We start from the raw sequence: 141306 nt of genomic DNA on the forward strand, positions 1-141306 counted from the left end.
TTTGACTCATTATATATCGCCGCCAATTTTACAATTTACTAGGGAGAGGTTTCCACACCCTTATAAAAAAAAAAAAAAAAAGTTTCGTTACTCCTTCAAAATGACGTGGAATCTCATAGTTATATTTAAAAAAAACCATATTATATTTGTAAAAATTATTTGTGTTAAAAATAATCTATAGATTATCATCTATTACCCACTTGTCTGGAAGGGTTCTATCAAATATTATTTTCCAACCATACAAACCACAATAATTTATTTTAAAAAGTATTTGATATTTTATTATCGAACATTACTTCGTCTAGTTTGTAGGCCATTTGACATTTTTATAATACTTTAAAAAAGACAAACTAATTAAAAACCCATCTCTCATATCAATTCCTTAAAACTTAATAAAGTAACTGAAAGAGTTAGGTGTTTCATATCCAGCAATTTAGAAGGAATTTTTGTTTTAAAATACAACAAATTCCCAAACCCCATTTATAAAAACCCTAACCCTTCTCATAATTCTTCACAAGCCATCGCACAAACCTACAAACCCTTCAATATCTCTCCACCAATGGCTTCCAAGCTCTCTTCGCCCATTGCCCTCCTCCTCCTCCTCAACCTCCTCTTCTTCACTATGGTCAGCTCCACCTATGTCCCTTGCCCACCGCCGCCACCCAAGCCCCAAGCCCACCCCGTCAAGGCAGCAACCATCACTTCCCAAGTGCCCCAGGGACACCCTCAAGCTTGGCGTCTGCGCCGACTTGCTGGACGATCTAGTGCACTTAGTGATCGGCTCACCACCAAAATCCCCATGCTGCACCCTAATCCAAGGCCTTGTTGACCTAGAAGCTACTGTGTGCCTTTGCACTGCGGTGAAGGCCAGAGCCTTGGGTCTCAAGATAGACCTCTCAGTTTCCCTCAGCTTGCTTTTGAACTACTGTGGAAAGAAGGTTCCATCCGGCTTCCAATGCCCTACTTGAAACCAAATCCTTTCATTTCCGTTTCTGGTTTCTTCTTCAATTTTCCATTTCAATGTCGTGTTTAAATAATCAGTTTGGTCGTACGTCGTGTTATGATGGGTTTGGAAATCTTCTCAGAATTCCAACATCTTTTTATAGTTTCATTACAATGCAATGTAACATAATGGTACGTAGTTTTTTTTTCAAATGAACAACGTTGTTCGTCTATTCTTGTGTCTTATTACAAATTTGACGATGCATATGTTTGAAACCTCAAATCTTGTTTCACGTGTGTCACTTGCATGAAATCATAATAAACCCTTAACTTCAAAATTTTCATGACGAAAAATTAAAGAGAGTAATATTAACACTCAAGTTTTAAATGACAATGTTGATGAAAAATGTAGAGACCTCAATTTAATGAAAATATGGATGTCAGTGTAACAGCCCAAGTACGCCGCTAGTAGATATTATCCGTTTGGAATCGTTATGTATCGCTGTCAGCCTTACGATTTTAAAACATGTTTCCAGGATCGAGATGCTTGCTTCAACCCATAAATGGATCTTTTAAGCTTGCAAACCCTTTGCTCGTGATCCTGTTCAATGAACCCCTCTGGTTGAGCCATATAGATACTCTCTTCAAGATTGCCGTTTAGAAAGGTTGTCTTAACATCCATTTGCCAAATTTCATAATCATAAAATGTGGCAATAGACAAGAGTATTCTAATCGATTTAAGCATAGCAACAGGAGAGAAGGTTTCTTCATAGTCCACCCCCTCTCTTTGGGTATAACCCTTTGCTACTAGTCGAGCTTTAAAGATCTGTACCTTACCGGTTTGGTCTCGTTTCTTCTTATAGATCCATTTGCAACCAATAGGTTTTACCCCATCTGGTTGATCTACAAGTTCCCAGACTGAATTGAAGTACATTGACTCCATTTCAAGATTCATGGCTTTAATCCACTGATCTCTATCTTCATCATTCATTGCCTGTTTATAGGTCAATGGATCCTCAACGCCATCATCAGGTATGATGACTTGAGTTTCTGCCAAACCTAAGTAACGATCGGGTTGAGTTATAACCCTCCCACTACGTCGAGGCATTCTCAACTCTTGAGAAGGATGTGATTGACCAGAAGTGTTAGCTCCATCAACAACTCTTGTTGAAGAACCAGCTTGATCAACAACTCTTGTTGTTTTATCAGTAGCTTCTTTAGAAATCTCACTTAATACTAGTTTGCTACGAGGTTGATGATTTCTTACGTGGTTTTCCTCTAAGAATGTAACGTTTGTTGATACAAACACTCTATTTTCTTGAGGGTCATAAAACAAACCACCTTTCGTCTCTTTGGGGTATCCTACGAATAGACATAATTTTGAACGACGTTCTAATTTCTTGGGGTTTTGCAACAACACATGTGCTGGACATCCCCAAATTCTAAAGTGACGTAAACTACCTTTACGCCCTTTCCATAACTCATAAGGTGTTTCTGAAACACTCTTAGTAGGAACCATGTTCAAAATGTATGTAGCAGTCTCCACTACATATCCCCAAAACGGATCGGGTAATTGAGCGAAACTCATCATAGACCGAACCATGTCTAATAGAGTTCTATTTCTTCTTTTTGATACACCATTTTGTTGAGGCATACCAGGGACTGAGAGTTGAGACCTTATTCCATGTTCTATCATATAGTCCTGAAATCTTAAGTCCATGTACTCTCCTCCTCGATCTGATCGAAGTGTTTTAATAGTTTTACCTAATAGATTCTCAACCTCAGTCTTATACTCTCTGAATTTTTCAAGAGCTTCGAACTTGTGATGCATTAGGTAAAGATAGCCATACCTTGAATAATCGTCAATAAAACTGATGAAATATTCATACCCTCCTCGTGCTTTGACATTCATTGGACCACAGAGATCTGTATGCACGAGTTCTAAGGTTTCTTTGGCTCTATAACCTTTTTCGGAAAAAGATCGTTTAGTCATTTTACCCTCAAGACAAGACTCACATGGAGGTAAAGAGTTGTCTTCTAACTCATTTAGAAGTTCTCTTTTGACCAATCTCTCAATCCTATTGAGATTAATGTGGCCTAGTCTTAAGTGCCAAAGATAGGTATTAGGAGAAATCTTTTGTCGTTTATTTTGAGTTTCAGCTGTTTTAAACATCTCGGTATTTAAAATAGCTTTTGTTTCGCTCGGTTTTAACATATATAAGTTGTTTTCTAGTTTTGCAGAACAAATATGAATACCTCTTTTGAAAATGAACACTTCATTGATTTCAAAAGATACTTTATACAATTGTTCTAATAAACAAGAGATAGATATTAGATTCCTTTTCATTTCAGGAACAAAAAGTACATTATCTAATATAATGAATCTATCTCCAAAAAACAACTTTAAATTTCCTACTGATCTTGCTGAGACAACCTCTCCTGTTCCAACCCTGAGTGTTATCTCGCCGTCCGCAAGCATTCTCAGGAGCTAGTTTCCTGGTAAAAAGAACAAATATGATTAGTCGTCCCTGAATCTAGTATCCAAGTTGAGTTGTCATACTCTACTAAACATATTTCTACAACGAGTAAATCATATTTACCTTGTTGTGTCTTTTCGGCTTTCTTCTCTGCAAGGTATTTTGGGCAGTTTCTCTTCCAGTGCCCGTTTTCGTTGCAATGGAAACAGTTTCCTTTATCTGCTTTTTGAACCTTGTGTTTGCGGTTAGTAGGAATCTTATTTTTCCCTTAACCCTTCTTCTTCATCAAAACACTTTTAGAAGTTGAAGGTCCAGACTTATTTTTGGAGGACGATCCTCGTAGTAATTTCTTGGAGATAGCAACATTTGCCTCTCCTGTTTGTCCCTTGTTCATTAAGAGGGACTGATAAGTCTGTAGCTCATTGAGAAGAGCAGTCAAGTTATATTCTATTTTGTTCATAACCACATTGGTGCGGAACTGGAAGAAGCTCTTCGGAAGAGACAACATGATAAAACTGACTTGACTCTTCTCATCAATGACAGCTTCATTTTCTTCTGCCACATTGAAATGGACCATCATGTCCAGGACATGTTCTCTAACTGAGGTCCCTTCTTTCATACGACAGTTGTAAATGTATTTTATGGCTTCATGTCTAAGGGAGAAGGACGACTGTCCAAACATCCCTTTTAGTGATTCCATAATCTCTTTAGCAGTACCCATAACATCGTGTTTCTTAGCCAAAACATCAGATATGCTGGCTAGAATGTACACTCGGGCTTTATCATTTGCCTTTATCCATCTGTCATACGCATCCCGAATTGTTCGGTTTGCATTTGAGCTGGGGTTTGGAGGACACTCCTCAGTTAAAACAAACTTTAAATCATCAATGACCAGTATTGTGTTTAGGTTTGATTTCCAAGTTGTGCAGTTGTCGCCGTTTAATTTCTCAGAAGCGAGTAATTGTACTATTGAGTTTGTCATGCTGTGATATAAAGAAAATTCTATTAGTGATTTGACTTAATCCTGTTTAATCCAATCAGTTTTAGCAAATGTAATAATGTACCCAAATCATTATTAATTTGCAACGATACTTTAGTGAGTTAGAGCAACTGCTACCGAGGGGCAGTCAATCACTCATTCACTAAACCAAGACATTCTTGACTTAAACACTATTCCCAGAATAACTCTTGTTCCTATAGTGTTCTTAGTTATCGCTGTTTTGGTCAAGAATATACCAACTCTTAGTATTTCTTCGTAAGTGTGACCCGCCATTTTCAGACCTCATAGATCGGTCCCAACAAATGCTATCGAATGAAAAAGCCAAAGTTTGGAACGGACCTAAGAAATCCTATCCCATTTCTGGAGTTTGCGTTGTTTCGACTCCCATGTTACGACCCTCCGAATGGGTAGTTGCTCTAGGGCAACATGCAGGTGGAACATGGGAACCTCACGGTGCAACCTAGTGGTGGAGACCATAGGACGTATTTGACATACTTCCTTCTCCCACTTACTATAAATACTTTCTCTATTCACCTTGTTATTGACTCATGCAAATTCCTTCCGAATGGAGGACGCTCCCAAGGCGACACGAGGCCGAGCATGAATCTCACTGTGTGAATTTTACAGAGAGCGTGAAAAGAAAACGATGTATCTTATACACCTTTTTCCTCCCACTAAGTATTTTAGATGGTTGGGTATACTCATTACTTAAGTATATTCCAGCTAATTAAATATAACATAAGTCTAGGTGATTTTTCTAAATCTTACATCACTTAAGCATGCTCATAAAACTGGGCTAACTAAGCTCAAGTACTGGTTCGATCTCCAGGTAGTAGCTGTTCCGTAAACTGTCAACTTAGTACCTCTAGCCTTAGACAAGATCGTGCTAGGTGAGCTTTCTCGTAACCGCAATTTCGTAAGACATCGACCAATTTTAACTATTAAAATTGATCGTGCTAGGGTCTTAACCCTAAGTGAGCAAGCACTTATTTTTATTATAGATTTTAACGTCTATCTCGTTTTATGACGTTGAAAATAACCTATAACATGCATCTAACATGCTTTATATAACAATTATATAATCAACCATTCCATGCAATAATATAACAATTTATATCTATCACTCATGGAACCCTAAACATGCATACTATACATTATAACACTTATAACATACTTGGAATGCATGAAACATGCTTAGCCTATGGTGGGATTTTAAATCTATATGACATACTTTATGCATATACATTTTCTATTTAATTAAAACATACATTCATAATGCATAATTAATTAAACACACTAAAGTGGGTTGGTTTTGGCATTTTAAAGCAAGCATTTAACTAAATTATTACACTAATAATTAAAAATAACTTGAGACGCTCCCGAGGATCACGAACTGGGCGATCAACCCTTAATAACGTTGAATCGGACCCCAACGGCAGAAAAAACACCCGAACCGCCTCTTCCATCTTCTTCGGTTCAGCTTGCTATCTCTTCCATTTTCGATCAATTACAACCTAAAATGAACTCTAATGACTCCATAAAAATTACAGACCTTTCTTCATTCATTAAAGCCCATACACATTAGGCTTATTACAATAATTGTATCAAATGGAAGCATAAAAAAAATGCCAAAACAAAAACCATCCACTTTAGCAACCACAAATTTCATTCATGAAATGGTACCCACCATGATCAAATTAATGTAAATAAAGTGCCTAAAACTTGCTCTGATACCAATTGATGGTGTTAATATAACACATGCGGAAGAAATTTAGATCTTAGGCACTTTTAGAACATCAATTATAGTAAATAACGAGCATGTTCATAAGTATTAAAACTTAATGAGTTTGAATACTAACCTTTTGTAGTTCAAACTTCTTTTTGCTCACGAACCGGTTTCGAACCACCACTAGTGTCTTCTCCACTATCCTCCAGCCTTAGAACGGGATTGTGGAATCCAGTGAGTGACTAAACTTGGGAGGGATTTTGTATATATGAAGAGAGTGTTTGTGAGAGGTTTTTCTCAAGGTTTTTCACCAAGAAGAAGAAGACCTTCCATGTACCATGATCACTCTATTAAAGAGTCATGTTTGCATGTTCATGCAAATTTGAGATCACCAAATTTTGACACTTAAAATTCCACTCAAATGTTTGGGATTATGTGGCAAGCATGCATGTTTGAGTTAACCAAATTTTGACACTCAAAATTCCACTCAAACTTGTGGGGTTTATTTGGCAAACATGCAAGTTTGGTTAAACCAAATTTTGACACCTCAAAATTCCACTAACATGGATTTTTCCATGAGATGAAGTCAACATTTTGACTTTCGTCATTTTAATTCAACAATTAATTTGAATAATGAATTTCAAATTAAAGTAACATTAAATGATTAATTAAACTATTTAATTAATATTTAATATTAATTCAAAAGCCAATCCCAATCAATTCCGACACATAATTGATTAAGCTATTTAAATTTTATTTAAATATCTCAGATTCTCTCCTTTTGTTTAATTCGTAAATAAAACAAAAATGCGGTTAAATATATCGTATATATGTAGCGCATATTCCCTAATTTGAATTCGAACACTTCGAACTCACTCGTCACACTGTTCTATGGTTTAGTCCGATATGAGCTAGCAGAGGGACCTAATGGACCTATAGATCATTGGCTCCAACGATCCAAGATTAACCGGCTAAACTCATTAACCTTGTTAACCAACATTCGTTAACTACTAGCCACTATAGCCTAGTAGTTGCACTCCCCTCACTATAGATATATTTCTGTCCATTTGATATATCCATGATTAGTAAGTCGATCCTTCACAGGTTGTTCGTAACTAGAGCTGGGTAAATTTACCGTTTTACTCCTAAAGTTACTTCTTGTTCCTTATGTCTCACTGATCCTCTAATGAACAATTGGTTTGTGGTCCAACCAGTAAACCGAATCCCTCTCAGGCCAATGAGAGGGTGGGGCCCCTTGTTCAAGACCTGGAGTCAGTGCTTAAGAGAACTACCTCTCTTCTATCCCTAAAAGTGGGTAGGAGTGAATTCCATCTTGCACCCCACGTCCCCAGCCATTCACCCAGTCTTACCCCTGAAATGGGAGGCCTATTGAGTCGGCGAACTAGAGTCACTCTCACCCATGCAAATCTAAGGATAATTTCAAATAAACAGGAGTTCATGGTTAGCTCAGGATTAAAACCAAGTTACCTAGGTTATCGAATGAAAAGAAAATCAGTCTCAACAGTAAACGACATTATAAAGTGAGAGTATTTTTCTTCATGGTCCGATCTTATGCAATACTCATTGCATACGATGCCCCCACTCACATGTCTCCACATGTACAATTTAGTGATCACATTGTTTATATCATATACAAAAGTGGGCCGCATCCATAGTGTCCCCAGAATAAAGTACTCAGCCTTATCCTTATACTATAGATCATTTTGACTATATACTTGAACTTGATCAACTCTTATGTCTCTACATATAGTTCAAGTAATCATACTATAGCCAGAGTGTTCTTAGTTTATTGGATTCAGATTAATGATCGTAAATTTCACTTTATTCAATAACAATCTTTACTGAATAAACAACAATAATAACTTTATTGAAAATAGAATATGTTTTTGTTTACAAACTATGAGTTTTAGGACATAAAACTCAACAAGGCTATGCTCATTCGCCTCATGAATTCTTGGTGAATTCCTATTGTTTTATACATGTGGCCATGCTCAAGTAATACTCTTCTCATAATGTCGTGTGATTACACCACCATTAGGACTGAGAAACACATTTGTGCATCATCCTAGAACATGAACGATGCACAAGATACTTTATGGTCATCTAAACTCTTCAATAGATGAAATATCATCTCCATTATGAATCTATTCCTCCTTTCACTGACGTCATTCTTTTGAGGAGTGTATAGTACTGTCAATTGATTTTCAATTCCAGCCTCTTCACAAAACCTGTTAAAAGTTTCTGAAGTGTACTCCTTGCCATTATCTGATCTTATAGTCTGAATCAAGCATGCACTTTCATTCTCAACTCTGGCTTTGAATTTCAAAATACACCCGCTTCTTCTGGCTTTTGCTTCAGCAAGAAGATCCAACACATTCTCGTTGGATCATAAATAAAAACAATGTAATAAAGATTACCATTTAATGATGTTGTTCGTTGACGACCACAAAGATCAGTATGAACCAGCTGCAGTTTTTTCGAGGCTCTCCATGAATGTTTAGGAAAGGGTTGGCTATGTTGCTCCCCAAAATTACAAGCACGGCAAAGAGGAATGTACTAATTAATGTCAGCGAGTCTTTTTACCAGCTTCTTTGACTGCATCTAAAGCAAACCTCAATGATGAAAGTGCCCAAGTCTTTTGTGCCAAATCTCAGTGGCACTAGCTCTTGATATAAAGGTCATCTGCTCTCTCTCCATCGGATTTAGAGCAAAGCTTTTTTCTTTCATTTTGACATTGAACAAGTCTTTGCCACTACATCTCTAATCAATCACTGCTTATTCGCAAACAACACTTTATAGCCCATATCGAAGTTTAACGGTCCAATTTATGTTTTAAAATTCATTTTTGGGATCCTAAATAAAAGTCTATTTTTTGTTTTTTTTTTTAGAGATCTTTTATCTTATAACCATTTTCATCCTAAGTAAACTTTAAAAGATTTTCAAAGCATGCATGTAATAACAATCTTAGTCTTGTCATGTTTTAGAAGTTGTACGGTTATGTCATACTAACATCAATATATATCAAAACTCATTGTTAACATATATCTATCCGCTTTGACTCATTATTTATCGCCGCCAATTTTACAATTTACTAGGGAGAGGTTTCCACACCCTTATAAAAAAAACAAAAAAATGTTTAGTTACTCCTTCAAAATGACGTGGAATCTCATAGTTATATTAAAAAAAAAGCCATATTATATTTGTAAAAATTTTTTGTGCTAAAAATAATCTCTAGATTATCATCTATTACCCACTTGTCTGGAAGGGTTCTATCAAATATTATTTTCCAACTATACAAACCACAATAATTTATTTTAAAAAGTATTTGATATCTTATTATGGAACATCACTACGTCTCGTTTGTAGGCCATTTGACATTTTTATAATACTTTTAAAAAAGACAAACTAATTAAAAACCCATCTCTCAAATCAATTCCTCAAAACTTAATAAATTAACTCAAAGAGTTAGGTGTTTGATATCGAGCAATTTATAAGGAATTTTTGTTTTAAAATACAACAAATTCCCAAACCCCATTTATAAAAACCCTAACCCTTCTCATAATTCTTCACAAGCCATCGCACAAACCTACAAACCCTTCAATATCTCAACACCAATGGCTTCCAAGCTCTCTTCACCCATTGCCTTCCTCCTCCTCCTCAACCTCCTCTTCTTCATTATGGTCAGCTCCACCTATGTCCCTGGCCCACCGCCGCCACCCAAGCCCCACAAGCCCACCCCGTCAAGGCAGCAACCATCACTCCCCAAGTGCCCCAGGGACACCCTCAAGCTTGGCGTCTGCGCCGACTTGCTGGATGATCTAGTGCACTTAGTGATCGGCTCACCACCAAAATTCCCATGCTGCACCCTAATCCAAGGCCTTGTTGACCTGGAAGCTGCTGTGTGCCTTTGCACTGCGGTGAAGGCCAGAGCCTTGGGTCTCAAGATTGACCTCTCAGTTTCCCTCAGCTTGCTTTTGAACTACTGTGGAAAGAAGGTTCCGTCCGGCTTCCAATGCCCTGCTTGAAACCAAATCCTTTCATTTCCGTTTCTTGTTTCTTCTTCAATTTTCCACTTCAATGTCGTGTTTAAATAATCGGTTTGGTCGTACGTCGTGTTATGATGGGTTTGGAAATCTTTTCAGAATTCCACCATCTTTTTATAGTTTCATTACAATGCAATGTAACATAATGGTACGTAGTTTTTTTTTTCAAATGAACAACGTTGTTCGTCTATTCTTGTGTCTTATTACAAATTCGACAATGTATATGTTTGAAACCTCAAATCTTGTTTCACCTGTGTCACTTGCATGAAATCGTAATAAACCCTTAACTTCAAAATTTTCATGACGAAAAATTAAAGAGAGTAATATTAACACTCAAGTTTTAAATGACAATGTTGATGAAAAATGTAGAGACCTCAATTTAATGAAAATATGGATGTCAGTGTAATAGCCCAAGTACGCCGCTAGTAGATATTATCCGTTTGGAATCGTTATGTATCGCCGTCAGCCTTACGGTTTTAAAACATGTTTGTTAGGGAGAGGTTTTCACATTCCTATAAAGAACGCTTCGTTCTCCTCTCCAACTGACGTGGGATCTCACAATCCACCCCCTTGGGGGCCAGCTTCTTTGTTGGCTCACCGCTCGGTGTCTGGCTCTGATGCCATTTGTAATAGCCTAAGCTCACCGTTAGCAGGGATTATCTACTTTGGCCCGTTACGTATCGCCGTTAGTCTCATGGTTTTAAAATGTGTATGTGAGAGATGTTTCCACATTACTTTAAGAAATGTTTCGTTCTCTTTTTCAACCGACGTGAGATCTCATAGTCCTTGGGAACTTTTGAAAATTTTTTGAGAATATTTAAACCGTCGTATAAGAATTTACTATTCTAAACGAGGAAGAGGGTTATTATTAATATTATGTGTTGATATTTTTATTAAATATAAGGTCAATTTTATACAATATGATTAAAAAGTGGATTTGGTGGACAATATTAGATATCGACATATTAATGAAAAAAGAATACAATGGTCCGTGTCAATACTCTCGGTCACGGTCAATGAAATGCAAATTGTAGATTTAATTGCTACATTTTTTCTTTTTCTTTTCTTTATTTATTTATTTAATTATTTATAGAAACAACTTTAATTTTAATTTTGAAGAAGACGATGAATAATTAGTGGTTCACTAACCTGGGCAATTAATTTTTTTCTTCAAATAATTATTTATTACAACCTTTTCATAATTTTTGAATTGTTATCCATTATACTTCATATTAATTACATCATCATATGCCTCTTTTATCTCGAGTCAATGATAAGTATTTTAATATATTTAAAATTGTAAAATAGTTTTTTTTTTATTATTTTATTAATTTAATTTATTCGTATTTTTGTTGTATATATTTTTTTTTTTTTTCAAAATTATCAATTGATATTGACATTTCCATAAAATCGAGACTTCCATATTTTAAACATTAATGTTAAGTAACTAATTTTGATATCTAACCTAAGGGTTATAATTTGAATAGAAAATGCAACTATCATACCTTCATTCTCATAGCCTATATAGTGACCCTACATGGTTGTCTTACCTTCATCTAAAAAAAATAGCACTTGGTTTGATAATTTAAAAAAATACTCAGTAAATAATCACACTGTTGCGGTCGGAAAATGCAAATACATGCAACGATCTCTACTTTTCAGTCTGGATAGAGTTGAATGTGAAATATTTCCCTACACATGCACACATAGATCCACCTAGCTGACTCGTATACGTATCCTCTAAGTCTACTTGTTGGGCTAGCCTAAACTCACGTTGGCAGAAGCTATGGACGGAAAGGAGCGTGCATAATACCACGACGTACATGATATCGTAGTTTATGTAGTGTAATATATGAAGGTTCATGCATCATACAACCAAGCCAACATTAAAGCCATTTCGTAGGCGAAGTTATTAACGTATGGAAAATTAGAGTATCTTTGTTTAAGACCTACCTTGATTGGCACAAATGTGAGGATTGTTGAGCTATTCTTAGATATATTTATATTTTAAGTCTCTCCTTCCTCCGGTAGGGTTGAAGTGTCACAGCCCAAAATTTGAATCTCGAAATCAAGGGCTGGACCAACAGACTATGCAATGAAATCGTGTAATAACAAATAGAGAAGATGAGATTAAAAAAAAAATACTTTTGCAATTACGTAAAAGGTTTAAAATCCAAAACAAGGTGTTCAAGTAAGAAAAGTATGGAAATGGTTTACAAGCAATTCATGACAAATCTAACAAAATTATGCACATACTCCTAGATGCCCAAGGACACTCCTCTGTCGCATTAAGATTCAACATGCATTCCCGCCTCGATCCATGGCATCACTCACCTGAAAAAAATGAGTAGAAAGGAATGAGTATAAAAATACTCAGTAAGCAGGCTACTTGTAGGCTCTTTTCGCATCCTTATCTTGGTGGGTAACCACGGTCTTTCTCGAGTTTCTAAGGAGAGTGATCTAAGCTGCAACTCTCTTTTCTGTATCTTAGGAGGCTTGCCCATCTTAAGCAGTGAAATGGTTAGTGTTCTGAGGTGAGGTGCGACCTCATAAGTAAATCTGAGGGGATTGTATGGCTGGATCTAAAAATGTGACTCTCTCTGAGCATCATCCATGGAGGTTAACTGACGACCCTCACACGGGACCATACATCCACTAAACGGGGTGCGACCCCCTGTGTGCCGATCAGCTACTGAGTCATCCTATTTGGCTCCACGTCCCCCGCTCAGGGACGGATTTCTACGGCCCAGGAGTCCTGTTCAGAAGACCCCTTAGCTATCACCACTAGGTCTGGGCACCTGTCACACTTCCGTATCCGGATCTGCTAAGCTCAACGATCACCGTACCGGTGCTTTGTCTCGACGGTACGATATCGAAGGAGAGAGGGAAGTGAGGTTCTGATGACACTACCTACACTGCTCAACTCTAGCGGGCTACCTATAGTTACCGTGGTGACCTATTATTCTTTCTAGGGTGGAACCTGGTGGCTTAGACATGGATTCGTGTATCTCTAGGATTCTCGTGCCTGGTCTCACAAACCTATCAGATTTGGAATTCTGGACTCTGGATCTGCAGGTAATCATTTTGTGGGTCTAATTGCACGGTATTCTAGAGTTCCCCCAATCAAGGGTCTCGTCTAGCCTACTTAGTCACAAGCACCCTAATCTAAGCTCATAATTTCTTCCTATTCATCAAGAAAGATACACCAGCAATCATCATGCATAAGAGTTAACACGCAGCAGTTCATGCAATATTAACAAACATGCTCAACGGGAAGATAACGTCCATCTTTACCCAGAGCGCAGATTTCACAAGTTTCCCAACCTCCTCATGCATACATACATTATCAGAGTCTCAATCAAAACAGATTTAACACACATTTCGTATCTAGCTTTCCATAATCATCTCATATTCGCAGTTTCTATACAATATTATGCTAAGTCCGGCTAGCTAATTTCATAGGTGGTAGCATGCATGCTTGTTCCTAGCGGTTCCTACAAGTACTGCTCGTGGGAATCCAAATGGCTACTTACTTGGTTGACGCGTGCCTTCCCGAGTTTGAGTTTTCTTGACGGAATGGATTCCAACAAATCTGAAATTTCCTTCACAAGTCCTAATTCACATAATAATAGTGTCAGCATCAAAATCGGATCGGAAAACAAGCAAATAGAGACCGAATAGGAAGAAAATCGGTGCCTCACGCGCCCCCACGCGCGACACGCGTGCCGTGGAGGGTCACTATGCGCGCGTGCCCCACGCGCTGCTCCCCGCGTAGGCGCAGGTCAGAGGCACTAGGTCGGGCGCTTCACGTGCGGCGCAGGTCGGGCCAGCCAAGTCTGCGCGCCTGACGCGTGTCCTGCCGGGTGATGTCGTGCCTCACCAGCCGGTGATCGACACGTGTCGATCACCGGTTTCGCCGCTCTCCTCCATTGCCGACCGATGCGTGGCGGCCTCCACCCTCTCTCCTGCGTTTTTTTTTCATTTTCCAGGTCTCTTCACGTTTCGATCTATTTTCTTTCGACTTTTTTATCTTCCAATTTGTAATCCAATTCGACAAATTTTCTTCACGAACCTTGTAGATCTCATATTCTACTCCTTCGAAACAATTTTCTTAAAATTTTCTGATAATCACAGATCTTATTATTTGAGTTCAAATTTGGAGAAAAAAATACGAGTTCTTACCAAAAATCACGTTTTCTTGAAACTCCGATTCGAACGTCAATCTTGGCCGCCTTCACTCCAGAATTAACCAGATAGCGCTGTTGAGGGTAAGAGTCCAAGGATCAACACAAAACGTCACTAACACACGAAAATCTTAATGATTTCTCGATCTAGACACTCATGGACTAACCTGAAGTTCTTGGACGTTTTGACGAAATAGGAAGGTGCGATTCGTTAGAGCACCTTGCCTCAGACTATTGACGGTTTAGATTGGGGACTCGAATCTCGGCGTCCATTCAGATCCGAATTCCTCCTCCTTCCTCAAAATCTTAATCTTCTTCCCTCTTCTTTCTTCTTCCTCTCCCCTCTTTTTTCTCTTTTCCAAATTATGCCTCAGCCAAAAGAGACCCTCAAGTAATAAGAGCAAAATGACTAGTTTGCCTCTATTGTGACCTAATTTATTTTTTCTTTTTTTCCCTTTTTTTCAAAATTATCTATTGATATTAACATTTCCATAAAATCGAGACTTCGATATTTTTTTTGTCAATATTAACATTTGAAACATTAATGTTAAGTAACTAATTTTGATATCTAACCTAAGGGCTATAACTTGAATAGAAAATGCAACTATCATACTTTCATTCTCATAGCCTATATAGTGACCCTACATGGTTGTCTTGCCTTCATCTAAAAAAAATAGCACTTGGTTTGATAATTTAAAAAAATACTCAGTAAATAATCACACTGTTGCGGTCGGAAAATGGAAATACATGCAACGATCTCTACTTTTCAGTCTGGATAGAGCTGAATGTGTAATATTTCTCTACACATGCACACATAGATCCACCTAGCAGACTCGTATACGTATCCTCTAAGTCTACTTGTTGGGCTAGCTTACACTCACGTTGGCAGAAGCTATGGAGGGAAAGGAGCGTGCATAATATCACGACGTACATGATATCGTAGTTTATGTAGTGTAATATATGGAGGTTCATGCATCATACAACATTAACATCACAACATAGTTCCATAACATGACATAATCATATTATAGTACATCTTGTATCATTGCATAAACATAACATACCACAAAACGCATCAAACAATCATGAAAAATTCGTCATTCGTACATCATATAAGTCATTCAACCAAGCCAACATTAAAGCCATTTCGTAGGCGAAGTTATTAACGTATGGAAAATTAGAGTATCTTTGTTTAAGACCTACCTTGATCGGCACAAATGTGAGGATTGTTGAGCTATTGATAACTCTCTAATAGTAGAGTCATATTAAGTCCTTTTGTAGTTAATATTGCACTCTTATTCACAATTTACTCATTTATTACCCCATTTATTCTACTTAGTGAACATGAAATCGTTTATTGCGGTCCAACATGAAAAAAAAATATAATTTTGCATAAATCGATTTTAATTGTATGCTAAACCACGTGGGAGTAGCAAATTTGGAAACAAATTGGGGATGACATGGAAATTTTAAATCTACGTCAGTAGTCCAAGTGGGTCATTGATTACCCAATGAGGAACATCCTATGTGGACAACTTATTCATTTTCAGCCCTAAAGGGGAACCCATGCTCAATATAAAAGGAAAAGGAAGATTAAGAGGAGGAGAGCCACACTTTGGGGAGAAAAATCGAATTACACAGCAGCAGCCTCTGCTGCAGTGAACTGCTATGAAACTAGAGAAGAAGAAGAAAACCCTAATCCAGCAGCTGTTGACAGCAGAAGAAAAAGGAGACCAACAAGGATTGATTAGGGCAAAGAGGTGGACGTGAGAGCTCAAGAGAAGGGAACTTCCATTGACGAACGACAACAAATCGGGATAACTCTCTATTTCCTTATTCTCTTTTCTTATTCCATCAATTTTACTTGATCAAGATGCAGATTCCTCTATTTAATTCAGTTTGTATGGAGAGCTAAACTTAATAGGGGAGGCGAGAGAGTTTTATATAGTTTAAGTATGTTGACGGTATGATTTTAGTTTATTAAAGAGTTGTTGTTAATGATTTACATGTATGTTTAATTAGCTACTTTACATACATAGTTGTTCTCTTGTTCGGGAGAAGAGAGCAAGAAATGAAATTCTCTTTAATACTCTAGTTTGATTGCAAGGAGACTTGAAGGGTAATAGAAGGGTTAGGAATAATTCTTCTCCTATAGCCTTGTTAATAGAAATTACAATGATTATGGAAATAATCACCATTCATGACCCTCGGAAGTGGGCTTGAGAATCTATTAAAAGGAACTAAAATCAACCACAAAACTCAACAACTTATCTATTTAATCTCTCTTAGCCGAACCTTCTTCATTATAGTTGATTGTCTCATAATTTTCTGTTTTTCGACAGCAGTAGCACTCTGTTTTAGTTTTGTTTAAATAGTTAAAATCTCCAACACCCATTTGAATGTTACCCAAAAACTCAATTTCAAGCGATAAAATTAATAAAAAAGATAGGTTCCCTATGGAATCGATAATTTACTTATTACTTGGTACTTGTGATAGTGTATACTTGCATTTATTCTTGTGAATTTTACATCATTTTATTCTATACATCCACAAGCGATCAACTATTCTTAGATATATTTATATTTTAAGTCTCTCCTTTCTCCGGTAGAGTTGAAGCCTCAAGAAAAACAGCCCAATAAATAGTTCATACTCGTAATTGTGCTCCATACATTAAACCTATGATAATTAGCCAAACTATCAAGTTTGAATAGTTCATGACACTATGGGGTTCCGCTGACTTCCAGACGTCGTTACAGATTAGCTTGATTAAAGGGTCCAGGCGAGCGCCGGGACGATTCATGTAACGACCCGAAAAAAAATAAAAGAAAAAAAAAGAAAAAAAAGATATAATAATAAGAATAAGTTTGACACTTGATATGTTATATACATATTTTGTTGAGTGACACTTGATATGTTTGACGCACGTTGTGACATTATGATGAGCATGATGATTGCATGATTTTTACCTTAATATGATGATTTTTTCCATATTGAGCATGCTAGATGATGATGAGTGTCATATTGCATCATGTCGTTAGATCGACGTTGGACACAACCCTAAGAGCATGAAAATGATATTAATATAAATATCCACGAGTATGCGTTACCTAGAGTAACAAAGAGATGAGACTAGAGGGTTGTGTCAGAAGAGACATTACGATGGATTTAGAGGGACCTCATGCATTTTGTATGTTCAAAAGCATAGGGCTACTTCCCCTAGAGATGATGAGTGCGGACGCGCACCTTATGATGAGCGCGAATGCGCACAGGTGCGAAAGCACACAGATGAGGGTGTTCATGAGGCGCATGACACTATGGAGTTCCGCTAACCTCCGGACGTCGCTACAGATTAGCTTGACCAGAGGGTCCAGGGGGTGTACGAGCGCCCTGGGGACTCACACTCGCACGTGTGAGTCGTGTGTAGGGAAGTACTACACATCCAATTTGTCCGAGACTAGAGGCCAACCCTAAGATGATTAGAGATAGGTCCCTAAATCATGATTGCATGTGTTTGCATTTGCATGGCCCCTATAGTGGGGCCACTTACTGAGTATTCTTTGAAATACTCAGGCCGTGTGCCACATCATTTTTCAGGTAAAGGCAACGCTCACTTGTATGAAGGACGGCGGCATCGCGAGCAGAGACTGTGGCACGTGCATTAGGGTAGATGTATATTTAAATTTCTAGTCTTAAGTTAGAATAGGTTGTTTTTCATTTCATTGTTTTAAATTATTTTGTATTTGTTTTTGTTTTCTCTAAATTTCAGTATTTCATATTTAAACACATAAGACCATGGCTGTGTTTTCCAGAGAAGAAGTTGTTTTAAACGTTTTTTTGAAGTTTACGTTATCAACTATGTTCATGTAAGAGTTATATTTCCGCATTATAGATGAGCATGAGACGTTAGTAGCAACTCTGAGTATGTGGAAATTTAGGGTCGTTACAGTTAGACGTACCAAAAATAGCGTTTAGGACAAGGTACGATCACTACGAGTTTGTAGTGATGTCATTTGGCCTCACCAATGCCCCAACTGTATTTATGGAGTTAATGAACCAGGTATTCAAAGAATGCCTAGACATGTTCGTGATTGTGTTCATTGACGACATCCTCATATACTCGAGAACCGACCTAGAGCACGAGGAACACCTCCGAAAAGTCCTAACCACCCTAAGAGAGCACAAGTTGTATGCCAAGTTCTCCAAATGCGAATTTTGGTTACGACAAGTCTCTTTCCTAGGACACGTGGTGTCAAAGGACAGAATATCTGTAGATCCCACCAAGGTCGAAGCGATCACAAAGTGGGAACGCCCAACTACGGTAACGGAAGTAAGGAGTTTCCTAGGATTGGCGGGATATTATCGAAGGTTCGTGCAGGACTTCGCTAAAATATCCTCGCCTTTAACAAAGTTAACAAAAAAAGGGTGCCATTTAGATGGGATGATGCTTGTGAGGCAAGCTTCCAGAACCTAAAAGAGAGATTGGTAACCGCCCCGGTACTCATAGTACCCGAGAGCTCAGAAGGATATGTGATCTATAGTGATGCCTCCATGAAAGGACTGGGATGTGTGTTAATGCAACACGGCAAGGTTGTCGCATACGCATCTCGTCAACTTAAAGAATATGAAAAGAACTACCCTACCCATGACCTAGAATTGGCCGCTGTAGTGTTCGCGCTGAAAATCTGGCGACATTACCTGTATGGCGAGAAAACCCAAATTTTTACCGACCACAAAAGTTTGAAATACTTCTTCACCCAGAAAGAGTTAAACATGAGGCAGAGAAGGTGGTTAGAATTGGTGAAGGATTATGACGTAGATATCCAGTACCACCCCGGGAAAGCAAATGTGGTTGCAGATGCCTTGAGTAGGAAGACGGTCCACTCGTCGGCCCTCATTACGAGGGAAGTAAGGGTACAAAGAGAGTTCGAGTGAGCCAACATAGCTGTAGCGACCGAGGGAGTCATAGCACAGCTGGCCCAACTCACGGTACAACCTACGCTTAGGCAGAGAATTATTACCTCCCAACGAGAGGATCCTAACCTACAGAAAGTCCTAGGACAGCTAGACGAAAGTCCAGTAGATGGATTCTCGAAGTCATCAGATGAAGGACTATTGTATTAGGGACGCTTATGTGTTCCGACAATAGAAGATTTAAGGAAGGAAATACTGATGGAAGCTCACAACTCACCATTTGCCATGCATCCAGGAGGTACTAAGATGTACCAAGATTTAAAACAACACTTTTGGTGGAAGAGCATGAAGAGGAATGTGGCCGAGTTTGTGAGCAAGTGCTTAGTTTGTCAACAAGTGAAAGCTCCAAGACAAAAGGCGGCGGGGTTGTTGCAGCCCCTTAGCATACCAGAGTGGAAGTGGGAAAACATAGCGATGGACTTCATAGTAGGTTTACCCAAAACGCCCAAAGGCTATACAGTGATCTGGGTAGTTGTCGATAGGTTGACCAAGTCGGCACACTTTCTACCTAGGAAGGTTACATATACAGTTGACAATTGGGCACAACTGTACGTGAAAGAAATAGTAAGACTACATGGAGTCCCAGTGTCTATAGTGTCGGATCGGGATCCATGCTTTACGTCAGCGTTTTGGCGCGAACTTCAAAAAGCACTGGATACCCACCTCGACTTTAGTACCGACTTTCAGCCCCAAACAGATGGACAAATGGAGCGTTTAAACCAAATTCTAGAGGACATGCTACGCGCTTGCGTACTAGATTTTAAGGAAAGTTGGGATTCCAAACTCCACCTAATGGAATTCTCGTATAACAACAGTTTCTAAGCAACTATTGGAATGGCACCGTTTGAGGCCCTGTACGGGAAATGGTGTAGGTCCCCACGATGTTGGGACGAGGTAGGAGAGAGAGAATTAGTAGGACCCGAGTTGGTTCGACTCACCAATGAGACTGTCCAGAAAATTCGAGCGAGGATGCGTACCGCTCAAAGTTGACAGAAAAGCTACACCGATGTAAGGCGTAAAAGCCTGGAGTTTGAGGTGGGGGACCCAGTATTCCTGAAGGTGGCACCTATGAAAGGTGTGTTAAGATTCGGACATAAGGGCAAGTTAAGTTCTAAATTCATTGGACCATTCGAGATCCTAGAGCGAGTTGGTCCGGTAGCGTATAAGTTAGCCTTACCTCCAGCCCTCTCAGGAGTACATGATGTATTTCATGTGTCGATGCTGAGGAAGTACATTACGGATCCTATCCACGTAATAGCTACGAACCACTCCAACTCAATGAAGATCTGAGCTACGAGGAAAAACCAGTAAGAATCTTAGCTAGAGAGGTAAAAACCTTACGCAACAGGATTGTTGCGTTCGTTAAGGTACTGTGGCGAAATCACCACAGTGAGGAAGCCACGTGGGAGCGTGAGGACGAGATAAGAGAGAAATACCCCGAGTTGGTACAAGAGTTTGAGACTTTCGAGGACGAAAGTTCTTTTTAGGGGTAGATAATGTAAGACCGACAATGTGTTCTAGTAGTTTGAAGTGTTCTGAATGTGTTTTAAATTTTTCATTATTTATGATGAGTATCTAAGAGTTATATTCCGCATTTAAGAGATAAGCATGAGACTTGGTAGCGACTCTAAGTATGTAAAAATTTAGGATCGTTACATAAAACATTAACTTGAGACTAAAGAAGAAGCTAAACCTAAATGGGAATGAGTGAATAAAAAATAAAATACGAGGAATGCCAAACCGAATCAAATAAGTTAAATCAAAATTTGTTACCCATGCAGTATTAGAAAGCCATGACAAAGGGATGATCTTAGAGTCAAGGTCGAGGCCTAAACCATCGAGGCTAGAAATAAGTCACTTAGGTTGAGGCCACCTTGGTCGAGTTGAGAAAATCTTGATGAATAACTTTACTGAGTAAGCCTAGGTCGAGGCAAACACCTTCATCCAAGTCTATGATGAATCTCTCTACCTTCTTTGTCTTCATGTAGACCAATTTCGAGGCTAGGATAAGCTCATTCGCCTCATGAATTCTTGGTATATTCCTATTGTTTTATACATGTGACCATGCTCAAGTAATACTCTTCTCATAATGTCGTGTGATTAAACCACCATTAGTACTGAGAAACATATTTGTGCATCATCCTACAACATGAACGATGTACAAGATACTTTATGGTCATCTAAACTCTTCAATAGATGAAATATCATCTCCATTATGAACCTATTCCTCCTTTCACTGACGTCATTCTGTTGAGGAGTGTATACTGCTGTCAATTTATGTTCAATTCAAGCCTCTTCACAAAAACGGTTAAATGTACTCCTTGCAATTATCTGATCTTATAGTCTGAATCAAGCATGCACTTTCATTCTCAACTCTGGCTTTGAATTTCAAAATACATCCGCAACTTCTGGCTTTTGCTTGAGCAAGAAGATCCAACATATTCTCATTAGATCATCAATAAAAACAATGTAATAAAGATTACCATTTAATGATGGTGTTTGTTGACGACCACAAAGATCAGTATGAACCAGCTGCAGTTTTTTCGAGGCTCTCCATGAATGTTTAGGAAAGGGTTGCCTATGTTGTTCCCCAAAATTACAAGCACGGCAAAGAGTTATGTAATCATTAATGTCGGCGAGTCTTTCTACCAGCTTCTTTAACTGCATCTAAAGCAAACCTCGATGATGAAAGAGCCCAAGTCTTTTGTGCCAAATCTTAGTGGCACTAGCTATGGATATAAAGGTCGTCTACTCTTTCTCCATCGGATTTAGAGCAAAGCTTTTTCCTTTCATTTTGACATTGAACAAGTCTTTGCACTACATCTCTAATCAATCACTCCTTATTCTCAAACAAGTAACTGTCCATGTTTTTCGAAACTTTTTTAGGGAATGACGAGGCATGATGATTTAGAATAGAATTTCGAAGAAACGGAGTGTATAAAGCAGTAAAAAAGAGCTTAAAATCGAAACCCTAATTCGGAAACCCCAAACCGAGATGTTTGAAACTCGTGCTAAAAAAACCGAGCAACCGTACATGTTTTTCAAAACTTTTGTGGGGAATTATTAGGCATGATGGTTTAGAATAGAATGTTGATGAAATGGAGTGTATAAAGCAGCAAAAAAGTGCTTCAAATCGAAACCCTAATTCGAAAAACCCAAATCGGGACGTTGAAACACGTGCTAAAGAAACCGAGTAACTTTCCATGTTTTAAGAAACTTTTTTGGGGAAGGATTAGGCATGATGATTTAGAATAGAATGTTGAATAAAAAGAGTGTATAAAGCAGTAAAAAAGTGCTTAAAATCGAACCCTATTTCGGAAACTGCAAACTGGGACGTTTCAAACACGTTCTAAAAAACCGATAAACTGTCAATATTTTTCGAAACTTTTGTGGAGAATGATTAGCCATGATGATGAAGAATAGAATGTCGAAGAAATGGAGTGTATAAAGCAATAAAAAAGTGCTTAAAATTGAAACCCTAATTCAGAAACCCCAAACCGGGACGTTTGAAACACGTGCTAAAAAACCAAGTAACTGTTCATGTTTTTCGAAACTTTTGTAGGGAATGATGAGGCATGATGATTTAGAATAGAATTTTGAAGAAACGGAGTGTATAAAGCAATAAAAAAGTGTTTAAAATCGAAACCCTAATTCGGAAACCTCAAACCAAAACGTTTGAAACACGTGCTAAAGAAACTGAATAACTTTTCATATTTTAAGAAACTTTTGTGAGGAATGATTAGGCATGATGATTTAGAATAGATTGTCGAAGAAACAGAGTGTATAAAGCAGTAAAAAAAGTGCTTAAAATCGAACCCCTAATTCGAAAACCCCAAACCGGGACGTTTGAAACACGTGCTAAAATAACCGAGTAACTGTCCATGTTTTTTGAAACTTTTGTGGGGAATGTATAGGCATGATGATCAAGAATAGAATGTCGAAGAAACAGAGTGTATAAAGCAGTAAAAAAGTGCTTAAAACCCAAACCCTAAACCGGGTCGTTTGAAACACGTGCTAAAAAAATCCGAGTAACTATCCATGTTTTAAGAAACTTTTTTGGGGAATGATTAGGCATGATGATTAAGAATAGAATGTCAAAGAAACGGAGTGTATAAAGCAGTAAAAAAGTGCTTAACATCGAAAAAAATGTTTCGTTTCTCCTTCCAACTAACGTCTCTAGTTGATCAATACAGATATATGTGGACCAATTAACCCCGAGTCCTTCAGCGAAAATAGGAATTTCATTTTCTTTATCGATGATCACTCACGGAATACTTAGGCTTACTATCTGAAATAAAAATCCAAGGCATTCGAGGTGTTAAAAAATTCCATAAGTAACGGTGGAGAAGGAAACTGGTAGACACATCAAACCTGTACGATCCGATAGATGTGGCTAGTATACTTCGACGGCTTTCATGGAGTACTGCGAGAAGCAAGGCATAAGGTGATTTTTAGCCGCACCGTACACCCCTCAATAAAATGGTGTGGCCGAGAGAAAGAACCGGGCCATTCTCGACATGGATATCTCAATGCTTAAGAGAAAAATGATGTCGAAGGAATTTTGGGCAGAAGCCGTGCAATGCACCATCTACGTACAAAATCGATGTCCACATGCAAAGTTAGATGATCAAACACCACAAGAGGCTTGGAACGGACAAAAGCCTACAATATCTCCCCCTTAAAGTGTTCGGTAGTGTGGCTTATGCTCACGTACCGGACCAACGAAGAATGAAGCTCGAAGACAAAAGCAAAAGGTATATCTTTATTTGATATGATGGGAAGACAAAAGAATACAAGCTACTTGACCCGATTAGTAAGATGATGATAGTGAGTCACAATGTGCGAGTAATGAAGCAAGCGAATGGGATTGGAACAATTCGACGGATGTCAACATCGAAGTAGGAGAATCATCAGTTGCTACACCAACAGACTCAGAAATTTTCAATGATGAAGATGAACCACGACAACCCAAAATGCGGAGTTTGCGAGTTTTGTATGACTCAACTAATGAGGTACACCTTGTATGTCTTATGGCAGATGCTGAAAATATCAGCTTTGAAAAGGCGGTGCGAGACACGAAGTGGCAAACCGATTCATCGCAACAACACATGGGAAGTGACAAAATTACCGGTAGGAAGTCAGCCCATAGGTGGGAAGTGGGTATTCAAGAAAAAGATGAATGCTCAAGGCGAGATTGAATGGTACAAGGCGCGACTTGTTGCGAAGGGATACAAGCAAAAGGCGGGAATCGACTATGATGAAGTGTTTGTTCCCGTCGCTAGAATGGAGACAATCTGATTGATCATTTCCCAAAAAGCCTAATTCAAATGGCCAATTTTTCAAATGGATGTCAAGTCAGCATTCTTGAATGGTGTCCTTAAAGAAGAAGTATACCTCGAACAACCTCCCGGGTATGTGAAAATTGGAGAAGAGAAGAAGGTACTAAAATTGAAGAAGGCGCTTTACGGGTTGAAACAAGCACCATGAGGATGGAATACTCGTATCGACACATACTTCAAGGAGAACGGGTACAAGCAATGTTCCCACGAACATTCACACTATACAAAGAAGAGTGGAGGCGATGTGATACTTGTCGCTCTCTATGTCGATGACCTCATCTTCTCAGGCAACAATAATGAAATGATAGAAGAGTTCAAAAGCACAATGATGTGAGAATTTGAGATGACAGACTTGAGCTTGTTAAAGTTTTTCCTCGATTTGGAGGTTAAACAAGGAGAAATATGTATTTTTATATCACAGGAGAAATATGCAAAGGAAATTTTGAAGAAGTACAAGATGAAAAATTGCAACCCGGTATCTACACCAATGGAACCAGGTGCAAAGCTCTCAAAGTACGATGAAGGAGAACGAGTAGATGCAAATAGGTACAGAAGCCTGGTGGGAAGCCTTCGCAATCTTACATGCACAAGGCTAGATCTTTTATTAAGTGTTGGCATAATAAGCCGGTTCATGGAGGAGCCAAATTATTCTGACAGTGATCTTTTATTAAGCGTTGAAGCGAGTTCTCGATACGTCCAAGGAACATTGTCACTTGGGTTATTCTACTGAAAAACAGAATATTACAAGTTAGTCGATTACTCTGACAGTGATTGGTGCGGAGACATAGACGATCGAAAAAGTACATCGGGTTATGTATTCTTCATGGGCAACACAACATTTACTTGGCTTTCAAAGAAGCAACCGATCGTGACACTCTCGACGTGTCAAGTTGAGAATGTAGCAGCATCTTGATGTGTGTGTCACGCAATATGGCTTAGAAACCTTTTGAGTAAGATGGAGCAAAAGCATCGAGGTGCAACCCTAATACAAGTTGACAACAAATCAGCAATTGAGTTGGCCAAGAACCTAGTAAACTGTGAAAGAAGCAAACACATTGACGTTCGATTAAATTTAATCTGAGATCATGTGAAGGAAGGAAACGTGAAATTGCTGCATGTGGCAAGTCAGGATCAAGTTGCGGACATCTTTACAAAACCGCTACCGAAAGTACTTTTTGACAAATACAAGAAGACGATTGGCATGACAGACAACAAGAGCATTGAAGTTTATGTGGGGGAGTTTTGTTGGGAATAAACTTAAATGAAAAAAAGAAGAGAAGGGTAGTTTTTTATTTTGTTAAAGTTAAGTAAGACTTTCTAAATTTGAGTGAAAATGCCAAATAAAATATAAAGGGCCAAGAATCATTGAAGGAGAAAATGGATGATGAGATAGCTAATTTTATATCTTAGAAATCCTATAAATTGATTCGTTTTTATTGTAAAATGCAAGAGGCAGAGAGCAAGAACAAGAGATAGAAAGCAAAGTGTACAGTGTAATAGAAAATAGCTTTTTCATAATTTCTTTTGTCCCCTTGTCTCTCCCCTCTTGACACCTCCTTCACAGGTTCGTGAGAGTTATTTAAACAAGTTGATTTCAGAGCGAGCGTCTATTTTCTACAAGTTGGTATCAGAGCCATTGTTATTTTCAACAAACTCAAAATCCCTAATCAAATTCAGGACTTTTATTCCACGAATCCTCTCATCTCCTTCATATTCCGCCTTGAGGTAATCCCAAATTTCCTTTGCTGTTTTGAGAGACATTATTCGCATGAAGATCATTTGAGATACGGCTGCAAATAGGCAAGCTTTTGTCTTTGATTTTCTTGTCTTCTTTTCCTTATGTGCTTTGATTTTTGCTACAATAGGATTTGCTGGAAGTGGAGGGACCTCGTAATCCTCTTCTATTGCTTCCCAAATATCCAAAGCCTCCAAATAAGTCTCCATACGAACTTTTCACATTTGATAATTGTCTCCATCGAAGACTGGTGGTGCAACAACTAAAAAACTGGATTCTCCTTCCATTTTGATCTCACAGATCCTTAAGAAGACGGCTTTGATACCAATTTGTTAGTGAAAGAATGAGTGATTGAATGGTTGAGGAGAAAATTGTATTATGAAGACCAAGAAAGGTCTAAATATATAGAGAGAATATAAAAAGATATTAAAAAATCTACCTAGAAATCTGCAGTAAACAAATTAAAACTAAATCAACTCCTAACTACAACGAGATTTAATTAGATATTAGCTGATAGCAATCTAAACAAACACGTGATCTTTAACAGTCCAATTGATGATACAAAGGCCGTTTCTCTTACAATTTCATAATTATTTCATCTCTTGCATCATCTTAGGGTTGTTGGTTGCCTACGCTCGTTATTTGGTTGTCATAGTCTATATTTATTAAACGAAAGGTCTCCCACATTAGGGTAGTCGTAGTGGGGACCGACACTACTACAGACATCGATGGTGCCACTGGTGGTACTGTAGGTAGTGACAAGGCTAGGCCTATACAACCCTAATTTTCCTAATCAAATATAGATACTACTACATGCATGACATGGCTAATACGTGTGGAAAAGTCTATGAAAATATTTCATAAACGATGTCGTGGACTTAAACATTCATAATAAATTCATTAAAACAATATTGCTATGAACAATATAGCAAAAAATAGCTAATGTGAATTTAAATGAGATAAAAAAAAAAAAAATAAGGCGATGGTGTGATATAACCTAAGGACTACTAAAACAAACATGAACCCAATACCCTAGCTTTGATCTCATGGCCTTCACCGCGACGCCGTCACATCCATACGAGAGTACCTTACCTGTACCTAAGAAAGAAGAGTAACATGCGACTTAGTATTTTATGAAATAATTCATAAGTAACCCCACTGTTGAAGTAAGAAAAATGCAATCAAATGCAATATGGTGGGACCTATCATTTCATAAAACCATCATGACATGACTTTAAACTCAGTCCGGGCAGGGTTGAATGTGTAGTACTTTTATACACACGGCCCACGCACGTGCACATAGTCTCACCAGATAGACTCATGTATATATTCCCTAGGCCTCATTCATCGGTTTAATGCACACTCATGCTACCAGAAACCACATGGAGAAAGGACCCACGTAATATCACGACAAAAATAGATATCGTAATGTACGCATTCGTATTAATCACAATGGGAAAGTATCCTGGTGCAAATGACGCACATAAATGCATGAGGTCCCCATAGCTTAAAACCATGAAATAAGTTTATGATTCAAGTCATACCTTCATTCATTCATGACATACAAAGTTTGTGAGTTATGCATCCGTAATAATTGTCATATCTTCCCTAATTAACATAATTTACATAGCTTGGTGTATGAAGTTTTATGCATCATATCATCAATATCATAAATATAATTCCACAAGATGGTAACATGGTATAGTTGTATTACAACATAGCTTATAACAATACATAATACGACATAGCGTAATTTATAACATAGCATAGCATCACATAATACATGCAAACAGTCATAATAATGACATGTGCAGGGTTCACTAAATTTCTTGAGTTGATGTTCGTTTTATCCTACTCGTCGAGGAATAGTTCCAAAACTAACTCCAAATCGACTTCCTCCATTTTCTTTTTTCTTCATCATGTTCTCCAAATTGGCGTTGGCTAGAAATAAAAGAAATGATAGTATGAATATTGAGAAATAACACACACATCTTAAGCTTGGAATAACTCTAGGAACTTCTCCATCATCATTTTCATGTGATAAATGTTATCTCTCTAATGTGCAATTTCATCATTTATCGAGCTAAAATCTATATAGATATTTTTTTTCTTTACTCAAGCTTTTGTCTAACTGCAAAGGCTCATAATATATCACTAGAGTTTTGTCGATCATGTACTTACCGAGCATAAACACGTGGAACACATGAAGTAGGGTAAACATTCTTGTATTGAGAAGTAAATTTGTATCTGTTTCAAGATCCTTATGTGTAGTAATGACTTAATTTAAAATAATTATAAATTCCACCTCTTAATTTTTAAAATCTACTTTAATTAAAAGAATTAAATTTATTTCGCATGAAATTAAAATTATAAATATGAAACCTATCTTTTTAATAAAATGTAGAATATTAACCAAAATGAACATATATCATTGGATTGGATTATATCATTGACTATAATGTTGGATTTGAATTTAAAAATAAATAAATAAATATATGGATATTAATTTCTTGTAGGTCAATTTCATTCCGTTTTTTTTTTTTTTTTTTTTTTTTACTTTAATTTAAAAATAAACTACAATATTTGAATAGTTAAAGAGAAATTATTGGTAGAGTTGATATGATTTTTTTGGGATTGATTAAGAATGAACAACAAAGGAAATATAATGTTTTTTAATGGATCAAATCTTGAAGGTTTGACTTTTTATGGTTTGCAAGTGGAGAATAAAGTTTAAATTAAGAGTAAAAAAAAAAAGGAAGAAATAAAAGTCATTAAATTGACTAATTAATGTTTTTATATTTGATTATGCAATGTATTGATTGGTGGAGTTCTGGGATGTGTCACACACCTCTCTTTGCTTGTCCATTACTTTGACTTTCTTTTAAGTAAATTGTCTTGGAGTGATGCCTTCCAATTTTTCAAGTTCATCTTTTTTCTTTTTTTGATATATTTTAATTATAAACTTTCTATTTTCGATCTACTAAAATATTATGTCGGCGAGACAATAAATAGTTTTTGAACAATCAAATATTATGTCGGCGTCACTCTCAATTAATCATTTTAATTTTTATGAATTATCCTAACTTCTATTAGGATAAACAAATAAATTTTGATTAGTTGACAATAGTCTCTATTTTTAAATTACGATAATGCCTTACATTCACTAACCTGGATGAGACGTGTCACTACACGTACGATTCTTCAACGAAATACTCATTAGAATCTTTCTTATGAAGCTATGAATTTACACATTCAATTTAAAAATAAGAAATAACAAGTACCATCAACGTTAGAAAAGAAACATTAACATGATTCCAGTACGAAGATGAGAACCCTGAACTACCCATGAAGAAAAACAATGCATACTACTCTCATAACTTAGCTTCTATGACCATTCTAGAATCACGGTCGTATGTGTAGGGGTGCTTTACCTTTACCTAAAATATAAGGGTAGTATGTGGCTAGTATTTTAAGAAATACTCAATAAGTAACCCTACGGTTGGGGTCAGATAATGCAAACAAACATATACATGATAGGGCCTATACTTTAAAACAATATAACATGACATTGAGCTCTTTCTAGTCTGGGTAAGGTTGGATGTGTGTTACTTTTTGAGACAAGCTAATGTAATAGCCCAACAATAAAGAAAGAAAGAAACAAATAAAATAATTATAAAAAAATAATAATAATAAAAATAAATAAATAAATAAACAAAAAAAAAAACAACCTTTCCCCCTCTCCACTAACCTTTCATCCCTCCCCACAATTATCTCTCCTCAACTCATCCTCATGCCACAGAGCAACAGTTCCTTGCAAAAAAAAATAAACAGAAAAACAACTTCAGATTTACTTGAGAAAAAAAAAATGAGAATGACCTTTTTACTCAGCTGTGATTCATGTGAGATTTATGTGAAGATAGATCTGATCAATAAGATATATATTAAATCTTCATTTTCTTTTATCCTATTGTTTTTTAGAAATCACAGTCAATTATATTTAGATCTTCGTTGAATTATTACAATGGTTTAGCTTTGAGTTAGAAACTAAATGTCCATCATTCATATGAATTCTAGCAAATCATTAGTAATATTAGATTAAATTTATATTAGTAGCCAAATGAATAGATTAAAAATAGAATGACCATGAAAATTTGTGAACAGTAAACATTGAGGTAAGGAAAGATTTGGAAACAGAGATCCACTGTAAATTTAGAATACATGAGAACAGAATGAAAAGGGCATAGGGAACAAAAAAAAAAAAAAAAAAAAATTAGGGAATTAAAAACCACAAACTAAATATAGAGGGAAAGGTAAATGCAGATGGTAAATACAGAGAGTAGTAAAGCTCACAATAACTTAAATAGTTGTATATACTTTTCTTTCTACCATAGTAACCATGGAAAATAAGATTTTTAATAAAAATATAATTATTGATTATATTTCAAGACTTTTAACAATGGACCCATGTAAATGAGAGAAATAATTTTATAGATTTCAAACTTGAAACTGATTTTCTGGGCTCACATAGGTTGACTCGGATTTCAAAGGACGGAATCGAACATTCATTAAAGATATATTCGTGGCAACGATTTAAGCTAGCCAAGTAAGTGAACTTACTATCGGCATGGTTATATTTGCTGTTGACACGTGCCCCGTGATTCTGCACGTGTCATATATGTTATAATATGTGAATTGTTTAATAATAATTACGGTACGATGTGTTCATGAAACGTTAACGTTAGGTTACATACCAGAGTGATATGGATAAGAGAGATTGATGGAAGAATACAGTTAGGCTACGGGTAGAAAGGGATATTGTTGTGATAGATTGATAGAACGATAGCGTTAGGTTAAGTTCTTGTGATGAGATGACTAAGGTACGTTAACGTAATGATATGTCTGTGATAAGTAAAGAACGTTAAGGCTATGATAAGTTAGAGAACGATATGACTATGAAGTGTTTATGTTATGACTCGTTTATGATATGAGACATTGTGATGCAATATGTTATGGTATGATGTGTATATGATGAAATGTTATGTTAAAAGCATAGAACGTTATGTTAGGTCTCCTAAATTGTGTGTATACAGCACGATATGAATGACATGAAATTACGATAAATGACATGAAGTATAACCCCGTTAGAATTATGTATGATTTGAGAATTGAAGGATGAGAAACGATATGACATGAATGATGAACGATATCTGAAACGATATGAAAAATGATATGATACGTACATAATGCTAGCGGGGTTGTATTAAAGGATAATGAAAATGGAAAAGTTTTGGGACCTCATGCATTATGTGTGCTCATGCATTTGGGAGGGATACCCCTATCCCATCACGAGGGTACGGACGCGTACATCCAATGGCAGGACAACGATCGTTATGCTCTGCATAGCGCTGCCGTGATGGTTACTAGTTCTACCGAGTGTCTGGCCTAAGGGGCTCCTAGAGTATGCCCACCGGATAAGGAAGGTGGCCCAGCAGTGTGTGAATTAGCTGGTGAGTCCATACTCGCACGTATGGGCTGTGTGTAGAGTATATGGTACACGTCCAAAATTATCCGTTACGACAGCATTGTAGGGAAAACGAAACGAAAGATAGGTCTCATCATTTCATTGCATGTGATTGTTGCATTTAACCCCAATAGTGGTGTCACTTGCTGAGTATTTCTTTAAATACTAAGCCATATGCTACTACATTTTTCAGGTTAAGGTAAGGCATTCCGGTACGGTTGACGACGATATCGCAACTCGAGACCAAGGCGCATGCAGAGGGTAATGGTATTTATTTTGTTAGACATGGACTAGAATAGGATGTTTTTAACTTAAACTATTCATTTTATTTAGTCTTTTGTTGTGTCGTTTTAAAGATGTTTTCAAAACACGTAAGTCCATGACTTTGTTTTAAAATAAAGGTTATGTTTTATGGAATTCAAATAAAGTCTTCCGCATTCAATGTTTATGGTACGTATACAGTAGCGACCTTAAATTAAGTAGAAAATTTTGGGTCATTACAGCTCACATGCGCACATGGACCGTTAAGGATGGACTCGTTTACATACCCCTAAGGCTTGACTCGTTGGGTTAAATGTGCTGACGCGCTGAACACCACAGAGGGAAAGATCCACATGATATCACGACGAACATAAATATCGAAAGTACACATATGTACTAACATAACGGAGATGTATCATGATGCACAACATACATAAATGCGTGAGGTCCCAATGAAGACAAACTAATTAAAAACCCATCTCTCAAGTCAATTCCTCAAAAGTTAATAAAGTAACTGAAAAAGTTGGGTGTTTCATATCCAGCAATTTATAAGGAATTTTTGTTTTAAAATACAACAAATTCTCAAACCCCAACCCTTCAAATAATTCTTCACAAGCCATCGCATAAACCTACAAACCCTTCAATATCTCTCCACCAATGGCTTCCAAGCTCTCTTCACCCATTGCGCTCCTCCTCCTCAACCTCCTCTTCTTCACTATGGTCAGCTCCACCTATGTCCCTTGCCCACCGCCGCCACCCAAGCCCCACAAGCCCACCCCGTCAAGGCAGCAACCATCACTCCCCAAGTGCCCCAGGGATACCCTCAAGCTTGGCGTCTGCGCCGACTTGCTGGACGATCTAGTGCACTTAGTGATCGGCTCACCACCAAAATCCCCATGCTGCACCCTAATCCAAGGCCTTGTTGACCTGGAAGCTGCTGTGTGCCTTTGCACTGCAGTGAAGGCCAGAGCCTTGGGTCTCAAGATTGACCTCTCAGCTTCCCTCAGCTTGCTTTTGAACTACTGTGGAAAGAAGGTTCCGTCCGGCTTCCAATGCCCTGCTTGAAACCAAATCCTTTCATTTACGTTTCTTGTTTCTTCTTCAATTTTCCATTTCAATGTCGTGTTTAAATAATCAGTTTGGTCGTACGTCGTGTTATGATGGGTTTGGAAATCTTCTCAGAATTCCACCATCTTTTTATAGTTTCATTACAATGCAATATAACATAATGGTACGTAGTTTTTTTTTCAAATGAACAACGTTGTTCGTCTATTCTTGTGTCTTATTACAAATTTGACAATGCATATGTTTGAAACCTCAAATCTTGTTTCACCTGTGTCACTTGCATGAAATCATAATAAACCCTTAACTTCAAAATTTTCATGACGAAAAATTAAAGAGAGTAATATTAACACTCAAGTTTTAAATGACAATGTTGATGAAAAATGTAGAGACCTCAATTTAATGAAAATATGGATGTCAGTGTAACAGCCCAAGTACGCCGCTAGTAGATATTACCCGTTTGGAATCGTTATGTATCGCCGTCAGCCTTACGGTTTTAAAACATGTTTGTTAGGGAGGGGTTTTCACATTCCTATAAAGAACGCTTCGTTCTCCTCTCCAACTGACGTGGGATCTCACAATCCACCCCCTTGGGGGCTAGCGTCTTTGTTGGCACACCGCTCGGTGTCTGGCTCTGATGCCATTTGTAATAGTTTAAGCTCACCGTTAGCAGGGATTATCTACTTTGGCCCGTTACGTATCGCCGTTAGTCTCACGGTTTTAAAATGTGTCTGTGAGAGATGTTTCCACATTATTTTAAGAAATGTTTCGTTCTCTTTTTCAACCGACGTGAGATCTCATAGTCCATGGGAACTTTTGAAAAATTTATGAGAATATCTAAACCATCGTATAAGAATTTGCTATTCTAAACGAGGAAGAGGGTTATTATTAATATTATGTGTTGATATTTTTATTAAATATAAGGTCAATTTTATACAATCTGATTAAAAAGTGGATTTGGTGGACAATATTAGATATCGACATATTAATGAAAAAAGAATACAATGGTCCGTGTCAATACTCTCGGTCACGGTCAATGAAAAGCAAATTGTAGAGATAATTGTTACATTTTTCTTTTTCTTTTCTTTATTTATTTATTTAATTATTTATAGAAACAATTTTAATTTTAATTTTGAAAAAGACGATGAATAATTCGTGGTTCACTAAGCTGGGAAATTAATTTTTTTTTCTAATAATTATTTATTACAATCTTTTCATAATTTTTGAATTGTTATCCATTATACTTCATATTAATTACATCATCCTATGCCTCTTTTATCTCGAGTCAATGATAAGTATTTTAATATATTTAAAATTATAAAATAGGTTTTTTTTTTTATTAATTTAATTTATTAGTATTTTTGTTGTATATATATTTTTTTTCAAAATTATCTATTGATATTGACATTTCCATAAAATCGAGACTTCCATATTTTAAACATTAATGTTAAGTAACTAATTTTGATATTTAACCTAAGGGCTATAACTTGAATAGAAAATGCAACTATCATACCTTCATTCTCATAGCCTATATAGTGACCCTACATGGTTGTCTTACCTTCATCTAAAAGAAAATAACACTTGGTTTGATAATTTAAAAAAAATACTCAATAAATAATCACACTGTTGCGGTTGAAAAATGCAAATACATGCAACGATCTCTACTTTTCAGTCTGGATAGAGTTGAATGTGTAATATTTCTCTACACATGCACACATAGATCCACCTAGCAGACTCGTATACGTATCCTCTAAGTCTACTTGTTGGGCTAGCTTACACTCACGTTGCTAGAAGCTATGGAGGGAAAAGAGTGTGCATAATATCACGACGTACATGATATCGTAGTTTATGTAGTGTAATATATGGAGATTCATGCATCATACAACATTAACATCACAACATAGTTCCATAACATGACATAATCATATTATAGTACATCTTGTATCATTGCATAAACATAACATACCACAAAACGCATCAAACAATCACGAAAAATTCGTCATTCGTACATCATACAAGTCATTCAACCAAGCCAACATTAAAGCCATTTCGTAGGCAAAGTTATTAACGTATGGAAAATTAGAGTATCTTTGTTTAAGACCTACCTTGATCGGCACAAATGTGAGGATTGTTGAGCTATTGATAACTCTCTAATAGTAGAGTCATATTAAGTCCTTTTGTAGTTAATATTGCACTCTTATTCACAATTTACTCATTTATTATCCCATTTATTCTACTTAGTGAGCATGAAATCGTTTATTGCGGTCTAACATGAAAAAAAATATGATTTTGCATAAATCGATCTTAATTGTATGTTCAATTGAGTTACGTGGTAAAATTTGAGACATTTATGCTAAACCACGTGGGAGTAGCAAATTTGGAAACAAATGGGGGATGACATGGAAATTTTAAATCCACGTCAGCAGTCCAAGTGGGTCATTGATTACCCAATGAGAAACATCCTATGTGGACTACTTATTCATTTTCAGCCCTAAAGGGGAACCCATGCTCAATATAAAAGGAAAAGGAAGATTAAGAGGAGGAGAACCACACTTTGGGGAGAAAAATCGAATTACACAGCAGCAGCCTCTGCTGCAGTGAACTGCTATGAAACTAGAGAAGAAGAAGAAAACCCTAATCTAGCAGCTGTTGACAGCAGAAGGAAAAGAAACCAACAAGGATTGATTAGGGCAAAGAGGTGGACGTGAGAGCTCAAGAGAAGGGAACTTCCATTGACGAACGACAACAAATCGGGATAACTCTCTATTTCCTTATTCTCTTTTCTTATTCCATCAATTTTACTTAATCAAGATGCAGATTCCTCTGTTTAATTCAGTTTGTATGGAGAGCTAAACTTAATAGGGGAGGCGAGAGAGTTTTATATAGTTTAAGTATGTTGATGGTATGATTTTAGTTTATTAAAGAGTTGTTGTTAATGATTTACATGTATGTTTAATTAGCTACTTTACATACATAGTTGTTCTCTTGTTCGGGAGAAGAGAGGGAGCAATGAAATCCTCTTTAATACTCTAGTTTGATAGCAAGGAGACTTGAAGGGTAATAGAAGGGTTAGGAATAATTCTTCTCCTATAGCCTTGTTAATAGAAATTACAACGATTATGGAAATAATCACCATTCATGGCCCTCGGAAGTGGGCTTGAGAATCTATTAAAAGGAACTAAAATCAACCACAAAACTCAACAACTTTTGTATTTAATCTCTCTTAGCCGAACCTTCCTCATTATAGTTGATTGTCTCATAATTTTCTGTTTTTCGACAGCAGTAGCACTCTGTTTTAGTTTTGTTTAAATAGTTAAAATCTCCAACACCCATTTGAATGTTACCCAAAAACTCAATTTCCAGCGATAAAATTAATAAAAAAGATAGGTTCCCTGTGGAATCGATAATTTACTTATTACTTGGTACTTGTGATAGTGTATACTTGCACTTATTCTTGTGAATTTTACATCATTTTATTCTATACATCCACAAGCGATAAAATATTCTTAGATATATTTATATTTTAAGTCTCTCCTTTCTTCGGTAGAGTTGAAGCCTCAAGAAAAACAGCCCAATAAATAGTTCATACTCGTAATTGTGCTCCATACATTAAACCTATGATAATTAGCCAAACTATCAAGTTTGAATAGTTCATGACACTATGGGGTTCCGCTGACTTCCAGACGTCGTTACAGATTAGCTTGATTAAAGGGTCCAGGCGAGCGCCCGGACGATTCACGCTCGCATGTGTTGGTCATGTGTAAAGGAAGTACTACACATCCAATTTGTTCGAGATTGGAGGTCACTCGAAGATGAGTTAGAGCTCGATCTCAAGAGCACGTTGCATGTGTTTGCATCAGCATGACCCCTACAGTGGGTCACTTACTGAGTATTCTTTGAAATACTCAAGCCGTATGCCACATATCATTTTTCAGGTAAAGAAAAAACGCCCATGTACGGACGACGACGACATTGGAAATAGATACTGTGGTACGTGCATAAGGTAGTTGCATGTTTAAATTCTTAGTCATAGGAGTATAGGACGCTTTTATTTCATTATTTAGATTATTCCATTTGTAATTGTTTTGTGTTAATTTTAAATTCCAACGTTATATTTTGAAACACGTAAGACTGACAATGTGTTCTAGTAGTTTGAAGTGTTCTGAATGTGTTTTAAATTTTTCGTTATTTATGATGAGTATCTAAGAGTTATATTCCGCATTTAAGAGATAAGCATGAGACTTGGTAGCGACTCTGAGTATGTAAAAATTTAGGATCGTTATATAAAATATTAACTTGAGACTAAAGAAGAAGCTAAACCTAAATGGGAATGAGTGAATAAAAAATAAAATACGAGGAATGCCAAACCGAATCAAATAAGTTAACAAATCAAAATTTGTTACCCATGCAGTATTAGAAAGCCATGACAAAGGGATGATCTTAGAGTCAAGGTCGAGGCCTAAGCCATCGAGGCTAGAAATAAGTCACTTAGGTTGAGGCCACCTTGGTCAGGTTGAGAAAATCTTGATGAATAGCTTTACTGAGTAAGCCTATGTCAAGGCAAACACCTTCATCCAAGTCTATGATGAATCTCTCTACCTTCTTTGTCTTCATGTAGACCAATTTCGACGCTAGGCTAAGCTCATTCGCCTCATGAATTCTTGGTATATTCCTATTGTTTTATACATGCGACCATGCTTAAGTAATACTCTTCTCATAATGTCGTGTGATTAAACCACCATTAGGACTGAGAAACATATTTGTGCATCATCCTACAACATGAACGACGCACAAGATACTTTATGGTCATCTAAACTCTTCAATAGATGAAATATCATCTCCATTATGAATCTATTCCTCCTTTCACTGACGTCATTCTGTTGAGGAGTGTATAGTACTGTCAATTGATGTTCAATTCCAGCCTCTTCACAAAACCTGTTAAAAGTTTCTAAAGTGTACTCCTTACCATTATCTGATCTTATAGTCTGAATCAAGCATGCACTTTCATTCTCAACTCTGGCTTTGAATTTCAAAATACGCCCGCTACTTCTGGCTTTTGCTTCAGCAAGAAGATCCAACACATTCTCGTTAGATCATAAATAAAAACAATGTAATAAAGATTACCATTTAACGATGTAGTTCGTTGACGACCACAAAGATCAGTATGAACCAGCTGTAGTTTTTTCGAGGCTCTCCATGAATGTTTAGGAAAGGGTTGCCTATGTTGCTCCCCAAAATTACAAGCACGGCAAAGAGGAATGTAATCATTAATGTCAGCGAGTCTTTTTACCAGCTTCTTTGACTGCATCTAAAGCAAACCTCAATGATGAAAGTGACCAAGTCTTTTGTGCCAAATCTCAGTGGCACTAGGTCTTGATATAAAGGTAAGGTGCTCTCTTTCCATCGGATTTAGAGCAAAGCTTTTTCCTTTCATTTTGACATTGAACAAGTCTTTGCCACTACATCTCTAATCAATCTCTGCTTATTCGCAAACAACTCTTTATATAGCCTATATCGAAGTTTAACGGTCCAATTTATGTTTTAAAATTGATTTTTGGGATCCTAAATAAAAGTCTTTTTTTTCTTTTTTTAGAGATCTTTTATCTTATAACCATTTTCATCCTAAGTAAACTTTAAAAGATTTTCAAAGCATGCATGTAATAACAATCTTAGTCTTGTCATGTTTTAGAAGTTGTACTGTTATGTCATACTAACATCAATATATATCAAAACTCATTGTTAACATATATTTATCCGCTTTGACTCACTATATATCGCCGCCAATTTATAATTTACTAGGGAGAGATTTCCACACCCTTATAAAAAAAAAAAAAGATGTTTCGTTACTCCTTCAAAATGACGTGGAATCTCGTAGTTATATTTAAAAAAAAAAAACCATATTATATTTGTAAAAATTATTTGTGCTAAAAATAATCTCTACATTATCATCTATTACCCACTTGTCCGGAAGGGTTCTATCAAATATTATTTTCCAACGATACAAACCACAATAATTTATTTTAAAAAGTATTTGATATCTTATTATCGAACATCACTTCGTCTAGTTTGTAGGCCATTTGACATTTTTATAATACTTTAAAAAAAGACAAACTAATTAAAAACCCATCTCTCAAATCAATTCCTCAAAACTTAATAAAGTAACTGAAAGAGTTACGTGTTTCATATCCAGCAATTTATAAGGAATTTTTGTTTTAAAATACAACAAATTCCCAAACCCCATTTATAAAAACCCTAACCCTTTTCATAATTCTTCACAAGCCATCGCACGAACCTACAAACCCTTCAATATCTCTCCACCAATGGCTTCCAAGCTCTCTTCGCCCATTGCCCTCCTCCTCATCAACCTCCTCTTCTTCACTATGGTCAGCTCCACCTATATCCCTTGCCCACCGCCGTCACCCAAGCCCCACAAGCCCACCGCGTCAAGGCAGCAACCATCACTCCCCAAGTGCCCCAGGGACACCCTCAAGCTTGGCGTCTGCACCGACTTGCTGGACGATCTAGTGCACTTAATGATCGGCTCACCAAAATCCCCATGCTGCACCCTAATCCAAGGCCTTGTTGACCTGGAAGCTGCTGTGTGCCTTTGCACTGTGGTGAAGGCCAGAGCCTTGGGTCTCAAGATTGACCTCTCAGCTTCCCTCAGCTTGCTTTTGAACTACTGTGGAAAGAAGGTTCCGTCCGGCTTCCAATGCCCTGCTTGAAACCAAATCCTTTCATTTCCGTTTCTGGTTTCTTCTTCAATTTTCTATTTCAATGTCGTGTTTAAATAATCAGTTTGGTCGTACGTCGTGTTATGATGGGTTTGAAAATATTCTCAGAATTCCACCATCTTTTTATAGTTTCATTGCAATGCAATGTAACATAATGGTTCGTAGTTTTTTTTTCAAATGAACAACGTTGTTCGTCTATTCTTGTGTCTTATTACAAATTTGACGATGCATATGTTTGAAACCTCAAATCTTGTATCACCTGTGTCACTTGCATGAAATCATAATAAACCCTTAACTTCAAAGTTTTCATGACGAAAAATTAAAGAGAGTAATATTAACACTCAAGTTTTAAATGACAATGTTGATGAAAAATGTAGAGACTTCAGTTTAATGAAAATTTGGATGTCAGTGTAATAGCCCAAGTACGCCGCTAGTAGATATTATCCGTTTGGAATCGTTATGTATCGCCGTCAGCCTTACGGTTTTAAAACATGTTTGTTAGGGAGAGGTTTTCACATTCCTATAAAGAACGCTTCGTTCTCCTCTTCAACTGACGTGGGATCTCACAATCCACCCCCTTGGGGGCCGGCGTCTTTGTTGGCAGACCGCACGGTATCTGGCTCTGATGCCATTTGTAATAGCCTAGGCTCACCTTTAGCAGGGATTATCTACTTTGGCCCGTTACGTATCACCGTTAGTCTCACGGTTTTAAAATGTGTCTGTGAGAGATGTTTCCACATTACTTTAAGAAATGTTTCGTTCTCTTTTAAAACCGACGTTTGATCTCATAGTCCATGGGAACTTTTGAAAAATTTATGAGAATATTTAAACTGTCGTATAAGAATTTACTATTCTAAACGAGGAAGAGGGTTATTATTAATATTATGCGTTCATATTTTTATTAAATATAAGGTCAATTTTATACAATATGATTAAAAAGTGGATTTGGTGGACAATATTAGATATCGACATATTAATGAAAAAAGAATACAATGGTCCGTGTCAATACTCTCATTCACGGTCAATGAAAAGCAAATTGTAGAGATAATTGCTACATTTTTCTTTTTCTTTTATTTATTTATTTATTTAATTATTTATAGAAACAACTTTAATTTTAATTTTGAAGAAGACGATGAATAATTAGTGGTTCACTAAGCTCGGCACTTAATTTTTTTTTTCAAATAATTATTTATTACAACCTTTTCATAATTTTTGAATTGTTATCCATTATACTTCATATTAATTACATAATCATATGCCTCTTTTATCTCGAGTCAATCACAAGTATTTTAATATATTTATAATTGGAAAATAGGTTTTTTTTAATTTTATTATTAATTTAATTTATTAGTATTTTTGTTGTATATATATTTTTTTTTCAAAATTATCTATTGATATTGACATTTCCATAAAATCGAGACTTCCATATTTTAAACATTAATGTTAAGTAACTAATTTTGATATCTAACCTAAGGGCTATAACTTGAATAGAAAATGCAACTATCATACCTTCATTCTCATAGCCTACATAGTGACCCTACATGGTTGTCTTGCCTTCATCTAAAAAAAATAGCATTGGTTTGATAATTTAAAAAAATACTCAGTAAATAATCACACTGTTGCGGTCGGAAAATGCAAATACATGCAACGATCTCTACTTTTCAGTCTGGATAGAGTTGAATGTGTAATATTTCTCTACACATGCACACATAGATCCACCTAGCAGACTCGTATACGTATCCTCTAAGTCTACTTGTTGGGCTAGCTTAAACTCACGTTGGCAGAAGCTATGGAGGGAAAGGAGCGTGCATAATACCACGACGTACATGATATCGTAGTTTATGTAGTGTAATATATGGAGGTTCATGCATCTTACAACATTAATATCACAACATAGTTCCATAACATGACATAATCATATTATAGTACATCTTGTATCATTGCATAAACATAACATAACACAAAACGCATCAAACAATCATGAAAAATTCGTCATTCGTACATCATACAAGGCATTCACTGCAACAAATACCATCTTTTATAGCTTTTTTGTATAATATTTTCTAAAAGATGCTATAAATCAGAAAGAAAATAAAGGTTTTTTTATTTATTTTTTTTATTTTTTTTAATGTTATCCCTAAAAACCTAATCACGCGTATCAAAGCCTTCCTTTCTTTTTCTGTCCTTTTCCCTCTAGACACCCATATTCCCTCAGACCCTAGGGCAAAACCAAATCTCGCCTTCTTTCTCTCACGCAACAATCCATCCTTCTTTCTTTCGTGCTTCAAAATTTTTCCCTCAAGATCCATCCTTCTTTCTTTTGTGCGTCAAAATTTTTCTCTGATTTGCATCAGATCTCAAGATGGTGGCATTGAGAGGAGGCATACAGTTTATTGTTGATGCTTTGTCTATGAAAAACCCTATTCTCCTACCTCACTGCAAATTGAACAATCCAAGATGGAGGTTAGTTGTTTTTTTTTTTTCCCTATTATCTTCTTTGTTGGCTCACTTTGTAAAGAATTTCATTGATGAATTATTCTAAGTGATTTGTCTTTGTATCTTCCTTTTTAATTTCTTTTTGAAGGATCGAACTACTACTAAATAATTAAGTTTTTCATTTACATTTAGTACACACTAATAAACTTTTGTGAGTTCAGTCCTTTGGTCCTTCATTAAGTAATGTACTTTACTTTTAAGTGTGTATTTTCCTAGCTGTAGAATTTTTCTTTGAATGTAGATTGGTGAGTTCTGTGAGGTAGATGTAGTTGTTGTCTTGTGTTAAAAGGTTGAATGTAGTTTTGTGAGTTAGATCAACGGAATAAAAACATAATACAAGAAACTATCTTTATTTTTCATTGTGTTGGTTCAATCAATACATGCCCAAATTGAGGAACCACATGAAGATTACAAACAAAAAAATAAGCCTAAGAGTACAAAGTAATTAAGTTTAGAGGAATTTGTTAATTCATAGGTTATTTCAAGCCCATTCTACCGGTAGGAATGATTTATGTTAACGGGTTACATATTCTGCAAGTATCAAGTAGTAGGAAGAAGTTTATACACGTATTATGGACTGCATATAAATTCCTTGAGCAAAATACCAATTGTATTATGTATGACTAAATTTTTGTGGCCTTTTCTCCTTGATTTTTTTTTTCCTTTGATATATTAGGTCTCCTTTTCTCCTTCCTTGTGTATAACTTATTAAATACATGATTGGCAAGATCACTCACTTTCACACAACAACAACAAGAACTTGTGTGGCCCTATTGTTACTGTTACTGTTATTTTGCATTTAGGGCTTTCAACAACACATTCTTCTTCTTATTTGATTTTGAGGATTTCTTCAACTGAGATCTTAGATAAATTAGAAGATCAGTTAGAAGAAGTTGTTCCTAATTAGAAGACCAGTTAGACTGATTTCGGTCTTTGACTTTTGTTTGCTAACTTGGAGTGACTAGGAGAAAGAATATTTGTAGATCCTTTAAAGACTACTTTTCTTTTTTCTCAAGAGAATTCATTAGTTTGTATGGTCATTTTCTTTGGTTAATAAGCTTTTTTTGGTTGGCCTTACTCGTCGTGATATCAATTTTTTTTTAATGGTTCTGTTTGGTTTATCATATGAGGACAACACTTCATCAAAAAGGGCTATTTGAAAGGATTGGGTTTTATTACAAAGTTATGGTTTTCATCCAAGGGAATCAAAAAGCGTAATTCTCTTTCTTTCCTCGTAAACTTTGAGTGGACAATGCCCTCCCCTTTCAATTCTAATTGAAAGCTGTAATGCAAGTATTTGAACTAATGTTTCTATGCTCTGTTTTTAAGAAATGAAACGTGCTTACATATATAAGATGAACAATAATGTTCTATTCTCTTTTTTACTTTTATATGATATTTAGATTTTGTTGCTATTTTGCACTTCTCTTCGAATCACCTTATGTCAAACCTTTTGGTACTATTTTGCATTTCTCTTCGAATCACTGATATATATGCTTTGATAATGTTGCAGGATTTCTTGAAAGCACTAATTGGCAAGAAACAACGACCAATTTATCAATTGACATTGCCTAGAGTCAGCCACAAAGATGCAACTTAGGCTCTGATACCAAATTGATAAGGCAACCCTAATCCTCAACCCAACGATCAAGTTTTTGTTGGAGCAAGGAAGCACTAATTGGCAAGCAACAACGAACAATTATCAATTGACATTGCTAAAAGGGTGGAACAGAGAAGACATTGATGTCGGTTCGAATACCTTTAGGATTGGTGTACTTGATTTGATCAAAATCAAAGATGTCACATACTGTGGATAGTGAGTTTTTGTTCTATTTATTGTGTATTGGGTGGGGAAGAACTGATTTGAAAATTGTGCTAGTGTAACGAGTCTGATATTCTTATATAGATCGAGTTGAATACTTTATTTTGTAATGTGTTAGTAGATTATTAAATTTCAATTATATTTTTGTTATAGCATAAGATTAAATGTATAAATATAGCTTATTAAAAATGAATAATAGCATAAAATATAGTATAAATATAGCTTATTAAAAATGAATGATAGCATAATATTTTAGTTATGTTTACATATTTATAACTTTAACAAAAATGCTATAAAATGTTTTCATAGCATTGCATATAAGCTATATTTAGGTACTATATAATAATATTTATTATAGCTATACAAAAACGCTATAAAAAGTTCAAGACTTTTAATAACATGGGCTGTCACGACGTACGAAAAATGCTATAAAAGGTCTATGATAGCATTTTTCGGAAGCTATCTAATCCAATATTTGTTGTAGTGATTCAACCAAGCCAACATTAAAGCCATTTCGTAGGCGAAGTTATTAACGTATGGAAAATTAGAGTATCTTTGTTTAAGACCTACCTTGATCGGCACAAATGTGAGGATTGTTAAGCTATTCTTAGATATATTTATATTTTAAGTCTCTCCTTTCTACGGTAGAGTTGAAGCCTCAAGAAAAACAGCCCAATAAATAGTTCATACTCGCAATTGTGCTCCATACATTAAACCTATGATAATTACCCATACTATCAAGTTTGAATAGTTCATGACACTATGGGGTTCTGCTAACTTCCAGACGTCGTTACAGATAAGCTTGATTAGATGGTCCAGGCGAGCGCTCGGAGGATTCACGCTCGCACGTGTGGGTCATGTGTAAAGAAGTACTACACATCCAATTTGTTCGAGATTGGAGGTCACTCCTAGATGAGTTAGAGCTCGATCCCAAGAGTATGTTGCACGTGTTTGCATCAGCATGACCCCTACAGTAGATACTGTGGTACGTGCATAAGGTAGTTGCATGTTTAAATTCTTAGTCATAGGAGTATAGGACGCTTTTATTTCATTATTTAGATTATTCCATTTGTAATTGTCTTGTTTTAATGTTAAATTCAAACGTTATATTTTGAAACACGTAAGACCGACAATGTGTTCTAGTAGTTTGAAGTGTTCTGAATGTGTTTTCAATTTTCCATTATTTATGATGAGTATCTAAGTGCTATATTCCGCATTGAAGAGATAAGCATGATTCTTGGTAGCGACTCTGAGTATGTAAAAATTTAGGATCGTTACATAAAACATTAACTTGAGACTAAAGGAGAAGCTAAACCTTAATGGGAATGAGTGAATAAAAACGCCAAACCGAATCAAATAAGTTAACAAATAAAATTTATTACCCATGCAGTATTAGAAAGCCATGACAAAGGGATGACCTTAGAGTCAAGGTCAAGGCCTAAGCCATCGAGGCTAGAAATAAGTCACTTAGGTTGAGGCCACCTTGGTCGAGTTGAGAAAATCTTAATGAATAGCTTTACTGAGTAAGCCTAGGTCGAGGCAAACACCTTCATCCAAGTCTACGATGAATCTCTCTACCTTCTTTGTCTTAATGTAGACCAATTTCGAGGCTAGGCTAAGCTCATTCGTCTCATGAATTCTTGGTGAATTCCTATTGTTTTATACATGTGGCCATGCTCAAGTAATACTCTTCTCATAATGTCGTGTGATTACACCACCATTAGGATTGAGAAACACATTTGTGCATCATCCTAGAACATGAACGATGCACAAGATACTTTATGGTCATCTAAACTCTTCAATAGATGAAATATCATCTCCATTATGAATCTATTTCTCCTTTCACTGACGTCATTCTGTTGAGGAGTGTACAGTGCTGTCAATTGATGTTCAATTCCAGCCTCTTCACAAAACCTGTTAAAAGTTTCTGAACTGTACTCCTTGCCATTATCTGATCTTATAGTCTAAATCAAGCATGCACTTTCATTCTCAACTCTGGCTTTGAATTTCAAAATACGCCCGCTACTTCTTGTTGTTGCTTCAGCAAGAAGATCCAACACATTCTCGTTAGATCATAAATAAAAACAATGTAATAAAGATTACCATTTAATGATGTTGTTCGTTGACGACCACAAAGATCAGTATGAACAGCTTGCAGTTTTTTCGAGGCTCTCCATGAATGTTTAGGAAAGGGTTGCCTATGTTGCTCCCGAAATTACAAGCATGACAAAGAGGAATGTAATCATTAATGTCAGCGAGTCTTTTTACCAGCTTCTTAGACTGCATCTAAAGCAAACCTCAACGATGAAAGTGCCCAAGTCTTTTGTGCCAAATCTCAGTGGCACTAGCTCTTGAAATAAAGGTCATCTGCTCTCTCTCCATCGGATTTAGAGCAAAGCTTTTTCCTTTCATTTTGACATTAAACAAGTCTTTGCCACTACATCTCTAATCAATCACTGCTTATTCGCAAACAACACTTTATATAGCCCATATCGAAGTTTAACGGTCCAATTTATGTTTTAAAATTGATTTTTGGGATCCTAAATAAATGTCTTTTTTTTTTTTTCTTTTTTTAGAGATCTTTTATCTTATAGTCATTTTCATCTTAAGTAAACTTTAAAGGATTTTCAAAGCATGCATGTAATAACAATCTTAGTCTTGTCATGTTTTAGAAGTTGTACTGTTATGTCATACTAACATCAATATATATCAAAACTCATTGTTAACATATATTTATCCGCTTTGATTCATTATATATCGCCGCCAATTTTACAATTTACTAGGGAGAGGTTTCCACACCCTTATAAAAAAAAATGTTTCGTTACTCCTTCAAAATGACGTGGAATCTCAGAGTTATATTTAAAAAAAAACCATATTATATTTGTAAAAATTATTTGTGCTAAAAATAATCTCTAGATTATCATCTATTGCCCACTTGTCTGGAACGGTTCTACCAAATATTATTTTCCAACCATACAAACCACAATAATTTATTTTAAAAAGTATTTGATATCTTATTATCGAAGATCACTTCGTCTAGTTTGTAGGCCATTTGACATTTTTATAATATTTAAAAAAAGACAAACTAATTAAAAACCCATCTCTCAAATCAATTCCTCAAAACTTAATAAAGTAACTGAAAGAGTTAGGTGTTTCATATACAGCAATTTGTAAGGAATTTTTGTTTTAAAATACAACAAATTTCCAAACCCCATTTAAACGACCCTAACCCTTCTCATAATTCTTCACAAGCCATAGCACAAACCTACAAACCCTTCAATATCTCTCCACCAATGGCTTCCAAGCTCTCTTCGCCCATTGCCCTCCTCCTCCTCAACCTCCTCTTCTTCACTATGGTCAGCTCCACCTATGTCCCTTGCCCACCGCCGCCAGACAAGCCCACCCCGTCAAGGCAGCAACCATCACTCCCCAAGTGCCCCAGGGACACCCTCAAGCTTGGCGTCTGCGCCGACTTGCTGGACGATCTAGTGAACTTAGTGATCGGCTCACCACCAAAATCCCCATGCTGCACCCTAATCCAAGGCCTTGTTGACCTGGAAGCTGCTGTGTGCCTTTGCACTGCAGTGAAGGCCAGAGCCTTGGGTCTCAAGATTGACCTCTCAGTTTCCCTCAGCTTGCTTTTGAACTACTGTGGAAAGAATGTTCCGTCCGGCTTCCAATGCCCTGCTTAAAACCAAATCCTTTCATTTCCGTTTCTTGTTTATTCTTCAATTTTCCATTTCAATGTCGTGTTTAAATAATCAGTTTGGTCGTACGTCGTGTTATGATGGGTTTGGAAATCTTCTCAGAATTCCACCATCATTTTATAGTTTCATTACAATGCAATGTAACATAATGGTACGTAGTTTTTTTTTTCATATGAACAACGTTGTTCGTCTATTCTTGTGTGTTATTACAAATTTGACGATGCATATGTTTGAAACCTCAAATCTTGTTTCACTTGTGTCACTTGCATGAAATCATAATAAACCCTTAACTTCAAAATTTTCATGACGAAAAATTAAAGAGAGTAATATTAACACTCAAGTTTTAAATGACAATGTTGATGAAAAATGTAGAGACCTCAATTTAATGAAAATATGGATGTCAGTGTAACAGCCCATGTATGCCGCTAGTAGATATTATCTGTTTGGAATCGTTATGTATCGCCGTCAGCCTTACGGTTTTAAAACATGTTTGTTAGGGAGAGGTTTTCACATTCCTATAAAGAACGCTTCGTTCTCCTCTTCAACTGACGTGGGATCTCACAATCCACCCCCTTGGGGGCCGGCGTCTTTGTTGGCAGACCGCACGGTATCTGGCTCTGATGCCATTTGTAATAGCCTAGGCTCACCATTAGCAGGGATTATCTACTTTGGCCCGTTACGTATCACCGTTAGTCTCACGGTTTTAAAATGTGTCTGTGAGAGATGTTTCCACATTACTTTAAGAAATGTTTCGTTCTCTTTTAAAACCGACGTTTGATCTCATAGTCCATGGGAACTTTTGAAAAATTTATGAGAATATTTAAACTGTCGTATAAGAATTTACTATTCTAAACGAGGAAGAGGGTTATTATTAATATTATGCGTTCATATTTTTATTAAATATAAGGTCAATTTTATACAATATGATTAAAAAGTGGATTTGGTGGACAATATTAGATATCGACATATTAATGAAAAAAGAATACAATGGTCCGTGTCAATACTCTCATTCACGGTCAATGAAAAGCAAATTGTAGAGATAATTGCTACATTTTTCTTTTTCTTTTATTTATTTATTTATTTAATTATTTATAGAAACAACTTTAATTTTAATTTTGAAGAAGACGATGAATAATTAGTGGTTCACTAAGCTCGGCACTTAATTTTTTTTTTCAAATAATTATTTATTACAACCTTTTCATAATTTTTCAATTGTTATCCATTATACTTCATATTAATTACATCATCATATGCCTCTTTTATCTCGAGTCAATGATAAGTATTTTAATATATTTAAAATTGTAAAATAGGTTTTTTTTTTTTTATTAATTTAATTTAATAAAATCGAGACTTCCACATTTTAAACATTAATGTTAAGTAACTAATTTTGATATCTAACCTAAGGGCTATAACTTGAATAGAAAATGCAACTATCATACCTTCATTCTCATAGCCTATATAGTGACCCTACATGGTTGTCTTACCTTCATCTAAAAAAAATAGCACTTGGTTTGATAATTTAAAAAAAATACGCAGTAAATAATCACACTGTTGCGGTCGGAAAATGCAAATACATGCAACGATCTCTACTTTTCTGTCTGGATAGAGTTGAATGTGTAATATTTCTCTACACATGCACACATAGATCCATATAGCAGACTCGTATACGTATCCTCTAAGTCTACTTGTTGGGCTAGCTTAAACTCACGTTGGCAGAAGCTATGGAGGGAAAGGAGCGTGCATAATACCACGACGTACATGATATCGTAGTTTATGTAGTGTAATATATGGAGGTTCGTGCATCATACAACCAAGCCAACATTAAAGCCATTTCGTAGGCGAAGTTATTAACGTAAGGAAAATTAGAGTATCTTTGTTTAAGACCTACCTTGATCGGCACATATGTGAGGATTGTTGAGCTATTCTTAGATATATTTATATTTTAAGTCTCTCCTTTCTCCGGTATAGTTGAAGTGTCACAGCCCAAAATTTGTATCTCGAAATCTAGGGCTTGACCAACAGACAATGCAATGAAATCGTGTAATAACAAATAGAGAAGACGAGATTTCAAAAAAAAAAAAAAAACTTTTGCAATTACGTAAAAGGTTTAAAATCCAAAACAAGGTGTTCAAGTAAGAAAAGTATGGAAATGGTTTACATGCAATGCATGACAAATCTAACAAAATTATGCACAGACTCCTAGATGCCCAAGGATACTCCTCTGTGGCATTAAGATTCAGCATGCATTCTCGCCCCGATCCATGGTATCACTCACATGAAAAAAAAAAGAGTAGAAAGGAATGAGTATAAAAATACTCATTAAGTAGGCTACTTGTAGGCTCTTTTCGCATCCTTATCTTTGTGGGTAACCACGGTCTTTCTCGGGTTTCTAAGGAGAGTGATCTAAGCTGCAACTCTCTTTTCTGTATCTTAGGAGGCTTGCCCATCTTAAGCAGTGAAATGATCAGTGTCCTGAGGTGAGGTGCGACCTCATAAGTAAATCTGAGGGGATTGTATGGCTGGATCTGAAAATGTGACTCTCTTTGAACATCATCCATGGAGGTTAACTGACGACCCTCACACGGGACCATACATCCACTAAACGGGGTGCGACCCCCTGTGTGCCGGTCAGCTACTGAGTCATCCTATGTGGCTCCACGTCCCCCGCTCAGGGACGGGTTTCTACGGCCAAGGAGTCCTGTTCAGAAGACCCCTTAGCTATCACCACTAGGTCTGGGCACCTGTCACACTTCTGTATCCGGATCTGCTAAGCTCAACGATCACCGTACCAGAGCTCTGTCTCAACGGTATGATATCGGAGGAGAGAGGGAGTGAGGTTCTGATGACACTACCTACACTGCTCAACTCTAGCGGGCTACCTATAGTTACCGTGGTGACCTATTATTCTTTCTAGGGTGGAACCTGGTGGCTTAGACATGGATTCGTGTATCTCTAGGATTCTCGTGCCTGGTCTCACAAACCTATCTGGTTTGGAATTCTGGGATCTGGATCTGCCGGTAATCATTTTACGGGTCTAATTGCACGGTATTCTAGAGTTCCCCAATCAAGGGTCTCGTCTAGCCTACTTAGTCACAAGCACCCTAATCTAAGCTCATAATTTCTTCCTATTCATCAAGAAAGATACACAAGCAATCATCATGCATAAGAGTTAACACGCAGCAGTTCATGCAATATTAACAAACATGCTCAACGGGAAGATAACGTCCATCTTTACCCGGAGCGCAGATTTCACAAGTTTCCCAACCTCCTCATGCATACATACATTATCAGAGTCTAAATCAAAACAGATTTAATACACATTTCGTAACTAGCTTTCCATAATCATCTCATATTCGCAGTTTCTATACTATTATGCTAAGTCCGGCTAGCAAATTTCATAGGTGGTAGCATGCATACTTGTTCCTAGCGGTTCCTACAAGTACTGCTCGTGGGAATCCAAATGGCTACTTACTTGGTTGACGCGTGCCTTCCCGAGTTTGAGTTTTCTTGACGGAATGGATTCCAACAAATCTGAAATTTCCTTCACAAGTCCTAATTCACATAATAATAGGGTCAGCATCAAAATCGGATCGGAAAACAAGCAAACAGAGACCGAACGGGAAGAAAATCGGTGCCTCACGCGCGCTGTGGAGGGTCACTACGCGCGCGTGCCGCACGTGCTGCTCCCCGCGTAGGAGCAGGTCAGAGGCACCGGGTCGGGCGCTTCACGTGCGGCGCGGGTCGGGCCGGCCAAGTCTACGCGCCTGACGCGTGTCCTGCCGAGTGAGGTCGTGCCTCACCAGCCGGTGATCGACACGTGTCGATCACCGGTTCCGCCGCTCTCCTCCGTTGCCGACCGACGCGTGGCGGCCTCCACCCTCTCTCCTACGTTTTTTTTCTTCATTTTCTAGGTCTCTTCATGTTTCGATCTATTTTCTTTCGACTTTTTTATCTTCCAATTTGTAATCCGATTCGACAAATTTTCTTCACGAACCTTGTAGATCTCATATTCTACTCCTTCGAAAACCATTTTCTTAAAATTTTCTGATAATCACAGATCTTATTATTCAAGTTCGAATTCGGAGAAAAAAATACGAGTTCTTACCAAAAATCACGTTTTCTTGAAACTCCGATTCGAACGCCAATCTTGGCCGCCTTCACTCTAGAACTTAACCAGATAGCACTGTTGAGGGTAAGAGTCCAAGGATCAACACAAAACGTCACTAACACACGAAAATCTTAATGATTTCTCGATCTAGACACTCATGGACTAACCTGAAGTTCTTGGACGTTTTGACGAAATAGGTAGGTGCGATTCGTTAGAGCACCTTGCCTCGGACTATTAACGGTTTAGATTGGGGACTCGAATCTCCGGCGTCCATTCAGATCCGATCTCCTCCTCCTTCCTCAAAACCTAAATCTTCTTCCCTCTTCTTTCTTCTTCCTCTCCCCTCTTTTTTTCTCTTTTCCAAATTATGCCTCAGCCAAAAGAGACCCCTCAAGTAATAAGGCAAAATGACTGGTTTGCCTCTATTGTGACCTAATTTATTTTTTCTTTTTTTCCCTTTTTTTTTTAAATACTCGAGCGCTAATTTTTTTTTTTTTTTTAAATAAATAGTTCATACTCGCAATTGTGCTCCATACATTAAACCTATGATAATAAGACAAACTATGAAGTTTGAATAGTTCATGACACTATGGGGTTCTGCTAACTTCCAGATGTCGTTACAGATTAGCTTGATTAGAGGGTCCAGGCGAGTGCCCGGAGGATTCACGCTCGCACGTGTGGGTCATGTGTAAAGAAGTACTACACATCCAATTTGTTCGAGATTGGAGGTCACTCCTAGATGAGTTAGAGCTGGATCCCAAGAGCATGCTGCATGTGTTTGCATCAGCATGACCCCTATAGTGGGTCACTTACTGAGTATTCTTCGAAATACTCAAGCCGTGTGCAAAATATCATTTTTCCTGTAAAGAGAAGACGCCTATGTACGGACGACGACGACATCGAAAATAGATACTGTGGCACGTGCATAAGGTAGTTGCATGTTTAAATTTTTAGTCATAGGAGTATAGGACGCTTTTATTTCATTTTTTAGATTATTCCATTTGTAATTGTTTTGTTTTAATTTTAAATTCCAACGTTATATTTTGAAAAAAGTAAGACCGACAATGTGTTCTATTAGTTTGAAGTGTTCTGAAACATGTTTGTTAGGGAGAGGTTTTCACATTCTTATAAAGAATGCTTCATTCTCCTCTCCAACTAACGTGGGATCTCACAATCCACCCCCTTGGGGGCCAGCGTCTTTGTTGGCACACCATTCGGTGTTTGGCTCTAATGCCATTTGTAATAGCCTAAGCTCACCGTTTGCAGGGATTATCTATTTTGGCCCGTTACGTATCGTCGTCAGTCTCACGGTTTTAAAATGTGTCTGTGAGAGATGTTTCCACATTATTTTAAGAAATGTTTCGTTCTCTTTTTCAACCGACGTGAGATCTCATAGTCCATGGGAACTTTTGAAAAATTTATGAAAATATTTAAACCGTCGCATAAGAATTTACTATTTTAAACGAGGAAGAGGGTTATTATTAATATTATATGTTGATATTTTTATAAAATATAAGGTCAATTTTATACGATACGATTAAAAGTGGATTTGGTTGACAATATTAGATATCGACATACTAATGAAAAAAAAATACAAAGGTCCGTGTCAATACTCTTGGTCAATGAAAAGCAAATTGTAGAGATAATTGCTACATTTTTCTTTTTCTTTTCTTTATTTATTTATTTAATTATTTATAGATCCAACTTTAATTTTAATTTTTAAAAAGATGATGAATAATTCGTGGTTCACTCAGCTGGGCAATTAATTTTTTTTTTTCCAATAATTATTTATTACAACCTTTTCATAATTTTTGAATTGTTAACCATTAAAATTCATATTAATTACATCATCATATGCCTCTATCAATCCTTCATTCTCATAGCCTATATAGTGACCCTACATGGTTGTCTTGCCTTCATCTAAAAAAAATAGCACTTGCCTTAAACTACTAGGCTATAGTGGAGTGTCCTAATAGTTAACGAATGTTGGTTAACAAGGTTAATGAGTTTAGCCTGTTAATCTTGGATCGTTGGAGCCCACGATCTATAGGTCCATTAGGTCCCTCTGCTAGCTCATATCGGACTAAACCATAGAACAGTGTGACGATTGAGTTCGAAGTGTTCGAATTCAAATTAGGGAATATGCGCTACATATATACGATATATTTAACCGCATTTTTGTTTTATTTACGAATTAAACAAAAGGAGAGAATCTGAGATATTTAAATAAGATTTAAATATCTTAATCAATTATGTGTCGGAATTGATTGGGATTGGCATTTGAATTAATATTAAATATTAATTAAATAGTTTAATTAATCATTTAATGTTACTTTAATTTGAAATTCATTATTCAAATTAATTGTTGAATTAAAATGAAAAAAGTCAAAAGGTTGACTTCATCTCATGGAAAAATCCATGTTAGTGGAATTTTGAGGTGTCAAAATTTGGTTTAACCAAACTTGCATGTTTGCCAAATAAACCCCACAAGTTTGAGTGGAATTTTGAGTGTCAAAATTTGGTTAACTCAAACATGCATGCTTGCCACATAATCCCAAACATTTGAGTAGAATTTTAAGTGTCAAAATTTGGTGATCTCAAATTTGCATGAACATGCAAACATGACTCTTTAAATAGAGTGATCATGGTACATGGAAGGTCTTCTTCTTCTTGGTGGAAAACCTTGAGAAAAACCTCTCACAAACACTCTCTTCACATATACAAAATCCCTCCCAAGTTTAGTCACTCACCAGATTCCACAATCCCGTTCTAAGGCCGGAGGATAGTGGAGAAGACACTAGTGGTGGTTCGAAACCGGTTTGTGAGGAAAAAGGAGTTTGAACTACAAAAGGTTAGTATCTAAACTAATTAAGTTTTAATACTTATGAACATGCTAGTTATATACTATAATTAATGTTCTAAAAGTGCCTATGCTTCCTTATGTGTTATATTAACACCATCAATTGGTATCAGAGCAAGTTTTAGGCACTTTATTTACATTAATTTGATCATGGTGGGTACTATTTCATGAATGAAATTTGTGGTTGCTAAAGTGGATGGTTTTGGTTTTGGCAATTTTTTTTTTATGCTTCTATTTGATACAATTATTGTAATAAGCCTAACGTGTATGGGCTTGAATGAATGAAGAAAGGTCTGTAATTTTTATGGAGTCATTAGAGTCCATTTTAGGTTGTAATTGATCGAAAATGGAAGAGATAGCAAGCTGAACCGAAGAAGATGGAAGAGGCGGTTCGGGTGTTTCTTCTGCCGTTGGGGTCCGATTCAACGTTATTAAGGGTTGGATCGCCCAGTTCGTGATCCTTGGGAGCGGCTCAAGTTATTTTTAATTATTAGTGTAATAATTTAGTTAAATGTTTGCTTTAAAATGCCAAAACCAACCCACTTTAGTGTGTTTAATTAATTATGCATTATGAATGTATGTTTTAATTAAATAGAAAATGTATATGCATAAAGTATGTCATGTAGATTTAAAATCCCACCATAGGCTAAGCATGTTCCATGCATTCCAAGTATGTTATAAGTGTTATAATGTATAGTATGCATGTTTAGGGTTCCATGAGTGATAGATATAAATTGTTATATTATTGCATGGAATGGTTGATTATATAATTGTTATATAAAGCATGTTAGATGCATGTTATAGGTTATTTTCAACGTCATAAAACGAGATAGACGTTAAAATCTATAATAAAGGTAAGTGCTTGCTCACTTAGGGTTAAGACCCTAGCACAATCAATTTTAATAGTTAAAATAGGTCGATGTCTTACGAAATTGCGAGCTCACCTGGCACGATCTTGTCTAAGGCTGGAGGTACTTAAGTTGACGGTTTACAGAACACCTACTACCTGGAGATCGGACCAGTACTTGAGCTTAGTTAGCCCAGTTTTATGAGCATGCTTAAGTGATGTAAGATTTAGAAAAATCACCTAGACTTAAGTTATATTTAATTAGCCTGAATATACTTAAGTAATGAGTATACCCAACCATCTAAAATACTTAGTGGGAGGAAAAAGGTGTATAAGATACATCGTTTTCTTTTCACGCTCTCTGTAAAATTCACACAGTGAGATTCATGCTCGGCCTCGTGTCGCCCTGGGAGCATCCTCCATTCGGAAGGTATTTGCATGAGTCAATAACAAGGTGAATAGAGAAAGTATTTATAGTAAGTGGGAGAAGGAAGTATGTCAAATACGTCCTATGGTCTCCACCACTAGGTTGCACCGTGAGGTTCCCATGTTCCACCTGCATGTTGCCCTAGAGCAACTACCCATTCGGAGGGTCGTAACATGGGAGTCGAAACAACGCAAACTCAAGAAATGGGATAGGATTACTTAGGTCCGTTCCCAACTTTGGCTTTTTCATTCGATAGCTTTGTTGGGACCGATCTATGAGGTCTGAAAATGGCGGGTCACACTTACGAAGAAATACTAAGAGTTGGTATATTCTTGACCAAAACAGCGATAACTAAAGAACACTGCTCATTATAGGAACAAGAGTTATTCTGGGAATAGTGTTTAAGTCAAGAATGTCTTGGTTTAGTGAATGAGTGATTGACTGCCCCTCGGTAGCAGTTGCTCTAACTCACTAAAGTATCGTTGCAAATTAATAATGATTTGGGTACATTATTACATTTGCTAAAACGGATTGGATTAAACAGGATTAAGTCAAATCACTAATAGAATTTTCTTTATATCACAGCATGACAAACTCAATAGTACAATTACTCGCTTCTGAGAAATTAAACGGCGACAACTACACAACTTGGAAATCAAACCTAAACACAATACTGGTCATTGATGATTTAAAGTTTATTTTAACTGAGGAGTGTTCTCCAAACCCCAGCTCAAATGCAAACCGAACAGTTCTGGATGCGTATGACAGATGGATAAATGCAAATGATAAAGCCCGAGTGTACATTTTAGCCAGCATATCTGATGTTTTGGCTAAGAAACACGATGTTATGGGTACTGCTAAAGAGATTATGGAATCTCTAAAAGGGATGTTTGGACAACCGTCCTTCTCCCTTAGACATGAAGCCATAAAATACATTTACAACTGTCGTATGAAAGAAGGGACCTCAGTTAGAGAACATGTCCTGGACATGATGGTCCATTTCAATGTGGCAGAAGAAAATGAAGCTGTCATTGATGAGAAGAGTCAAGTCAGTTTTATCATGATGTCTCTTCCGAAGAGCTTCATCCAGTTCCGCACCAATGTGGTTATGAACAAAATAGAATATAACTTGACTGCTCTTCTCAATGAGCTACAAACTTATCAGTCCCTCTTAATGAACAAGGGACAAACAGGAGAGGCAAATGTTGCTATCTCCAAGAAATTACTACGAGGATCGTCCTCCAAAAATAAGTCTGGACCTTCAACTTCTAAAAGTGTTTTGATGAAGAAGAAGGGTAAAGGAAAAAATAAGATTCCTACTAACCGCAAACACAAGGTTCAAAAAGCAGATAAAGGAAAATGTTTCCATTGCAACGAAAACGGGCACTGGAAGAGAAACTGCCCAAAATACCTTGTAGAGAAGAAAGCCGAAAAGACACAACAAGGTAAATATGATTTACTCGTTGTAGAAATATGTTTAGTTGAGTATGTCAACTCAACTTGGATACTAGATTCAGGGGCGACTAATCATATTTGTTCTTTTTACCAGGAAACTAGCTCCTGGAGAATGCTTGCGGACGGCGAGATAACACTCAGGGTTAGAACAGGAGAGGTTGTCTCAGCAAGATCAGTAGGAAATTTAAAGTTGTTTTTTGGAGATAGATTCATTATATTAGATAATGTACTTTTTGTTTCTGAAATGAAAATGAATCTAATATCTATCTTTTGTTTATTCGAACAATTGTATAAAGTATCTTTTGAAATCGATGAAGTGTTCATTTTCAAAAGAGGTATTCATATTTGTTCTGCAAAACTAGAAAACAACTTATATATGTTAAAACCGAGCGAAACAAAAGCTATTTTAAATACCGAGATGTTTAAAACAGCTGAAACTCAAAATAAACGACAAAAGATTTCTCCTAATACCTATCTTTTGCACTTAAGACTAGGTCACATTAATCTCAATAGGATTGAGAGATTGGTCAAAAGAGGACTTCTAAATGAGTTAGAAGACAACTCTTTACCTCCATGTGAGTCTTGTCTTGAGGGTAAAATGACTAAACGATCTTTTTCCAAAAAAGGTTATAGAGCCAAAGAAACCTTAGAACTCGTGCATACAGATCTCTGTGGTCCAATGAATGTCAAAGCACGAGGAGGGTATGAATATTTCATCATTTTTATTGATGATTATTCAAGGTATGGCTATCTTTACCTAATGCATCACAAGTTCGAAGCTCTTGAAAAATTCAGAGAGTATAAGACTGAGGTTGAGAATCTATTAGGTAAAACTATTAAAACACTTCGATCAGATCGAGGAGGAGAGTACATGGACTTAAGATTTCAGGACTATATGATAGGACATGGAATAAGGTCTCAACTCTCAGCCCCTGGTATGCCTCAACAAAATGGTGTATCAGAAAGGAGAAATAGAACTCTATTAGACATGGTTCGGTCTATGAAGAGTTTCGCTCAATTACCCGATCCGTTTTGGGGATATTCAGTGGAGACTGCTACATACATTTTGAACATGGTTCCTACTAAGAGTGTTTCAGAAACACCTTATGAGTTATGGAAAGGGCGTAAAGGTAGTTTACGTCACTTCAGAATTTGGGGATGTCCAGCACATGTGTTGTTGCAAAATCCCAAGAAATTAGAACGTCGTTCAAAATTATGTCTATTCGTAGGATACCCCAAAGAGATGAAAGGTGGTTTGTTTTATGACCCTCAAGAAAATAGAGTGTTTGTATCAACAAACGCTACATTCTTAGAGGAAGACCACGTAAGAAATCATCAACCTCGTAGCAAACTAGTATTAAGTGAGATTTCTAAAGAAGCTACTGATAAGACAACAAGAGTTGTTGATCAAGCTGGTTCTTCAACAAGAGTTGTTGATGGAGCTGACACTTCTGGTCAATCACATCCTTCTCAAGAGTTGAGAATGCCTCGACGTAGGGGGAGGGTTATAACTCAACCCGATCGTTACTTAGGTTTGACAGAAACTCAAGTCATCATACCTGTTGATGGCGTTGAGGATCCATTGACCTATAAAAAGGCAATGAATGATGAAGATAGAGATCAGTGGATTAAAGCCATGAATCTTGAAATGGAGTTAATGTACTTCAATTCAGTCTGGGAACTTGTAGATCAACCAGATGGGGTAAAACCTATTGGTTGCAAATGGATCTATAAGAGGAAACAAGACCAAACCGGTAAGGTACAACCCTTTAAAGCTCGACTAGTAGCAAAGGGTTATACCCAAAGAGAGGGGGTGGACTATGAAGAAATCTTCTCTCCTGTTGCTATGCTTAAATCGATTAGAATACTCTTGTCTATTGCCACATTTTATGATTATGAAATTTGGCAAATGGATGTTAAGACAGCCTTTCTAAACGGCAATCTTGAAGAGAGTATCTATATGGCTCAACCAGAGGGGTTCATTGAACAGGATCACTAGCAAAGGGTTTGAAAGCTTAAAAGATCCATTTATCGGTTGAAGCAAGCATCTCGATCCTGGAATATAAAGTTTGATACTGCGATCAAATCTTATGGCTTTAAACAGAATGTTGATGAACTTTGTGTTTATAAAAGGATAGTCAACTCTACAGTAGCTTTCCTGGTGTTGTACGTTGACGATATCCTACTCATTGGAAATGATGTGGGATTTCTGACTGACATTAAGCATTGGCTAGCGACACAATTCCAAATGAAAGATTTGGGAGAGGCTCAGTTTGTTCTTGGAATCCAAATTGTTCGAAATCGCAAGAACAAAACACTAGCATTGTCTCAGGCATCGTACATCGATAAAATGTTGATTCGATATAAGATGCAGGACTCCAAGAAAGGATTATTACCTTTTAGGCATGGAGTTCATTTGTCGAAGGAACAAAGTCCTAAGACACCTCAAGAAGTTGAGGATATGAGACACATTCCCTATGCATCAGCGGTCGGCAGTCTGATGTATGCCATGCTATGTACCCGACCCGACATATGCTATGCTGTGGGAATTGTCAGCAGATATCAGTCCAATCCGGGACGTGCTCATTGGACTGCCGTTAAGAATATCCTCAAGTATCTTAGGAGAACGAGGGACTATATGCTAATGTACGACGCTAAGGATCTAATCCTTACAGGATACACTGACTCAGATTTTCAGACCGATGTAGATTCGAGGAAATCGACATCAGGATCTGTCTTCACTCTGAACGGAGGAGCAATAATATGGAGAAGCATAAAGCAAGGTTGCATTGCTGATTCCACCATGGAGGCTGAGTATGTTGCTGCTTGTGAAGCAGCGAAAGAATCTGTATGACTTAGGAAGTTCTTAACTGATTGGAAGTCGTTCCAAATATGCATCTTCCCGTCACTCTTTATTGTGATAATAGTGGAGCAGTTGCAAATTCAAAAGAACCAAGAAACCATAAGCGAGGAAAACATATTGAGCGCAAATATCATCTCATAAGGGAGATTGTGCAACGAGGAGATGTGATCGTCACACAGATAGCTTCAGAGCACAACATTGTTGATCCATTTACAAAGCCCCTCACGGCTAAAGTGTTTGAAGGGCACCTAGTGAGTCTAGGACTACGAGTTATGTAATCTAGGGCAAGTGGGAGAAATGGCATGAGTATGTAATGCCCTAGTTTTTTGTATTTCTCTCTACTCAACGTTATAAAACCCCACTAGAGTTTTAGTCCAAGTGGGAGTTTGTTGGGTTTTATGTCAAAAAACTCATAGTTTGTAAACAAAAACATATTCTATTTTCAATAAAGTTATTATTATTGTTTATTCAGTAAAGATTGTTATTGTATAAAGTGAAATTTACGATCATTAATCTGAATCCAATAAACTAAGAACACTCTGGCTATAGTATGATTACTTGAACTATATGTAGAGACATAAGAGTGGATCAAGTTCAAGTATATAGTCAAAATGATCTATAGTATAAGGATAAGGCTGAGTACCTCATTCTGGGGACACTATGGATGCGGCCCACTTTTGTATATGATATAAACAATGTGATCACTAAATTGTACATGTGGAGACATGTGAGTGGGGGCGTCCTATGCAATGAGTATTGCATAAGATCGGACCATGAAGATAACCACTCTCACTTTTTAATGTCGTTTACTGTTGAGACTGATTTTCTTTTCATTCGATAACCTAGGTAACTCGGTTTTAATCCTGAGCTAACCATGAACTCCTGTTTATTCGGAATTATCCTTAGATTTGCATGGGTGAGAGTGGCTCTAGTTCGCCGACTCAATAGGCCTCCCATTTCAGGGGTAAGACTGGGTGAATGGCTGGGGACGTGGGGTGCAAGATGGAATTCACTCCTCACTCCTACCCACTTTTAGGGATAGAAGAGAGGTAGTTCCCTTAAGCACTGACTCCAGGTCTTGAACAAGGGGCCCCACCCTCTCATTGGCCTGAGAGGGATTCGGTTTACTGGTTGGACTACAAACCAATTGTTCATTAGAGGATCAGTGAGACATAAGGAACAAGAAGTAACTTTAGGGGTAAAACGGTAAATTGACCCAGCTCTAGTTACGAACAACCTGTGGAGGATCAACTTACTAATCATGGCTATATCAAATGGACATAAATATATCTATAGTGAGGGGAGTGCAACTACTAGGCTATAGTGGAGTGTCCTAGTAGTTAACGAATGTTGGTTAACAAGGTTAATGACTTTAGCCTGTTAATCTTGGATCGTTGGAGCCCACGATCTATAGGTCCATTAGGTCCCTCTGCTAGCTCATATCAGACTAAACCATAGAACAGTGTGACGATTGAGTTCGAAGTGTTCGAATTCAAATTAGGGAATATGCGCTACATATATACGATATATTTAACCGCATTTTTGTTTTATTTACGAATTAAACAAAAGGAGAGAATCTGAGATATTTAAATAAGATTTAAATATCTTAATCAATTATGTGTCGGAATTGATTGGGATTGGCATTTGAATTAATATTAAATATTAATTAAATAGTTTAATTAATCATTTAATGTTGCTTTAATTTGAAATTCATTATTCAAATTAATTGTTGAATTAAAATGAAAAAAGTCAAAATGTTGACTTCATCCATGTTAGTGGAATGTTAGTGAAATTTTGAGGTGTCAAAATTTGGTTTAACCAAACTTACATGTTTGCCAAATAAACCCCACAAGTTTGAGTGGAATTTTGAGTGTCAAAATTTGGTTAACTCAAACATGCATGCTTGCCACATAATCTCAAACATTTGAGTGGAATTTTAAGTGTCAAAATTTGGTGATCTCAAATTTGCATGAACATGCAAACATGACTCTTTAAATAGAGTGATCATGGTACATGGAAGGTCTTCTTCTTCTTGGTGGAAAATCTTGAGAAAAACCTCTCACAAACACTCTCTTCACATATACAAAATCCCTCCCAAGTTTAGTCACTCACCGGATTCCACAATCCCGTTCTAAGGCCAGAGATAGTGGAGAAGACACTAGTGGTGGTTCGAAACCGATTCGTGAGGAAAAAGAAGTTTGAACTACAAATGGTTAGTATCTAAACTAATTAAGTTTTAATACTTATGAACATGCTAGTTATATACTATAATTAATTTTCTAAAAGTGCCTAAGATCCAAATTGCTTCCGCATGTGTTATATTAACACCATCACACATGTATAAAACAATAGGAATTCACCAAGAATTCATGAGGTGAATGAGCTTAGCCTAGCCTCGAAGTTGGTCTACATTAAGACAAAGAAGGCAGAGAGATTCATCGTAGACTTGGATGAATGTGTTTGCCTCGACCTAGGCTTACTCAGTAAAGCTATTCATTAAGATTTTCTCAACTCGACCAAGGTGGCCTCAACCTAAGTGACTTATTTCTAGCCTCGATGGCTTAGGCCTCGCCCTTGACTCTAAGATCATCCCTTTGTCATGGCTTTCTAATACTGCATGGGTAACAAATTTTGATTTGTTAACTTATTTGATTCGGTTTGGCGTTTTTATTCACTCATTCCCATTAAGGTTTAGCTTCTCCTTTAGTCTCAAGTTAATGTTTTATGTAACGATCCTAAATTTTTACATACTCAGAGTCGCTACCAAGTGTCATGCTTATCTCTTAAATGCCAAATATAGCTCTTAGATACTCATCGTAAATAACGGAAAATTGAAAACACATTCAGAACACTTCAAACTACTAGAACACATTGTCGGTCTTACGTGTTTCAAAATATAACGTAGGAATTTAAAATTAAAACAAAACAGTTACAATGGAATAATCTAAATAATGAAATAAAAGCGTCCTATACTCCTATGACTAACAATTTAAACATGCAACTACCTTATACACGTGCCACAGTATCTATTTCTGATGTCGTCGTCGTCCGTACATGGGCGTCTTCTCTTTACCTGAAAAATGATATTTGGCACACGGCTTGAGTATTTCAAAGAATACTCAGTAAGTGACCCACTGTAGGGGTCATGCTGATGCAAACACGTGCAACATGCTCTTGGGATCGAGCTCTAACTCATCTAGGAGTGACCTCCAATCTCGAACAAATTGGATGTGTAGTACTTCTTTACACATGAACCACACGTGCGAGCGTAAATCCTCCGGGCGCTCGCCTGGACCATCTAATCAAGCTAATCTGTAACGACGTCTGGAAGTTAGCGGAACCCCATAGTGTCATGAACTATTCAAACTTGATAGTATGGGTAATTATCATAGGTTTAATGTATGGAGCACAATTGCGAGTATGAACTATTTATTGGGCTGTTTTTCTTGAGGCTTCAACTCTACCGTAGAAAGGAGAGACTTAAAATATAAATATATCTAAGAATAGCTTAACAATCCTCACATTTGTGCCGATCAAGGTAGGTCTTCAACAAAGATACTCTAATTTTCCATACGTTAATAACTTCGCCTACGAAATGGCTTTAATGTTTGCTTGGTTGAATCACTACAACAAATATTGGATTAGATAGCTTCCGAAAAATGCTATCATAGACCTTTTATAGCATTTTTCGTACGTCGTGACAGCCCATGTTATTAAAAGTCTGGAACTTTTTATAGCGTTTTTGTATAGCTATAATAAATGTTATTATATAGTACCTAAATATAGCTTATATGCAATGCTATGAAAACATTTTATAGCATTTTTGTTAAAGTTATAAATATGTAAACATAACTAAAATATTATGCTATCATTCATTTTTAATAAGCTATATTTATACTATATTTTATGCTATCATTCATTTTTAATAAGCTATATTTATACATTTAATCTTATGCTATAGATCACTAAGTGCACTAGATCTTCCAGCAAGTCGGCGCAGACGCCAAGCTTGAGGGTGTCCCTGGGGCACTTGCGAAGTGATGGTTGCTGCCTTGATGGGGTGGGCTTGTGGGGCTTGTGTGGCGGCGGTGGGCAAGGGACATAGGTGGAGCTGACCATAGTGAAGAAGAGGAGGTTGAGGAGGAGGAGGAGGGCAATGGGCGAAGAGAGCTTGGAAGCCATTGGTGGAGATATATTGAAGGGTTTGTAGGTTTGTGCGATGGCTTGTGAAGAATTATGATAAGTGTTAGGGTTTTTATAAATGGGGTTTGGGAATTTATTGTATTTTAAAACAAAAATTCCTTATAAATTGATGGATATGAAACACCTAACTATTTCAGTTACTTTATTAAGTTTTGAGGAATTGATTTGAGAGATGGGTTTTTAATTAGTTTGTCTTTTTTTAAAGTATTATAAAAATGTCAAATGGCCTACAAACTAGACGAAGTGATGTTCGATAATAAGATATCAAATATTTTTTAAAATAAATTATTGTGGTTTGTATGGTTGGAAAATAATATTTGATAAGAACCCTTCCAGACAAGTGGGTAATAGATGATAATCTAGAGATTATTTTTAGCACAAATAATTTTTACAAATATAATATGGTTTTTTTTAAAATATAACTATGAGTTTCCACGTCATTTTGAATGAGTAACGAAACATTTTTTTTTCATAAGGGTGTGGAAACCTCTCCCTAGTAAATTGTAAAATTGGCGGCGATATATAATGAGTCAAAGCAGATAAATATATGTTAACAATGAGTTTTGATATATATTGATGTTAGTATGACATAACAGTACAACTTCTAAAACATGACAAGACTAAGATTGTTATTACATGCATGCTTTGAAAATCTTTTAAAGTTTACTTAAGATGAAAATGGCTATAAGATAAAAGATCTCTAAGAAAAAAAAAAAAAAAATAGACTTTTATTTAGGATCCCAAGAGTGAATTTTAAAACATAAATTGGACCGTTAAACTTGCTATAAAGTGTTGTTTGCGAATAAGCAATGATTGATTAGAGATGTAGTGGCAAAGATGATAAGCACCTACAATGTTGATTTTTGCAAAGCTAGAGGTCCTTCTAGAATCCTTGCAAAACGCTCACAAAGAAAGCTAACTTAACGAATTGATTCCAACCAAGAGCTGGTTAGAAGATGAATGACTCTTAGATCGAACTTGGAATCTATGATGGTCACTCTTAGATACCAAGACAATTCACTCCAGAATTAGCTTGATCAAAACTAATTCAATGAATCGGTTTAAACATCAAACCTAAAGCAAGGTATGAAAAAGAATAACACCAAGAGGGTATCAAGAAAACACAAAGGTTTTTTCTGTATTCAACAAAATCCTCCAAACATAAATATTACATGCCTTTAAATAGGCCTAGAAGATAACCCTAACAAAATAAAGTTCAGCCACAACCACTAATAAATGCTAATAAATGCTATTAAATACAAATTGAAGAATATAAGGCAATTCATACAGACTATTAATAAATGCTTTTAAATATAAAATGAAGTAAATAAGGCATTAATAATTTCCTTAATTGGTAATTCAACTACGAAAGGCAAGTCTTCTAATTACTTTCCAATATCAGCCACTCCATTATCTTCTTGATTTGATATGTTAATGCTATAAAGATTTTTGGGCTCAAAATTCTTTGTTTCAACCGGTACACTAGCTAGCTTTTGAAGATGCAATGTGTAGGCCTCTTGAATCTTCTTAACCTTGCTTCTTGTAATCGGTCCTTCGGGTAGATGCACGTGATCAGTTGTTGGATTCATATCATCCCCCCTTTCTTTAAAAGGATTTGTCCTCAAATCAAATTCTTCGTTCTTTCCGGACAAGAACTGAATATTGTTTTTTTTTTCCACTTTTTTTTTTTTTTCTCACCTTTACCTTAGTTTCTTCTCTCCACTGTTGTTCTTCAAATTCTTTTCTTTTCTTCTCTAATTTCAGTTGGTCACAATGTACTTCATATGGAGACAATGGAAGTAAAGTAAATTTCTTCCCACACAAAGTAAAAGTATACTTGTTCATCAAACCATCAAATGTTACCTTTCTATCATATTGCCAAGGTCGGCCGAATAAGATGTCCCCCGCATGTATTGGTACGACATCACAAAGAACTTCATCTTTATATCTTCCAAGAGTAAAAGAAATAAGAGCTTGGGAGTTCACCTTAATTTCTTATTTGTTTGTTAACCAATGAAGTTTGTATGGTTTTGGATGGGGATGGACAGAAAGTTGAAGTCTTTTTACAAGGAAGCTGCTTACCACATTTGTGCAACTTCCACTATCAATCACTAAGCTGCATGGGTTTCCTTTGATCAAACATCTTGTGTGGAACAAGTTTTCCCTTTGATCTTCAAATTTCTCTTCCTTGATTTAAAAATTGAGTACCCTTCTTGTGATCAAAGATATGGAATTACCTTCTTCAACATACTCATCATCATATGCTGCGATTTCTTCAACAAGCTGTGAATCATGATCCTCACATTCATCATCTGAATTAAGTATACCATTCCTTATCACCATAACATTTTTATTAACACACTCTTTGCTCATGTGTCCAAACCCTTTACACTTCCAACATTGAATAGAACTAGACTTCTCCTTTACCGTCTTTGAAGCTTCATTCTTTTTACCATTGGAACTCTCAGCTTCCACTCTTTTAGCAGCTACAAACTTTTCTTTTGGTGACATTGATTCATTTCTATTCACAAAACTATCCTTGTTCCAAGTGTTAGAATTTGAAAAGGTGTTAGTTCGTGATGTGTACCTTTTTTAATGCTCTTTTTCTTCCTTCAATTGGCCTTCAATTTTGAGAGCATAATGATACATGTCTTCCAGATATGGTGGTGGATTTCTGTCAACAAGATGAGCAATTTCTCGATTCAAACCTCCAAGGAATCTAGACATGGTATCTTCTTCTTCTTCTCTAACATTTGCTCTTTCCATCATAGTTTCCCTCTCTTGATAATATTCCGCCACACTTTTTGTTCCTTGCCTCAAACCTTGCAATTTAGTTTTCAAATTTCTTTCATAATGTTTTGGAACATACCTTTTTCTCATGGCTTCTTTAAGTTCTTCCCATGTCTCTATTGGATCCTCCTCTTTTCTTCTTCTCTCGGATTTGAGATGTTGGTACTAATCACCAGCATGATTGGTAAATTCGGCAATAGCAAGTCTCATCTTCTTATTTTCACTATAGGTGTTGCAATCAAACACATGCTCTATCTTTCTTTCCCATTGCAAGTATGCCTCAGAATCTGCTGTTCCACAAAATGGTGGGATTTTGAGTTTAACTCCTCCATCTCTATCTTCATGTACTCTTTCCATCCTTCTAGGTTGCATAATAGTTGCATGGTTATTTCTTCCTCTCCATCTTCCTTCAACAACTTGTCTTTCTTGTACTACTATATCTTCATCTTCTTCTCATGTTCGTTCTTGTCTTTGTTGTTGCGCCCTTCTTTCTTGTCTATCTTCCATCATCATTTGCATCATAACTTGAATTGCTTGAAGAATAGTTGTATTAAGATCTGGTATTGGTGGTACTCCTTCTCCATTATGTGACATTTTGTTATTAAGGGGCCTCTCCACACTTCTCACAAAAATTTCACTCAGGGACACTCGTGTTTAATACTCAAAGGTAGGCTTTTGGTTATAGGTCAAGAATGTAAAGGCTGGTTTTTTTTTTTTTTTTTTTTTTTCGATCATCTAAGAGAGACAAAAAAATTGATTCAAAAAAATAACAATAAAAATATTTCACCTCTAGAGCGGCCAAAGAACGTCGACAAAATGCTCTGATACCAAATGATAAGCGCCTACAATGCTAATTTTTGCAAAGCTAGAGGTCCTTCCAGAATCCTTGCAAAACGCTCACAGACAAAGCTAACTTAACGGATTGATTCCAACCAAGAGCTGGTTAGAAGCTGAATGACTCTTAGATCGAACTTGGAATCTATGATGGACACTCTTAGATATCAAGACAATTCACTCCAGAATTAGCTTGATCAAAACTAATTCAATGAATCGGTTTAAACATCAAACCTAAAGCAAGGTATGAAAAAGAATAACACCAAAAGGGTATCAACAAAACACAAAGGTTTTTTCTGTATTCAACAAAATCCCCCAAACATGAATATTACGTGCCTTTAAATAGGCCTAGAAGATAACCCTAACAAAATAAAGTTCAGCCACCAACCACTAATAAATGCTAATAAATGCTATTAAATAAAAATCGAAGAATATAAGGCAATTCATACAAACTATTAATAAATGCTATTAAATATAAAAGGAAGAAAATAAGACATTAATAATTTCCTTAATTGGTAATTCAACTACGAAAGGCAAGTCTTCTAATTACTTTCCAATATCAGTCACTCAATTATCTTCTTGATTTGATATACTAATGCTATAAAGATTTTTGGGCTCAAAAGTCTTTGTTTCAACCGGTACACTAGCTAGCTTTTGAAGATGCAATGTATAGGCCTCTTGAATCTTCTTAACCTTGCTTCTTGTAATCGGTCTTTCGGGTACATGCACGTGATCAGTTGTTGGATTCATATCAAAAGACTTGTTCAATGTCAAAATGAAAGGAAAAAGCTTTGCTCTAAATCCGATGGAGAGAGAGCAGATGACCTTTATATCAAGAGCTAGTGCCACTGAGTTTTGGCACAAAAGACTTGGGCACTTTCATCATTGAGGTTTGCTTTAGATGCAGTCAAAGAAGCTGGTAAAAAGACTCGCTGACATTAATGATTACATTCCTCTTTGCCGTGCTTGTAATTTTGGGGAGCAACATAGGCAACCCTTTCCTAAACATTCATGGAGAGCCTCGAAAAAACTGCAGCTGGTTCATACTGATCTTTGTGGTCGTCAACGAACAACATCATTAAATGGTAATCTTTATTACATTGTTTTTATTTATGATCTAACGAGAATGTGTTGGATCTTCTTGCTGAAGCAACAGCCAGAACTTGCGGGCGTATTTTGAAATTCAAAGCCAGAGTTGAGAATGAAAGTGCATGCTTGATTCAGACTATAAGATCAGAGAATGGCAAGGAGTACACTTCAGAAACTTTTAACAGGTTTTGTGAAGAGGCTGGAATTGAACATCAATTGACAGCACTATACACACCTCAACAGAATGACGTCAGTGAAAGGAGGAATAGATTCATAATGGAGATGATATTTCATCTATTGAAGAGTTTAGATGACCATAAAGTATCTTGTGCATCGTTCATGTTCAAGGATGATGCACAAATGTGTTTCTCAGTCCTAATGGTGGTGTAATCACACGACATTATGAGAAGAGTATTACTTGAGCATGACCACATGTATAAAACAATAGGAATTCACCAAGAATTCATGAGGCGAATGAGCTTAGCCTAGCCTCGAAATTGGTCTACATTAAGACAAAGAAGGCAGAGAGATTCATCGTAGACTTGGATGAAGGTGTTTGCCTCGGCCTAGGCTTACTCAGTAAAGCTATTCATTAAGATTTTCTCAACTCGACCAAGGTGGCCTCAACCTAAGTGACTTATTTCTAGCCTCGATGGCTTAGGCCTCGACCTTGACTCTAAGATCATCCCTTTGTCCTGAATTTCTAATACTGCATGGGTAACAAATTTTGATTTGTTAACTTATTTGATTCGGCTTGGCGTTTTTATTCACTCATTCCCATTAAGGTTTAGCTTCTCCTTTAGTCTCAAGTTAATGTTTTATGTAACGATCCTAAATTTTTACATACTCAGAGTCGCTACCAAGTCTCATGCTTATCTCTTAAATGCGGAATATAGCTCTTAGATACTCGTCATAAATAACGGAAAATTTAAAACACATTCAGAACACTTCAAACTACTAGAACACATTGTCGGTCTTACGTGTTTCAAATATAACGTCGGAATTTAAAATTAAAACAAGACAATTACAAATGGAATAATCTAAATAATGAAATAAAAGCGTCCTATACTCCTATGACTAAGAATTTAAACATGCAACTACCTTATGCACGTGCTACAGTATCTATTTCCGATGTCGTCGTCGTCCGTACATGGGCGTCTTCTCTTTACCTGAAAAATGATATTTGGCACACGACTTGAGTATTTCGAAGAATACTCAGTAAGTGACCCACTGTAGGGGTCATGCTGATGCAAACACGTGCAACATGATCTTGGGATCGAGCTCTAACTCATCTAGGACTGACCTCCAAAATCGAACAAATTGGATGTGTAGTACTTCTTTACACATGACCCACACGTGCGAGCGTGAATCCTACGGGCGCTCGCCTGGACCATCTAATCAAGCTTATCTGTAAGGACGTCTGGAAGTTAGCGGAACCCCATAGTGTCATGAACTATTCAAACTTGATAGTATGGGTAATTATCATAGGTTTAATGTATGGAGCACAATTGCGAGTATGAACTATTTATTGGGCTGTTTTTCTTGAGGCTTCAACTCTACCGTAGAAAGGAGAGACTTAAAATATAAATACATAATATTAATAATAACCCTCTTCCTCGTTTAGAATTGTAAATTCTTATACGACGGTTTAAATATTCTCATAAATTTTTCAAAAGTTCCCATGGACTATGATATCTCACGTCGGTTGAAAAAGAGAACGAAACATTTCTTAAAGTAATGTGGAAACATCTCTCACAGACACATTTTAAAACCGTGAGACTAACGGCGATACGTAACGGGACAAAGTAGATAATCCCTGCTAACGGTGAGCTTAGGCTATTACAAATGGCATCAGAGCGAACGAAACATTTCTTAAAGTAATGTGGAAACATCTCTCACAGACACATTTTAAAACCGTGAGACTAACGGCGATACGTAACGGGACAAAGTAGATAATCCCTGCTAACGGTGAGCTTAGGCTATTACAAATGGCATCAGAGCGAACGAAACATTTCTTAAAGTAATGTGGAAACATCTCTCACATACACATTTTAAAACCGTGAGACTAACGGCGATACGTAACGGGCCAAAGTAGATAATCCCTGCTAACGGTGAGCTTAATTTATTACAAATGGCATCAGAGCCAGACACCGAGCGGTGTGCCAACAAAGACGCTGGCCCCCAAGGGGGTGGATTGTGAGATCCCACGTCAGTTGGAGAGGAGAACGAAGCGTTCTTTATAGGAATGTGAAAACCTCTCCCTAACAAACATGTTTTAAAACCGTAAGGCTGACGGCGATACATAACGATTCCAAACGGATAATATCTACTAGCGGCGTACTTGGGCTGTTACACTGACATCCATATTTTCAATAAATTTAGGTCTCGACATTTTTCAACAACATTGTCCTTTCAAACTTGAGTGTTAATATTACTCTCTTTAATTTTTCGTCATGAAAATTTTGAAGTTGGTTTATTATGATTTCATGCAAGTGAAACAAGTGAAACAAGATTTGAGGTTTCAAACATATGCATCGTCAAATTTATAATAAGACACAAGAATAGACGAATAACGTTGTTCATTTGAAAAAAAAAAAAACTACGTACCATTATGTTACATTGCATTGTAATGAAACTCTAAAAAGATGGTGAAATTCTGAGAAGATTTTCAAACCCATCATAACACGAAGTACGACCAAACTGATTATTTAAACACGACATTGAAATGGAAAATTGAAGAAGAAACAAGAAACGAAAATGAAAGGATTTGGTTTCAAGCGGGGCATTGGAAGCCGGACGGAACCTTCTTTCCACAGTAGTTCAAAAGCAAGCTGAGGGAAACTGAGAGGTCAATCTTGAGACCCAAGGCTCTGGCCTTCACCGCAGTGCAAAGGCACACAGCAGCTTCCAGGTCAACAAGGCCTTGGATTAGGGTGCAGCATGAGGATTTTGGTGGTGAGCCGATCACTAAGTGCACTAGATCGTCCAGCAAGTCGGCGCAGACGCCAAGCTTGAGTGTGTCCCTGGGGCACTTGGGGTGTGATGGTTGCTGTCTTGACGGGGTGGGCTTGTGGGGCTTGGGTGGCGGCGGTGGGCAAGGGACATAGGTGGAGCTGACCATAGTGAAGAAGAGGAGGTTGAGGAGGAGGAGGGCAATGGGTGAAGAGAGCTTGGAAGCCATTGGTGGAGAGATATTGAAGGGTTTGTAGGTTTGTGGGATGGCTTGTGAAGAATTATGAGAAGGGTTAGGGTTTTTATAAATGGGGTTTGGGAATTTGTTGTATTTTAGAACAAAAATTCCTTCAATTACTTTATTAAGTTTTGAGTAATTGATTTGAGAGATGGGATTTTAATTAGTTTGTCTTTTTTTAGAGTATTATAAAAATGTCAAATGGCCTACAAACTAGACAAACTATGTTCGATAATAAGATATCAAATACTTTTGAAAATAAATTATTGTGGTTAGTATGGTTGGAAAATAATATTTGATAGAACCCTTCCAGAAAAGTGAGATTATTTTTAGAACAAATAATTTTTACTAATATAATATGGTTTTTTTATAAATATAACTACGAGATTCCACGTCATTTTGAAGGAGTAACGAAACATCTTTTTTTTTATAAGGGTGTGGAAACCTCTCCCTAGTAAATTATAAATTGGCGGCGATATATAATGAGTCAAAGCGGATAAATATATGTTAACAATGAGTTTTAATATATATTGATGTTAGTATGACATAACAGTACAACTTCTAAAACATGACAAAACATGACAAGACTAAGATTGTTATTACATGCATGCTTTGAAAATCTTTTAAAGTTTACTTAAGATTAAAATGGTTATAAGATAAAAGATCTCTAAAAAAAGAAAAAAAAAAGGCTTTTATTTAGATCCCAAAAATGAATTTTAAAACATAAATTGGACCGTTAAACTTCGATATATTCTATTTAAAGTGTTGTTTGCGAACAAGCAGTGATTGATTTGAGATGTAGTGGCAAAGATTTGTTTAATGTCACAATGAAAGGAAAAAGCTTTGCTCTAAATCCGATGGAGAGAGAGCAGATGACCTTTATATCAAGAGCTAGTGCCACTGAGATTTGGCACAAAACATTTTGGCACTTTCATCATTGAGGTTTGCTTTAGATGTAGTCAAAGAAGCTGTAAAAAGACTTGCTGACATTAATGATTACATTCCTCTTTGCCGTGCTTGTAATTTTGGGGAGCAACATAGGCAACCCTTTCCTAAACATTCATGGAGAGCCTCGAAAAAACTGCAGCTGGTTCATACTGATCTTTGTGATCGTCAACGAACAACCTCATTAAATGGTAATCTTTATTACATTGTTTTTATTTATGATCTAACGAGAATGTGTTGGATCTTCTTGCTGAAGCAAAAGCCAGAAGTAGCGGGCGTATTTTGAAATTCAAAGCCAAAGTTGAGAATGAAAGTGCATGCTTGATTCAGACTATAAGATCAGATAATGGCAAGGAGTACACTTCAGAAACTTTTAACAGGTTTTGTGAAGAGGCTGGAATTGAACATCAATTGATAGCACTATACACTCCTCAACAGAATGACGTCAGTGAAAGGAGAAAAAGATTCATAATGGAGATGATATTTTATCAATTGAAGAGTTTAGATGACCATAAACTATCTTGTGCATCGTTCATGTTCTAGGATGATGCACAAATGTGTTTCTCAGTCATAATGGTGGTGTAATCACACGACATTATGAGAGGAGTATTACTTGAGCATGGCTACATGTATAAAACAATAGGAATTCACCAAGAATTCATGAGGCGAATGAGCTTAGCCTAGCCTCGAAATTGGTCTACATTAAGACAGAGAAGGTAGAGAGATTCATCGTAGACTTGGATGAAGGTGTTTGCCTCGACCTAGGCTTACTCAGTAAAGCTATTCATTAAGATTTTCTCAACTCGACCAAGGTGGCCTCAACCTACGTGACTTATTTCTAGCCTCGATGGCTTAGGCCTTGACCTTGACTCTAAGGTCATCCCTTTGTCATGGCTTTCTAATACTGCATGGGTAATAAATTTTTATTTGTTAACTTATTTGATTCGGTTTGAAGTTTTTATCCACTCATTCCCAGTAAGGTTTAGCTTCTCCTTTAGTCTCAAGTTAATGTTTTATGTAACGATCCTAAATTTTTACATACTCAGAGTCGCTACCAAGTCTCATGCTTATCTCTTAAATGCGGAATATAGCTCTTAGATACTCATCGTAAATAACGGAAAATTGAAAACACATTCAGAACACTTCAAACTACTAGAACACATTGTCGGTCTTACGTGTTTCAAAATATAACGTAGGAATTTAAAATTAAAACAAAACAATTACAAATGGAATAATCTAAATAATGAAATAAAAGCGTCCTATACTCCTATTACTAAGAATTTAAACATGCAACTACCTTATGCACGTGCCACTGTATCTATTTTCGATGTCGTCGTCGTCCGTACATGGGCGTCTTCTCTTTACCTGAAAAATGATATTTGTCACACAGCTTGAGTATTTCGAAGAATACTCAGTAAGTGACCCACTGTAGGGGTCATGCTGATGCAAACACGTGCAACATACTCTTGGGATCGAGCTCTAACTCATCTAGGAGTGACCTCCAATCTCGAACAAATTGGATGTGTAGTACTTCTTTACACATGACCCACACGTGCGAGCGTAAATCCTCCGGGCGCTCGCCTGGACCATCTAATCAAGCTTATCTGTAACGACGTCTGGAAGTTAGCGGAACCCCATAGTGTCATGAACTATTCAAACTTGATAGTATGGGTAATTATCATAGGTTTAATGTATGGAGCACAATTGCGAGTATGAACTATTTATTGGGCTGTTTTTCTTGAGGCTTCAACTCTACCGTAGAAAGGAGAGACTTAAAATATAAATATATCTAAGAATAGCTTAACAATCCTCACATTTGTGCCGATCAAGGTAGGTCTTAAACAAAGATACTCTAATTTTCCATACGTTAATAACTTCGCCTACGAAATGGCTTTAATGTTGGCTTGGTTGAATCACTACAACAAATATTGGATTAGATAGCTTCCGAAAAATGCTATCATAGACCTTTTATAGGTTTTTTCGTACGTCGTGACAGCCCATGTTATTAAAAGTCTGGAACTTTTTATAGCGTTTTTGTATAGCTATAATAAATGTTATTATATAGTACCTAAATATAGCTTATATGCAATGCTATGAAAACATTTTATAGCATTTTTGTTAAAGTTATAAATATGTAAACATAACTAAAATATTATGCTATCATTCATTTTTAATAAGCTATATTTATACTATATTTTATGCTATCATTCATTTTTAATAAGCTATATTTATACATTTAATCTTATGCTATAACAAAAATATAATTGAAATTTAATAATCTACTAACACATTACAAAATAATGTATTCAACTCGATCTATATAAGAATATCAGACTCGTTACACTAGCACAATTTTCAAATAAGTTCTTCCCCACCCAATACACAATAAATAGAACAAAAACTCACTATCCACAGTATGTGACATCTTTGATTTTGATGAAATCAAGTACACCAATCCTAAAGGTATTCGAACCGACATCAATGTCTTCTATGTTCCACCCTTTTAGCAATGTCAATTGATAAATTGTTCGTTGTTGCTTGCCAATTAGTGCTTCCTTGCTCCAACAAAAACTTGATCGTTGGGTTGAGGATTATGGTTGCCTTATCAATTTGGTATCAGAGCCTAAGTTGCATCTTTGTGGCCGACTCTAGGCAATGTCAATTGATAAATTGGTCATTGTTTCTTGCCAATTAGTGCTTTCAAGGAATCCTGCAACATTATCAAAGCATATATATCAGTGATTCGAAGAGAAGTGCAAAATAGTACCAAAAGGTTTGACATAAGGTGATTCGAAGAGAAGTGCAAAATAGTACCAAAAGGTTTGACATAAGGTGATTCGAAGAGAAGTGCAAAATAGCAACAAAATCTAAATATCATATAAAAGTAAAAAAGAGAATAGAACATTATTGTTCATCTTATATATGTAAGCACGTTTCATTTCTTAAAAACAGAGCATAGAAACATTAGTTCAAATACTTGCATTACAGCTTCCAATTAGAATTGAAAGGGGAGGGCATTGTCCACTCAAAGTTTACGAGGAAAGAAAGAGAATTACGCTTTTTGATTCCCTTGGATGAAAACCATAACTTTGTAATAAAACCCAATCCTTTCAAATAGCCCTTTTTGATGAAGTGTTGTCCTCATATGATAAACCAAACAGAACCATTAAAAAAAAAAATTAATATCATGACGAGTAAGGCCAACCAAAAAAAACTTATTAACCAAAGAAAATGACCATACAAACTAATGAATTCTCTTGAGAAAAAAGAAAAGTAGTCTTTAAAGGATCTACAAATATTCTTTCTCCTAGTCACTCCAAGTTAGCAAACAAAAGTCAAAGACCGAAATCAGTCTAACTGGTCTTCTAATTAGGAACAACTTCTTCTAATTGATCTTCTAATTTATCTAAGATCTCAGTTGAAGAAATCCTCAACATCAAATAAGAAGAAGAATGTGTTGTTGAAAGCCCTAAATGCAAAATAACAGTAACAGTAACAACAGGGCCACACAAGTTCTTGTTGTTGTTGTGTGAAAGTGAGTGATCTTGCCCATCATGTATTTAATAAGTTATACACAAGGAAGGAGAAAAGGAGACCTAATATATCAAAGGAAAAAAAAAATCAAGGAAGGAGAAAAGGCCACAAAAATTTAGTCATACATAATACAATTGGTATTTTGCTCAAGGAATTTATATGCAGTCCATAATACGTGTATAAACTTCTTCCTACTACTTGATACTTGCAGAATATGTAACCCTTTAACATAAATCATTCCTACCGGTAGAATGTGCTTGAAATAACCTATGAATTAACAAATTCCTCTAAACTTAATTACTTTGTACTCTTAGCCTTATTTTTTTGTTTGTAATCTTCATGTGGTTCCTCAATTTGGGCATGTATTGATTGAACCAACACAATGAAAAATAAAGATAGTTTCTTGTATTATGTTTTTATTCCGTTGATCTAACTCACAAAACTATATTCAACCTTTTAACACAAGACAACAACTACATCTACATCACAGAACTCACCAATCTACATTCAAAGAAAAATTCTACAGCTAGGAAAATACACACTTAAAAGTAAAGTACATTACTTAATGAAAGACCAAAGGACTGAACTCACAAAAGTTTATTAGTGTGTACTAAATGTAAATGAAAAACTACATTATTTAGTAGTAGTTCGATCCTTCAAAAAGAAATTAAAAAGGAAGATACAGAGACAAATCACTTAGAATAATTTATCAATGAAATTCTTTACAAAGTGAGCCAACAAAGAAGATAATAGGGGAAAAAAAAAACAACTAACCTCCATCTTGGATTGTTCAATTTGCAGTGAGGTAGGAGAATAGGGTTTTTCATAGACAAAGCATCAACAATAAACTGTATGCCTCCTCTCAATGCCACCATCTTGAAATTTGATGCAAATAAGAGAAAAATTTTGACGAAAGAAAGAAGGATGGATCTTGAGGGAAAAATTTTGAAGCACGAAAGAAAGAAGGATGGATTGTTGCGTGAGAGAAAGAAGGCGAGATTTGGTATTGCCCTAGGGTCTGAGGGAATATGGGTGTCTAGAGGGAAAATGACAGAAAAAGAAAGGAAGGCTTTGGCACCCGTGATAAGGTTTTTAGGGATAACATTAAAAAAATAATAATAAAAAAAAAAAAAAAAAAAAAACCTTTATTTTCTTTCTGATTTATAGCATATTTTAGAAAATATTATACAAAAAAGCTATAAAAGATGGTATTTGTTGCAGTGAATGACTTGTATGATGTACGAATGACGAATTTTTCATGATTGTTTGATGCGTTTTGTGTTATGTTATGTTTATGCAATGATACAAGATGTACTATAATATGATTATGTCATGTTATGGAACTATGTTGTGATATTAATGTTGTATGATGCATGAACCTCCATATATTACACTACATAAACTACGATATCATGTACGTCGTGGTATTATGCACGCTCCTTTCCCTCCATAGCTTCTGCCAACGTGAGTTTAAGCTAGCCCAACAAGTAGACTTAGAGGATACGTATACGAGTCTGCTAGGTGGATCTATGTGTGCATGTGTAGAGAAATATTACACATTCAACTCTATCCAGATTGAAAAGTAGAGATCGTTGCATGTATTTGCATTTTTCGACCGCAATAGTGTGATTATTTACTGAGTATTTTTTTAAATTATCAAACCAAGTTCTATTTTTTTTAGATGAAGGTAAGACAACCATGTAGGGTCACTATATAGGCTATGAGAATGAAGGTATGATAGTTGCATTTTCTATTCAAGTTATAGCCCTTAGGTTAGATATCAAAATTAGTTACTTAACATTAATGTTTAAAATATGGAAGTCTCGATTTTATGGAAATGTAAATATCAATAGATAATTTTGAAAAAAAAAAATATATACAACAAAAATACTAATAAATTAAATTAATAATAATAAAAAAAACCTATTTTACAATTTTAAATATATTAAAATACTTATCATCGACTCGAGATAAAAGAGGCATATGATGATCTAATTAATATGAAGTATAATGGGTAACAATTCAAAAATTATGAAAAGGTTGTAATAAATAATTATTAGAAAAAAAAAATTAATTGCCCAGCTTAGTGAACCACGAATTATTCATCGTCTTCTTCAAAATTAAAATTAAAGTTGTTTCTATAAATAATTAAGTAAATAAATAAAGAAAAGAAAAAGAAAAATGTAGCAATTATCTCTACAATTTGCTTTTCATTGACCGTGACCGAGAGTATTGACACGGACCATTGTATTCTTTTTCATTAATATGTCGATATCTAATATTGTCCACCAAATCCACTTTTTAATCATATTGTATAAAATTGACCTTATATTTAATAAAAATATGAACACATAATATTAATAATAACCCTCTTCCTCGTTTAGAATAGTAAATTCTTATACGACGGTTTAAATATTCTCATAAATTTTTCAAAAGTTCCCATGGACTATGAGATCTCACATCGGTTGAAAAAGAGAACGAAACATTTCTTAAAGTAATGTGGAAACATCTCTCACATTCACATTTTAAAACTGTGAGACTAATGGCGATATGTAACGGTCTAAAGTAGATAATCCCTGCTAACGGTGAGCTTAGGCTATTACAAATGGCATCAGAGCCAGACACCGAGCGGTGTGCCAACAAAGACGCTGGCCCCCAAGGGGGTGGATTGTGAGATCCCACGTTAGTTGGAGAGGAGAACGAGGCGTTCTTTATAGGAATGTGAAAACCTCTCCCTAACAAACATGTTTTAAAACCGTAAGGCTGACGGCTAAAGTAGATAATCCCTGCAAACGGATAATATCTACTAGCGGCGTACTTTGGCTGTTACACTGATATCCATATTTTCATTAAATTGAGGTCTCTACATTTTTTATCAACATTGTCATTTAAATCTTGAGTGTTAATATTACTCTCTTTAATTTTTCGTCATTAAAATTTTGAAGTTAAGGGTTTATTATGATTTCATGCAAGTGACATAGGTGAAACAAGATTTGAGGTTTCAAACATATGCATCGTCCAATTTGTAAAAAGACACAAGAATAGACGAACAACGTTGTTCATTTGAAAAAAAAAAAATAGGTACCATTATGTTACATTGCATTGTAATGAAACGATAAAAAGATAGTGGAATTCTGAGAAGATTTCCTAACCCATCATAACACGACGTACGACCAAACTGATTATTTAAACACGACATTGAAATGGAAAATTGAAGAAGAAACAAGAAACGGAAATGAAAGGATTTGGTTTCAAACAGGGCATTGGAAGCCGGACGGAACCTTCTTTCCACAGTAGTTCAAAAGCAAGCTGAGGGAAACTGAGAGGTCAATCTTGAGACCCAAGGCTCTGGCCTTCACCGCAGTGCAAAGGCACACAGCAGCTTCCAGGTCAACAAGGCCTTGGATTAGGGTGCAGCATGGGGATTTTGGTGGTGAGCCGATCACTAAGTGCACTAGATCGTCCAGCAAGTCGGCGCAGACGCCAAGCTTAAGGGTGTCCCTGGGGCACTTGGGGAGTGATGGTTGCTGCCTTGACGGGGTGGGTTTGTGGGGCTTGGGTGGCGGCGGTGGGCAAGGGACATAGGTGGAGCTGACCATAGTGAAGAAGAGGAGGTTGAGGAGGAGGAGGAGGGCAATGGGCGAAGAGAGCTTAGAAGCCATTGGTGGAGAGATATTGAAGGGTTTGTAGGTTTGTGAGATGGCTTGTGAAGAACTATGAGAAGAGTTAGGGCTTTTATTAATGGGGTTTGGGAATTTGTTGTATTTTAAAACAAAAATTCCTTATAAATTGCTGGATATGAAACACCCAACTCTTTCGGTTACTTTATTAAGTTTTGAGGAATTGATTTGAGAGATGGGTTTTTAATTAGTTTGTCTTTTTTAAAGTATTATAAAAATGTCAAATGGCCTACAAACTAGACGAAGTGATGTTCGATAATAAGATATCAACTACTTTTTAAAATAAATTATTGTGGTTTGTATGGTTGGAAAATAATATTTGATAGAACCATTCCAGACAAGTGGGTAATAGACGATAATCTAGAGATTATTTTTAGCACAAACAATTTTTACAAATATAATATGGTTTTTTTTTTTAAATATAACTATGAGATTCCACGTCATTTTGAAGGAGTAACGAAACATTTTTTTTTTATAAGTGTGTGGAAACCTCTCCCTAGTAAATTGTAAAATTCGCGGCGATATATAATGAGCCAAAGCGGATAAATATATGTTAACAATGAATTTTGATATATATTGATGTTAGTATGACATAATAGTACAACTTCTAAAACATGACAAGACTAAGATTGTTATTACATGCATGCTTTGAAAATCTTTTAAAGTTTACTTAAGATGAAAATGGTTATAAGATAAAAGATCTCTAAAAAAAAAAAAAAAAACTTTTATTTAAGATCCCAAAAATAAATTTTAAAACATAAATTGGACCATTAAACTTCGATATAGGCTATAAAATGTTGTTTGCGAATAAGCAGTGATTGATTAGAGATGTAGTGGCAAAGACTTGTACAATGTCAAAATGAAAGGAAAAAGCTTTGCTCTAAATCCGATGGAGAGAGAGAAGATGACCTTTATATCAAGAGCTAGTGCCACTGAAATTTGGCACAAAAGACTTGGGCACTTTCATCATTGAGGTTTGCTTTAGATGCAGTCAAAGAAGCTGGTAAAAAGACTCGCTGACATTAATGATTACATTCCTCTTTGCCGTGCTTGTAATTTTGGGGAGCAACATAGGCAACCATTTCCTAAACATTAATGGAGAGCCTCGAAAAAACTGCAGCTGGTTCATACTGATCTTTGTGATCGTCAACGAACAACCTCATTAAATGGTAATCTTTATTACATTGTTTTTATTTATGATCTAACGAGAATGTGTTGGATCTTCTTGCTGAAGCAAAAGCCAGAAGTAGCGGGCGTATTTTGAAATTCAAAGCCAAAGTTGAGAATGAAAGTGCATGCTTGATTCAGACTATAAGATCAGATAATGGCAAGGAGTACACTTCAGAAACTTTTAACAGGTTTTGTGAAGAGGCTGGAATTGAACATCAATTGACAGCACTATACACTCCTCAACAGAATGACGTCAGTGAAAGGAGGAATAGATTCATAATGGAGATGATATTTCATCTATTGAAGAGTTTAGATGACCATAAAGTATCTTGTGCATCGTTCATGTTGTAGGATGTTGCACAAATATGTTTCTCAGTCCTAATGGTGGTTTAATCACACGACATTATGAGAAGAGTATTACTTAAGCATGGTCACATGTATAAAACAATAGGAATATACCAAGAATTCAGGAGGCGAATGAGCTTAGCCTAGCCTCGAAATTGGTCTACATGAAGACAAAGAAGGTAGAGAGATTCATCATAGACTTGGATGAAGGTGTTTGCCTTGACATAGGCTTACTCAGTAAAGCTATTCATCAAGATTTTCTCAACCTGACCAAGGTGGCCTCAACCTAAGTGACTTATTTCTAGCCTCGATGGCTTAGGCCTCGACCTTGACTCTAAGATCATCCCTTTGTCATGGCTTTCTAATACTGCATGGGTAACAAATTTTGATTTGTTAACTTATTTGATTCGGTTTGGCATTCCTCGTATTTTATTTTTTATTCACTCATTCCCATTTAGGTTTAGCTTCTTCTTTAGTCTCAAGTTAATGTTTTATGTAACGATCCTAAATTTTTACATACTCAGAGTCGCTACCAAGTCTCATGCTTATCTCTTAAATGCGGAATATAACTCTTAGATACTCATCATAAATAACGAAAAATTTAAAACACATTCAGAACACTTCAAACTACTAGAACACATTGTCGGTCTTACGTGTTTCAAAATATAACGTTGGAATTTAAAATTAACACAAATAATTACAAATGGAATAATCTAAATAATGAAATAAAAGCGTCCTATACTCCTATGACTAAGAATTTAAACATGCAACTACCTTATGCACGTACCACAGTATCTATTTCCGATGTCGTCGTCGTCCATACATGGGCGTTTTTTCTTTACCTGAAAAATGATATGTGGCATATGGCTTGAGTATTTCAAAGAATACTCAGTAAGTGACCCACTGTAGGGGTCATGCTGATGCAAACACATGCAACGTGCTCTTGGGATCGAGCTCTAACTCATCTACGAGTGACCTCAAATCTCGAACAAATTGGATGTGTAGTACTTCCTTTACACATGACCAACACATGCGAGCGTGAATCGTCCGGGCGCTCGCCTGGACCCTTTAATCAAGCAATCTGTAACGACGTTTGGAAGTCAGCGGAACCCCATAGTGTCATGAACTATTCAAACTTGATAGTTTGGCTAATTATCATAGGTTTAATGTATGGAGCACAATTACGAGTATGAACTATTTATTGGGCTGTTTTTCTTGAGGCTTCAACTCTACCGGAGAAAGGTGAGACTTAAAATATAAATATATCTAAGAATAGCTGATCGCTTGTGGATGTATAGAATAAAATGATGTAAAATTCACAAGAATAAGTGCAATTATACACTATCACAAGTACCAAGTAATAAGTAAATTATCGATTCCACAGGGAACCTATCTTTTTTATTAATTTTATCGCTGGAAATTGAGTTTTTGGGTAACATTCAAATGGGTGTTGGAGATTTTAACTATTTAAACAAAACTAAAACAGAGTGCTACTGCTGTCGAAAAACAGAAAATTATGAGATAATCAACTATAATGAGGAAGGTTCGGCTAAGAGAGATTAAATACATAAGTTGTTGAATTTTGTGGTTGATTTTAGTTCCTTTTAATAGATTCTCAAGCCCACTTCCGAGGGTCATGAATGGTGATTATTTCCATAATCGTTGTAATTTCTATTAACAAGGCTATAGTAGAAGAATTATTCCTAACCCTTCTATTACCCTTCAAGTCTCCTTGTTATCAAACTAGAGTATTAAAGAGGATTTCATTGCTCCCTCTCTTCTCCCGAACAAGAGAACAACTATGTATGTAAAGTAGCTAATTAAACATACATGTAAATCATTAACAACTCTTTAATAAACTAAATCATACCATCAACATACTTAAACTATATAAAACTCTCTCGCCTCCCCTATTAAGTTTAGCTCTCCATACAAACTGAATTAAACAGAGGAATTTGCATCTTGATCAAGTAAAATTGATGGAATAAGAAAAGAGAATAAGGAAATAGAGAGTTATCCCAGTTTGTTGTCGTTCGTCAATGGAAGTTCCCTTCTCTTGAGCTCTCACGTCCACCTCTTTGCCCTAATCAATCCTTGTTGGTTTCTTTTCCTTCTGCTGTCAACAGCTGCTGGATTAGGGTTTTCTTCTTCTTCTCTAGTTTCATAGCAGTTCACTGCAGCAGAGGCTGCTGCTGTGTAATTCGATTTTTCTCCCCAAAGTGTGGCTCTCCTCCTCTTAATCTTCCTTTTCCTTTTATATTGAGCATGGGTTCCCCTTTAGGGCTGAAAATGAATAAGTTGTCCACATAAGATGTTTCTCATTGGGTAATCAATGACCCACTTGGACTGCTGATGTGGATTTAAAATTTCCATGTCATCCCCCATTTGTTTCCAAATTTGCTACTCCCACGTGGTTTAGCATAAATGTCTCAAATTTTACCACGTAACTCAATTGAACATACAATTAAGATCGATTTATGCAAAATCATATTTTTTTTTCATGTTAGACCGCAATAAACGATTTCCTGCTCACTAAGTAGAATAAATGGGATAATAAATGAGTACATTGTGAATAAGAGTGCAATATTAACTACAAAAAGACTTAATATGACTCTACTATCAGAGAGTTATCAATAGCTCAACAATCCTCACATTTGTGCCGATCAAGGTAGGTCTTAAACAAAGATAATCTAATTTTCCATACGTTAATAACTTCGCCTACGAAATGGCTTTAATGTTGGCTTGGTTGAATGATTTGTATGATGTACGAATGACGAATTTTTCATGATTGTTTGATGCGTTTTGTGGTATGTTATGTTTATGCAATGATACAAGATGTACTATAATATGATTATGTCATGTTATGGAACTATGTTTTGATGTTAATGTTGTATGATGCATGAACCTCCATATATTACACTACATAAACTACGATATCATGTACGTCGTGATATTATGCACACTCCTTTCCCTCCATAGCTTCTGCCAACGTGAGTGTAAGCTAGCCCAACAAGTAGACTTAGAGGATACGTATACGAGTCTGCTAGGTGGATCTATGTGTGCATGTGTAGAGAAATATTACACATTCAGCTTTATCCAGACTGAAAAGTAGAGATCGTTGCACGTATTTCCATTTTCCGACCACAACAGTGTGATTATTTACTGAGTATTTTTTAAAATTATCAAACCAAGTGCTATTTTTGTTTAGATGAAGGCAAGACAACCATGTAGGGTCACTATATAGGCTATGAGAATGAAAGTATGATAGTTGCATTTTCTATTCAAGTTATAGCCCTTAGGTTAGATATCAAAATTAGTTACTTGACATTAATGTTTCAAATGTTAATGTTGACAAAAAAATATCGAAGTCTCGATTTTATGGAAATGTCAATATCAATAGATAATTTTGAAAAAATATATATATATAAAACAAAAATACTAATAAATTAAATTAATAAAAAAAAAACCTATTTTACAATTTTAAATATATTAAAGTACTTATCATTGACTCGAGATAAAAGAGGCATATGATGTTGTAATTAATATGAAGTATAATGGATAACAATTCAAAAATTATGAAAAGGTTGTAATAAATAATTATTAGAAAAAAAAAATTAATTGTCCAGCTTAGTCAACCACGAATTATTCATCGTGTTCTTCAAAATTAAAATTAAAGTTGTTTCTATAAATAATTAAATAAATAAAGAAAAGAAAAGAAAAGGAAAAATGTAGCAATTATTTCTACAATTTGCTTTTCATTGACGGAGAGTATTGACACGGACCATTGTATTTTTTTTCATTAGTATGTCGATATCTAATATTGTCAACCAAATCCACTTTTTAATCATATCGTATAAAATTGACCTTATATTTTATAAAAATATCAACACATAATATTAATAATAACCCTCTTCCTCGTTTAAAATAGTAAATTCTTATGCGACGGTTTAAATATTTTCATAAATTTTTCAAAAGTTCCCATGGACTATGATATCTCACGTCGGTTGAAAAAGAGAACGAAACATTTCTTAAAATAATGTGGAGACATCTCTCACAGACACATTTTAAAACCGTGAGACTAACGGCGATACGTAACGGGCCAAAGTAGATAATCCCTGCTAACGGTGAGCTTAGGCTATTACAAATGGCATTAGAGCCAGACACCGAGCGGTGTGCCAACAAAGACGCTGGCCCCCAAGGGGGTGGATTGTGAGATCCCACGTTAGTTGGAGAGGAGAACGAGGCGTTCTTTATAGGAATGTGAAAACCTCTCCCTAACAAACATGTTTTAAAACCGTAAGGCTGACGGCTAAAGTAGATAATCCCTGCAAACGGATAATATCTACTAGCGGCGTACTTTGGCTGTTACACTGATATCCATATTTTCATTAAATTGAGGTCTCTACATTTTTTATCAACATTGTCATTTAAATCTTGAGTGTTAATATTACTCTCTTTAATTTTTCGTCATTAAAATTTTGAAGTTAAGGGTTTATTATGATTTCATGCAAGTGACATAGGTGAAACAAGATTTGAGGTTTCAAACATATGCATCGTCCAATTTGTAAAAAGACACAAGAATAGACGAACAACGTTGTTCATTTGAAAAAAAAAAAATAGGTACCATTATGTTACATTGCATTGTAATGAAACGATAAAAAGATAGTGGAATTCTGAGAAGATTTCCTAACCCATCATAACACGACGTACGACCAAACTGATTATTTAAACACGACATTGAAATGGAAAATTGAAGAAGAAACAAGAAACGGAAATGAAAGGATTTGGTTTCAAACAGGGCATTGGAAGCCGGACGGAACCTTCTTTCCACAGTAGTTCAAAAGCAAGCTGAGGGAAACTGAGAGGTCAATCTTGAGACCCAAGGCTCTGGCCTTCACCGCAGTGCAAAGGCACACAGCAGCTTCCAGGTCAACAAGGCCTTGGATTAGGGTGCAGCATGGGGATTTTGGTGGTGAGCCGATCACTAAGTGCACTAGATCGTCCAGCAAGTCGGCGCAGACGCCAAGCTTAAGGGTGTCCCTGGGGCACTTGGGGAGTGATGGTTGCTGCCTTGACGGGGTGGGTTTGTGGGGCTTGGGTGGCGGCGGTGGGCAAGGGACATAGGTGGAGCTGACCATAGTGAAGAAGAGGAGGTTGAGGAGGAGGAGGAGGGCAATGGGCGAAGAGAGCTTAGAAGCCATTGGTGGAGAGATATTGAAGGGTTTGTAGGTTTGTGAGATGGCTTGTGAAGAACTATGAGAAGAGTTAGGGCTTTTATTAATGGGGTTTGGGAATTTGTTGTATTTTAAAACAAAAATTCCTTATAAATTGCTGGATATGAAACACCCAACTCTTTCGGTTACTTTATTAAGTTTTGAGGAATTGATTTGAGAGATGGGTTTTTAATTAGTTTGTCTTTTTTAAAGTATTATAAAAATGTCAAATGGCCTACAAACTAGACGAAGTGATGTTCGATAATAAGATATCAACTACTTTTTAAAATAAATTATTGTGGTTTGTATGGTTGGAAAATAATATTTGATAGAACCATTCCAGACAAGTGGGTAATAGACGATAATCTAGAGATTATTTTTAGCACAAACAATTTTTACAAATATAATATGGTTTTTTTTTTTAAATATAACTATGAGATTCCACGTCATTTTGAAGGAGTAACGAAACATTTTTTTTTTATAAGTGTGTGGAAACCTCTCCCTAGTAAATTGTAAAATTCGCGGCGATATATAATGAGCCAAAGCGGATAAATATATGTTAACAATGAATTTTGATATATATTGATGTTAGTATGACATAATAGTACAACTTCTAAAACATGACAAGACTAAGATTGTTATTACATGCATGCTTTGAAAATCTTTTAAAGTTTACTTAAGATGAAAATGGTTATAAGATAAAAGATCTCTAAAAAAAAAAAAAAAAACTTTTATTTAAGATCCCAAAAATAAATTTTAAAACATAAATTGGACCATTAAACTTCGATATAGGCTATAAAATGTTGTTTGCGAATAAGCAGTGATTGATTAGAGATGTAGTGGCAAAGACTTGTACAATGTCAAAATGAAAGGAAAAAGCTTTGCTCTAAATCCGATGGAGAGAGAGAAGATGACCTTTATATCAAGAGCTAGTGCCACTGAAATTTGGCACAAAAGACTTGGGCACTTTCATCATTGAGGTTTGCTTTAGATGCAGTCAAAGAAGCTGGTAAAAAGACTCGCTGACATTAATGATTACATTCCTCTTTGCCGTGCTTGTAATTTTGGGGAGCAACATAGGCAACCATTTCCTAAACATTAATGGAGAGCCTCGAAAAAACTGCAGCTGGTTCATACTGATCTTTGTGATCGTCAACGAACAACCTCATTAAATGGTAATCTTTATTACATTGTTTTTATTTATGATCTAACGAGAATGTGTTGGATCTTCTTGCTGAAGCAAAAGCCAGAAGTAGCGGGCGTATTTTGAAATTCAAAGCCAAAGTTGAGAATGAAAGTGCATGCTTGATTCAGACTATAAGATCAGATAATGGCAAGGAGTACACTTCAGAAACTTTTAACAGGTTTTGTGAAGAGGCTGGAATTGAACATCAATTGACAGCACTATACACTCCTCAACAGAATGACGTCAGTGAAAGGAGGAATAGATTCATAATGGAGATGATATTTCATCTATTGAAGAGTTTAGATGACCATAAAGTATCTTGTGCATCGTTCATGTTGTAGGATGTTGCACAAATATGTTTCTCAGTCCTAATGGTGGTTTAATCACACGACATTATGAGAAGAGTATTACTTAAGCATGGTCACATGTATAAAACAATAGGAATATACCAAGAATTCAGGAGGCGAATGAGCTTAGCCTAGCCTCGAAATTGGTCTACATGAAGACAAAGAAGGTAGAGAGATTCATCATAGACTTGGATGAAGGTGTTTGCCTTGACATAGGCTTACTCAGTAAAGCTATTCATCAAGATTTTCTCAACCTGACCAAGGTGGCCTCAACCTAAGTGACTTATTTCTAGCCTCGATGGCTTAGGCCTCGACCTTGACTCTAAGATCATCCCTTTGTCATGGCTTTCTAATACTGCATGGGTAACAAATTTTGATTTGTTAACTTATTTGATTCGGTTTGGCATTCCTCGTATTTTATTTTTTATTCACTCATTCCCATTTAGGTTTAGCTTCTTCTTTAGTCTCAAGTTAATGTTTTATGTAACGATCCTAAATTTTTACATACTCAGAGTCGCTACCAAGTCTCATGCTTATCTCTTAAATGCGGAATATAACTCTTAGATACTCATCATAAATAACGAAAAATTTAAAACACATTCAGAACACTTCAAACTACTAGAACACATTGTCGGTCTTACGTGTTTCAAAATATAACGTTGGAATTTAAAATTAACACAAATAATTACAAATGGAATAATCTAAATAATGAAATAAAAGCGTCCTATACTCCTATGACTAAGAATTTAAACATGCAACTACCTTATGCACGTACCACAGTATCTATTTCCGATGTCGTCGTCGTCCATACATGGGCGTTTTTTCTTTACCTGAAAAATGATATGTGGCATATGGCTTGAGTATTTCAAAGAATACTCAGTAAGTGACCCACTGTAGGGGTCATGCTGATGCAAACACATGCAACGTGCTCTTGGGATCGAGCTCTAACTCATCTACGAGTGACCTCAAATCTCGAACAAATTGGATGTGTAGTACTTCCTTTACACATGACCAACACATGCGAGCGTGAATCGTCCGGGCGCTCGCCTGGACCCTTTAATCAAGCAATCTGTAACGACGTTTGGAAGTCAGCGGAACCCCATAGTGTCATGAACTATTCAAACTTGATAGTTTGGCTAATTATCATAGGTTTAATGTATGGAGCACAATTACGAGTATGAACTATTTATTGGGCTGTTTTTCTTGAGGCTTCAACTCTACCGGAGAAAGGTGAGACTTAAAATATAAATATATCTAAGAATAGCTGATCGCTTGTGGATGTATAGAATAAAATGATGTAAAATTCACAAGAATAAGTGCAATTATACACTATCACAAGTACCAAGTAATAAGTAAATTATCGATTCCACAGGGAACCTATCTTTTTTATTAATTTTATCGCTGGAAATTGAGTTTTTGGGTAACATTCAAATGGGTGTTGGAGATTTTAACTATTTAAACAAAACTAAAACAGAGTGCTACTGCTGTCGAAAAACAGAAAATTATGAGATAATCAACTATAATGAGGAAGGTTCGGCTAAGAGAGATTAAATACATAAGTTGTTGAATTTTGTGGTTGATTTTAGTTCCTTTTAATAGATTCTCAAGCCCACTTCCGAGGGTCATGAATGGTGATTATTTCCATAATCGTTGTAATTTCTATTAACAAGGCTATAGTAGAAGAATTATTCCTAACCCTTCTATTACCCTTCAAGTCTCCTTGTTATCAAACTAGAGTATTAAAGAGGATTTCATTGCTCCCTCTCTTCTCCCGAACAAGAGAACAACTATGTATGTAAAGTAGCTAATTAAACATACATGTAAATCATTAACAACTCTTTAATAAACTAAATCATACCATCAACATACTTAAACTATATAAAACTCTCTCGCCTCCCCTATTAAGTTTAGCTCTCCATACAAACTGAATTAAACAGAGGAATTTGCATCTTGATCAAGTAAAATTGATGGAATAAGAAAAGAGAATAAGGAAATAGAGAGTTATCCCAGTTTGTTGTCGTTCGTCAATGGAAGTTCCCTTCTCTTGAGCTCTCACGTCCACCTCTTTGCCCTAATCAATCCTTGTTGGTTTCTTTTCCTTCTGCTGTCAACAGCTGCTGGATTAGGGTTTTCTTCTTCTTCTCTAGTTTCATAGCAGTTCACTGCAGCAGAGGCTGCTGCTGTGTAATTCGATTTTTCTCCCCAAAGTGTGGCTCTCCTCCTCTTAATCTTCCTTTTCCTTTTATATTGAGCATGGGTTCCCCTTTAGGGCTGAAAATGAATAAGTTGTCCACATAAGATGTTTCTCATTGGGTAATCAATGACCCACTTGGACTGCTGACGTGGATTTAAAATTTCCATGTCATCCCCCATTTGTTTCCAAATTTGCTACTCCCACGTGGTTTAGCATAAATGTCTCAAATTTTACCACGTAACTCAATTGAACATACAATTAAGATCGATTTATGCAAAATCATATTTTTTTTTCATGTTAGACCGCAATAAACGATTTCCTGCTCACTAAGTAGAATAAATGGGATAATAAATGAGTACATTGTGAATAAGAGTGCAATATTAACTACAAAAAGACTTAATATGACTCTACTATCAGAGAGTTATCAATAGCTCAACAATCCTCACATTTGTGCCGATCAAGGTAGGTCTTAAACAAAGATAATCTAATTTTCCATACGTTAATAACTTCGCCTACGAAATGGCTTTAATGTTGGCTTGGTTGAATGATTTGTATGATGTACGAATGACGAATTTTTCATGATTGTTTGATGCGTTTTGTGGTATGTTATGTTTATGCAATGATACAAGATGTACTATAATATGATTATGTCATGTTATGGAACTATGTTTTGATGTTAATGTTGTATGATGCATGAACCTCCATATATTACACTACATAAACTACGATATCATGTACGTCGTGATATTATGCACACTCCTTTCCCTCCATAGCTTCTGCCAACGTGAGTGTAAGCTAGCCCAACAAGTAGACTTAGAGGATACGTATACGAGTCTGCTAGGTGGATCTATGTGTGCATGTGTAGAGAAATATTACACATTCAGCTTTATCCAGACTGAAAAGTAGAGATCGTTGCACGTATTTCCATTTTCCGACCACAACAGTGTGATTATTTACTGAGTATTTTTTAAAATTATCAAACCAAGTGCTATTTTTTTTTAGATGAAGGCAAGACAACCATGTAGGGTCACTATATAGGCTATGAGAATGAAAGTATGATAGTTGCATTTTCTATTCAAGTTATAGCCCTTAGGTTAGATATCAAAATTAGTTACTTGACATTAATGTTTCAAATGTTAATGTTGACAAAAAAATATCGAAGTCTCGATTTTATGGAAATGTCAATATCAATAGATAATTTTGAAAAAATATATATATATAAAACAAAAATACTAATAAATTAAATTAATAAAAAAAAAACCTATTTTACAATTTTAAATATATTAAAGTACTTATCATTGACTCGAGATAAAAGAGGCATATGATGTTGTAATTAATATGAAGTATAATGGATAACAATTCAAAAATTATGAAAAGGTTGTAATAAATAATTATTAGAAAAAAAAAATTAATTGTCCAGCTTAGTCAACCACGAATTATTCATCGTGTTCTTCAAAATTAAAATTAAAGTTGTTTCTATAAATAATTAAATAAATAAAGAAAAGAAAAGAAAAGGAAAAATGTAGCAATTATTTCTACAATTTGCTTTTCATTGACGGAGAGTATTGACACGGACCATTGTATTTTTTTTCATTAGTATGTCGATATCTAATATTGTCAACCAAATCCACTTTTTAATCATATCGTATAAAATTGACCTTATATTTTATAAAAATATCAACACATAATATTAATAATAACCCTCTTCCTCGTTTAAAATAGTAAATTCTTATGCGACGGTTTAAATATTTTCATAAATTTTTCAAAAGTTCCCATGGACTATGATATCTCACGTCGGTTGAAAAAGAGAACGAAACATTTCTTAAAATAATGTGGAGACATCTCTCACAGACACATTTTAAAACCGTGAGACTAACGGCGATACGTAACGGGCCAAAGTAGATAATCCCTGCTAACGGTGAGCTTAGGCTATTACAAATGGCATTAGAGCCAGACACCGAGCGGTGTGCCAACAAAGACGCTGGCCCCCAAGGGGGTGGATTGTGAGATCCCACGTTAGTTGGAGAGGAGAACGAAGCATTCTTTATAGGAATGTGAAAACCTCTCCCTAAGAAATATGTTTCAGAACACTTCAAACTAATAGAACACATTGTCGGTCTTACTTGTTTCAAAATATAATGTTGGAATTTAAAATTAAAACAAAACAATTACAAATGGAATAATCTAAATAATGAAATAAAAGCGTCCTATACTCCTATGACTAAAAATTTAAACATGCAACTACCTTATGCACGGGCCACAGTATCTATTTCCGATGTCGTCGTCGTCCGTACATGGGCGTTTTGTCTTTACCTAAAAAATAATATTTGGCACACGGCTTGAGTATTTCGAAAAATATTCAGTAAGTGACCCACTGTAGGGGTCATGCTGATGCAAACACATGCAACATGCTCTTGGGATCGAGCTCTAGTTCATCTAGGAGTGACCTCCAATCTCGAACAAATTGGATGTGTAGTACTTCTTTACACATGACCCGCACGTGCGAGCGTGAATCCTCCAGGCGCTCGCCTGGACCCTCTAATCAAGCTAATCTGTAACGACGTCTGGAAGTCAGCGGAACCCCATAGTGTCATGAACTATTCAAACTTCATAGTTTGTCTTATTATCATAGGTTTAATGTATGGAGCACAATTGCGAGTATGAACTATTTATTGGGCTGCTTTTCTTGAGGCTTCATGTAGCGCTCGAGTATTTAAAAAAAAAAGGGAAAAGAAGAAAAAATAAATTAGGTCACAATAGAGGCAAACCAGTCATTTTGCCCTTATTACTTGAGGGGTCTCTTTTGGCTGAGGCATAATTTGGAAAAGAGAAAAAAGAGGGGAGAGGAAGAAGAAAGAAGAGGGAAGAAGATTAAGGTTTTGATGGAGGAGGAGGAGATCGGATCTGAATGGACGCTGGAGATTCGAGTCCCCAATCTAAACCGTCATTAGTTCGAGGCAAGGTGCTCTAACGAATCGCACCTTCCTATTTTGTCAAAATGTCCAAGAACTTCAGGTTAGTCCATGAGTGTCTAGATCGAGAAATCATTAAGATTTTCGTGTGTTAGTGACGTTTTGTGTTGATCCTTGGACTCTTACCCTCAACAGCGCTATCTGGTTAAGTTCTGGAGTGAAGGCGGCCAAGATTGGCATTCGAATCGGAGTTTCAAGAAAACGTGATTTTTGGTAAGAACTCGTATTTTTTTCTCCGAATTCGAACTCAAATAATAAGATCTGTGATTATCAGAAAATTTTAAGAAAATTGTTTCGAAGGAGTAGAATATGAGATCTACAAGGTTCGTGAAGAAAATTTGTCGAATCGGATTACAAATTGGAAGATAAAAAAGTCGAAAGAAAATAGATCGAAACGTGAAGAGACCTGGAAAATGAAAAAAAAACGCAGGAGAGAGGGTAGAGGCCGCCACGCGTTGGTCGGCAACGGAGGAGAGCGGCGAAATCGGTGATCGAAACGTGAAGAGACCTGGAAAATGAAAAAAAAACGCAGGAGAGAGGGTAGAGGCCGCCACGCGTTGGTCGGCAACGGAGGAGAGCAGCGAAATCGGTGATCAACACGTGTCAATCACCGGCTGGTGAGGCACGACCTCACCCGGCAGGACACGCGTCAGGCGCGCAGACCTGGCCGGCCCGACCCGCGCCGCACGTGAAGCGCCTGACCCGGTGCCTCTGACCTGCGCCTACGCGGGGAGCAGCGCGTGGGGCACGCGCGCGTAGTGACCCTCCACGGCGTGCGTGTCGCGCGTGGGGGGGCGTGAGGCACCGATTTTCTTCCCGTTCGGTCTCTGTTTGCTTGTTTTCCGATCCGATTTTGATGCTGACCCTATTATTATGTGAATTAGGACTTGTGAAGGAAATTTCAGATTTGTTGGAATCCATTCCGTCAAGAAAACTCGAACTCGGGAAGGCACGCGTCAACCAAGTAAGTAGCCATTTGGATTCCCACGAGCAGTACTTGTAGGAACCGCTAGGAACAAGCATGCATGCTACCACCTATGAAATTAGCTAGCCGGACATAGCATAATAGTATAGAAACTGCGAATATGAGATGATTATGGAAAGCTAGATACGAAATGTGTATTAAATCTGTTTTGATTGAGACTCTGATAATGTATGTATGCATGAGGAGGTTGGGAAACTTGTGAAATCTGCGCTCCGGGTAAAGATGGACGTTATCTTCCCGTTGAGCATGTTTGTTAATATTGCATGAACTGCTGCGTGTTAACTCTTATGCATGATGATTCCGTGTGTATCTTTCTTGATGAATAGGAAGAAATTATGAGCTTAGATTAGGGTGCTTGTGACTAAGTAGGCTAGACGAGACCCTTGATTGGGGGACCTCTAGAATACCGTGCAATTAGACCCGCAAAATGATTACCGGCAGATCCAGAGCCCAGAATTTCAAACTTGATAGGTTTGTGAGACCAGGCACGAGAATCCTAGAGATACATGAATCTATGTCTAAGCCACCAGGTTCTACCCTAGAAAGAATAATAGGTCACCACGATAACTATAGGTAGCCCGCTAGAGTTGAGCAGTGTAGGTAGTGTCATCAGAACCTCCACTTCCCTCTCTCCTTCGATATCGTACCGTCGAGACAGAGCTCCGGTACGGTGATCGTTGAGTTTAGCAGATCCGGATACGGAAGTGTGACAGGTGCCCAGACCTAGTGGTGATAGCTAAGGGGTCTTCTGAATAGGACTCCTAGGCCGTAGAAACACGTCCCTGAGTGGGGGACGTGGAGCCACATAGGATGACTCAGTAGCTGACCGGCACACAGGGGGTCACACCCCGTTTAGTGGATGTATGCTCTCGTGTGAGGGTCGCCAGTTAACCTCCATGGATGATGTTCAGAGAGAGTCACATTTTCAGATCCAGCCATACAATCCCCTCAGATTTACTTATGAGGTCGCACCTCACCTCAGGACACTGATCATTTTAGTGCTTAAGATGGGCAAGCCTCCTAAGATACAGAAAAGAGAGTTGCAGCTTAGATCACTCTCCTTAGAAACCTGAGAAAGACCGTGGTTACCCACCAAGATAAGGATGCGAAAAGAGCCTACAAGTAGCCTGCTTACTGAGTATTTTTATACTCATTCCTTTCTACTCTTTTTTTTTCGGTGAGTGATGCCATGGATCGAGGCGGGAATGCATGCTGAATCTTAATGCCACAGAGGAGTGTCCTTGGGCGTCTAGGAGTCTGTGCATAATTTTGTTAGATTTGTAATGCATTGCTTGTAAACCGTTTCCATACTTTTCTTACTTGAAAACCTTGTTTTGGATTTTAAACCTTTTACGTAATTGCAAAAGTTTTTTTTTTTTTTTTGAAATCTCGTCTTCTCTATTTGTTATTACACGATTTCATTGCATAGTCTGTTGGTCCAGCCCTTGATTTCGAGATTCAAATTTTGGGCTGTGACACTTCAACTCTACCGGAGAAAGGAGAGACTTAAAATATAAATATATCTAAGAATAGCTCAACAATCCTCACATTTGTGCCGATCAAGGTAGGTCTTAAACAAAGATACTCTAATTTTCCATACGTTAATAACTTCGCCTACGAAATGGCTTTAATGTTGGCTTGGTTGTATGATGCATGAACCTGCATATATTACACTACATAAACTACGATAGCATGTATGTCGTGGTGTTATGCACGCTCCTTTCCCTCCGTAGCTTTTGCCAACGTGAGTTTAAGCTAGCCCAACAAGTAGACTTACAGGATACGTATACGAGTCTGCTAGGTGGATCTATGTGTGCATGTGTAGAGAAATATTACACATTCAACTCTATCCAGACTGAAAAGTAGAGATCGTTGCATGTATTTGCATTTTCCGATCGCAACAGTGTGATTATTTATTGAGTATTTTTTTAAATGATCAAACCAAGTGTTATTTTCTTTTAGATGAAGGTAAGACAACCATGTAGGGTCACTATATAGGCTATGAGAATGAAGGTATGATAGTTGCATTTTCTATTCAAGTTATAGCCCTTAGGTTAGATATCAAAATTAGTTACTTAACATTAATGTTTAAAATATGGATGTCTCGATTTTATGGAAATGTCAATATGAATAGATAATTTTGAAAAAAAAAATATATACAACAAAAATACTAATAAATTAAATTAATAAAAAAAAACTATTTTACAATTTTAAATATATTAAAATACTTATCATTGACTCGAGATAAAAGAGGCATATGATGATGTAATTAATATGAAGTATAATGGATAACAATTCAAAAATTATGAAAAGGTTGTAATAAATAAATATTAGAAAAAAAAATTAATTGCCCAGCTTAGTGAACCACGAATTATTCATCGTCTTCTTCAAAATTAAAATTAAAGTTGTTTCTATAAATAATTAAATAAATAAATAAAGAAAAGAAAAAGAAAAATGTAGCAATTATCTCTACAATTTGCTTTTCATTGACCGTGATCGAGAGTATTGACACGGACCATTGTATTCTTTTTTCATTAATATGTCGATATCTAATATTGTCCACCAAATCCACTTTTTAATCATATTGTATAAAATTGACCTTATATTTAATAAAAATATCAACACATAATATTAATAATAACCCTCTTCGTCATTTAGAATAGCAAATTCTTATACGATGGTTTAGATATTCTCATAAATTTTTCAAAAGTTCCCATGGACTATGAGATCTCAGGTCGGTTAAAAAAGAGAACGAAACATTTCTTAAAATAATGTGGAAACATCTCTCACAGACACATTTTAAAACCGTGAGACTAACGGCGATACGTAACGAGCCAAAGTATATAATCCCTGCTAACGGTGAGCTTAAACTATTACAAATGGCATCAGAGCCAGACACCGAGCGGTGTGCCAACAAAGACGCTAGCCCCCAAGGGGGTGGATTGTGAGATCCCACGTCAGTTGGAGAGGAGAACGAAGCGTTCTTTATAGGAATGTGAAAACCTCTCCCTAACAAACATGTTTTAAAACCGTAAGGCTGACGGCGATACATAACGATTCCAAACGGATAATATCTACTAGCAGCGTACTTGGGCTGTTACACTGACATCCATATTTTCATTAAATTGAGGTCTCTACATTTTTCATCAACATTGTCATTTAAAACTTCGGTGTTAATATTACTCTCTTTAATTTTTCGTCATTAAAATTTTGAAGTTAAGGGTTTATTATGATTTCATGCAAGTGACAGAGGTGAAACAAGATTTGAGGTTTCAAACATATGCATCGTCAAATTTGTAATAAGACACAAGAATAGACGAACAACGTTGTTCATTTGAAAAAAAAACTACGTACCATTATGTTACATTGCATTGTAATGAAACTATAAAAAATAGTGGAATTCTGAGAAGATTTTCAAACCCATCATAACACGACGTACGACCAAATCGATTATTTAAACACGACATTGAAATGGAAAATTTAAGAAGAAACAAGAAACGGAAATGAAAGGATTTGGTTTCAAGCAGGGCATTGGAAGCCGGACGGAACCTTCTTTCCACAGTAGTTCAAAAGCAAGCTGAGGGAAACTGAGAGGTCAATCTTGAGACCCAAGGCTCTGGCCTTCACCGCAGTGCAAAGGTACACAGCAGCTTCCAGGTCAACAAGGCCTTGGATTAGAGTGCAGCATGGGGATTTTGGTGGTGAGCCGATCACTAAGTGCACTAGATCGTCCAGCAAGTCGGCGCAGACGCCAAGCTTGAGGTTGTCCCTGGGGCACTTGGAGAGTCATGGTTGCTGCCTTGACGGGGTGGGGTTGTGGGACTTGGGTGGCAGCGGTGGTTAAGGGACGTAGGTGGAGCTGACCATAGTGAAGAAGAGGAGGTTGAGGAGGAGGAGGAGGGCAATGGGTGAAGAGAGCTTGGAAGCCATTGGTGGAGAGATATTGAAGGGTTTGTAGGTTTGTGCGATGGCTTGTGAAGAATTATGAGAAGGGGTGGGGTTTTTATAAATGGGGTTTTAGAATTTGTTGTATTTTAAAACAAAAATTCCTTATAAATTGCTCGATATGAAACACCCATTTTTTTCAGTTACTTTATTAACTTTTGAGGAATTGATTTGAGAGATGGGTTTTTAATTAGTTTGTCTTTTTTTAAAATATTATAAAAATGTCAAATGGCCTACAAAATAGACCAAGTGATGTTTGAGAATAAGATATCAAATATTTTTTAAAACAAATTATTGTTGGAAAATAATATTTGATAGATTGTACCAAGCAGGAACTAAAACATGTTATAGATTATATTATACTAATGATTATGCATGATGAAAGCCATGATGAATACTATGTATACATGTCTCGTATGTGTACTATGACATGAATAAAAGGATAAATGAAATGATTCTTACTGATTTTAAGTCATTGGGACCTCACCCATTTATGTATGTTGTGCATCATGATACATCTCCGTTATGTTAGTACATATGTGTACTTTTGATATTTATGTTCGTCATGATATCATGTGGGTCTTTCCCTCTGTGGTGTACGGCGCGTCAGCATATTTAACCCAACGAGTCAAGCCTTAGGAGTATGTAAACGAGCCCATCCTTAACGGTCCATGTGCGCATGTGAGCTGTAATGACCCAAAATTTTCTACTTAATTTAAGGTCGCTACTGTATACGTACCATAAACATTGAATGCGGAAGACTTTATTTGAATTCCATAAAACATAACCTTTATTTTAAAACCAAAGTCATGGACTTACATGTTTTGAAAACATCTTTAAAACGACACAACAAAAGACTAAATAAAATGAATAGTTTAAGTTAAAAACATCCTATTCTAGCCCATGTCTAACAAAATAAATACCATTACCCTCTGCATGCGCCTTGGTCTCGAGTTGCGATATCGTCGTCAACCGTACCGGAATGCCTTACCTTAACCTGAAAAATGTAGTATCATATGGCTTAGTATTTAAAGAAATACTCAGCAAGTGACACCACTATTGGGGTTAAATGCAACAATCACATGCAATGAAATGATGAGACCTATCTTTCGTTTCGTTTTTCCTACGATGCTGTCGTAACGGATAATTTTGGACGTGTACCATATACTCTACACACAGCCCATACGTGCGAGTATGGGCTCACCAGCTAAATCACACACTGCTGGGCCACCTTCCTTATCCGGTGGGCATACTCTGGGAGCCCCTTAGGCCAGACATTCGGTAGAACTAGTAACCATCACGGCAGCGCTATGCAGAGCATAACGATCGTTGTCCTGCCATTGGATGTACGCTTCCGTAACCTCGTGATGGGATAGGGGTATCCCTCCCAAATGCATGAGCACACATAATGCATGAGGTCCCAAAACTTTTCCATTTTCATTATCCTTTAATACAACCCCGCTAGCATTATGTACATATCATATCATTTCAGATATCGTTCATCATTCATGTCATATCGTTTCTCATCCTTCAATTCTCAAATCATACATAATTCTAACGGGGTTATACTTCATGTCATTTATCGTAATTTCATGTCATTCATATCGTGCTGTATACACACAATTTAGGAGACCTAACATAACGTTCTATGCTTTTAACATAACATTTCATCATATACACATCATACCATAACATATTGCATCACAATGTCTCATATCATAAACGAGTCATAACATAAACACTTCATAGTCATATCGTTCTCTAACTTATCATAGCCTTAACGTTCTTTACTTATCACAGACATATCATTACGTTAACGTACCTTAGTCATCTCATCACAAGAACTTAACCTAACGCTATCGTTCTATCAATCTATCACAAACATATCCCTTTCTACCCGTAGCCTAACTGTATTCTTCCATCAATCTGTCTTATCCATATAACTCCGGTATGTAACCTAACCTTAACGTTTCATGAACGTATTTTACTCCTATCGTTACATTTCGTTTTATGCATCCTTCTCGTATCCTATCTCAAACATATCATTGAACACATCGTACCGTAATTATTATTAAACAATTCACATATTATAACATATACATAACAAATAAGAAGCATATCGATCCACAAACAATTCACACATATCAATATATATGACACGTGCAGAATCACAGGGCACGTGTCAACAGCAAATATAACCATGCCGATAGTAAGTTCACTTACTTGGCTAGCTTAAATTGTTGCCACGAATATATCTTTAATGAATGTTCGATTCCGTCCTTTGAAATCCGAGTCAACCTATGTGAGCCAAGAAAATCAGTTTCAAGTTTGAAATCTATAAAATTATTTCTCTCATTTACATGGGTCCATTGTTAAAAGTCTTGAAATATAATCAATAATTATTTTTTTATTAAAAATCTTATTTTCCATGGTTACTGTGTAGAAAGAAAAGTATATACAACTATTTAAGTTATTCTTAGCTTTACTACTCTTTGTATTTACCATCTGCATTTACCTTTCCCTCTATATTTAGTTTTAGGTTTTTAATTCCCTAATTTTTTTTTTTTTTTTTTGTTCCTTATGCCCTTTTCATTCTATTCTCATGTATTCTAAATTTACAGTGGATCTCTGTTTCCAAATCTTTCCTTACCTCAATGCTTACTGTTCACAAATTTTCATGGTCATTCTATTTTTAATCTATTCATTTGGCTACGGATATAAATTTAATCTAATATTACTAATGATTTGCTAGAATTCATATGAATGATGGACATTTAGTTTCTAACTCAAAGCTAAACCATTGTAATAATTCAACGAAGATCTAACTATAATTGACTGTGATTTCTGAAAAACAATAGGATAAAAGAAAATGAAGATTTAATATATATCTTATTGATCACATCTATCTTCACATAAATCTCACATGAATCACAGTGGAGTAAAAAGGCCATTCTCATTTTTTTTTTCCTCAAGTAAATCTGAAGTTGTTTTTCTGTTTATTTTTTTTGCAAGGAACTGTTGCTCTGTGGCATGAGTATGAGTGGAGGAGAGATAATTGTGGGGGAGGGATGAAAGGTTAGTGGAGAGGGGGAAAGGTTGTTTTTTTTGTTTATTTATTTATTTATTATTATTATTATTTTTTTTTATAATTATTTTATTTGTTTCTTTCTTTATTTATTGTTGGGCTATTACATGAGGGGTGTCTGAAAAAGTATCACACATCTAACCTTACCCAGACTAGAAAGAGCTCAATGTCATGTTATATTGTTTTAAAGCTTAGGTCCTATCATGTATATGTTTGTTTGGATTATCTGACCCCAACAGTACGATTAATTGAGTATTTCTTCAAATACTAGCCACATACTACCCTTATATTTTAGGTAAAGGTAAAGCACCCCTACACATACGACCGTGATTCTAGAATGGTCATAGAAGCTAAGTTATGAGAGTAGTATGCATTGTTTTTCTTCATGGGTAGTTCAGAGTTCTCATCTTCGTACTGGAATCATGTTAATGTTTCTTTTCTAACGTTGATGGTACTTGTTATTTCTTATTTTTAAATTGAATGTGTAAATTCATAGCTTCATAAGAAAGATTCTAATGAGTATTTCGTTGAAGAATCGTACGTGTAGTGACACCTCTCATCCAGGTTAGTGAATATAAGGCATTACCGTAAAATAGAGACTATTGTCAACTAATCAAAATTTATTTGTTTATCCTAATAGAAGTTAGGATAATTCATCAAAATTAAAATGATTAATTATTAATTGAGAGTGACGCACAAATAATCTACTAGTATGATTTGATTGTTCAAAAACTATTTATTGTCTCGCCGACATAATATTTTAATAGATCGAAAATAGAAAGTTTATAATTAAAATATATCAAAAAAAGAAAAAAGATAGAACTTGAAAAATTGGAAGGCATCACTCCAAGACAATTTACTTAAAAGAAAGTCAAAGTAATGAACAAGCAAAGAGAGGTGTGTGACACTTCCCAGAACTCCACCAATCAAATATAAAAACATTAATTAGTCAATTTAATGACTTTTATTTCTTTTTTTTTTTTTTTTTTTACTCTTAATTTAAACTTTATTCTCCACTTGCAAACCATTCATGAAATGTTAAGGTTAGGTTACATACCAGAGTGATATGGATAAGAGAGATTGATGGAAGAATACAGTTAGGCTACGGGTAGAAAGGGATATGTTTGTGATAGATTGATAGAACGATAGCGTTAGGTTAAGTTCTTGGGATGAGATGACTAAGGTACGTTAACGTAATAATATGTCTGTGATAAGTAAAGAATGTTAAGGCTATGATAAGTTAGAGAACGATATGACTATGAAGTGTTTATGTTATGACTCGTTTATGATATGAGACATTGTGATGCAATATGTTATGGTATGATGTGTATATGATGAAATGTTATGCTAAAAGCATAGAACGTTATGTTAAGTCTCCTAAATTGTGTGTATACAGCACGATATGAATGACATGAAATTACGATAAATGACACGAAGTATAACCCCGTTAGAATTATGTATGATTTGAGAATTGAAGGATGAGAAACGATATGACATGAATGATGAACGATATGAAAAATGATATGATACGTACATAATGCTAGCAGGGTTGTATTAAAGGATAATGAAAATGGAAAAGTTTTGGGACCTCATGCATTATGTGTGCTCATGCATTTGGGAGGGATACCCTTATCCCATCACGAGGGTACGGACGCGTACATCCAATGGCAGGACAACGATCGTTATGCTCTACATAGCGCTGCCGTGACGGTTACTAGTTCTACCGAGTGTCTGGCCTAAGGGGCTCCCAGAGTATTCCCACCGGATAAGGAAGGTGGCCCAGCAGTGTGTGAATTAGCTGGTGAGCCCATACTCGCACGTATGGGCTGTGTGTAGAGTATATGGGTACACGTCCAAAATTATCCGTTACGACAACATCGTAGGGAAAACGAAACGAAAGATAGGTCTCATCATTTCATTGCATGTGATTGTTGCATTTAACCCCAATAGTGGTGTCACTTGCTGAGTATTTCTTTAAATACTAAGCCATATGCTACTACATTTTTCAGGTTAAGGTAAGGCATTCCAGTACGGTTGACGACGATATCGCAACTCGAGACCAAGGCACATGCAGAGGGTAATGGTATTTATTTTCTTATACTTGGGCTAGAATAGGATGTTTTTAACTTAAACTATTCATTTTATTTAGTCTTTTGTTGTGTCGTTTTAATGATGTTTTCAAAACACGTAAGTCCATGACTTTGTTTTAAAATAAAGGTTATGTTTTATGGAATTCAAATAAAGTCTTCCGCATTCAATGTTTATGGTACGTATACAGTAGCGACCTTAAATTAAGTAGAAAATTTCGGGTCATTACAGCTCACATGCGCACATGGACCGTTAATGATGGACTCATTTACATACCCCTAAGGCTTGACTCGTTGGGTTAAATGTGCTGACGCGCCGAACACCACAGAAGGAAAGACCCACATGATATCATGACGAACATAAATATCGAAAGTACACATATGTACTAACATAACGGAGATGTATCATGATGCACAACATACATAAATGCGTGAGGTCCCAATTGCTTAAAATCAGTAAGAATCATTCACTTATCCTTTTATTCATGTCATAGTACACATACGAGACATGTATGCATAGTATTCATCATGGCTTTCATCATGCATCATCATTAGTATAATATAATCTATAACATGCCTTTACTTTACATGACATGACATGACATTAGGTATATAACATGTTTTAGTTCCTGCTTGGTACAAAATTTAATTCTAAAACTAAAACGTGATCCCCTAGTTCAAATTTGAACTATTGCTACAAAATTAACACAATGAACAAAAAGAGGGTTCAAGAATAGAACTTACTCAGATGACCTCCTTAAACGGCGATTCTTCCTTCAAAAAATTGATGTTGATATCCAACGCAAATTAGGCGTTTGATCCAATAACTCACTTCTATTTACGGTATATTTTTTTTCAAAACTTTGTTTTACTCCTTTAATTACATTCTACCCCTTAAGTAACATTAATCCTCTAATTAAGACTTTGTTTATGATTAATCTACTAATCCTAGAACTAAGATTATTTACTAAATATTTTTTATAATCAATATTTTCTATTTTTTAGGTAAAGGCAAAGACATCTTAAGCAGCACAATGATTGCTATAGAAGTTGGGAGAGACTTTCGATAGAGTTTTGTTTATATTTCAATTTTTCATTCTTTTAATATCTTATTCAAACACGTTTTTATTTGAAACAAGGATGGGTTTCATGCTATCGAAGTTTAACCGTCCAATATATGTTTTAAAATTCATTTTTGGGATCCTAAATAAAAGTCTAATTTTATTTTTTATTTTTTTTAGATCTTTTATCTTATAACCATTTTCATCTCAATTAAATTTTAAAATTTTAAAAGATTTTCAAAGCAGGCATGTAATAACAATCTTAGTCTTGTCATGTTTTAGAAGTTGTATTGTTATGTCATACTAACGTCAATATATATCAAAACTCATTGTTAACATATATTTATCCGCTTTGACTCATTATATATCGCCGCCAATTTTACAATTTACTAGGGAGAGGTTTCCACACCCTTATAAAAAAAAAAATGTTTCGTTACTCCTTCAAAATGACGTGGAATCTCATAATTATATTTTAAAAAAAATATATATTATATTTGTAAAAATGATTGGTGCTAAAAATAATATCTAGATTATCATCTATTACCCACTTGTCTGGAAGGGTCTTATCAAATATTATTTTCCAACCATACAAACCACAATAATTTATTTTAAAAAGTATTTTATATCTTATTATCTAACATCACTTCGTCTAGTTTGTAGGCCATTTGAAATTTTTATAATACTTTAAAAAAAGACAAACTAATTAAAAACACATCTCTCAAATCAATTCCTCAAAGAGTTAGATGTTTCATATCCATCAATTTATAAGGAATTTTTGTTTTAAAATACAACAAATTCCCAAACCCCATTTATAAAAACCCTAACCCTTCTCATAATTCTTCACAAGCCATCGCACAAACCTACCAACCCTTCAATATCTCTCCACCAATGGCTTCCAAGCTCTCTTCACCCATTGCCCTCCTCCTCCTCCTCAACCTCCTCTTCTTCACTATGGTCAGCTCCACCTATGTCCCTTGCCCACCGCCGCCACCCAAGCCCCACAAGCCCACCCCGTCAAGGCAGCAATCATCACTCCCCAAGTGTCCCAGGGACACCCTCATGTTTGGCGTCTGCGCCGACTTGCTGGACGATCTAGTGCACTTAGTGATCGGCTCACCACCAAAATCCCCATGCTGCACCCTAATCCAAGGCCTTGTTGACCTGGAAGCTGCTGTGTGCCTTTGCACTGCGGTGAAGGCCAGAGCCTTGGGTCTCAAGATTGACCTCTCAGTTTCCCTTAGCTTGCTTTTGAACTATTGTGGAAAGAAGGTTCCATCCGGCTTCCAATGCCCTGCTTGAATCCAAATTCTTTCATTTCTGTTTCTTGTTTCTTCTTCAATTTTCCATTTCAATGTCGTGTTTAAATAATCAGTTTGGTCGTACGTCGTGTTATGATGGGTTTGGAAATCTTCTCAGAATTCCACCATCTTTTTATAGTTTCATTACAATGCAATGTAACATAATGGTACGTAGTTTTTTTTCAAATGAACAACGTTGTTCGTCTATTCTTGTGTCTTATTACAAATTTGACGATGCATATGTTTGAAACATCAAATCTTGTTTCACCTGTGTCACTTGCATGAAATCATAATAAACTCTTAACTTCAAAATTTTCATGACGAAAAATTAAAGAGAGTAATATTAACACTAAGTTTTAAATGACAATGTTGATGAAAAATGTAGAGACCTCAATTTAATGAAAATATGGATGTCAGTGTAACAGCCCAAGTACGCCGCTAGTAGATATTATCCGTTTGGAATCGTTATGTATCGCCGTCAGCCTTACGGTTTTAAAACTTGTTTGTTAGGGAGAGGTTTTCACTATCCTATAAAGAACGCTTCGTTCTCCTCTCCAACTGACGTGGGATCTCACAATCCACCCCCTTGGGGGCCAGCGTCTTTGTTGGCACACCGCTCGGTGTCTGGCTCTGATGCCATTTGTAATAGCCTAACCTCACCGTTAGCAGGGATTATCTACTTTGGCCCGTTACGTATCGCCGTTAGTCTCACGGTTTTAAAATGTGTCTGTGAGAGATGTTTCCACATTACTTTAAGAAATGTTTCATTCTCTTTTTCAACCGACGTGAGATCTCATAGTCCATGGGAACTTTTGAAAAATTTATGAGAATATTTCAACCGTCGTATAAGAATTTACTATTCTAAACGAGGAAGAGGGTTATTATTAATATTATGTGTTGATATTTTTATTAAATATAAGGTCAATTTTATACGATATGATTAAAAAGTGGATTTGGTGGACAATATTAGATATCGACATATTAATGAAAAAAGAATACAATGGTCCGTGTCAATACTCTCGGTCACCGTCAATGAAAAGCAAATTGTAGAGATAATTGCTACATTTTTCTTTTTCTTTTCTTTATTTATTTATTTAATTATTTATAGAAACAACTTTAATTTTAATTTTGAAGAAGACAATGAATAATTCGTGGTTCACTAAGCCGGGCAATTAATTTTTTTTTTCTAATAATTATTTATTACAACCTTTTTCATAATTTTTGAATTGTTATCCATTATAATTCATATTAATTACATCATCATATGCCTCTTTTATCTCGAGTCAATGATAAGTATTTTAATATATTTAAAATTGTAAAATAGGTTTTTTTTTTATTTTTATTAATTTAATTTATTAGTATTTTTGTTGTATATATATTTTTTTTCAAAATTATCTATTGATATTGACATTTCCATAAAATCGAGACTTCCATATTTTAAACAACTTGAATAGAAAATGCAACTCTCATACCTCATTCTCATAGCCTATATAGTGACCCTACATGGTTGTCTTACCTTCATCTAAAAAAAAATAGCACTTGGTTTGATAATTTAAAAAAATACTCAGTAAATAATCACACTGTTGCGGTCGGAAAATGCAAATACATGCAACGATCTCTACTTTTCAGTCTGGATAGAGTTGAATGTGTAATATTTATCTACACATGCACACATAGATCCACCTAGCAGACTCGTATACGTATCCTCTAAGTCTACTTGTTGGGCTAGCTTAAACTCACGTTGGCAGAAGCTATGGAGGGAAAGGAGCGTGCATAATACCACGACGTACATGATATCGTAGTTTATGTAGTGTAATATATGGAGGTTCATGCATCATACAACCAAGCCAACACTAAAGCCATTTCGTAGGCGAAGTTATTAACGTATGGAAAATTAGAGTATCTTTGTTTAAGACCTACCTTGATCAGCACAAATGTGAGGATTGTTGAGCTATTCTTAGATATATTTATATTTTAAGTCTCTCCTTTCTCCGGTAGAGTTGAAGTGTCACAGCCCAAAATTTGAATATCGAAATCAAGGGCTGGACCAACAGACTATGCAATGAAATCGTGTAATAACAAATAGAGAAGACGAGATTTCAAAAAAAAAAAAAACTTTTGCAATTACGTAAAAGGTTTAAAATCCAAAACAAGGTGTTCAAGTAAGAAAAGTATGGAAATGGTTTACAAGCAATGCATGACAAATCTAACAAAATTATGCACAGACTCCTAGATGCCCAAGGACACTCCTCTGTGGCATTAAGATTCAGCATGCATTCCCGCCCCGATCCATGGCATCACTCACCTAAAAAAAAAAAGTAGAAAGGAATGAGTATAAAAATACTCAGTAAGCAGGCTACTTGTAGGCTCTTTTCGCATCCTTATCTTGGTGGTAACCACGGTCTTTCTCGGGTTTCTAAGGAGAGTGATCTAAGCTGCAACTCTCTTTTCTGTATCTTAGGAGGCTTGCCCATCTTAAGCAGTGAAATGATCAGTGTCCTGAGGTGAGGTGCGACCTCATAAGTAAATCTGAGGGGATTGTATGGCTGGATCTGAAAATGTGACTCTCTCTGAACATCATCCATGGAGGTTAACTAACGACCCTCACACGGGACCATACATCCACTAAACGGGGTGCGACCCCCTGATTGCCGGTCAGCTACTGAGTCATCCTATGTGGCTCCACGTCCCCCGCTCAGGGACGGGTTTCTACGGCCCAAGAGTCCTGTTCAGAAAACCCCTTAGCTATCACCACTAGGTCTAGGCACCTGTCACACTTCCGTATCCGGATCTGCTAAGCTCAACGATCACCGTACCGGAGCTCTGTCTCGACGGTACGATATCGGAGGAGAGAGGGAAGTGAGGTTCTGATGACACTACCTACACTACTCAACTCTAGCGGGCTACCTATAGTTACCGTGGTGACCTATTATTCTTTCTAGGGTGGAACCTAGTGGCTTAGACATGGATTCGTGTATCTCTAGGATTCTCGTGCCTGGTCTCACAAACCTATCTGGTTTGGAATTCTGGGCTCTGGATCTGCCGGTAATCATTTTGCGGGTCTAATTGCACGGTATTCTAGAGGTCCCCCAATCAAGGGTCTCGTCTAGCCTACTTAGTCACAAGCACCCTAATCTAAGCTCATAATTTCTTCCTATTCATCAAGAAAGATACACAAGCAATCATCATGCATAAGAGTTAACACGCAGCAGTTCATGCAATATTAACAAACATGCTCAACGGGAAGATAACGTCCATCGTTACCCGGAGCGCAGATTTCACAAGTTTCCCAACCTCCTCATGCATACATACATTATCAGAGTTTAAATCAAAACAGATTTAATACACATTTTGTATCTAGCTTTCCATAATCATCTCATATTTGCAGTTTCTATACTATTATGCTAAGTCCGGCTAGCTAATTTCATAGGTGGTAGCATGCATGCTTGTTCCTAGCAGTTCCTACAAGTACTGCTTGTGGGAATCCAAATGGCTACTTACTTGGTTGACGCATGCCTTCCCGAGTTCGAGTTTTCTTGACGGAATGGATTCCAACAAATCTGAAATTTCCTTCACAAGTCCTAATTCACATAATAATAGGGTCAGCATCAAAATCGGATCGGAAAACAAGCAAACAGAGACCGAACGGGAAGAAAATTGGTGCCTCACGCGCCCCCACGCGCGTCACGCGCGCCGTGGAGGGTCACTACGCGCGTGCCCCACGCGCTGCTCCCAGCGTAGGCGCAGGTCAGAGGCACCGGGTCTGGCGCTTCACGTTCGGCGCGGGTCGGGCCGGCCAAGTCTGCGCGCCTGACGCGTGGCCTGCTGGGTGAGGTCGTGCCTCACCAGCCGGTGATCGACACGTGTTGATCACCGGTTCCGCCGCTCTCCTCCGTTGCCGACCGACGCGTGGCGGCCTCCACCCTCTCTCCTAAGTTTTTTTTTTTTCATTTTCCAGGTCTCTTCACGTTTCGATCTATTTTCTTTCGACTTTTTTATCTTCCAATTTGTAATCCGATTCGACAAATTTTCTTCACGAACCTTGTAGATCTCATATTCTACTCCTTCGAAACAATTTTCTTAAAATTTTCTGATAATCACAGATCTTATTATTTGAGTTTGAATTCGGAGAAAAAAATACAAGTTCTTACCAAAAATCACGTTTTCTTGAAACTCCGATTCGAACGCCAATCTTGGCCGCCTTCACTCCAGAACTTAACCAGATAGCGATGTTGAGGGTAAGAGTCCAAGGATCAACACAAAACATCACTAACACATGAAAATCTTAATGATTTCTTGATCTAGACACTCATGGACTAACCTGAAGTTCTTCGACGTTTTGACGAAATAGGAAGGTGAGATTCGTTAGAGCACCTTGCCTCAGACTATTGACGGTTTAGATTAGGGACTCGAATCTCCGGCGTCCATTCAGATCCGATCTCCTCCTCCTTCCTTAAAACCTTAATCTTCTTCCCTCTTCTTTCTTCTTCCTCTCCCCTCTTTTTTCTCTTTTCCAAATTATGCCTCAGCCAAAAGAGACCCCTCAAGTAATAAGGGCAAAATGACTAGTTTGCCTCTATTGTGACCTACTTTATTTTTTATTTTTTTCCCTTTTTTTTTTTAAATACTCGAGCGCTACATGAAGCCTCAAGAAAAGCAGCCCAATAAATAGTTCATACTTGCAATTGTGCTCCATACATTAAACCTATGATAAGAAGACAAACTATGAAGTTTGAATAGTTCATGACACTATGGGGTTCCGCTAACTTCCAGACGTCGTTACAGATTAGCTTGATTAGAGGGTCAAGGCGAGGGCCCGGAGGATTCACGCTCGCACGTGTGGATCATGTGTAAAGCAGTACTACACATCCAATTTGTTCGAGATTGGAGGTCACTCCTAGATGAGTTAGAGCTCGATCCCAAGAGCATGTTGCATGTGTTTGCATCAGCATGACTCCTACAGTGGGTTCACTTACTGAGTATTCATCGAAATACTCAAGCCATGTGCCAAATATCATTTTTCAGGTAAAGAGAAGACGCCTATGTACGGACGACGACGACATCGGATATAGATATTGTGGCACGTGCATAAGGTAGTTGCATGTTTAAATTCTTAGTCATAGGAGTATAGGACGCTTTTATTTCATTATTTAGATTATTCCATTTGTAATTGTTTTGTTTTAATTTTAAATTCCAACGTTATATTTTGAAAAAAGTAAGACCGACAATGTGTTCTATTAGTTTGAAGTGTTCTGAAACATGTTTGTTAGGGAGAGGTTTTCACATTCCTATAAAGAATGCTTCCTTCTCCTCTCCAACTAACGTGGAATCTCACAATCCACCCCCTTGGGGGCCAGCGTCTTTGTTGGCACACCGCTCGGTGTCTGGCTCTAATGCCATTTGTAATAGCCTAAGCTCACCGTTAGCAGGGATTATCTACTTTGGCCCGTTACGTATCGCCGTCAGTCTCACGGTTTTAAAATTTGTCTGTGAGAGATGTTTCCACATTATTTTAAGAAATGTTTCGTTCTCTTTTTCTTCCGACGTGAGATCTCATAGTCCATGGGAACTTTTGAAAAATTTATGAAAATATTTAAACCGTCGCATAAGAATTTACTATTTTAAACGAGGAAGAGGGTTATTATTAATATTATGTGTTGATATTTTTATAAAATATAAGGTTAATTTTATACGATATGATTAAAAAGTGGATTGGGTTGACAATATTAGATATCGACATACTAATGAAAAAAAAAATACAATGGTTCGTGTCAATACTCTTGGTCAATGAAAAGCAAACTGTAGAGATAATTGCTACATTTTTCTTTTTCTTTTCTTTATTTATTTATTTAATTATTTATAGAAACAACTTTAATTTTAATTTTTAAAAAGATGATGAATAATTCGTGGTTCACTCGGCTGGGCAATTAATTTTTTTTTTCCAATAATATTTCTCTACACATGCACACATAGATCCACCTAGCAGACTCGTATACGTATCCTCTAAATCTACTTGTTGGGCTAGCTTACACTCACGTTGGCAGAAGCTATGGAGGGAAAGGAGCGTGCATAATATCACGACGTACATGATATCGTAGTTTATGTAGTGTAATATATGGAGGTTCATGCATCATACAACATTAACATCACAACATAGTTCCATAACATGACATAATCATATTATAGTACATCTTGTATCATTGCATAAACATAACATACCACAAAACGCATCAAACAATCATGAAAAATTCGTCATTCGTACATCATACAAGTCATTCAACCAAGCCAACATTAAAGCCATTTCGTAGGCGAAGTTATTAACGTATGAAAAATTAGAGTATCTTTGTTTAAGACCTACCTTGATCGGCACAAATGTGAGGATTGTTGAGCTATTGATAACTCTCTAATAGTAGAGTCATATTAAGTCCTTTTGTAGTTAATATTGCACTCTTATTCACAATTTACTCATTTATTACCCCATTTATTCTACTTAGTGAGCATGAAATCGTTTCTTGCGGTTCAACATGAAAAAAAATATGATTTTGCATAAATCGATCTTAATTGTATGTTTAATTGAGTTACGTGGTAAAATTTTAGACATTTATGCTAAACCACGTGGGAGTAGCAAATTTGGAAACAAATAGGGGATGACATGGAAATTTTAAATCCACGTCAGCAGTCCAAGTGGGTCATTGATTACCCAATGAGGAACATCCTATGTGGACAACTTATTCATTTTCAGCCCTAAAGGGGAACCCATGCTCAATATAAAAGGAAAAGGAAGATTAAGAGGAAGAGAGCCACACTTTGGGGAGAAAAATCGAATTACACAGCAGCAGCCTCTGCTGCAGTGAACTGCTATGAAACTAGAGAAGAAGAAGAAAACCCTAATCCAGCAGCTGTTGACAGCAGAAGGAAAAGGAGACCAACAAGGATTGATTAGGGCAAAGAGGTGGACGTGAGAGCTCAAGAGAAGGGAACTTCCATTGACGAACGACAACAAACCGGGATAACTCTCTATTTCCTTATTCTCTTTTCTTATTCCATCAATTTTACTTGATCAAGATGCAGATTCCTCTGTTTAATTCAGTTTGTATGGAGAGCTAAACTTAATACGGGAGGCGAGAGAGTTTTATATAGTTTAAGTATGTTGACGGTATGATTTTAGTTTACTAAAGAGTTGTTGTTAATGATTTACATGTATGTTTAATTAGCTACTTTACATACATAGTTGTTCTCTTGTTCGGGAGAAGAGAGGGAGCAATGAAATCCTCTTTAATACTCTAGTTTGATAGCAAGGAGACTTGAAGGGTAATAGAAGGGTTAGGAATAATTCTTCTCCTATAGCCTTGTTAATAGAAATTACAACGATTATGGAAATAATCACCATTCATGACCCTCGGAAGTGGGCTTGAGAATCTATTAAAAGGAACTAAAATCAACCACAAAACTCAACAACTTATGTATTTAATCTCTCTTAGCCGAACCTTCCTCATTATAGTTGATTGTCTCATAATTTTCTGTTTTTCGACAGCAGTAGCACTCTGTTTTAGTTTTGTTTAAATAGTTAAAATCTCCAACACCCATTTGAATGTTACCCAAAAACTCAATTTCCAGCGAAAAAATTAATAAAAAAGATAGGTTCCCTGTGGAATCGATAATTTACTTATTACTTGGTACTTGTGATAGTGTATACTTGCACTTATTCTTGTGAATTTTACATCATTTTATTCTATACATCCACAAGCGATCAACTATTCTTAGATATATTTATATTTTAAGTCTCTCCTTTCTCCGGTAGAGTTGAAGCCTCAAGAAAAATAGCCCTATAAATAGTTCATACTCGTAATTGTGCTCCATACATTAAACCTATGATAATTAGCCAAACTATCAAGTTTGAATAGTTCATGACACTATGGGGTTCTGCTGACTTCCAGACATCGTTACAGATTAGCTTGATTAAAGGGTCCAGGCGAGCGCCCGGACGATTCACGCTCGCATGTGTTGGTCATGTGTAAAGGAAGTACTACACATCCAATTTGTTCGAGATTGGAGGTCACTCCTAGATGAGTTAAAGCTCGATCCCAAGAGCATGTTGCATGTGTTTGCATAAGCATGACCCCTACAGTGGGTCACTTACTGAGTATTCTTCGAAATACTCAAGCCGTATGCCACATATCATTTTTAAGATAAATAGAAGACGCCCATGTACGGACGACGACGACATCGGAAATAGATACTGTGGTACGTGCATAAGGTAGTTGCATGTTTAAATTCTTAGTCATAGGAGTATAGGACGCTTTTATTTCATTATTTAGATTATTCCATTTGTAATTGTTTTGTGTTAATTTTAAATTCCAACGTTATATTTTGAAACACGTAAGACCGACAATGTGTTCTAGTAGTTTGAAGTGTTCTGAATGTGTTTTAAGAGATAAGCATGAGACTTGGTAGCGACTCTGAGTATGTAAAAATTTAGGATTGTTACATAAAACATTAACTTGAGACTAAAAAAGAAGCTAAACCTAATGGGAACGAGTGAATAAAAAATAAATACGAGGAATGCCAAACCGAATCAAATAAGTTAAATCAAAATTTGTTACCCATGCAGTATTAGAAAGCCATGACAAAGGGATTATCTTAGAGTCAAGGTCGAGGCCTAAGCCATCGAGGCTAGAAATAAGTCACTTAGGTTGAGGCCACCTTGGTCGAGTTGAGAAAATCTTGATGAATAGCTTTACTGAGTAAGCCTAGGTCGAGGCAAACACCTTCATCCAAGTCTATGATGAATATCTCTACCTTCTATGTCTTCATGTAGACCAATTTCGAGGCTAGGCAAAGCTCATTCGCCTCATGAATTCTTGATATATTCCTATTGTTTTATACATGTGACCATGCTCAAGTAATACTCTTCTCATAATGTCGTGTGATTACACCACCATTAGGACTGAGAAACATATTTGTGCATCATCCTAAAACTTGAACGATGCACAAGATACTTTATGGTCATCTAAACTCTTCAATAGATAAAATATCATCTCCATTATGAACCTATTCCTCCTTTCACTAATGTCATTCTGTTGAGGAGTGTATACTGCTGTCAATTTATGTTCAATTCCAGCCTTTTCACAAAAACTGTTAAATGTACTCATTGCAATTATCTGATCTTATAGTCTGAATCAAGCATGCACTTTCATTCTCAACTCTGGATTTGAATTTCAAAATACATCCGCAACTTCTGGCTTTTGCTTGAGCAAGAAGATCCAACACATTCTCATTAGATCATCAATAAAAACAATGTAATAAAGATTACCATTTAATGATGGTGTTCGTTGACGACCATAAAGATCAGTATGAACCAGTTGCAGTTTTTTCGAGGCTCTCCATGAATGTTTAGGAAAGGGTTGCCTAAGTTGTTCCCCAAAATTACAAGCACGGCAAAGAGGAATGTAATCATTAATGTCGGCGAGTCTTTCTACCAGCTTCTTTGACTGCATCTAAAGCAAACCTCGATGATGAAAGAGCCCAAGTCTTTTGTGCCAAATCTTAGTGGCACTAGCTATGGATATAAAGGTCATCTGCTCTTTCTCCATTGGATTTAGAGCAAAGCTTTTTCCTTTCATTTTGACATTGAACAAGTCTTTGCACTACATCTCTAATCAATCACTCCTTATTCTCAAACAAGTAACTGTCCATGTTTTTTTAAACTTTTTTAGGGAATGACGAGGCATGATGATTTAGAATAGAATTTCAAAGAAACGGAGTGTATAAAGCAGTAAAAAAGTGCTTAAAATCGAAACCCTAATTCGAAAACCCCAAACCGAGACGTTTGAAACTCGTGCTAAAGAAACCGAGCAATCGTACATGGTTTTCAAAACTTTTGTGGAAAATTATTAGGCATGATGATTTAGAATAGAATGTTGAAGAAATGGAGTGTATAAAGCAGTAAAAAAGTGCTTCAAAGCGGAACCCTAATTCGGAAACTGCAAACTGGGACGTTTCAAACACATTCTAAAAAACCGATAAACTGTCCATGTTTTTCGAAACTTTTGTGGGGAATGATTAGCCATGATGATGAAGAATAGAATGTCGAAGAAACGGAGTGTATAAAGCAGTAAAAAAGGGCTTAAAATTGAAACCCTAATTCAGAAACCCCAAACCGGGACGTTTGAAACACGTGCTAAAAAACCAAGTAACTGTTCATGTTTTTCGAAACTTTTGTAGGGAATGATGAGGCATGATGATTTAGAATAGAATTTTGAAGAAACGGAGTGGATAAAGCAATAAAAAAGTGTTTAAAATCGAAACCCTAATTCGGAAACCTCAAACCAAGACGTTTGAAACACGTGCTAAAGAAACTGAGTAACTTTTCATGTTTTAAGAAACTTTTGTGAGGAATGATTAGGCATGATGATTTAGAATAGATTGTCGAAGAAACAGAGTGTATAAAGCAGTAAAAAAAGTGCTTAAAATCGAACCCCTAATTCGGAAACCCCAAACCGGGACGTTTGAAACACGTGCTAAAATAACCGAGTAACTGTCCATGTTTTTTGAAACTTTTGTGGGAAATGATTAGGCATGATGATCAAGAATAGAATGTCGAATAAACGGAGTGTATAAAGTAGTAAAAAAGTCTTAAAACCGAAATCATAAACCGGGTCGTTTGAAACACGTGCTAAAAAAATCCGAGTAACTATCCATGTTTTAAGAAACTTTTTTGGGGAATGATTAGGCATGATGATTAAGAATAGAATGTCAAAGAAACGGAGTGTATAAAGCAGTAAAAAAGTGCTTAACATCGAAAAAAAATGTTTCGTTCCTCCTTCCAACTAACGTCTCTAGTTGATCAATACAGATATATGTGGACCAATTAACCCCGAGTCCTTCAGCGAAAATAGGTATTTCATTTCCTTTATCGATGATCACTCACGGAAAACTTGGGCTTACTATCTGAAAGGAAAATCCAAAGCATTCGAGGTGTTAAAAAATTTCAAAGTAATGGTGGAGAAGGAAACTGGTAGACACATCAAAGCTGTACGATCCGATAGATGTGGCTAGTATACTTCGACGGCTTTCATGGAGTACTGCGAGGAGCAAGGCATACGGTGATTTTTAACCGCACCGTACACCCCTCAATAAAATGGTGTGGCCGAGAGAAAGAACCGGGCCATTCTCGACATGGTTATCTCAATGCTTAAGAGAAAAAGGATGTCGAAGGAATTTTGGGCAGAAGCCGTGCAATGCACCATCTACGTACAAAATCGATGTCCACATGCAAAGTTAGATGATCAAACACCACAAGAGGCTTGGAACGGACAAAAGCCTACAATTTCTCACCCTTAAAGTGTTCGCTAGTGTGGCTTATGCTCACGTACCGGACCAACGAAGAACGAAGCTCGAAGACAAAAGCAAAAGGTATATCTTTATTTGATATGATGAGAAGACAAAAGGATACAAGTTACTTGACCCGATCAGTAAGATGATGATAGTGAGTCACAATGTGCGAGTAAATGAAGCAAGCGAATGGGATTGGAACAATTAGACGGATGTCAACATCGAAGTAGGAGAATCATCAGTCGGTACACCAACAGACTCAGAAATTTTCAATGATGAAGATGAACCACGACAACCCAAAATGCGGAGTTTGCGAGTTTTGTATGACTCAACTAATGAGGTACACCTTGTATGTCTTATGGCAGATGCTGAAAATATCAGCTTTGAAGAGGCGGTGCGAGACACGAAGTGGCAAACCGATTCATCGCAACAACACATGGGAAGTGACAAAATTACCGGTAGGAAGTCAGCCCATAGGTGGGAAGTGGGTATTCAAGAAAAAGATGAATGCTCAAGGCGAGATTGAACGGTACAAGGCGCGACTTGTTGCGAAGGGATACAAGCAAAAGGCGGGAATCGACTATGACGAAGTGTTTGTTCCCGTCGCTAGAATGGAGACAATCTGATTGATCATTTCCCAAGCAGCCCAATTCAAATGGCCGATTTTTCAAATGAATGTCAAGTCAGCATTCTTGAATGGTGTGCTTAAAGAAGAAGTATACCTCGAACAACCTCCCGGGTATGTGAAAATTGGAGAAGAGAATAAGGTACTAAAATTGAAGAAGGCGCTTTACGGGTTGAAACAAGCACCACGAGGATGGAATACTCGTATCGACACATACTTCAAGGAGAACGGGTGCAAGCAATGTCCCCACGAACATTCACATTATACAAAGAAGAGTGGAAGCGATGTGATACTTGTCGCTCTCTATGTCGATGACCTCATCTTCTCAGGTAACAATAATGAAATGATAGAAGAGTTCAAAACCACAATGACGCGAGAATTTGAGATGACAGACTTGGGCTTGTTAAAGTTTTTCCTCGGTTTGGAGGTTAAACAAGGAGAAACATGTATTTTTATATCACAGGAGAAATATGCAAAGGAAATTTTGAAGAACTACACGTTGAAAAATTGCAACCCAGTATCTACACCAATGGAACCAGGTGCAAAGCTCTCAAAGTACGATGAAGGAGAACGAGTTAGATGCAAATAGGTACAGAAGCCTGGTGGGAAGCCTTCACAATCTTACATGCACAAGGCTAGATCTTTCATTAAGTGTTGCTATAATAAGCCGGTTCATGGAGGAGCCAATTTATTCACATTGAAAGGCGTTGAAGCGAGTTCTCGATACGTCCAAGGAACATTGTCACTTGGGGTTATTCTACTGAAAAACAGAATATTACAAGTTAGTCGATTACTCTGACAGTGATTGGTGCGGAGACATAGACGATCAAAAAAGTACATCGGGTTATGTATTCTTCATGGGCAACACAGCATTTACTTGGCTTTCAAAGAAGCAACCGATCGTGACACTCTCGACGTGTGAAGCTGAGTATGTAGCAGCATCTTGATGTGTGTGTCACGCAATATGGCTTAGAAACTTAATGAGTAAGATGGAGCAAAAGCATCGAGGTGCAACCATAATACAAGTTGACAACAAATCAACAATTGAGTTTTCCAAGAACCTAGTAAACCGTGAAAGAAGCAAATACATTGACGTTCGATTAAATTTAATCTGAGATCATGTGAAGGAAGGAAACGTGAAATTGCTGCATGTGGCAAGTCAGGATCAAGTTGCGGACATCTTTACAAAACCGCTACCGAAAGTACTTTTTGACAAATACAAGAAGACGATTGGCATGGCAGACGACAAGAGCATTGAAGTTTATGTGGGGGAGTTTTGTTGGGAATAAACTTAAATGAAAAAAAGAAGAGAAGGGTAGTTTTTTATTTTGTTAAACTTAGTAAGACTTTTGAAATTTGAGTCGTAGGAAGGAAAAGGCCAAAGAAAATATAAAGGGCCAAGAATCATTCCAGGAGAAAATGGGTGATGGGATAGCTAATTTTATATCTTAGAAACCCTATAAATTGATTCGTTTTTATTGTAAAATACAAGAGGCAGAGAGCAAGAACAAGAGACAGAAAGCAAAGTGTACAGTGTAATAGAAAATAGCTTTTTCATAATTTCTTTTGTCCCCTTGTCTCTCCCCTCTTGACACCTCCTTCACAGGTTCGTGAGAGTTATTTAAACAAGTTGATTTCAGAGCGAGCGTCTATTTTCTACAAGTTGGTATCAGAGCCATTGTTATTTTCAACAAACTCAAAATTCCTAATCAAATTCAGGACTTTTATTCCACGAATCCTCTCATCTCCTTCATATTCCGCCTTGAGGTAATCCCAGATTTCCTTTGCTGTTTTGAGAGACATTATTTGCATGAAGATCATTTGAGATACGGCTGCAAATAGGCAAGCTTTTGTCTTTGATTTTCTTGTCTTCTTTTCCTTATGTGCTTTGATTTTTGCTGCAATAGGATTTGCTGGAAGTGGAGGGACCTCGTAATCCTCTTCTATTGCTTCCCAAAGATCCAAAGCCTCCAAATAAGTCTCCATCCGAACTTTTCACATTTGATAATTGTCTCCATCGAAGACTGGTGGTGCAACAGCTAAAAAACTGGATTCTCCTTCTATTTTGATCTCACAAATCCTTAAGAAGACGGCTTTGATACCAATTTGTTAGTGAAAGAATGAGTGATTGAATGGTTGAGGAGAAAATTGTATTATGAAGACGAAGAAAGGTCACAAATCCTAGAAATCTGCAGTAACAAACCAGTAAACAAATTAAAACTAAATCAACTCCTAACTACAACGAGATTTAATTAGATATTAGCTGATAGCAATCTAAACAAACACGTGATCTTTAACAGTCCAATTAATGATACAAAGGCTGTTTCTCTTACAATTTCATAATTATTTCATCTCTTGCATCATCTTAGAGTTGTTGGTTGCCTACGCTCGTTATTTGGTTGTCATAGTCTATATTTATTAAACGAAAGGTCTCCCACATTAGGGTAGTCGTAGTGGGGACCGACACTACTACAGGCATCGATGGTGCCACTTGTGGTACTATAGGTAGTGACAAGGCTAGGCCTATACGACCCTAATTTTCCTAATCAAATATAGATACCACTACATGCATGACATGGCTAATACGTGTGGAAAAGTCTATGAAAATATTTCATAAACGATGTCGTGGACTTAAACATTCATAATAAATTCATTAAAACAATATTGCTATGAACAATATAGCAAAAAATAGCTAATGTGAATTTAAATGAGATAAAAAAAAAAAAAAAAAAAAAGTCGATGGCGTGATATAACCTAAGGACTACTAAAACAAACATGAACACAATACCCTAGCTTTGATCTCATGGCCTTCACCGCGATGCCATCACATCCATACGAGAGTACCTTACCTGTACCTAAGAAAGAAGAGTAACATGCGACTTAGTATTTTAAGAAATAATCCATAAGTAACCCCACTGTTGAAGTAAGAAAAATGCAATCAAATGCAATATGGTGGGACCTATCATTTCATAAGACCATCATGACATGACTTTAAACTCAGTCCGGGCAGGGTTGAATGTGTAGTACTTTTATACACACGGCCCACGCACGTGCACATAGTCTCACCAGATAGACTCATGTATATATTCCCTAGACCTCATTCATCGAGTTAATGCACGCTCATGCTACCGGAAACCACATGGAGAAAGGACCCACGTAATATCACGACAAAAATAGATACCGTAATGTACGCATTCGTATTAATCACAATGGGAAAGTATCCTGGTGCAAATGACGCACATAAATGCATGAGGTCCCAATAGCTTAAAACCATGACATAAGTTTTGATTCAAGTCATACCTTCATTCATTCATGACATACAAAGTTTGTGAGTCATGCATCCGTAATAATTGTCATATCTTCCCTAATTAACATAATTTACATAGCTTGGTGTATGAAGTTTTATGCATCATATCATCAATATCATAAATATAATTCCACAAGATGGTAACATGGTATAGTCGTATTATAGCATAGCTTATAACAATACATAATACGACATAGCGTAATTTATAACATAGCATAGCATCACATAATACATGCAAACATTCATAATAATGACATGTGCAGGGTTCACTAAATTTCTTGAGTTGATGTTCGTTTTATCCTACTCGTCGAGGAATAGTTCCAAAACTAACTCCAAATCGACTTCCTCCATTTTCTTTTTTCTTCATCATGTTCTCCAAATTGGCGTTGGCTAGAAATAAAAGAAATGATAGTATGAATATTGAGAAATAACACACACATCTTAAGCTTGGAATAACTCTAGGAACTTCTCCATCATCATTTTCATGTGATAAATGTTATCTCTCTAATGTGCAATTTCATCACTTATCGAGCTAAAATCTATATAGATATTTTTTTTCTTTACTCAAGCTTTTGTCTAACTTCAAAGGCTCATAATATATCACTAGAGTTTTGTCGATCATGTACTTACCGAGCATAAACACGTGGAACACATGAAGTAGGGTAAACATTCTTGTATTGAGAAGTAAATTTGTATCTCTCTCAAGATCCTTATTTGTAGTAATGACTTAATTTAAAATAATTATAAATTCCACCTCTTAATTTTTAAAATCTACTTTAATTAAAAGAATTAAATTTATTTCACATGAAATTAAAATTATAAATATGAAACCTATCTTTTTAATAAAATGTAGAATATTAACCAAAATGAACATATATCATTGGATTGGATTATATCATTGACTATAATGTTGGATTTGAATTTAAAAATAAATAAATAAATATATGGATATTAATTTCTTGTAGGTCAATTTCATTCCGGTTTTTTTTTTTTTTTTTTTTTTTTACTTTAATTTATTAGTCGTAATGGTCCCTCACGTAAATAACTGATACGAACCGTTGTGACATTTTCATCCATAGTTGACATATACATTCATTGTTCAACAATTTATTTAACTTGCGTTTACTGTTTCTATCATAAAGAAAAATATAATTAAAAAAAAAACTTATACAAAGATAAATATTTAACCTAAACATTATTTCTAAATTATGATTAGTAGAAATTTAAGTTTAGTTATTGACATGCAAAACTACAATATTTGAATAGTTAAAGCGAAACTATTGGTAGAGTTGATATGGCTTTTTTAGGATTGATTAAGAATGAAGAACAAAGGAAATATAATGTTTTTTAATTGATCAAATTTTGAAGGTTTGACTTTTTATGGTTGCAAGTGGAGAATAAAGTTTAAATTAAGAGGATGTGTCACACACCTCTCTTTGCTTGTTCATTACTTTGACTTTCTTTTAAGTAAATTGTCTTGGAGTGATGCCTTCCAATTTTTCAAGTTCAACTTTTTTCTTTTTTTTTTGATATATTTTAATTATAAACTTTCTATTTTCGATCTATTAAAATATTATGTCGGCGAGACAATAAATAGTTTTTGAACAATCAAATCATACTAGTAGATTATTTGTGCGTCACTCTCAATTAATCATTTTAATTTTGATGAATTATCCTAACTTCTATTAGGATAAACAAATAAATTTTGATTAGTTGACAATAGTCTCTATTTTTAAATTAGGGTAATGCCTTATATTCACTACCCTGGATGAGAGGTGTCACTACACGTATGATTCTTCAACGAAATACTCATTAGAATCTTTCTTATGAAGCTATGAATTTACACATTCAATTTAAAAATAAGAAATAACAAGTACCATCAACGTTAGAAAAGAAACATTAACATGATTCCAGTACGAAGATGAGAACCCTGAACTACCCATGAAGAAAAACAATGCATACTACTCTCATAACTTAGCTTCTATGACCATTCTAGAATCACGGTCGTATGTGTAGGGGTGCTTTACCTTTACCTAAAATATAAGGGTAGTATGTGGCTAGTATTTGAAAAATACTCAATAAGTAACCCTACTGTTGGGGTCAGATAATCCAAACAAACATATACATGATAGGACCTAAGCTTTAAAACAATATAACATGACATTGAGCTGTTTCTAGTCTGGGTAAGGTTAGATGTGTGGTACTTTTTCAGGCACCGCTCATGTAATAGCCCAACAATAAAGAAAGAAACAAATAAAATAATTATAAAAAAATAATAATAATAATAATAAATAAATAAATAAACAAAAAAAAAACAACCTTTCCCCCTCTCCACTAACCTTTCATCCCTCCCCACAATTATCTCTCCTCAACTCATCCTCATGCCACATAGCAACAGTTCCTTGCAAAAAAATAAACAGAAAAACAACTTCAGATTTACTTGAGGAAAAAAAAAATGAGAATGGCCTTTTTACTCAGCTGTGATTCATGTGAGATTTATGTGAAGATAGATCTGATCAATAAGATATATATTAAATCTTCATTTTCTTTTATCCTATTGTTTTTTAGAAATCACAGCCAATTATAGTTAGATCTTCATTGAATTATTACAATGGTTTAGCTTTGAGTTAGAAACTAAATGTCCATCATTCATATGAATTCTAGCAAATCATTAGTAATATTAGATTAAATTTATATCATTAGCCAAATGAATAGATTAAAAATAGAATACCATGAAAATTTGTGAACAGTAAACATTGAGGTAAGGAAAGATTTGGAAACAGAGATCCACTGTAAATTTAGAATACATGAGAACAGAATGGAAAGGGCATAGGGAACAAAAAAAAAAAATTAGGGAATTAAAAACCACAAACTAAATATAGTAAATATAGAGGGAAAGGTAAATGCAGATGGTAAATACAGAGAGTAGTAAAGCTCAGAATAACTAAAATAGTGGTATATACTTTTCTTTCTACAACAGTAACCATGGAAAATAAGATTTTTAATAAAAATATAATTATTGATTATATTTCAAGACTTTTAACCATGAACCATGTAAATGAGAGAAATAATTTTATAGATTTCAAACTTGAAACTGATTTTCTGGGCTCACATAGGTTGACTGGGATTTCAAAGGACGGAATCGAACATTCATTAAAGATATATCCATGGCAATGATTTAAGCTAGCCAAGTAAGTGAACTTACTATCGGCATGGTTATATTTGCTGTTGACACGTGCCCCGTGATTCTGCACGTGTCATATATATTGATATGTATGAATTTTTTGTGGATCGATATGCTTCTTATTTGTTATGTATATGTTATAATATGTGAATTGTTTAATAATAATTACGGTACGATGTGTTCAATGATATGTTTGAGATAGGATACGAGAAGGATGCAAAAAATGAAATGTAACGATAGGAGTAAAATACGTTCATGAAACGTTAAGGTTAGGTTACATACCAGAGTGATATGGATAAGAGAGATTGATGGAAGAATACAGTTAGGCTACGGGTAGAAAGGGATATTGTTGTGATAGATTGATAGAACGATAGCGTTAGGTTAAGTTCTTGTGATGAGATGACTAAGGTACGTTAACGTAATGATATGTCTGTGATAAGTAAAGAACGTTAAGGCTATGATAAGTTAGAGAATGATATGACTATGAAGTATTTATGTTATGACTCGTTTATGATATGAGACATTGTGATGCAATATTATGGTATGATGTGTATATGATGAAATGTTATGTTAAAAGCATAGAACGTTATGTTAGGTCTCCTAAATTGTGTGTATACAGCACGATATGAATGACATGAAATTACGATAAATGACATGAAGTATAACCCCGTTAGAATTATGTATGATTTGAGAATTGAAGGATGAGAAACGATATGACATGAATGATGAACGATACCCGAAACGATATGAAAAATGATATGATACGTACATAATGCTAGCGGGGTTGTATTAAAGGATAATGAAAATGGAAAAGTTTTGGGACCTCATGCATTATGTGTGCTCATGCATTTGGGAGTGATACCCCTATCCCATCACGAGGGTACGTTCGCGTACAAACAATGGCAGGACAACGATCGTTATGCTCTGCATAGCGCTGCCGTGATGGTTACTAGTTCTAAGGGGCTAAGGGGCTCCCAGAGTATGCCCACCGGATAAGGAAGGTGGCCCAGCAGTGTGTGAATTAGCTGGTGAGCCCATACTCGCACGTATGGGCTGTGTGTAGAGTATATGGTACACGTCCAAAATTATCCGTTATGACAGCATCGTAGGAAAAACGAAACGAAAGATCGGTCTCATCATTTCATTGCATGTGATTGTTGCATTTAACCCCAATTGTGGTGTCACTTGCTAAGTATTTCTTTAAATACTAAGCCATATGCTACTACATTTTTTAGGTTAAGGTAAGGCATTCCGGTACGGTTGACGACGATATCGCAACTCGAGACCAAGGTGCATGCAGAGGGTAATGGTATTTATTTTGCTAGACATGGGCTAGAATAGGATGTTTTTAACTTAAACTATTCATTTTATTTAGTCTTTTGTTGTGTCGTTTTAAAGATGTTTTCAAAACACGTAAGTCCATGACTTTGTTTTAAAATAAAGGTTATGTTTTATGGAATTCAAATACAGTCTTCCGCATTCAATGTTTATGGTACGTATACAGTAGCGACCTTAAATTAAGTAGAAAATTTTGGGTCATTACAGCTCACATGCGCACATGGACCGTTAAGGATGGACTCGTTTACATACCCCTAAGGCTTGACTCGTTGGGTTAAATGTGCTGACGCGCTGAACACCACAGAGGGAAAGACCCACATGATATCATGACGAACATAAATATCGAAAGTACACATATGTACTAACATAACGGAGATGTATCATGATGCACAACATACATAAATGCGTGAGGTCCCAATGACTTAAAATCAGTAAGAATCATTTCATTTATCCTTTTATTCATGTCATAGTACACATACGAGACATGTATGCATAGTATTCATCATGGCTTTCATCATGCATCATCATTAGTATAATATAATCTATAACATGCATTTACTTTACTTTACATGACATGACATTAGGTATATAACATGTTTTAGTTTTTGCTTGGTACAAAATTTAATTCTATCAAATATTATTTTCCAACAATAATTTGTTTTAAAAAGTATTTGATATCTTATTATCAAACACACTTGGTCTATTTTGTAGACATTTGACATTTTTATAATATTTAAAAAAAAAGACAAACTAATTAAAAACCCATCTCTCAAATCAATTCCTCAAAAGTTAATAAAGTAACTGAAAAAGTTGGGTGTTTCATATCCACCAATTTATAAGGAATTTTTGTTTTAAAATACAACGAATTCCCAAACCCCATTTATAAAAACCCTAAACTTTCTCATAATTCTTCACAAGCCATCCCACAAACCTCCAAACCCTTCAATATCTCTCCACCAATGACTTCCAAGCTCTTTTCACCCATTGCCCTCCTCCTCCTCCTCAACCTCCTCTTCTTCACTATGGTCAGCTCCACCTATGTCCCTTGCCCACCGCCGCAACCCAAGCCCCACAAGCCCACCCCGTCAAGGCAGCAACCATCACTCCCCAAGTGCCCCAGGGACACCCTCAAGCATGGCATCTGCGCCGACTTGCTGGACGATCTAGTGCACTTAGTGATCGGCTCACCACCAAAATCCCTATGCTGCACCCTAATCCAAGGCCTTGTTGACCTGGAAGCTGCTGTGTGCCTTTGCACTGCGGTGAAGGCCAGAGCCTTGGGTCTCAAGATTGACCTCTCAGTTTCCCTCAGCTTGCTTTTGAACTACTGTGGAAAGAAGGTTCCGTCCGGCTTCCAATGCCCTGCTTGAAACCAAATTCTTTCATTTCCGTTTCTTTTTTCTTCTTCAATTTTCCATTTCAATGTCGTGTTTAAATAATCAGTTTGGTCGTACGTCGTGTTATGATGGGTTTGGAAATCTTCTCATAATTCCACCATCTTTTTATAGTTTCATTACAATGCAATGTAACATAATGGTACGTAGTTTTTTTTTTTCAAATGAACAACGTTGTTCGTCTATTCTTGTGTCTTATTACAAATTTGATGATGCATATGTTTGAAACCTCAAATCTTGTTTCACCTGTGTCACTTGCATGAAATCATAATAAACCCTTAACTTCAAAATTTTCATGACGAAAAATTAAAGAGAGTAATATTAACACTCAAGTTTTAAATGACAATGTTGATGAAAAATGTAGAGACCTCAATTTAATGAAAATATGGATGTGAGTGTAACAGCCCAAGTACGCCGCTAGTAGATATTATCCGTTTGGAATCGTTATGTATCGCCGTCAACCTTACGGTTTTAAAACATGTTTGTTAGGGAGAGGTTTTCACATTCCTATAAAGAACGCTTCGTTCTCCTCTCCAACTGACGTGGGATCTCACGATCCACCCCCTTGGGGGCCAGCGTCTTTGTTGGCACACCGCTCGGTGTCTGGCTCTGATACCATTTGTAATAGTCTAAGCTCACCGTTAGCAAGGATTATCTACTTTGGCCCGTTACGTATCGCTGTTAGTCTCACGATTTTAAAATGTGTCTGTGAGAGATGTTTCCACATTAATTTAAGAAATGTTTCGTTCTCTTTTTCAACCGACGTGAGATCTCTTAGTCCATGGGAACTTTTGAAAAAATTATGACAATATCTAAACCATCGTATAAGAATTTACTATTCTAAACGAGGAAGAGGGTTATTATTAATATTATGTGTTGATATTTTTATTAAATATAAGGTCAATTTTATACAATATGATTAAAAAGTGGATTTGGTGGACAATATTAGATATCGACATATTAATGAAAAAAGAATACAATGGTCCGTGTCAATACTCTCGGTCACGGTCAATGAAAAGGAAATTGTAGAGATAATTGCTACATTTTTCTTTTTTTTTTTCTTTATATATTTATTTAATTATTTATAGAAACAACTTTAATTTTAATTTTGAAGAAGACGATGAATAATTCGTGGTTCACTAAGCTGGGCAATTAATTTTTTTTTTCTAATAATTATTTATTACAACCTTTTCATAATTTTTGAATTGTTATCCATTATACTTCATATTAATTACATCATCATATGCCTCTTTTATCTCGAGTCAATGATAAGTATTTTAATATATTTAAAATTGTAAAATAGGTTTTTTTTTTTATTAATTTAATTTATTAGTATTTTTGTTGTATATATATTTTTTTTTTTCAAAATTATCTATTGATATTGACATTTCCATAAAATCGAGACTTCCATATTTTAAACATTAATGTTAAGTAACTAATTTTGATATCTAACCTAAGGGCTATAACTTGAATAGAAAATGCAACTATCATACCTTCATTCTCATAGCCTATATAGTGACTCTACATGGTTGTCTTACCTTCATCTAAAAGAAAATAACACTTGGTTTGATAATTTAAAAAAATACTCAGTAATAATCACACTGTTGCGGTCGGAAAATGCAAATACATGCAACGATCTCTACTTTTCAGTCTGGATAGAGTTGAATGTGTAATATTTCTCTACATAAGCACACATAGATCCACCTAGCAGACTCATATACGTATCCTCTAAGTCTACTTGTTGGGCTAGCTTAAACTCACGTTGGCAGAAGCTATGGAGGGAAAGGAGCGTGCATAACACCACGACGTACATGGTATCGTAATTTATGTAGTGTAATATATGGAGGTTCATGCATCATACAACCAAGCCAACATTAAAGCCATTTCGTAGGCGAAGTTATTAACGTATGGAAAATTAGAGTATCTTTGTTTAAGACCTACCTTGATCGGCACAAATGTGAGGATTTTTGAGCTATTCTTAGATATATTTATATTTTAAGTCTCTCCTTTCTCCGGTAGAGTTGAAGTGTCACAGCCCAAAATTTGAATCTCGAAATCAAGAGCTGGACCAACAGACTATGCAATGAAATCGTGTAATAACAAATAGAGAAGACGAGATTTCAAAAAAAAAAAAAACTTTTGCAATTACGTAAAAGGTTTAAAATCCAAAACAAGGTTTTCAAGTAAGAAAAGTATGGAAACGGTTTACAAGCAATGCATGACAAATCTAACAAAATTATGCACAGACTCCTAGACGCCCAAGGACACTCCTCTGTGGCATTAAGATTTAGCATGCATTCCCGCCTCGATCCATGGCATCACTCACCGAATTTGTTCGAGATTGGAGGTCAGTCCTAGATGAGCTAGAGCTCGATCCCAAGAGCATGTTGCATGTGTTTGCATCAGCATGACCCCTACAGTGGGTCACTTACTGAATATTTTTCGAAATACTCAAGCCGTGTGCCAAATATCATTTTTCAGGTAAAGACAAAACGCCCATGTACGGACGACGACGACATCGGAAATAGATACTGTGGCCCGTGCATAAGGTAGTTGCATGTTTAAATTTTTAGTCATAGGAGTATAGGATGCTTTTATTTCATTATTTAGATTATTCCATTTGTAATTGTTTTGTTTTAATTTTAAATTCCAACGTTATATTTTGAAACAAGTAAGACCGACAATTTGTTCTATTAGTTTGAAGTGTTCTGAAACATGTTTGTTAGGGAGAGGTTTTCACATTCCTATAAAGAATGCTTCGTTCTCCTCTCCAACTAATGTGGGATCTCACAATCCACCCCCTTGGGGGCCAGCGTCTTTGTTGGCACACCGCTCGGTGTCTGGCTCTAATGCCATTTGTAATAGCCTAAGCTCACCGTTAGCAGGGATTATCTACTTTGGCCCGTTACGTATCGTCGTTAGTCTCACGGTTTTAAAATGTGTCTGTGAGAGATGTCTCCACATTATTTTAAGAAATGTTTCGTTCTCTTTTTCAACCGACGTGAGATCTCATAGTCCATGGGAACTTTTGAAAAATTTATGAAAATATTTAAACCGTCGCATAAGAATTTACTATTTTAAACTAGGAAGAGGGTTATTATTAATATTATGTGTTGATATTTTTATAAAATATAAGGTCAATTTTATACGATATGATTAAAAAGTGGATTTGGTTGACAATATTAGATATCGACATACTAATGAAAAAAAAATACAATGGTCCGTGTCAATACTCTCTGTCAATGAAAAGCAAATTGTAGAGATAATTGCTACATTTTTCTTTTTCTTTTCTTTTCTTTATTTATTTAATTATTTATAGAAACAACTTTAATTTTAATTTTGAAGAAGACCATGAATAATTCGTGGTTCACTAAGCTGGGCAATTAATTTTTTTTCTAATAATTATTTATTACAGCCTTTTCATAATTTTTGAATTGTTATCCATTATACTTCATATTAATTACAACATCATATGCCTCTTTATCTCGAGTCAATGATAAGTATTTTAATATATTTAAAATTGTAAAATAGGTTTTTTTTTATTATTAATTTAATTTATTAGTATTTTTGTTTTATATATATATATTTTTTCAAAATTATCTATTGATATTGACATTTCCATAAAATCGACACTTCGATATTTTTTTGTCAACATTAACATTTGAAACATTAATGTCAAATAACTAATTTTGATATCTAACCTAAGGGCTATAACTTGAATAGAAAATGCAACTATCATACTTTCATTCTCATAGCCTATACAGTGACCCTACATGGTTGTCTTGCCTTAATCTAAAAAAAATAGCACTTGGTTTGATAATTTTAAAAAATACTCAGTAAATAATCACGCTGTTGTGGTCGGAAAATGGAAATACGTGCAACGATCTCTACTTTTCAGTCTGGATAGAGCTGAATGTGTAATATTTCTCTACACATGTACACATAGATCCACCTAGCAGACTCGTATACGTATCCTCTAAGTCTACTTGTTGGGGTAACTTACACTCACGTTGGCAGAAGCTATGGAGGGAAAGGAGTGTGCATAATATCACGACGTACATGATATCGTAGTTTATGTAGTGTAATATATGGAGGTTCATGCATCATACAACATTAACATCACAACATAGTTCCATAACATGACATAATCATATTATAGTACATCTTGTATCATTGCATAAACATAACATACCACAAAACGCATCAAACAATCATGAAAAATTCGTCATTCGTACATCATACAAGTCATTCAACCAAGCCAACATTAAAGCCATTTCGTTTAAGACCTACCTTGATCGGCACAAATGTGAGGATTGTTGAGCTATTGATAACTCTCTAATAGTAGAGTCATATTAAGTCCTTTTGTAGTTAATATTGCACTCTTATTCACAATTTACTCATTTATTATCCCATTTATTCTACTTAGTGAGCATGAAATCGTTTATTGCGGTCTAACATGAAAAAAAATATGATTTTGCATAAATCGATCTTAATTATATGTTCAATTGAGTTACGTGGTAAAATTTGAGACATTTATGCTAAACCACGTGGGAGTAGCAAATTTGGAAACAAATGGGGGATGACATGGAAATTTTAAATCCACGTCAGCAGTCCAAGTGGGTCATTGATTACCCAATGAGAAACATCCTATTTGGACAACTTATTCATTTTCAGCCCTAAAGGGGAACCCATGATCAATATAAAAGGAAAAGGAAGATTAAGAGGAGGAGAGCCACACTTTGGGGAGAAAAATCGAATTACACAGCAGCAACCTCTGCTGCAGTGAACTGCTATGAAACTAGAGAAGAAGAAGAAAACCCTAATCTAGCAGCTGTTGACAGCAGAAGGAAAAGAAACCAACAAGGATTGATTAGGGCAAAGAGGTGGACGTGAGAGCTCAAGAGAAGGGAACTTCCATTGACGAACGACAACAAACCGGGATAACTCTCTATTTCCTTATTCTCTTTTCTTATTCCATCAATTTTACTTGATCAAGATGCAGATTCCTCTGTTTAATTCAGTTTGTATGTTGAGCTAAACTTAATAGGGGAGGCGAGAGAGTTTTATATAGTTTAAGTATGTTGATGGTATGATTTTAGTTTATTAAAGAGTTGTTGTTAATGATTTACATGTATGTTTAATTAGCTACTTTACATACATAGTTGTTCTCTTGTTCGGGAGAAGAGAGGGAGCAATGAAATCCTCTTTAATACTCTAGTTTGATAGCAAGGAGACTTGAAGGGTAATAGAAGGGTTAGGAATAATTCTTCTCCTATAGCCTTGTTAATAGAAATTACAACGATTATGGAAATAATCACCATTCATGACCCTCGGAAGTGGGCTTGAGAATCTATTAAAAGGAACTAAAATCAACCACAAAACTCAACAACTTATGTATTTAATCTCTCTTAGCCGAACCTTCCTCATTATAATTGATTGTCTCATAATTTTCTGTTTTTCGACAGCAGTAGCACTCTGTTTTAGTTTTGTTTAAATAGTTAAAATCTCCAACACACATTTGAATGTTACCCAAAAACTCAATTTCCAGCGATAAAATTAATAAAAAAGATAGGTTCCCTGTGGAATCGATAATTTACTTATTACTTGGTACTTGTGATAGTGTATACTTGCACTTATTCTTGTGAATTTTACATCATTTTATTCTATACATCCACAAGCGATCAGCTATTCTTAGATATATTTATATTTTAAGTCTCTCCTTTCTCCGGTAGAGTTGAAGCCTCAAGAAAAACAGCCCAATAAACAGTTCATAGTCGTAATTGTGCTCCATACATTAAGCCTATGATAATTAGCCAAACTATCAAGTTTGAATAGTTCATGACACTATGGGGTTCCGCTGACTTCTAGACGTCGTTACAGATTAGCTTGATTAAAGAGTCCAGGCGAGCGCCCGGACGATTCACGCTCACATGTGTTGGTCATGTGTAAAGGAAGTACTACACATCCAATTTGTTCGAGATTGGAGGTCACTCGTAGATGAGTTAAAGCTCGATCCCAAGAGCATGTTGGATGTGTTTGCATCAGCATGACCCCTACAGTGGGTCACTTACTGAGTATTCTTTGAAATACTCAAGCCGTATGCCACATATCATTTTTCAGGTAAAGACAAAACGCCCATGTACGGACGACGATGACATCGAAAATAGATACTGTGGTACGTGCATAAGGTAGTTGCATGTTTAAATTCTTAGTCATAGGAGTATAGGACACTTTTATTTCGTTATTCAGATTATTCCATTTGTAATTGTTTTGTGTTAATTTTAAATTCCAACGTTATATTTTGAAACACGTAAGACCGACAATGTGTTCTAGTAGTTTGAAGTGTTCTGAATGTGTTTTAAATTTTTCGTTATTTATGATGAGTATCTAAGAGTTATATTCCGCATTTAAGAGATAAGCATGAGACTTGGTAGCGACTCTGAGTATGTAAAAATTTAGGATCGTTACATAAAACATTAACTTGAGACTAAAGAAGAAGCTAAACCTAAATGGGAACGAGTGAATAAAAAATAAAATACGAGGAATGCCAAACCGAATCAAATAAATTAAATCAAAATTTTTTACCCATGTAGTATTAGAAAGTCATGACAAAGGGATGATCTTAGAGTCAAGGTCGAGGCCTAAGCCATCGAGGCTAGAAATAAGTCACTTAGGTTGAGGCCACCTTGGTCGAGTTGAGAAAATCTTGATGAATAGCTTTACTGAGTAAGCCTAGGTCGAGGCAAACACCTTCATCCAAGTCTATGATGAATCTCTCTACCTTCTTCGCCTCATGAATTCTTGGTATATTCCTATTGTTTTATACATGTGACCATGCTCAAGTAATACTCTTCTCATAATGTCGTGTGATTAAACCACCATTAGGACTGAGAAACATATTTGTGCATCATCCTACAACATGAACGATGCACAAGATACTTTATGGTCATCTAAACTCTTCAATAGATGAAATATCATCTCTATTATGAACCTATTTCTCCTTTCACTGACGTCATTCTGTTGAGGAGTGTATACTGCTGTCAATTTATGTTCAATTCCAGCCTCTTCACAAAAACTGTTAAATGTACTCCTTGCAATTATCTGATCTTATAGTCTGAATCAAGCATCCACTTTCATTCTCAACTTTGGCTTTGAATTTCAAAATACATCCGCAACTTCTGGCTTTTGCTTGAGCAAGAAGGTCCAACACATTCTCATTAGATCATCAATAAAAACAATGTAATAAAGATTACCATTTAATGATTGTGTTCGTTGATGACCACAAAGATGAGTATGAACCAGCTGCAGTTTTTTCGAGGCTCTCCATGAATGTTTAGGAAATGGTTGCCTATGTTGTTTCCCAAAATTACAAGCACGGCAAAGAGGAATGTAATCATTAATGTCGGCGAGTCTTTCTACCAGCTTCTTTGACTGCATCTAAAGCAAACCTCGATGATGAAAGAGCCCAAGTCTTTTGTGCCAAATCTTAGTGGCACTAGCTATGGATATAAAGGTCATCTGCTCTTTCTCCATCGGATTTAGAGCAAAGCTTTTTCTTTTCATTTTGACATTGAACAAGTCTTTGCACTACATCTCTAATCAATCACTCCTTATTCTCAAACAAGTAACTGTCCATGTTTTTTGAAACTTTTTTAGGGAATGACGAGGCATGATGATTTAGAATAGAATTTCAAAGAAACGGAGTGTATAAAGCAGTAAAAAAGTGCTTAAAATCAAAACCCTAATTCGGAAACCCCAAACCGAGACGTTTGAAACTCGTGCTAAAAAAACCGAGCAACCGTACATGTTTTTCAAAACTTTTGTGGGGAATTATTAGGCATGATGATTTAGAATAGAATGTTGATGAAATGGAGTGTATAAAGCAGCAAAAAAGTGCTTCAAATCGAAACCCTAATTCGGAAAACCCAAATCGGGACGTTGAAACACGTGCTAAAGAAACCGAGTAACTTTCCATGTTTTAAGAAACTTTTTTGGGGAAGGATTAGGCATGATGATTTAGAATAGAATGTTGAATAAAAAGAGTGTATAAAGCAGTAAAAAAGTGCTTAAAATCGAACCCTATTTCGGAAACTACAAACTGGGACGTTTCAAACACGTTCTAAAAAACCGATAAACTGTCCATGTTTTTCGAAACTTTTGTGGGGAATGATTAGCCATGATGATGAAGAATAGAATGTCGAAGAAACAGAGTGTATAAAGCAATAAAAAAAGGGCTTAAAATTGAAACCCTAATTCAGAAACCCCAAACCAGACGTTTGAAACACGTGCTAAAAAACCAAGTAACTGTTCATGTTTTTCGAAACTTTTGTAGGGAATGATGAGGCATGATGATTTAGAATAGAATTTTGAAGAAACGGTGTATAAAGCAATAAAAAAGTGTTTAAAATCAAAACCCTAATTCGGAAACCTCAAACTAAGACGTTTGAAACACGTGCTAAAGAAACTGAGTAACTTTTCATGTTTTAAGAAACTTTTGTGAGGAATGATTAGGCATGATGATTTAGAATAGATTGTCGAAGAAACAGAGTGTATAAAGCAGTAAAAAAAGTGCTTAAAATCGAACCCCTAATTCGGAAACCCCAAACCGAGATGTTTGAAACACGTGCTAAAATAACCGAGTAACTGTCCATGTTTTTTGAAACTTTTGTGGGGAATGATTAGGCATGATGATCAAGAATAGAATGTCGAAGAAACAGAGTGTATAAAGCAGTAAAAAAGTGCTTAAAACCGAAACCCTAAACCGAGTCGTTTGAAACACGTGCTAAAAAAATCCGAGTAACTATCCATGTTTTAAGAATCTTTTTTGGGGAATGATTAGGCATGATGATTAAGAATAGAATGTCAAAGAAACGGAGTGTATAAAGCAGTAAAAAAGTGCTTAACATCGAAAAAAAAATGTTTCGTTCCTCCTTCCAACTAACGTCTCTAGTTGATCAATACAGATATATGTGGACCAATTAACCCCAAGTCCTTCAGCGAAAATAGGTATTTCATTTCCTTTATCGATGATCACTCACGGAAAACTTACGCTTACTATCTGAAAGGAAAATCCAAGGCATTCGAGGTGTTAAAAAATTTCAAAGTAATGGTGGAGAAGGAAACTGGTAGACACATCAAAGCTGTACGATCCGATAGATGTGGCTAGTATACTTCGACGGCTTTCATGGAGTACTGCGAGGAGCAAGGCATAAGGTGATTTTTAACCGCACCGTACACCCCTCAATAAAATGGTGTGGCCGAGAGAAAGAACCGGGCCATTCTCGACATGGATATCTCAATGCTTAAGAGAAAAAGGATGTCGAAGGAATTTTGGGCAGAAGCCGTGCAATGCACCATCTACGTACAAAATCGATGTCCACATGCAAAGTTAGATGATCAAACACCACAAGAGGCTTGGAACGAACAAAAGCCTACAATTTCTCACCCTTAAAGTGTTCAGTAGTGTGGCTTATGCTCACGTACCGGACCAACGAAGAACGAAGCTCGAAGACAAAAGCAAAAGGTATATCTTTATTTGATATGATGGGAAGACAAAAGGATACAAAGTACTTGACCCGATTAGTAAGATGATGATAGTGAGTCACAATGTGCGAGTAAATGAAGCAAGCGAATGGGATTGGAACAATTTGACGGATGTCAACATCGATGTAGGAGAATCATCAGTTGCTACACCAACAGACTCAAAAATTTTCAATGATGAAGATGAACCACGACAACCCAAAATGCGGAGTTTGCGAGTTTTGTATGACTCAACTAATGAGGTACACCTTGTATGTCTTATGGCAGATGCTGAAAATATCAGCTTTGAAGAGGCGGTGCGAGACACGAAGTGGCAAACCGATTCATCGCAACAACACATGGGAAGTGACAAAATTACCGGTAGGAAGTCAGCCCATAGGTGGGAAGTGGGTATTCAAGAAAAAGATGAATGCTCAAGGCAAGATTATACGGTACAAGGCGCGACTTATTGCGAAGGGATACAAGCAAAATGCGGGAATCGACTATGACGAAGTGTTTGTTCCCGTCGCTAGAATGGAGACAATCTGATTGATCATTTCCCAAGCAGCCCAATTCAGATGGCCGATTTTTCAAATGGATGACAAGTCAGCATTCTTGAATGGTGTGCTTAAAGAAGAAGTATACCTCGAACAACCACCCGGGTATGTGAAAATTGGAGAAGAGAAGAAGGTACTAAAATTGAAGAAGGCGCTTTACGGGTTGAAATAAGCACCATGAGGATGGAATACTCGTATCGACACATACTTCAAGGAGAATGGGTACAAGCAATGTCCCCACGAACATTCACATTATACAAAGAAGAGTGGAGGCGATGTGATACTTGTCGCTCTCTATGTCGATGACCTTATCTTCTCAGGCAACAATAATGAAATGATAGAAGAGTTCAAAAGCACAATGACGCGAGAATTTGAGATGACAGACTTGAGCTTGTTAAAGTTTTTCCTCGGTTTGGAGGTTAAACAAGAAGAAACATGTACTTTTATATCACAGGAGAAATATGCAAAGGAAATTTTGAAGAAGTACAAGATGAAAAATTGCAACCTGGTATCTACACCAATGGAACCAGGTGCAAAGCTCTCAAAGTACGATGAAGGAGAACGAGTAGATACAAATAGGTACAGAAGCCTGGTGGGAAGCCTTCGCAATCTTACATGCACAAGGCTAGATCTTTCATTAAGTGTTGGCATAATAAGCCGGTTCATGGAGGAGCCAATTTATTCACATTGAAAGGCGTTGAAGCGAGTTCTCGATACGTCCAAGGAACATTGACACTTGGGTTATTCTACCGAAAAACATAATATTACAAGTTAGTCGATTACTCTGACAGTGATTGGTGCGGAGACATAGACGATCGAAAAAGTACATCGGAATATGTATTCTTCATGGGCAACACAACATTTACTTGGCTTTCAAAGAAGCAACCGATCGTGACACTCTCGACGTGTGAAGTTGAGTATGTAGCAACATCTTGATGTATGTGTCACGCAATATGGCTTAGAAACTTGTTTAGTAAGATGGAGCAAAAGCATCGAGGTGCAACCGTAATACAAGTTGACAACAAATCAGCAATTGAGTTGGCCAAGAACCTAGTAAACCGTGAAAGAAGCAAACACATTGACGTCCGATTAAATTTAATCTGAGATCATGTGAAGGAAGGAAACGTGAAATTGCTGCATGTGGCAAGTCAGGATCAAGTTGCGGACATCTTTACAAAACCGCTACCGAAAGTACTTTTTGACAAATATAAGAAGACGATTGGCATGGCAGACGACAAGAGCATTGAGGTTTATGTGGGGGAGTTTTGTTGGGAATAAACTTAAATGAAAAAAAGAAGAGAAGGGTAGTTTTTTTATTTTGTTAAACTTAGTAAGACTTCCGAAATTTGAGTGAAAAGGCCAAAGAAAATATAAAGGGCCAAGAATCATTCCAGGAGAAAATGAGTGATGGGATAGCTAATTTTATATCTTAGAAACCCTATAAATTGATTTGTTTTTATTGTAAAATGCAAGAGGCAGAGAGCAAGAACAAGAGACAGAAAGCAAAGTGTACAGTGTAATAGAAAATAGCTTTTTCATAATTTCTTTTGTCCCCTTGTTTCTCCCCTCTTGACACCTCCTTCACAGGTTCGTGAGAGTTATTTAAACAAGTTGATTTCAGTGCGAGCGTCTATTTTCTACAAGTTGGTACCAGAGCCATTGTTATTTTCAACAAACTCAAAATCCCTAATCAAATTCAGGACTTTTATTCCACGAATCCTCTCATCTCCTTCATATTCCGCCTTGAGGTAATCCCAGATTTCCTTTGCTGTTTTGAGAGACATTATTCGCATGAAGATCATTTGAGATACGGCTGCAAATAGGCAAGCTTTTGTCTTTGATTTTCTTGTCTTCTTTTTCTTATGTGCTTTGATTTTTGCTACAATAGGATTTGCTGGAAGTGGAAGGACCTCGTAATCCTCTTCTATTGCTTCCCAAAGATCCAAAGCCTCCAAATAAGTCTCCATCCGAACTTTTCACATTTGATAATTGTCTCCATCGAAGACTGGTGGTGCAACAACTAAAAAACTGGATTCTCCTTCCATTTTGATCTCACAGATCCTTAAGAAGACGACTTTGATACCAATTTGTTAGTGAAAGAATGAGTGATTGAATGGTTGAGGAGAAAATTGTATTATGAAGACCAAGAAAGGTCTAAATATATAGAGAGAATATAAAAAGATATTAAAAAATCTACCTAGAAATCTACAGTAACAAACCAGTAAACAAATTAAAACTAAATCAACTCGTAACTACAACGAGATTTAATTAGATATTAGCTGATAGCAATCTAAACAAACACGTGATCTTTAACAGTCCAATTGATGATACAAAGGCTGTTTCTCTTACAATTTCATAATTATTTCATCTCTTGCATCATCTTAGGGTTGTTGGTTGCCTACGCTCGTTATTTGGTTGTCGTAGTCTATATTTATTAAACGAAAGGTCTCCCACATTAGGGTAGTCGTAGTGGGGACCGACACTACTACAGGCATCGATGGTGCCACTTGTGGTACTGTAGGTAGTGACAAGGCTAGGCCTATACGACCCTAATTTTCCTAATCAAATATAAATACTACTACATGCATGACATGGCTAATACGTGTGGAAAAGTCTATGAAAATATTTCATAAACGATGTCGTGGACTTAAACATTCATAATAAATTCATTAAAACAATATTGCTATGAACAAAATAGCAAAAAATAGCTAATGTGAATTTAAATGAGATAAAAAAAAAAAAAAAGGCGATGACGTGATATAACCTAAGGACTACTAAAACAAACATGAACACAATACCCTAGCTTTGATCTCATGGCCTTCACCGCGATGCCATCACATCCATACGAGAGTACCTTACCTGTACCTAAGAAAGAAGAGTAACATGCGACTTAGTATTTTAAGAAATAATCCGTAAGTAACCCCACTGTTGAAGTAAGAAAAATGCAATCAAATGCAATATGGTGGGACCTATCATTTCATAAAACCATCATGACATGACTTTAAACTCAGTCCGGGCAGGGTTGAATGTGTAGTGCTTTTATACACACGGCCCACGCACGTGCACATAGTCTCACCAGATAGACTCATGTATATATTCCCTAGACCTCATTCATCGGGTTAATGCACGCTCATGCTACCGGAAACCACATGGAGAAAGGACCCACGTAATATCACGACAAAAATAGATACCGTAATGTACGCATTCGTATTAATCACAATGGGAAAGTATCCTGGTGCAAATGACGCACATAAATGCATGAGGTCCCCATAGCTTAAAACCATGACATAAGT

General features: G+C 36.2%; 8 pseudogenes; 5 read left to right on the plus strand and 3 right to left on the minus strand.

Annotated features, from left to right (window-relative positions):
• The first annotated feature begins 9780 nt into the window (after window positions 1-9780).
• On the plus strand, window positions 9781-10193 carry LOC147791421 (14 kDa proline-rich protein DC2.15 pseudogene; annotated as a pseudogene).
• Window positions 10194-32878: 22685 nt separating this feature from the next.
• On the plus strand, window positions 32879-33286 carry LOC147791422 (14 kDa proline-rich protein DC2.15 pseudogene; annotated as a pseudogene).
• A 6317-nt stretch (window positions 33287-39603) lies between these two features.
• LOC147791423 (14 kDa proline-rich protein DC2.15 pseudogene) lies at window positions 39604-40008 on the plus strand (annotated as a pseudogene).
• A 7620-nt stretch (window positions 40009-47628) lies between these two features.
• On the plus strand, window positions 47629-48027 carry LOC147791424 (14 kDa proline-rich protein DC2.15 pseudogene; annotated as a pseudogene).
• Window positions 48028-72291: 24264 nt separating this feature from the next.
• On the minus strand, window positions 72292-72703 carry LOC147791425 (14 kDa proline-rich protein DC2.15 pseudogene; annotated as a pseudogene).
• A 7641-nt stretch (window positions 72704-80344) lies between these two features.
• Window positions 80345-80849, minus strand: LOC147791426 (14 kDa proline-rich protein DC2.15 pseudogene; annotated as a pseudogene).
• A 6229-nt stretch (window positions 80850-87078) lies between these two features.
• Window positions 87079-87583, minus strand: LOC147791427 (14 kDa proline-rich protein DC2.15 pseudogene; annotated as a pseudogene).
• Window positions 87584-106345: 18762 nt separating this feature from the next.
• LOC147791428 (14 kDa proline-rich protein DC2.15 pseudogene) lies at window positions 106346-106756 on the plus strand (annotated as a pseudogene).
• Window positions 106757-141306: the final 34550 nt, after the last annotated feature.

The sequence above is a fragment of the Cucurbita pepo genome, chromosome 8 (assembly GCF_057944985.1).
Source record: "Cucurbita pepo subsp. pepo isolate OVF chromosome 8, ASM5794498v1, whole genome shotgun sequence".
NCBI lineage: Eukaryota > Viridiplantae > Streptophyta > Magnoliopsida > Cucurbitales > Cucurbitaceae > Cucurbita > Cucurbita pepo.